The sequence below is a fragment of the Solea senegalensis genome, linkage group LG2, assembly GCF_019176455.1.
Source record: "Solea senegalensis isolate Sse05_10M linkage group LG2, IFAPA_SoseM_1, whole genome shotgun sequence".
Lineage (NCBI taxonomy): Eukaryota > Metazoa > Chordata > Actinopteri > Pleuronectiformes > Soleidae > Solea > Solea senegalensis.
This window is the reverse complement of record NC_058022.1, coordinates 15,317,596-15,435,081: the sequence shown is the minus strand read 5'-3', so window position 1 is coordinate 15,435,081 and position 117,486 is coordinate 15,317,596. Positions and strand designations below refer to the sequence as shown.

General features: G+C 40.7%; 6 protein-coding genes across 6 annotated transcripts; 4 read left to right on the top strand and 2 right to left on the bottom strand.

The window, feature by feature from the left end:
- Positions 1 to 8,789: 8,789 nt before the first annotated feature.
- Positions 8,790 to 12,896, top strand: LOC122765441 (endothelin receptor type B-like). The gene is made up of 8 exons (XM_044019691.1): positions 8,790 to 8,822; positions 9,005 to 9,445; positions 9,587 to 9,699; positions 9,872 to 10,076; positions 10,215 to 10,355; positions 10,457 to 10,590; positions 10,662 to 10,770; positions 11,586 to 12,896. Exons 2-8 carry the CDS (start codon positions 9,017 to 9,019, stop codon positions 11,799 to 11,801), a joined length of 1,347 nt encoding a protein of 448 aa, XP_043875626.1. The 5' UTR covers positions 8,790 to 8,822; positions 9,005 to 9,016; the 3' UTR covers positions 11,802 to 12,896.
- A 5,314-nt stretch (positions 12,897 to 18,210) lies between these two features.
- On the bottom strand, positions 18,211 to 22,694 carry cnmd (chondromodulin). The gene is made up of 6 exons (XM_044019693.1): positions 21,715 to 22,694; positions 21,099 to 21,239; positions 20,834 to 20,947; positions 20,531 to 20,684; positions 20,056 to 20,249; positions 18,211 to 19,491 (listed from the first exon to the last, which is right to left on the bottom strand). Exons 1-6 carry the CDS (start codon positions 21,895 to 21,897, stop codon positions 19,264 to 19,266), a joined length of 1,014 nt encoding a protein of 337 aa, XP_043875628.1. The 5' UTR covers positions 21,898 to 22,694; the 3' UTR covers positions 18,211 to 19,263.
- A 340-nt stretch (positions 22,695 to 23,034) lies between these two features.
- Positions 23,035 to 27,029, bottom strand: si:ch211-199f5.1 (protocadherin-8). The gene is made up of 3 exons (XM_044019690.1): positions 24,431 to 27,029; positions 24,127 to 24,325; positions 23,035 to 23,731 (listed from the first exon to the last, which is right to left on the bottom strand). The coding sequence occupies exons 1-3, from the start codon at positions 26,906 to 26,908 to the stop codon at positions 23,418 to 23,420; spliced, it is 2,991 nt and encodes a 996-aa protein (XP_043875625.1). The 5' UTR covers positions 26,909 to 27,029; the 3' UTR covers positions 23,035 to 23,417.
- Positions 27,030 to 49,351: 22,322 nt separating this feature from the next.
- pcdh8 (protocadherin 8) lies at positions 49,352 to 52,973 on the top strand. Its single transcript, XM_044051698.1, has 4 exons — positions 49,352 to 51,846; positions 51,984 to 52,054; positions 52,289 to 52,422; positions 52,582 to 52,973. The coding sequence occupies exons 1-4, from the start codon at positions 49,480 to 49,482 to the stop codon at positions 52,929 to 52,931; spliced, it is 2,922 nt and encodes a 973-aa protein (XP_043907633.1). The 5' UTR covers positions 49,352 to 49,479; the 3' UTR covers positions 52,932 to 52,973.
- Positions 52,974 to 71,312: 18,339 nt separating this feature from the next.
- Positions 71,313 to 84,371, top strand: LOC122765419 (protocadherin-17-like). The gene is made up of 4 exons (XM_044019668.1): positions 71,313 to 74,950; positions 76,379 to 76,437; positions 76,615 to 76,784; positions 83,656 to 84,371. Exons 1-4 carry the CDS (start codon positions 72,482 to 72,484, stop codon positions 84,231 to 84,233), a joined length of 3,276 nt encoding a protein of 1,091 aa, XP_043875603.1. The 5' UTR covers positions 71,313 to 72,481; the 3' UTR covers positions 84,234 to 84,371.
- A 21,709-nt stretch (positions 84,372 to 106,080) lies between these two features.
- slitrk5b (SLIT and NTRK-like family, member 5b) lies at positions 106,081 to 112,399 on the top strand. The gene is made up of 2 exons (XM_044049170.1): positions 106,081 to 106,340; positions 106,799 to 112,399. Exon 2 carries the CDS (start codon positions 106,856 to 106,858, stop codon positions 109,460 to 109,462), a length of 2,607 nt encoding a protein of 868 aa, XP_043905105.1. The 5' UTR covers positions 106,081 to 106,340; positions 106,799 to 106,855; the 3' UTR covers positions 109,463 to 112,399.
- The last annotated feature ends 5,087 nt before the right edge of the window (positions 112,400 to 117,486 follow it).

Below are 117,486 nucleotides of genomic sequence, written 5' to 3'. Positions count from 1 at the left end.
AGCATCTTTCCTCAGGTTACGTCCTCTTCTTTTCATAGTCTTCTGTCCTCTTCACGTAATCCCTGACTGAGATCAGAGCGCTGTGAAGGCCAGACCATCTGTTTAAGGACTTGTTGTTTTTCTTGCTGCTGAGGGTGGTTCTTTCTTAATGACTCTGGCTGCATGCTTGGGCTTGTTGTCGTGCTGCAGAATAGACTTGGGAACCATCGTGCACCTCCCTGATGGTATAGATTGTTAATGTTTGTGTTTGTGTACAATGTGTTCCATCATTTCTTGGGTTTTTCTTCAAAATGACAGAATTTGTGTACAGAAATGACAAAGCTTGTGGATTTGTCTTGCGATACTGCTCTTAATTAGGCTTTTGCCAGTACGGCATATACAGATTTAACTAGGAGAGAAAAGGAAGGGAAGTTAACAGGGTATTGGTATTCAGTATGTTTTCATCATCTATAAATGCTGTAATCTTATGTATAAGTGTAACTCAGTCATCCACCCACATTCAGTTGCCATGTGAACTTACTTATTTAGTGGTCTGGGAATAGCATTAATTAACCATCTTCCAGTGGGACATATATAGTTACCATATGATGAAAATAAAGCACAGTAGTCAAATGACTTTAAGATTGGGCTTTAAGATATAGGACATGATAATCTTGTTGCCATCACCTTGAGGTAAACTGAAAATGCACTGAAATGAAAACGATGGCTGACGTGTTTATACGTAAATGTTTTTCTTTCCTGTTGAATATGGTGAAATATGATGAAAATGAAATCAAAAAACATAATCAGCACATGTATGAATGGCAGGTTTGTCCAACCTTTTCCTTTCACTCCCTTTCCTGATTTATCACAAACATTCTTGTGAATAATTTTGATATAGTGTGCAGTGCACCACAAATACGTTTCAGCTCTTAAGCTTTTGTCATCCCGCTCTTATCCATTATAGTGTTTATTATAGATTAGATTAGATCGGAAATGTATTAATCCCTTTGGGGAGTTCCCTCCGGGAAAGTTAGGGTTCACTGGTGCAGCATTGTAAACACTGTACAACACACAATTGGAAAATCTGAAAAGTACAATAAGGTAAAACATTTGCTTCAGGAATAAAGAAGTATCTATCTATATCTATATATATAACACCCATATCCACATATCTATTAAATACTGAGGTCAAATTCACTGTCACTAATTGGTGTGCGTGTGTGCGCGTGTAGCCCACCCAAGCTTTGCTCTGGGTTACATTAATTAGAAATAAGGGTTTAAAGGTCCAGTGATAGAAATAATTATACTTAATAACTTAATTACTGTGAAATCACCTGATTGTATGAGTTGTTGTTTTTCATAACCCCAGAATGAACCGTCTATATTTATACTGCAATAGCCTACAGTACAGTGGACAAACTAAACATCAAACATGTTTTGATGTTAACTGACGTCTACACTGGTTCTCTAACGCAGCGGACCCCAAACCTTTATTATGCGCTACGGACCAGTTTCATGTAAAACATTATTTTCACGGACTGGTATAGAAACAACTAAAAACAAAGTGTGTAAAAATGCAACTCACCACCCCGCTAAATTAGCGGGAGCCCAGAGTTTGTTTCATGAGGCTAGTCTGTAGCGCCTGTATTTAACCTGTATTTTAAGTAGGAATCCTGATAGTGTCTATTAAATGCAGCTTTCTTTTTCTTGGAAGTCAAAAGCTCTTCTTCTTTATCTCCTCCTAGGGCCTTTTCCCTTTCCAAAGAAACTCTCCAAATATGTTTGTTTTTTAACTAATTTGCTAGCTTGTAAGCTCATTTTTTGACGTCCAATATCATGTGACCGAGATGAGCCCGGTACCAAATGGCCTATGGTCGGTCGCCCGGTGGTTGGTGACCTCTGCTTTAACACACTTGGAAGGGAAGAGTGAAGTAAGGGATATTCAGCTGCAATATTCAACTTCACCAAGAAATGGAGCAAATTTTACACACTGTACCTTTTAGTAAAACACCCCAAAACTGACTGGATCCCACACCAAGTGTTGTACTATTAGCAATATTAAGTGCAGTGAAAGGATTTGATGGCAGATGAGCGGTTATTATCAGAGACACGATGTTACTGCGAGACAAGAAGTGGGTTGAGATGGAGATGAAGGACGTGTATTTGCAGTTCAACATCTGCTTCTAGTTGCTGCTGACCTTTTTGTTTTCCTATATGGTATAAATTATGTATGTACACCAACTTGTGCTTTTTTCTGATTGAAAAGGCGAGAACATGAAACAAAACTCCTACTGGATTTCTCTGCATATTTGTTCATGGCAATGTATTTCAGCATTGAAGAGATTTTTTTAATGTTGACTGAAATGTCAGCATTAGCACAGCAATGAGTTCAAATCCTACACATTAATACTCTCATTCTGATAACAGCCAATGACTGTTAGCAGCGGACTTTCAAGAGATTTAAATACAATAACATAAGGCTAAAACAGAATTGTGAAATTCAGTCCACTAATTCATTGATTTCCTTTCCTTTGCTCAACTGTTATGTCTGGGAAATGAAGTGAAGGTGGTGTTTTGTGACTTAATCTTGTCACAGCAGAGGACATGTGGACCTGTGTACATCTGGCCAAGCAGTGAGTAAATCTCTGATCTCTTCATTTTGAAATATCTTTCCAGAATGCTGTGAGTGCCTTACCTTGTCATTGCTCTCTGGACAAATGAGCCGCAAGAAAGAGAAAAATAACATCTCCCTTTTATAAATCCATTCTCTTTGCTGTGCACATTTTCTGTGCAAAATTAATGACTGCTGTCATTTGCTGCATACAGTTTGACATAGATACTCTTATATGATGTGTATGGAAAGGACAAAGAGAAGCACATTAAATCAATGCATGCACTATTTCTACTACATCTATCAACACCAAGCACATGCTTTCACCCCAATGAAGCACACGGTGTTTACCCAGTGTCTTTTGTCCTCTACCAGTGTGCAGAGGTGACATATATATGCATGTAAATCCTTGTTACTGTATGCATCTAATGTGTCAAACTGGCGGCTCGTGGGCCACATGCGGCCCCGCAACCGATTACATGCGGCCCACCACTTAGTGTCACGTCATAATGAAAACGTGGCCCGCAAAAGAAAATAGATTTGCCAGCAATAAAAACAAGATATTTGCTTGTAGTTACATAAAAGATTGTTTGGTGTAGAAATGACTGTTGTCCACAGTAGTTTCTACTCCCCCTCTTGACCGGACGACACGCTCTACACTGGCCCCCAGTTCATTTGAGTTTGACACCTCTGCTCTAAAACAGAGCAGAGGAAGTCGTGAAGTAAACTTTGCCTCTTTGTGTAGAATAGCCTGATGCTGTGAGCACGTCTTCATCACACAGATTCTTGGATCTCCCCAAGACTCATCATTACCACCTGACATCAAACATCCTGTGAAAGAGAAGCTCACCGCTCCATTCATGGTATTATTAAGGTTAGTGTGATATGTGTTCAGCAACTTAATATGGCCCTCAAAGGTTGCTGTAGAAAGCCTAAATGGGGGGTAGCTCAGTGGAGCTGGTGCTGGATTTGTCCTTCGCTGTGTGTCTTACCCTCTTTCTCTCTATCCCCCGTTTCACACTTCACTGTCCTATCCATTAAAGGCAAGAAGCCTCCCCAAAAAGGTTATAGAAAGATCTTAGTTTAATATGTTACAATAACGGCTCACTGTGATGGTGGCATGTGGAATGGCCTTAGCTGTAAAAATTGCCTTGATGCTGTGTCCTTGGCCTTAAAGATGACATAAGTGAAGTCAGCAGAGGATAATATAATAGCTGCTCTACCATACGGACAACATTGCCTATTAAATATAATTAACACTCTGCAAACCTTTAATTAAAGTGAACAAATGTGTATACATGCAATCTCATTAGTAAATTGCTCCCGCCCTTGACTTTGAGTCCTGAACTCTGTGCGCTGCTTAAAAGGATGAAAAACATGACACATTCCATTTGGAGACAAGGTCAGAAACATGTCCCGCGTTTGTCCATGTCCTCAGTCACTTCCCGCTTGCCATTGCACAAAACAGATTGTTTATGACTGCAAAACACACTGATGATAAAAAAGACCCATTCTGCTTTAGCTGCAGCCAAAGAAAAAAAACATGATATTGGTATGAACGAACACATTCTTTAGGTTCTTCAGCTGCGGCCTCTTAAAGTGCAAACATGGCAGTGGTATTTTTTTTTGCTCTTCTTTGATGTTGGAGCCAGGGTGTAAATTTCATCTCAATGTGGCTTGAGCAGACAAAGGATAACTACTTATTGATATTGTGTCAATGATAACAATGACAGACAGCATACCTAGTGTCTTCATCATTTATACTAATTTGCCTAGGCAAGGGCCTGTGGGCTGCGTATTATGTAAGTCTTCATTAAAGTTGTCTTTGCTTGGTATTTTCCATCTAAGGCTGGACATAAATTCTAATGTATGATACGGGAGATTCAAATTCAGATGCCACTTCATATTTTCCTCTATAATAAACACAAAGAAAATGGCATGCAATGTGGTTCAGTCAATATAAATGCAATAGAGCAGAATATGTTCCATGTGCAGCAGGCTGTAAAGATGAAGCTTGCTCGTTACCTCTCCTTTGCTTGCTCTCCCTTCTCCTACGATGAGTGTCCATATTCATTTTTTTTCATAATGTTCAGACGGCTGTTCAAACTTGTTTCCTCCTCCGAGATGTTCTCGCTCTCTTTTTCTCCTCCTCACATGAAAGGAAATAAATGAATAATCAAAAATAAATGCAGCATTTCAATTAGATTTCTCTACTCACAGAAATCCTCTCCTATGACCCCCACCACTGTATCTGAACAATCATTTCTATCAATAAATGTATTTCCTTTTTTTCCCCCATGTTGGGGTTAACACGCTACACTCACCCTCTCAAAGGTAGTTTCATTTTTTTCAGTAGTTCATGGTGTATGAAGGACTGACGTATTATAGCTGCTGGCGATAGCTTTACTGAGCGAGATGCACATTCTGTTTAGATTCAACCTCTGGAACCTGCACTGCAGCTAAGAACTGATTCACAATCACCTCTCCACCTCTAATATTATAGCCTCCACACACTGCTATTATTGCGAGACAATGGAAAAAGCCATCATCATTTCCAGGGACGATGGGCAATAATATAGAGACACTGCACAAAGTCCATGGAACCTTTCTGATCACAACGAGTTTGTTTTGCCTCTGGTCTGTTACGATGAAGACCTACACAAGTTTGATCATAATCCTCAGGAATACAACAAACCATGACTTGTACACTATAGATTCAAGTATAAACAATGAAATTAATACTTAAAAAGGTTTTTTAACAACCCTACAGCACTGTTCCTTGCAGACAAATCTAGCAATTATACACTATGGAGTTATCAGCTCAGGTATGCCCTGAGTTGAAATGACTTTGCACAACAGACTCACCCATTTTATTTTATTTTTTTTTCTTTGCCATGAGCAGACTCTCGCTCACCTCTGTCTACAACAACTGGCGATCTTCAATTTACTTTTAAACTGCACATTGTCCATCCAGTGCACACACACCCATGAACTCTGGTGAGACTGCTCAGGACACAGAGACAGGAGAGAACAAATTACAGCTATTACAGTTTTACCAGAACAACTCTATTCACCTTCAAGCTGTATTGATTGTTTGGCCTTTTGCCAACAGAGGAACTTCTTAAAAGACTTAAATCTGACATATTTTGGCGAAGGAGACATTGACAGCAACACTGCACTGTCAACCCTCGACCATGAAGTTGCTGATCAATCTCCCGCTTGGTGCAGCGCATGTAAGTAGAACACTGTAAGACTTTTACTCCGCGAACTGCTGCTTGCTGAAAGCATAACCAACAAAATCAACTCTGTAAAACTGTCGTGCGTAACTTTTAAATCGAAATAAATGTCCGTTTGCTTCACACCAATGTCAAATGAGTTCACGCAAGTCCATGCGACTCTCAGCATCCACCTTATTCCTGGTGGTATAAATCTTTATGGACAGAACTTCTGCAGCAGAAGCAGCAGTACGGTGGCAGCTGTGTGGCTGCAGGATTGCATTGTTCCTGTAATGCATGAACATCCTGCAGTTTGTATTCCACCTGATGTTGAAAATAAAATCCAGACTCTTACTTGGCTCTATGCCTTTAAATAAATAAGACTGTGTCCAACAAAACCCTACTGACCTTATTGCTGTGAATATACTGATATGCCTGTGTGCATTTCAGATTGTTCATAGATTCACCGTCTGTGGTGAGGGAGTTAATAGAGTGGCTAAATGAGGCCACTTCTTCAGGTTGTCCTTCCATCCCACAATACACAAGAAAAACTAGAAATGTCGAGTTTCAATTGAAGGGTTGTGAGTTCAGTTTCCGACTCTGCTAGGCTATGTACTGATGTGTCCTTGGGCTGTGCTAACAGCGCATCAGTGGCTATGAATGATGTGTGACCTAGCTGTGCTGTATGAAAGTGTGAGTGAATGGGTGTGATTGTGTGAATGGCAAAACTAAGACTAGAAAGGTGCTATAAATACAGAGCATTTAAAATAACCATACAACAGTGGATTTATTTCTTTACATTATTGTTAGGAAAATACTAATGTGATAGAAGTAAAGCAACATTTTAATTCTTAGTGTTATGTTAATGTTAAAATAAGTTAAATTGAAAACAAATTACTGATTGTATCTTGTTAGTGGACACAAATGGACACTTTTAGTGTTTTAACTGTAACACTGCAAAATTGAGAAAAGAGATGACATAAAAAAACAACTGTTCATTAAAGTATTAAAATCATAACATACTATTCCATCATGATATCGCAATACAGTAAAGATATTCATATTGACATTTCAAAGAATTTCAAAGTAAAAGTGTTTGCTTTGCTTCACAATAATAAGATATTTATGATGTGAAATAAATCTGTTTATTACATGATGTTAAGTGGGGGGGGACACAAGTTTGACACCTCTGGTGTAGAAGAAGACAGCAGAATGATCACATCATCTCTTTTGAAGTTGAACAGTTTAATGTTCCCACTGTGATTAATGCGCAGTTACCATAGTGACAGGACACACCCGGAAGTTTCGCATATACCATAACGCAAGGTATCAAGGGGGATAGGAATAAGGTGGATTGCAGGGTTTAGATCTGGTGTTGCCTCACTGGCTGCACACAGGAAGTGCTTTAAATTTAACGTTACACAAGTGAGGTGGCTCCAAAAAGGTTGGAGTATGACCGGAAACACAAATAAGTGCCCATGAAAAGTTTCAGAAGTTAATTTTACTGTTCAAATCACACAGTCAGTCAGCAGTTTGATGGGATAAATGCCTCTTGTCCCCGCCCGCCCCTGCGCTGCTGGTGTATAAACACAAATGCCCCCTCAGGCAAGTCTGATAGTACTGGTTGGCAGAGCATGTTCTGCATACAAATAATGTTACATTGTTTCTGTTCATGAAGACCAAACCAAGGCAGAATAATAATAATATCAACAACATGTGTACCTTTAAGCCAAAAAGCTACACATGGTCATTTGTTGCAATATCAATATATGAAAATATGATTCAACCCCATTTTTGCCTTTTTTTTCTCATTGTCCTTGGATGTCATTACATGGCCAATGATGAAACATCTTTGGCGCATGGAACTAAAATATGGGCAAAATTCAAGTAACAATCACAAATAATAGAGCAGGAGATAAAACTGCGAAAATGTAGGTCAGTGAAGTGTTAATTTAAAAGTCTGTCAGTTCTTCACACTTTCCATTTCGATGATGTCCTTGAGCATCTTGCTTCTTCCAGTGACTCATATACGGAAAAGAAGAAAAGTTAATATTAATGTGGAATTTTTAGCCAACCTGTGAACAGCTGTCACAGGTTTTCATCTAATCCGTTGTTCTTGTAGAAACATGCTTGCACGCGGTATTCCAAGGTCATTGGTTGCTAGCAGAGGGTTCAAAAGAGAGCTGCAGCACTTGTCAGGTGTGATATTAACAACCGGAAATCTCTGGTCGTCACGTATCTTGGGTTCCTCTGGGCTCTTTTAGTCGTCACATGTTTCGAGTTACTCCAGGCTTTTCAAGTTGCCAAGTTTTTGAGGGTAGAAATCACCTTCTTTAGGACTCTGGGGAGATGTAGAGGCAGTATCTCTCTGGTAGGATGCAGACCGACTCATGTTTTTAAAAACGTGATATGACAACTAAAGCAAACTCTCTGGAGGACACTCACTGAATAATGCACGCTTCCATTTGTATCATTTTTGTTGTTGTTCCCCTGCAGTGGGAGTGCATCAGGCTCATGTGCATCCAAAATGTCACACAGTTTGTGAAGACAGTTTTTCAAATCCTGTTACATTCACTGATCATTATGTGATGAAAGTTGTCTGACTGTAAGCACAAAGCCCTTCCACTTCACTTTGCATTTTTACTACATTGAAGGTTTCTGCTGAACCTCTGTGCCCAACTTACCAAGTTTTTGTGGAAACAAAAGGAGTGAGCAACTGTAACGTAACCGCCCCTACTCCAGCTGATAAAATGATCTCACTTTGTGATAACAGACAATACCCTTCAACGCCATCCTTTCATTTGGGGTGATACATCAAGGGAAGTAATTACAGTCACGACTGACAAATCGATGATTAATGCTGACAGCAGGACCCTAGTCTATAAAACCCTGATTTCCATCTGCTGCGTTGTCACATTTATAGCAGGCACAACAAGAGTGGTCCTTTAACTTGCAATTTGTTTTGTGGATATTATAGAGATCCATTTCATGCAGAGTCGAGTGTGCATCACAAGGTAAGCTGGCATATTCACTGTGTATTAGTGCTGTTTATATATTTTATGTTGGCTTTTGATCAGTAAATTAGGGCAATCATTTACCTGACCTGAAGTGCTTTGTTGTAATGTGTTAGAGCTGAGGCGCTGCGCTAATTGTTTTCACTCTCATTTTCAATCTGGTGCTGGCAAAAACATTACAGGGCCCTTTGAGGATGTCATCAACAATGTGGACCGTGGCTCTCACTCTTTGTTTGGGAAATATTCTCATCAGAGCAGAGGCCAGTGATCAGCATTCAGAACCGTTCCCAGTAAATGAACTCGCTGAAACAGCCTCCCCCGGTATTTTAACGCGGGGAAACCAGAAATCCAACAGCTCAATCCATCCACCGCAATTAGCAGGACCAAAAGCATCGCACCCTCCTATGTGCTCGGAGTCGGCCGGAATCAGAGACACCTTCAAATATATCAACACCGTGGTCTCTCTGCTCGTGTTTATCGTCGGAACAGTGGGGAATGCAGCCTTGCTGAAAATCATATATGTCAACAAAAGCATGAGAAGTGGACCTAATATCCTCATTGCAAGTCTTGCTCTTGGCGACATAATCCACATTATCATAGACATTCCAATCAATGCTTATAGGGTGAGTAATTAAGAACGACCAAACAATATGTTCACCTTTCTTCGCACTGTGTATCTTCATTGAAGATTGATCGTGAGATAGTTGTTTTCTTTTGATTGTGACTTTCTGTCTCTCTGAACGTGTCCCTTGTTTTCGTTCCAGCTTATGGCAGAAGATTGGCCGTTTGGTTTAATGCTGTGCAAACTTGTGCCCTTCATACAGAAAACCTCTGTTGGAATAACTGTGTTGAGCCTGTGTGCTTTGAGTGTCGACAGGTAAGGAGATAAGCAGCGCTGTCCTGTGCCCTGCGAGAAAATGGGTTTTGCGGGCTCCTATCTGTGTTTTTCATCGTGGACACAGATTTGTTGAGCATTACCACTTGAAATGTGTCATTGTTACAGACATTACAAAAAAAAAAAAAAAAACATGTTCCCATTGATTGAACAGATACCGAGCTGTAGTTTCCTGGAATCGAATCAAAGTCATCGGGGTTTCAGGTTGGACAGCAGTGGAAATAACTTTGATATGGGTTGTGTCGATCCTGCTGGCCGTGCCTGAACTTGTCGGCTTTGACACGATAATGATGAACTATAAAGACAAGCAGCTGAGAATATGTCTGCTTCATCCAATGCAAACCTCACACTTCATGCAGGTATGTAATTGGTATCTCCAGTGTGTAACAGGATGAAACATGCTTGAGTTGATTGTAGTCTTATACAGTTGTATTTATATAACTGTGTCTCATATTTCTGATGCATATACGTCAACTCCTGTTGTTTTTAATACATAGACTTACAAGTCAGTGAAGGACTGGTGGCTCTTTGGATTTTACTTTTGCATGCCACTGTCTTGGACTGCCGTCTTCTACACACTCATGACCTGGAAAATGCTGAGAAACACTAAGAATATATTGAGTGACCACACCAAGCAGGTTGTGAACACTTCTCCACATTTAAATACATTTCACAATATTTCTAACTTAATTCTCTTTTTATGTTTAACTTACTTTTTTTTTTCTTTTCCTTTTTTTAGAGACTAGAAGTTGCGAAGACTGTTTTCTGCTTGGTGATTGTGTTTGCACTCTGTTGGTTGCCTTTATACCTCAGCAGAATCTTGAAATCAACCATATATGATGAAAAAGATCCAAATAGGTGTAAGCTATTGAGGTGAGTTGCTTTTTACAGCCCTCTGCTGACATTTTGCGCAAGTCAGATAACATTTACCCTGTTTCTTTTAGTGCCTTCCTCGTCCTGGACTACTTTGGCATTAATATGGCATCACTCAACTCGTGCATCAACCCTATTGCTTTGTACATAGTCAGCAAACGCTTCCAGAGATGTTTTAAGGTAAGCTTTCTGTGATTCTCGTCTTTTTCCTTCCCATGAATGGCTGTGTTCAATTTTCAACAAAGCAGATGGGGGTTAAAACAGTTTGATCCACACTGGATGAGCTATTGTTTGCGTCATCAGGGGCATATGGAGTCATGTCTGTAAATGGCCAGACTTGAGCAAGTAATGACCTGAGGGGGTAGGGAGCCGAAATGGTCTGGAAAAACATTGTTGGAACAAAATGGAAGAAGGAAAGAAAGAGAGAAAGAGGTAAAAAAAAAAAAAAAAAAAAAAAATCACCCGCCCATTTTGCGATGTACCAGACAGTCTGTCACTGAATCAGAGGGATGTGTTATGAGGAAGAAAACATAGGTTTGAGGTAATATTCAAGGTGAGACATTCAAAAGCCTTTATTGTGTTATTTGCTCAGAAGCAGATATCTAACACATACATTGATTTGTTTTTTTTTACCTAACATCAGGCTTTTGTGCAGAGCTCTTTTCCTTTTTCTGTAGGTCTGACTTCTGTAAAACATGTGGTTTTAAATTGAAAATATCTTTTCTATTTCAATGAAGGACTCGACACCATAGAAAGATGTGAACATGACTAAATAAAGAGGGACACTACTGTATAAACACATTTTTTCCAATTTTCTGAACTAATTCAAGCTTTCTATGTTGGATTACTGTTAATATATAACAAGCAAAACAGCCTTTCATTTCTATTATAGATTTTCTAAGAACTTGTTTTTTCTCCATCTGACCCTGATGGTAAGAGTTTTGTCCACTGACTGCTCGTCTCTCTCCTTTTCTGTGTTCTGTGATTTCCTTCAGGTCTGCCTGTGCAGACTGTGTTTACCTCCTCAAGATTTTACCCATGAAGACGTGCAATCTGTCTCCAAGTCCAGAATGCAGGATCAAGGCTCAGAGCAAAACGGCAACATCAAAGCTCACAAAGACACTTCCACGCCTCTCCCTGAGCAGGAAAACATCTTACTGTGCTCACAAAAGTCATGTGGAACTGTGAGTCCTGTGATCATTTTATTATGAACTGTACAGTGGATTGTGTTACCACACCAAAGCTGTTCTGTGGGTGGTTTTGCAACATTAATGTGCCCTCCTTATAATATATAAATACCTTGTGAATAATAATGTGTATGCATTGCTGTCTCTTGTACTGATGTCTTCAGCTGAACATCTGCTTTGGCATGAGCAACCTGAAGTCAGACTATTTTCCCGTGGGGCTTGAGTCACTCTCAACCATTACATCAGATTTTACCTCATACCTACACCTGTATCATGCATTACAGTTCTCAAACCGTTGTTTCGGGCACCGTGTTAACCTGGCACCCATCAACAGATATCTTGTCACAGCTGTCTGCATATTACTTCCAATTCCTGGATTCTGGAAAGACGCGGTACCACAGGAAATGAAACGAATGGGAATTCACAATTACCGTGTTGTTGTTTTTTATGGGATATAGGGTGTATTACTATTGTTTTCATGTCTTTTATGTTTCCCATGCGCTGCCGCTTGGGAGTTAATTGTATTTCTTTCATTCTTAAACCTTGAGGAACATGTCAAATTGGTATCACAAGTAGATTCTGTCACTGCCGCTGAATGACTGATTGATGGTGGCCTATTTTTAATGCATTGTTAAATGTGTAATGCATGGAGACACTTTATAAAAGACCTGAGAGAAGGGAAGAAGGAAAGCAAAGATGACAGAATGAGGTCATGAGGAGACGGGTGGGAGGAGGAGGAGGAGGAGGAGAAGAGAGATGAGCACCTGATAGGTCTTCTTGTCACAGGACAAGGCAAGCACAAATAGAGGGCTGTTCTTCCACCTAATGCTGCATCAGTTGACAAAACTGTCTTGATGTTGTGCGCTGGAATGCCTATTAAAAGTTTCTCTTGTCTAAGCAGGGAACACAACTCTCAACTGTTTGCACAGATTCAGTAATTAATTTGAATAGAAGCAGCTGAATACCTGAGGGGTTTATGACGCTCAGAAGTTTAATAGAGATATGACAGTGCTTTTGTTTGAAACTAATTAAAATATGCTCTTTTATTCCTCACATTAAACTTTCTTCTTTTGATTTTCTTTTCAGAATTAACCACGTAAACACAGTGACGTTGTCTATTTACACTCATTTCTTTTCTTTTTTTGACTTTTTTCAATGAATTGACATTAAAAATGCAGTCAAACCTTTTAATTTGAAAGAAACCCAAGTTTTTGTTTTATATTATGACTTCTTCATACAGCTGGCATTGTGTAATATGTGTATTGCTCTAATAGCTTTTGGCACATCAAATAGGGATAATACTGGTTCCACACCACATCACAGCTTATCAGAACAGCAGGCTGTCATCTTTTTTTTTAATTATTATTATTTTTTTTTATTCCTTACTCCTCAATATATGAACAAGAAATGAAATGACATGACTACAGTTGGGTTTTGGTTTGTTAGTATGACAGATTTAGGGGCATGAATCCGTATAATCACTTTGAAGCATGCATTTTACAAACATCATAATATCAGGATTGTTAAATGGTATTACAATTAAATGTTCTATACTGTAAAATGAGCCAGACTAAAAATGTGTTTATATGTGAATAGAAAATGCCGAAAATATATTTAAAAAAAGTAAAAAAGGCCCCTCCCAGCCTACACAGTCATACTGCATGCTGTGCTACATATTTGCACACCTCTCTGTTGTGACATGACAGAGACACTGTCTCTTATGACAGAGACACTGTCTCTTAGACACTACAGTGTTGGACAGCATACAGTAGGACACTGGGCTCATTATGCTGGAGCCAATCACATTTATGGCAATTAGGATGGCTTTCTGATCTGATTTGTATTTGTACACGTATCTGACTTAATAGAAATCTTAATTTTATCGTAGTTATAGCACTAACTCGTATCATGACACAGTGTCAAATACTAATTAGTGTCAAATGCAGTCAATTGCCCCAGTGTCCCTTTTTTTCATGTAAATGCCAGCAGCAGATAAACAACAAATGGTGTCACGCTGTCATGTCCTCAGCAGTAAAAGCTCACACCTGCCAGATGACATTGACACAATCAGGCTCTGGTAACTAGAAGGGTGACGTCAGTGTCGACATCAGTGAGAGCACGGGTGTGTGAGACCTTCTTTAATAATCTCTATACACACCAGGCTTAGATAGGGCTCCCCACAGTGCTGCCCAGACTCCCCAGACTGTGGATTTAATTAAACAGTGTGAAATTAATTAATCAGTCGAGTGGCAGGTAAAAGATCTTCTCTCTGGAACTGCTCACATAACCAAGACAAGCATTTCATGTGCGGTGACAGTTATTAATTTGCTGTGTGTTTTATTATAGTGCTTCTATATAGAGATGCCGAAAATCTGGGAGATTAAACAGCCTGGCATGCAAAAAAAAAGTCATGCAAATTATCAAAATAACAGCACCCGAAAATCAAAGTGTAAACCTGTGTTTGATCTGTTCTATCAATTAATTAAAAAAAAAAAATCCAGTTCTGTATAATAATGTGGTGCAAATTAGATGGAAATGAGATAAAATATTCATTTAGTTATCTGGGGAATCTGCCTGGAGGGCTTCTTAGTCTTCAGTCTGGCTCAAAATGCTGTCCATATGGCAATTATGTACAGTAGTGTTGCAGAAGGATTGGTCTGATGCCTACTGGCAGAGAGGAGCCTGCCTGTGACAAACTGCTGCTAGGATCTGATGTGAGTTGAGGGAGATAATGAGGCTGTTGTAAGCCTTAAGTATAGAGCCTGCCCCCGAGGTGGCATATCTAAGCACTCAGGCTCCTTCATTGTTGTATGTGCCGCTGAGGATTAAAAACACACTACTTTTTTCTTCATAAACTTTGTCGGTACTTCCTGCTATTCTTTGGACAACTTCTGCTTTCATTTGGCAAGTCGGGTTTTTTGCCTCATAGTTTGTAGATGTGAACTCTTGATTTGTTTCTGCTCTGAGCTATAGCTCATTTTAAACACAACAACGTCCTGGACTGACTGAAGTTTTCCCGAATGCCATTGGTGCGGCTTCGCGATTGAAATCCTCACTAACACAGCGTGCGTGAAATGATAGGAAGTGAGGTATGATGATTGTTGATGTTGTTGATTATGCGGTGTCCTTTCCTGTGCTTGCTGTGTTGTAAAGCTAACTGTTGACATCCACTGGAGGTTGGATGCCTCCACCTCTGTCACATATCCAGCATGTTTCAAGGAGAAGGATGACAAATATTCCAATTTAGACCTACACCACACTACAGGATTTCTATTATATCAGGGTAGTGTAACAAGAGCAACATGCAACCAAGTGCAATACACAGAAAAATAAATCCCTGCACTGTGTGCAGAATAATTGAGTTATCTCGGAGAATTGCCATGGTGTTTCATTACATAGAGAGCGCAGTTCATTGAATTCAGGTTGGACTATTGACTTATCAGTAGATTAATCAAATAAATAATCAAGGCAGAGGTCTTTATACAATACCAGCAGGCATTTAATTAATGGCCATTTGGAGTTGGCATACTAAATAGCAGGAAGAGAGAGAGAGAGAGAGAGAGAGAGTGAGAGGCAGAGAGAGAAGTGAACACTCAAGCCAATGGCAAAGGAACTTCAGACAGATCTGCAAATGGCAGGCAGAATCAGACTACTGGGCAGAGCTGCAAGTGGTCACTCAACCATGGGATTAAAAAGCATTTAAGCCTTGTACCGACCCTCCTCCCTCCCCCCACTTTCGTCCTGCCATGTTATTTCTGACCATTCACGAGGAAAGAAAAGACAAATATTCTTTGCCTGGGTTGTTACTGCTGGTGCAAAACTGCGGGTAACAGGTTTTTCACAACGCCAACATCTATAAATGTATTGCAGTGCTTTCTTGCAGAAAAACATAATGAGCTCGCCTAAAAGGGTTTCTGTGTTGTGGTTAGGGTGCAAAATGGACTGTCACTACTGTTTATTTCATTCATGTCTGGACGTAATGAAAAACATGCAATCAAATGTAGGACACGTTCACTAGAGTGGCTCACTTCACACTGCTGTTCACACTCGCCCGTGCACATACACATGCAACTACAGGCAAATTTATGACAGGCTGTTGACATATTTATTGGGAGCTGTAGTAGGTGCATGGGCTTGATTAGCGCAAATCCATGCCACGGAATAAATCAGAGATAACGGTATCCCAAATGTATTCTGCCAAGTGTTTGTGCCAAAGGGATGTTGGCAAAAAAAAGCTTTTGATTCAGTGGTCACCAGAGCACCCCGCCTGCCTTTGCTTGTTTTGATGGGCAATGATGAAAGCACAGGTGGATGTGAGAAAGCTCCCCCTGCTGTGTACTCCTCATCTGTGGTTTCCTATTAGCACAGGAGTGGAGGTTTGCTGTCTGGCTGCTGGGCACAGTGGGTCAGTGCTCACAAAGCTCTGTTTGTTCCCTGGCCTGCAGGGCTCCCAGGGTAAGCTTGGCTCCAGAGGGGAGACAAACAAAAAGGCACCACTGTCTCACACACTGAAGCTGCTCTCCAACACATTCGTCTTTTCTGCTCAATGGGGGGACATTTCATTTCTCTTCCTAGGAGTGGAATTGTAAAAGGAAGCATGTTAAAATACAGAAAAGAAAAAAGAAAGGAACAGGGCCTCGGGATAACAGAACTGCAGTTGTTTTGAGCTATGCATTTTCCCCCTCAGTTTAAATGCCACTTTCAGTTGCTGCTTGTGTTTTTTATTTTTATTTTTACTCTGTGCTTCTCATCCCCTTCCAGCACTTTGTCTTCTGCCGCCGTATCAACACACTCTGAGTGAATCCCAAAGACGGCAACAGGCACATGAAACAAATCACATTTAAATTCAGCCGCAGTTGCTTATTATAGACTCAGACCTGTTGAGCGGCAGCTGGTGCATCCAAGGTTCTAAGACGTCTCTCAATTAAGTGATAATGTCTCGCTGTCTCTCACACCCGGACAAACTATGTCTGCCTGTGAAGATAAAGTAATGTGTAGGCGACTCTTATGGGTGCTGTTAGGTCATTCACTGTTGTGCTGCAATCTGCAGTCCAAGTATAACTCCATTATTGAGGGGACTTTAAAATGGGAGCTGTGTGGCACGCAGCGGGATGATTTAGTTTAATGACCATGGCAGTGACAGCACTATGATGGAAATTGGACTCCCCCTGCAAATTTACATCACTTGAGGGTACTTGGAGCTCTTTTAGCGGCTGCACTCCAGAGCATGAGCCATCAGGAGGTCCTGGATATGTCATGCTTGTCACCTTCCTTTAAGTGCATCAGCAGATGTGGGAGAGGGATTAATATTATACAGCCTACGGAAGCACGGAGGCCGCCTTATCGGCACCGCAGATGTGATATTCACCTCTACCCCCGTGAAAACCAGGAAAGATCTCCAAGCAAAGAGACAAGCATCTCTTTGTGTTGTTTCCTCACACAGCTTGATAGTTTCAATGTGGTTTTAGTGGCAAATATGGTGCAATTTCACATCTGTTGTAATTTGATGTGCCTGGATCACCCTCTGTGAAATCGTCTTGATCGCAACATGGGTCCTTTCAATTATTTAGAAAGTTGGCATATGGCTTTGGAGACAGTAATCAGATTTCTTTTGATTTTGCGGCTTTCAGAGTGGCTACGCTACAAGTCACAGTAACAGCTGTGCAAAAAAAAAAGAAAAGAAAAAGCCTGCGTCTGTGATCATGTTATTTGGTTGCATCAACACTCCTCCTCTTTTCATGGACAACATATTTTTTTTTTATTTATTTAATGGAAATGTCACATTTGTGGGAATAGCTCCCATCACTGCTGTGACACTCATCTCACATTACATCACATCAATGCAGATGTCAGTGCACACAGATTGCAGTGCTCTTAAACTGATTCTGAGCTGTGAATGTAAGTTATGGCATCCATTGCTGTCACTTCAGGTTTATCAGAAAAAGCACCCTGTGCAACCATGGAAACACCATGTGACACAGAGAGACACAGAGAGAGACAGACAGACAGACAGACAGACAGACGTCTTCATAACTTCATGGGACACATTTCCTGAGCTACTGACGACTGAGCTATCCAGTTAACGTCTAACCTTCCTATCCTGACCACATAACATAAAAATGAAGTTCTGCCTCTTTAGGACCAGGTTTTTGTCCCCATGAGGACTACTGGTCCTGAAAAGGTCAGCGTTAATAGCAGAAGAGGTAACAAAAATATATACAGTATAGCCACTTGCCTAACCAGTAACCCAAAATCACTTTAACGTTTGTATCTTTTCTGTCCCCATAAAAAAAATAGTCCCTATAATGTGTCTCTTAAAAGATGTTGGTCCCCACAGCATGTGTGATACCTACGCCACACACACGCACAGACACACACAAAAACAGCCACATCAAAGCCAGCATATTGTGTAATTAGAATTTATTGAAGCCTATTCAGTCAGAAAAGGTACATGATCTGCTGAGCATTTGGATTCAGCCCCATACCCTCCATTAAACACAGTACAGTGCATTAAGCCTCGCTACTACAAGATGCAAAATGAATGTGCTCATTTGTGAGTCTGTTGAGCTGCAAATAGGAATATACCATTTATGTAGCCCCCGTTTTACTGAGGCAGTATAGTAATGAAGCAGTGTATGCCTACAACGAGAAAGCCCTGGCTGATAAACAGATCACGAAGATAGTAATAGCTTACATAATCATACATCATTATATCATGTTAACAGGTTTAACGCTGATAATTCAATTCAGGAATGAAATATCTGTGTCTGATTCTAAGATGATACTAGAGAGACTTTTTACATCGTGGGCAACACTTTCCTTTATAGTACAGTAACAATCGTGTCATACCAAAGTCATTTTGTAATAGGGAGGTAATATTTTGGTAATACATCTTAAATCTATATAAACACAAAGTGACAGCTTGGTAATAACAAATACAAACGAGTGCAGGACAATTAAATGGAACAATTATCAATATTGGCTAAACAGCATTTTCATGTGAATGCGTGACACTGGTGTTTGATGACGGTGAGACTAATTACCAAGCTGTCATTGCTGTTACAAAGCAGAAAATTGTATTCAAAGTGAGACGGTGTTCTAAGAGGTCAAACCTATGCTTTAAGCCGAGGTGTCTCACTTGAATTAATGAACTTGCGCACAGATAATTACCATGTCTGGTGAAGCAAATTCCCGACTCAAAGTTGAATTATATGAGCCCATTTATTTTTTATTCGCAAAGCCTCTTAGTGTCCATTAATGTGGCATCATTTCCATAACATCCACACCAAAAAACTCACTTCCTCCCTTTCAGGTGACCTGACTAGACCAGACAGATTCCTACTAATATACAAATGACTACTAATCACCTGTGGGACCAACGGCATGTAAACATACATGAATCATTTTTAAAAAGATTTTTTTTACTATTACCTTTTTGTTACTGTACTATATCTTTAAGTGTGACTCACAAATGTATAATGTGTGTTCACACAACACCCAAAATGCGTGCCACCCACCAGCGGCAAGGCATAATGACTCTGCAGGCCACCTGGCATCCTCTGTAGTTGTACGGCCAAGGCCAGTAGCCACGCAGAGGCTCGCATATTCTCTGACAGTGAGTGTAGCTGCGTTGGCAATTTGAGCAGCAGATCCCCTGGTGGTCTAACATGGTGTCAAAGGTCATGGCGCCCTCCTCCCCGGCCGCTCCGCTGCGCTGCAGTTTTGAAGCAATGTTAATTTTGAAGAGCAGGGTTTTTTTTTTGTGTGTGTGTGTGTGTGTGTGTTTTTCTTCCTTGACTTAAACTTTCACACATTTACAATTCAAATGTTTTCAAAAAAAAAACGTCTCATCCTCCTAACCACGTGACTCCGCTTCTCTCAGGCAACATGAATTTTTATAACCAGTGGGAATTTTCACTTTCATTCATTAGTTCATCAGCTTGGAAGGGCAGCTGTTACCCTTGTGGCCTGTAATTACAGCTATTAATATGACACCTTTCAAAAGCAGCAACAGTGTTAACAACGCGCAGCTGACGGAAAGACTAAAACCAGGTTGGCACATTTCATAAGAGTGTTTTTCCCTTTTTGGGAGAGAATACATTTTTTAACAACGCTGCCTTCTTCAGGACGTGTTACATATTCATGTATAAAACAGAGAAACTTCAATTTATAATGTTACTTTAAGGCTTAAGCCTCTAGATAGTTACTCAGCAGCCTAGTTTACCAGCAGCCTTGTTTGTCATAAACAATCATGTTGACGAACGAACTTGATACTCACATGATAAGGGTTTTCAGGATTGTATGCTGACCCTGCACTTGACTGCGCCCCCTCCTCCTCTTCCTCCGTGACTCTGGAGGTGTCATCCTGTGTGTGACTCACTGGGTCCTTTTCCTCCACAGCTGCCTCCAACTCCTCCGTGTCAAACGACTGTTTGGCTCGCCGTGCGTCTCTCTTTCTCCTTCCCCCATCTGCTGCAGCAGCCACAGGAGGCAAGAGTATTGGGTCAACATCCACAAGTCGGTATACATGTCCTCAGAGCTCAATCCTACATAGCCGGGTCTGTCTCCGATGTCTTGAATAATTCAATTTGCAGCAGTGATATCAGGCGGTCTTGCATATTTCAGGATCATTCTTTTTTAATTCAAGTATTTTATTTTTTTTTAAGTATGACTCCAAATGTAGTGCATGATCAAGAAATGTGCAGTGATTCATTTTGAATGAATAGTTATAAGAAGAAAAGAAAGATGGAAACCTTTATGATAGCTAGGTTGTAGCCAGTAAATGGGAAGTTCTCCACATAGACTCAGTATTTTATTGCTCAGGAAACTGGTGTCCTTTAGAGGCTGGTCTCCAGCGACCCATACCACAAAGCGCTCATCAAACCTCACTGGCATTAATTTGTCTGTCTGGACAGAAAAAAAAATAAAAAAATATCCTTAGATGGGGAAAATAAATGACATTGTTAACAACAGTCTCTATTTCTGCCTTCTTTTAAGACCCTTATTTTCCCCCCTCTCCAATTTGCAATGTTCTGTATCAAGCAGTCTGCATATACCAGGTCGAACAGTGGTGACTCTTTGTTGTGAGCTCCCATGTGTGGAAGGCTGGCTTTGATTTGGGATTTTATATAGCACTTGTCTCCTTCAAAGAAGCGGATTCCAGTTATTCCCTGCACCAAATCACAGACATGCCATGTTTACACTGACAGCTTTGGTTCTTTATTTTTTTTTTATTTTCTTTTTTTTTCTTTTTTTGCTAAACACACAAAAAGTCTTTCTGAAATACCTGAGGAAGAGAGAACAAGGACAAAACTCACTCACAATTTGAAAGTCATGAATCTCCTCGGCTTCCTCAGCTCGACTCCCGGTTTTAAATCTCTCCAGGTTGTTGTCAGAATCAATTTCCACAGAGCCCTCCCTCACCTCGCCATTGATCTTCATACTGTAACGCACATTGTAAACCTGGCAGCAATCACACTGGAATGTTAAAATGACTGATTATGTCGAGTTATGCAAATCATACGGGAGAAAACAAACAAACAGGAGAGATACAAAGAAAAAGAAGCTTTACTCTGTACTTTTACTGTTTCCATGGACAAGATTTCTGTTGTTTCTTTTTGTACAGAAATTCTGTGTGGACTTAGCATGCTGAGAAGTTGAGCAGTGCACCGCAGGAGATGCTATTGCAGACCTTGATGGGCTGTTTGCCCTACAGGTGAGCTCATTAGGACACAAATAAACATAGCACTTATTCTTGAAAGATAAATTAGACTTAGAGGGACAATTTAGAAACACCTTAATGTGAAACATGTCAGTTATTTACAGGGAATCTCAGTGATCCTATAATGTTATGACATAAATGTATAACAGTCTCAGGACATTTCAGACAATGAGGACTGTAGTCAGATTACAGAAACTTTACAGCATAAAGTCTTACATGTTGGTCATTGGCTTTCCACAGGTAGAGAGCAGCCATGGAAGCACACAGCATTAACACTGCACCGACAATGAGAGCCACAGCCCCAAATCTCAGGAGGCGACTGAGCACAGCAGACGTGGCTGTGCTGTGTCCCTGCGACCAAAGTAAGAAATGACACAAGAGTAACATTCCTGGAAACATTCGGCTTTTTTTATTTTAATAAATAGCACAAGTGTCATATTCATACTTCTCATCAAAACCCATTAATTGTCTTACCAGAAGAGAGCAGCGTTGAAAACAGCCATATCCATGAGCAATAGTTTGGACTTTTTCCATAGGCTCTCTCATGATGCTCCTCTTTAATCCCTTCTCTATACTGTTGCCTCTCCTTGTAGAATCCAGTGATCCAACAGCAGACTGTATGACACTTGAGTGTGAATGACGTGCAGTTGATATAAATTCTCGGAGCTAAATTCTTCATTTGAATGTTACCTGTAGGTCCAGGTTGCACAAGGCAAGGTGGCCATCCTGTGGCACCCAAACAAAACTAGAGTCATGAAGCAGTTCACACGGCTGTCATGGTGATGCAGTGATTCAAAGAGAGGTTGTTTGGGGGAGATCTGTACACCATACGTGTACCGATGCATGCACGTAAACAGTACATGAGCCAGCTAGACTTAAAAAAAACAAAAACAATTTTAAATGCTTTACATGTCCTGGCATATTTTGGTTACAGGTGTCAGCAGTGAACAGATTCCCCTGCTAGAAATCAGACTTGTGTTGCTCGTCATGTGCTACAAGATTGCACTGACTTCCATTATCACACTCAGTCACGCCACACACAGAGAATAATCTTAATTGTTAAATTTCCTGATTTACAAATGTGAGAAAGGTACAGTGTGGGCAAGGTTACTCAGTCCTCATTACAACATAAAAGGAAGAAATGCTGAAAGATGAGATATTCAAGCGTGCAGCGCTGCGGTTGCTTGGAAACAGATTGAACCACATTTTTTGGATAATTGGTAAGCTGGGAGGCAATCAGAAAAGGTGATGGGATTCTATGACCTTTGAAAATATGTAATTGTAAAAGCATTTGATCAAAAATGTGGTATTTGCATGCAAATGGCGGCTACACCGTTACTACATTGTCTACCATGAACAGAATAAGACGTGGACATATGCTAATTAACAATTTAGCAATAGAGGGTCATTTGGGTTATTGTGGTTGATAAGCCTTTAAGGCAAATTCCATTAATTCACCAGGCTTATTTTGTCTTTTATGAATATTTCCTTCATATTTGACTTCAACAAGCTTGAATAACTAAATGCTTTAAACAATTTCCATTAAGCCATTTATTTGTGCAACATTGTGACAAAAATCTACCACAAACATGGTCATCTTTCATATTGATTGTTTATCCACAGTAGAGAAGACCCCTCGCAGCCTAAATGTCCAGTGGTCATGCCCCTTAAATAATAATGCATGCTCTCGAAAATTCATAATAAAATTTTTCTTTACATTGAATCATTATGAAAAATATATTATTAATGTACAAAATTTTGCATATTACACATGAGGAAAAATGAACAGTCTTACATGAGCCAAAGGACACATGACATACTACAAAAACACTGCAACAGTCCAACACAGAGTCGATTAAGATAAAAGTACTGTACAGTATAAAGACAAAATCCATTTTGATGAGTCTCTCATCTGTCATTTAAGAGCTTGTGTACTCTGGAATTGATATCTCATCCGTTTCCTGTATTCTGGCCGGTGTCGGCGGACCAACGAGGATATAATCAAATTCCTGGTGTTGAACTTTTTCGTACACACTTTGCAGAGCGTTAGTTTTGGTCACGTGACCTGGGTAGTAGTTTTCCCGCCTGGTGTCACGCGGAAGTGAAGCTGTCTTGGGAAATGTTGACAGATGTGGTGCAGAGGCCAGACTCGTATTGGGCCTTGTAGCTGAGGGACTCCAGCATCGGTCAGAGTGTCCCAGCACTTTGCACTCGCTGGTACAGGCCCACAGACCTATGGGCAAGAACAGTGGTTTCAGAATGTGACATGAACAATCCAGTGAGTCACACTTAAATCAGATTATTATTGTAACGGAGTGTTATCTGCCGGGTGTGTGGCTTATATTTTATGCTGTATTCCAATATATAAGTGCACTCTAGAGAGCAGAAAGAAAACAACAACAGTTGTTGATGTCAGGATGTGACACCAACAACCCACTGAGTCCTTGTTAATACATGTTGTCACTAGATGGGTGTATGGCTTCGTATTTGCACTATGTTCAAATATAAATTACAATACAGATGTCAAGAAGAAACCAAAAATGACATTGAGTGTTTTTTTTTTTTTTTATTAGACTCCAGCTGAATTTCTAATGCAGCATTATTTTGAATGTGCTTCTTGATACTCACTGTTCATTGGCGGCGACTCTTTTTTGTGCACATCCCCATTCAAGTCAGAGTCACTGTCATTGAAGTCGCTGTCCCCTTTGCCACTGTCCTTGCCACTGATGTGTGGATCTCTTGCAGAGATTGTTGTGAACGAATTGCCCTTCCATATTGTTATGGGTCTCACGGTTTCTTTCCCATATCCTGGCAGTGTCGAATAACCCTGCAAAGACACACATGTTGCACACATTTCGAGTCAAAATGCTGCAGTCAACAACAGAGGCAATATGTGACAAACTTTAAATAGCTCTGTATAATGAGAACTTGCCTTTAATTTTCCCTCCACCACCCTGCTGTTTGACTCGAAGACGCCTGCTGTCTGCCTGCCATCTTCACACCCTATCTCTGTTGTGTTGCTGCTGGCCAGTGGAGGTTTCTCTGGAAATGGATGGGCATCAAACACTTTGCCTTTGTGGCTGGCAATCACTGAATCAATATGACCACTTTCCACTTTCTCCACATTTGGCATGTCTTCTTTTTCATCACACCCCCTCTCCCTCGTCTCTTTCTTCCTGCGGCTGCAAATGGTTGTAATGAGAATGATAGCCAGCAGGAGGAGAGAACAGCTCCCTGCCAGTACAATGATTATGGCTAGGGACATGTTCCATTCAAAGAGCTCCTCACTGTCATTAGGGGCAAAGGAAGGCAAGCTGGGTAAAGTTCCCTCTATAAAGCTTAAATGTATAATGGCTGTCGAGGAAAGTGCAGGGGATCCATTGTCGCTGACCGCCACTGTGACTTTGACATTGTCAGTGAGATCGTACGTCAGCTGTCTGCTCACGTGCACCTTCCCTGTTTCTTTGTTGATGGAGAAACCCAGGTGTCCCCCGTCTACGATTTTATAGGACAACTGTGCATTTATGCCCTCGTCAGCATCTGTGGCCTTTATCTGGGTTACCACATAACCTGCAGGTGCATCTTTGGGCAGGAAAACCTCGGCCGATCCTTTGTAAAGTGGTGGCTCTATAATGGAAGGCTGATTGTCATTTTGATCGACTATCTTTAGTCTAATCACAGCTGTGCTCTGCAGCTGTGGTGACCCTCCGTCACTGGCTTGGATGTGTATATCCAGGTGTTTCATCACCTCATGATTAAAACTCCTCAGAGCGTATATGGAGCCCGATATTGAGTTGAGGGAGACAAAAGTATTCACTGGGGAGCCCATGATCACACCGTCCACTAGTCTGTAAGTGATTTTGCCATTGATGCCCAGATCTGCGTCGCTGGCCTCTACTGTGGTGATGTAAGCGCCTGGAGCGTTGTTTTCCACCACTGAAACTTCATAGACGGCTTTTGCAAAGTGTGGGGCGTTGTCATTCTCGTCGCTGAGTCTGATGGTGTACTGAGTGATCTTCCTCAGAGGGGGGGAGCCAAAATCCTCAGCCATGACCGTCAGGTTATACTCACTGACCCTCTCCCTGTCTAGGACGGCTGCTGTCACTATCATGTAGCTGTCCTCGTAAGCCTGTCTGAGTTTGAAATGGTCGTGGCCGTACAGGGTGCAGTGGACTTGGCCGTTCACACCAGAGTCTCTGTCCAAGGTGCTGATCAGCGCCACCAGACTGTCCTTGTCTGCCGCCTCGCTGATGTAGGCAATGCCTGTGGTGATGGAGGTCATCGGGGTGATGCTGATTTCTGGGACATTGTCATTAACGTCTGTGACGTGAATTATGATTTTGCACACGGAGGGGGTCGGGTTGGCTCCCAGATCGGTCGCCTGCACGTCTAGCTCATAGGTTCTTTTGTCCTCATAATCCAGCGGGCTCCTGAGCGCCAGGCGACCCGATTTGTGATCCACTTGGAAAAGTTCTCGGATCTCGTGCGAGACCTGTTTCCCGAACCCGTAGACGACCTCACCGTTCGGACCCTCATCTGCATCCACTGCGTTAAGGCTCAGGATAACTGTGCCAAGCGGCGCGTCCTCTGGCAAACTGACGGAGAAACTATTCTGGTCAAAAACAGGGCTGTTGTCATTGAAGTCAGTCACTTTTATAGTTATCTTGGTTGACCCCGTTCTGTATGGGTGACCGCCGTCTGTGGCGACCAGCTCCACAGTGTATGAAGGCTGAGTCTCTCTGTCTAGCTCTTTCATTAGCACCAATTCCGCATATTTAACCCCATCCGCTCTCAGGAGCACATCAATGGTGAAATGACTGTTGACAGAAATCTGATAGCTTTGTATGTAGTTTGACCCAACGTCTGCGTCCGCTGCGGGGTCCAAGGGGACACGGGAGCCCAGAGCTGCATTCTCTGAGATCTCCACTATAGATTCCTTGTTTGGGAACTCCGGGGAGTTGTCATTGATGTCCTTCACTTCCACTTCAACGTGGATCAATTTGTAGCGATCTTTGGAGAAATTCACCACGTCAAAAGTAATGAGGCACTGTGGAGTGTGTCTGCACATTCTCTCCCTGTCTATCCGTTGCCCGACAGCGAGTTCTCCGTCGCTTTCTCTCACCCTGATGAACGAGTCGTTGAATTGTTTCATCATCCTAAAATTGGTCTTGGAGGAATGAGACAGGCTCAAGGACATGTCCTTGGCGAGGTTTCCGATGACTGTGCCTGGTGCGCCCTCTTCGTCGGTCTGGTATCTGATAGTATTCCCCTCGGACTGAGCCAGTGAGGCGAATAAAAAAGGATGGATTGAAAATATACAAATCCAACGGCACCAATAAGTTATACATTTTCCCCGCATCGTCATCTTCGTGGTAATCTTTCCCCTGGCAGGCAGCTGCAACAACCTCATTGTGTGCTGAACAGATGAGACTTGGAGAGTGAGCTCTCCATGCAGCTCCCGCGCCTTTATCAACTGAAATGAGCTCAAAGTGAAAGTTACTCGCTCCTTGCGCACAGCCAGTCAGACACGCTTGTTGCCTCCCCTTCAACACACAGCTCAAAAATCCTGCCTTGGCGGGGTTTATACTGCTCCTCATGCTAATGAGACGGAGTGTGACCAATCCCCCACTTTAGAATTAAAAATAAAAAACAAAAACAAAACAGCTATAAGCGCATATACAAATGGGCAGAAATATATGCCACTGCACTCTTTATCATCTTACCACAGTGATGGTTTTATTTACCGAGCCCATTTCTATTACAGTGGTGTGCACAACCATTTCAGGGGCAGGGGGGCTCAAACAGAAAACAAGGCACCTTATTAATCAAAAACTGATACCTGGACGCTAACATTTTCACCAGAGCTTCAGGGTGTGTTCACACCAGCCTTACTGAACCCTGAAGTCATTGTGCTGCGGTGCAGTTAGTTTGGGGTCAGTATGAATGCCGTCTGAACCCTTTGAGTCTCTGATCTGCTTGAAAGAGGTGGTCTCAGACTGCTTGCAGCTGAACTGTGGAGCAGTCCATCACTGGTGTGAACTCTGTCTGCACCTTTCACAGGCAGTGTCGCAGTTATGGCTACAGCCTCAGTGTTTCATTCACATCCCGAGGGTGTAAGGACAGAGGACTTTGGAACACAGGCACATTGTAAAACCCGATGAGGCAAACTGTGATTTGTGAATATAGACGATAAAAATAAAATGTATTTGGTTTCATTTGAACCTCCACTGAAGAGAAGAGAGAGGAGTCAGGAGGAGAGCAGCTGGTAGACGGAATGGAGAACAGTGTGTTCATCTGCCAAGGCGGGGAGGGGGGGTTAACTTTTCCTCCTCCACAGGTAAACTAGCACATTTAGCGTAGGTAGCGTTGGCCCTTTTTACACCTGGAATTAGAATGTATTCTCTGTGATCAGATAGCAATTGCCTAGTGCTTCACAACATGCATTTACAACGTGCATATCCGGTGTCCACATCACAATCACCCCTTACATCACCTCCCCTCTGTGCGCTGCCATATCAACGACAACAACTTTAGCCGCACATTTGCTTTATGCCGCTCTTTGCTTTCCACTGCAGAAGAAGAAGTCGTCTTGTGTTCAGAGCCACCAACGTATATCCGCTCACATAGTCAAATCAGATAACAATCCGTCCTCGGGTGTATTTACAAGTAGTTAAACGCTATCCTCTGCTTTGTGACCCAGGGGTTTAACCTTTACATGAATGTTGTGTTTAAGCAAGCTCTACAGTATGTGTTTGAAGTCAGTTTTACTCACCAAAGGGACAGATCTGGAAAAAAATCCATGTGAAATGATGCTTGCTGGGCTAAAGGTGCTATATTTCCTGCAGAGGAAGAAGAGATGGGACCTCCAAGAGCAGGAGGGTGGATGTCATTCACAGCATAAATCCTCCGACTTTGTTCTAAGGCAAATTAATATTTCCCCGTTGATGCTCCGTGATGTAGAAATTGCGAGGGATTTGTCTTTTCACTGGCCTACATTTGGGACCAATGACTGAACAGCATTTCAGTGCACATGACTTTTGTCTACAAGTTATAGCACTTTTGAAGTTTGCCCACATGGACATGATCCAAAACCAGCTTGAAATTGAAACAATGTATAAAAATAGCATCGGATGCACACCAACAATAATGCGCACTCACGTTTGATTGGTTTTAAAGTAGAGGATCAGAGTGTTAATTATTCCAAGTATTCTGTGCCAAAAACCTGAAAATGTTCTTTCCCAATTCAGTTTGGACTCAAGGAGCCAATTTTTGTTTTTGCCACATTTCAATAACCATGCACTCATGCAGATGTTTCATAGGCCTTCTCAACTCAACACATTTCTACAAAATGACTGTGAAATGCTCTACAGTCAATTTTGCACTGTTAAAAAGTCAATGTAACACTGATACCACACACACACAAGTGTTAAATGGAACTCTTTTAGTGCAACTTTAACACTGCACGAGTTCAATCCCAGTCAGCACTGCTAAACTGAGCATACATTTGTGCATTATTTACACGTTTAACTGAGTAATAGTGCTATGGGCATCAACACATTTAATATAAAATCAGGGAAAGAAATCAATTAAAAAACATGTCTCTCAAAAGGGGCCCTTACCTGGCCAGAGATCAAAGGAACACATACTGAGCATGTCTTAGAGAGAAGGGGTTTGTTGCTACTCATTTTGGGAACAGCTTAATTATCAGCCATGATCTCCGTGAAGGAGGGGATGATTCAGTCAATCTCTTGGTACAACAATAGCAGAATATTTTTCTTGTTAAATGTACAAAGCAGATGTCGCTGTTCAGCACCGCTACCATCAGACTGCAGCATAAATGGAGTTTATTTGAAGAGTTTAGAGTTAAATTATATCTCTTCTGATTTATGGGAAGCACATTTGTTGACTACTTGTTTATCTTATGAGTGTTGCCTAACTCCCGGCTGTAATGAATTTCAAATTCTGTTAAATTCTGCTTGCATTTATTCATATGGGATACTGGACGAATGAGTGAGTGAATTTATGGACAGGAGTGACCACATGCACTTTTTTTATGGAGTTTTTTGGGATATACATATATATATGTATATATAGTATATGTAGTATATGTATATATATATATACACACATATGTACACATATGGAAGAACTGGATTGGGCTCAGTTTCGTGGAATGTTGATTCATGAGACTAATCATGAATCCAACATCAGCGCCTGAACTCACAAACTCACTCTGAGCGATAACATCGCTGCATGTACAGTAGGATTCACAGTTGTTCATAAAAAACCTCCCCACAAGAGCTCAGGCTTTTTAACGGCAGAATTTTAATGTGGTTTGGAATATCGTCAGACGTATTACCCAATCTGTGAACTCTGTGTTTCTAAAAGTTCTACACATGGACACAGAACAACAACACCTCTGTGTCACTGTTTATACATCTGGAGAAAAACACAACATCAGTGTATTTGATTGATGTGACATGAATACTGAACTGGATGACACAAGCTCCTGTTTTGTTGTATTTGTTAGGTCTTGGTACAGTTTCAACCTGTGATAAGCTCATTTCCATAGTCTTTGTAAAATGTGGTTGCATGCTCACTCCGTCTGTTCTTTGAAACCGCTATCTGAGCTTATTAGATTTGACAGAGTAAACATTTATTCCACAGTGTAAGTGTGTGCCTTTTGCACCTTTGCACCTCTGTATGATTATTGAAAAATACTGTCTGAATTTCCCTCTCAGCCATGCATCACCGAGACAGGAGTCTGCTCAAAATATTTGTGTTAGTACAGTATCTCTAATTTCTCCATCGGAGTGGAGGAAAGATGAAATCTTGTTTGCCTCTTGCTCTTGAGAATTGAATGGTCTACAGCATGCTGTGGTTGAAGCACTTAAAAACAAGCTGCCGATGTTGATGATTTGTGAAAAGCTCACAGACACGGACAGGAATAGAAGACGCTGCAGTGATGTATACTACAGTCAATGTGGAAATGTTAATGACATAAGAATCTTCAGGGTGTTCAGCAGCAACTTTAGAATCATTTTTTTTCCCCAAGCCTGGTGATGTTGGGTAAAAAGTTTTCATAAATAAACATAAATAGACGAAGGTGAAAACAAACTTAATTATTCCTGTCACTGACGGAAAAATGTGGAAGCTGCATAAGTCAAAGTTTAATTTTAATTAAATGAATGCACCTGAAACACGGAATGTGTTGTTATCGCAGTAAAGTAGTTGCCGTAAATCTGTCCATTAGCTGTCAAAACAATGCTTTAAACCACACGTGTGAGCCTCCAGGTGGCACTAGAGGAAACGTCGGGATATCACCAAAGTCAGAAGGAAAAACTCTCTTGGCACCGTGAATGTCTGTACGCAAAATTAAGAAGATATTTTACAACGTGAAAACACATTCCTAATGGTGGGAGTGCTCAACGCAGGAGTGGCAAAAATAATATGACAATGTTCCCTTAATGCAGCAAAGGGAAGAAACCGTGGAGGATGGTTCATTAAACAGGGTGGTAAACAGATGTTTCCTCTTACAGCTGAATTTAGAGCCACATTACGTGGGCTGATTTTTACTCTAATGAGAACATAGGTGATCAGAGATTCAGTGTGGGCGATTCTCTTTGGGTTACATTAAACCAGGTCAAATGGCTGTGATGATAGATGGATTATTACACCTCAATATGGCATTAGTTTGAACCGCGGCGCAGAGGAGTTTATATGAGTTTATGATAAGTAAATGGTTGTTTATGGTGGAGAAAGGTTATTTAGCAGATGGTTGTTTTTCGTTCCGTTGTGAAAAATCCACAGCTTCATTTACATATTACATGTAATTGTGTTGCATGCTGGTCTAAAATGCAACACTGAATGTTTTTGCACAGATGGATTTTCTGCTCATTATGACCTGCCAGCAGTTCAAGCTTCTTTTTTTTCTCACCGAGATTCACATAACACTCTACGGTTAGAGATAATAACGGAGAGCAGAATAATAAAACAACTATATTCTAATACATGCGCTCAAGATCACTTCCTCAGGAAGAGTTTACTCTGCAACCCAGACTTTGAATTCAAATTACATTTTACATTAATATTTGATTGTATTGCATTTTAGTCACAGGAAAAGCAGCAAACAGTCAATATCATTAGTAAACGAAATGTCTTCACCGTGTTTATGGAAAGTCAAAGTGTATTTGTGATTAATGCAACATAATTGTGTAGAGTGCGTCTATTTCTGTGAAAGTTAAGGGTATATTATCCACAGCCTCAAACGCATTCTCCAAGCGAGAGAGAGGGAAGCAAGTGGCAAATGGAAAATGTATGAGAGAAGAAAAAAAAACTGTCACAGGGAAAGATATTTTGAATTTACTGTTGGCCCACAGACACAATTCCATTTTTAATGGGATTGTAAATGCATTCAGTTTCAAGGGATGCCTCTGCATTTTAAGTTCTCTAATCACTCTGGTCCATAATGGGCCTGAAGAAATGCCATGATAGTCTGCATTTGTGGAAGGCACTTAGCTTCGCGTTCTTTTACAAAGATAAGAAATCAGAGGCAAATTACAGTGTGGTGGAGCTTGGTTCTGCTGAATATTACTCTAGTGGGAGATCACTTGCCTTAGGAACTCAATATTCAGTGTCTTTTGAGAAGCCCAACTCTCCCCTCTCTCTCTCGCTCTCTCTCTCTGTGTGTCTGTCTCTCTCTGTCTCCATCTCTTTGTGTTTCCCGTCAGTTATTCTGCTCAACTAGACATTAAATCTTCATCTTGACATTAAATGTGACAGTTGACTTGCATTTTAGCGAGTGGGGCCTCATGACAAGCAGAAGTAAAAGCTATTAGCACGTGCTCAATACAGAGCGCTCCCTGGAAGAAGTGGAGTGGATATTTTAGGGAAATACACCCACCTCACTCTCGTGCCAAGAGACTGAGCAGAAGACACCAGTTTGTTTCTGTGAGTAAATACGATCTACTGCCCACAGACGGTTGGATCAGCTTATCACAAGAAGCCTAGAAACAGAGGGAAGCATAGTCAGACTAGTTGGTTTCTCACTTTCTCAAATTGGTATTTAGAGCCAGTGCTGAGAGGATTTCTTTCTCATCTGAGATAGATAACATGGTAATGGGGTCAGGGCCTCTTCCTTTTTAGCTGTGTCCTTTGTCCTCCACTATCTACATATGTTGACCTGGTCTGCATAATTGCCCCAATTGTGTTGTCAGAAGTGACACACTTCACAGCGGTTTAACCTTCACATGAATGTTGTGTTTCAACAAGCCTCTGTGTGCTGCTATTTTCAACGAGTCTTTGAAGTCAATTTTACCCACCAAAGGGATGGATCCGGACATCAAAAAAAAGCCATGGTTTATAAGGAGGGGGGAAGATCGGCAGTGTTTTATAGACCAGCTATGAGAAGCACTTTGGATCGTCCTAACTTATTATAGGCCGTTGAAATACGTTCTTCAAAACACGCTTTTAAATACAGGCTGTGAAATCTCAGCTGACCGCAGATCCCACAGGCAGCATCAGATCTTTTTGTTCTGAAGATGCTCTCCGCTGATTAATTCAAACATCAAAATAAAACTCTGGTGTTTTCATATGCGAGCGTAAAGCCTCAGACGTCACATGGGGGTTCTGAAACCTCAGCGGAAGCCTTAAACTCAGAGAGAAGCCAATGTTATGTTTTATTGATTCTGCTCCTGGAGTTTGGAGACAATAAGTGAATATTTCATTTCTCTCTTTATGTTTGGGCCAAGAGCTGTATCCCAGTGTTCATTGTGTCTCACCAGACATGTCCCACAGTAGACATAAACAAAGTTATTAGATGAGCAAGACGAGATTCGAAGGGAAATTCAATGCTGCGAGCTGTGGAAGAACCCTCTGACTGTACATTCCCGTAATTCACGTTGTCATGCGTCATTGTTCTATTGCGACGATAGGCGGTGTTTGTCTTAGAATGTTGCCACAGAGAATATGTATTCATAAGTGGTGGGGTTTTTGTAATATTATGCATTTAAATGAGAATTTATGGTTTCGTATGAGGTGATACATTGTAGGTTTTGCATACTAAATGTGGATCAACTTAAATATGTACAGTAAGTGCTAAGTATTGTAGAAATTTAGGTCATCTTTCCCAGGCGGTGAGATTTTCTCTCTTTGTGTGTATGTTTTAAGAGCAGGCAGTGTTATGTTGTGTGTGTGTGTGTGTGTGTGTGTGTGTCATATGAGGGGGTTGGGGGTATCTGTCATGCAGTGAGACCTTCATGTCTCATACAATGTGGATGGAAGAAGCCTCTCCAACATTTAGCACTTTCTTGCCGCGAGCATTAATATGGCTGTTTCTCCTCATGCTGTTTTGCTGCGAGCAACATGATGTTTGAGGCGTGCAGTTCACGAGCCTGGATGAGGAATAATTATGTAAATTGCATTCAAAGGAATCAGCGATAGCTCATGTGGAATGGATGTGTCAACAAGGTGTCCACATTCACTGTGAGAATTTGCTAATTAAACATGACACCGTTTTTTCTCTCTCAACACATGGGCTCAGTGAGACACTATGTGATTTACACAAAAAAGATGTTCTGGTGTATAATGTATTTCTGGCTGAAAAAAAAAAATCTTTTTTTTGTTGGGGGGGTGATGGTGATGCTTTCGTTTGACTGCTGGAAGTGTAAAAAAAAAAAGAGTTTTCTACAGGACCATTAAACTTTGTACAGGTTGTTGACACACGTGTAATGGAAGTGCCTTAACTTCAAACAGCCTGTCCACACGGGAGCCGCTCTCATGCACCGCTACACAAAAAAAATGGATGATTTATTACGCTGGCTATTTGTCTGGCTGGCTAAATGCTGAAATTCTATTTGACAGCAAGCATTGATAAACTTCTTTGCTCAGATAAGCACTGTACCTGAAAAGCAAAAGTTTAATACATTCCAACAACGTTTCCGCCGTGATATCTTTGCCCGACGAACCTTTTTGTGCAGATTGTTCCTCGTCTGTGAACTCCTATATGAACATGGAGACAATGGAGTGGTGTGGTGTGGTGTACAATGCCTCCAGCTGGAGTTGTAGTCGTGATATGGCGTTAGTTGACCACAATTAATAAAGGAGAGGCAAACGGGGTGCCTCGAAAAACTCGTGAATGACACTTGAGGAGAAAAATGACTTTTGAAGTTCTCCCTTTACTGCCCTCCTCCTCGTGCGTTTGCCCAAGATGAATTGGCTTTTCAGATTTAAGAAAGTACATGGTTGAAATACAAAGAGAGGCTCATCTATCAGACGCTGAATAGTGAGAGAAAATCCTATGGTTGTGTGGAGGGAGGGAGGGGCGGCAGCCATGGAGGGGTTTGTGTGTTGTTGGTCTCTGATTAGACCCTCGGCCAGTTCTACTCAGGAGCTTGCAGCACAAACATCAATCCTCTCTTCTTCCACTTCAAATCTCAAGAACCACTTGAGACAATTTCACCACTGTAATGTGTCCTTTGAAAAATGTGCTGTATGTGCCGGCGTTCGTGTCAATGAGCACTTGCTGCAACTTGATTGTTTTTGTTATGTAAAATTCTTACTTGACAAAAGGGAACTGTTGGCGTCAGTAATGGGAGTTTAAAACCAACAGGAAGGCTGCACTTTCATCATCCAGATGCAAACTGTCTGCGGTTCAGTGAGTGAGTGAGTGAGTGGAGCTGCAGATGAGGCTGAAGGAAGAAAAACGGGGGCATTAGAAATGACTCTGTGCTGTGTGACGGTGTGTCACTCACGGAATAGAGAAAATACTGATAAATCTTAAAAGCCCGTGCCATCTCCTCCAAACGCACACTCGCACACACAAAGAGCTTCACCAATTACACACAGAGCGGCATTATAGAAAGCTTTTATAATCTTTCTAGGGCGTCAAGATCTTAATTTTTGATGCGGTGTTATGTGCATCCAGAGTATAAATTGGCTTCTCCAGTTTTCTGAAGTGATAAGAGGTAAACACCAAAAACCAATAACTGTCAGGCCAACATTAAATCAAACTGACAAGTCTCTTAAAAGGTACAACCATGAAAAATTAACTGGGGTATTTTTGAGGAGACTTACAATGTGGAGCAAACCCCCCTCTCCCTCCCTCCCCCCACACACATCTCTCAGATGGTTTGATGTTTTTCACACTGTTTCTGACGTTAATCTTCAACTTGGCTGAGAACGCTTCATCCGCCGTAACAGCAATGAAGTGAGTTTAAGAAGCCAGATGCAAGATTTTTTTTTAAACACCTACTGTTATTTGCAGTGTTGCACTTGAGTGTTACCTCGTTCTCAAACAAACAAAGGTCGGTAGGGGATAAGTTGACGTGGATACACTTGCAGACGAAGGTCAAAAATGGTCACCGCGTCATACAACCCTCTGAACTCTGAACGCTCTCAACATTCTGTCTCTGCTTGGCTGATTCTGTGACTCCTGAGAGGAGACTTTAAAGATTTCATGGGCTCAGTCAGTCTCAGCTGTGTCCTGGTTCAGGATAACCATGAAAGGATCAGCTCAAACACCAACAGAGTGCAAGTGACATTAAATCCTTAATAGTTATTGGTAAGATATTAAGGGATTACAGTGCCATTTGAGACCAAATGGAAAACTATCCGTCACATATCCTCTCTCAGATTACCACATTACATGCTGATGTGTCGAACATCCTTTCTGTGTACACTATAAACCTCATAAAAATGAGGTTTAATTCTGGGGGAAAAAAACAGACTTCGATTAAAGAAGAGGCGAGAAGTTATTGCCCTGACACATGTAGGTCCTGCATTCGCTTGGCTTTGCGTGGTTTCCACGGTGCAATCATGAAAGCTCGAGCAAAGGTACGGCAAACTTAAACATGTCAGCCAATTTCAGATGTGTAAAGCAACAGAGTGCTTCAGCAGTGCTAGCGGCTCATGGCCTTGGGCTTTGGGGCTGTCTGAATCTGAAATTCACAGTTCAGAGCACACCCGGCGATGGAGCGGGAGAATCTTTGATGCCCTGCACAATGAGGCCATTTCATAGTAGATCACGGTAGTCTCTTGCTGGTGTTGAAGGAAGACGAAAGGCGCTTTGACAGGCCTATGAAGAATTTATTTGAAATGTCTTTCGGTGTTGAGAAGATTTGCGTGCTCTTCAAAAAAAAAAGCTACGAGGGAAAACATCGGAGGGCAAGCAGACATTGAGTTTTTTGCAGCTGTTGCTCCAGTCTGGTTTGACTACTCTATCAACATTTGCACCGACTATGTGTTGCATGCGATCGATTTTGTATGTCTGAGTGTGTCCGCATAGCCTCGGCAAACCACACAGATTGCACACAAAGTCTAGCTGTGCGCAGCAGTTTGTATGGAAACACGAAGCCAAGACCAAGGCTCTGAACATGAGGGAGCATCAGAGGAAGTGATTTAGGCTGACAAGAGAGTTCTCTGCTTGATTTGTCAGGCTGTGACACTTATCTGAGTGTATACAGGTAGGAAAAACAAGTATTTCAACAAAATGGCATTTCACAAAGCCAAACAGGAGTGACTGCACGGTGCCTATGAGAGGTCTATCTCTCCATTCATGAAACCTGCTCATAGCACTAATACTTTCATTTCAAGTCAATCATCAGCACATGTATAGTTACGTTTTCATTTAAGACAAGGCCATTTTTTTTTAAAAACATCAAACTGGAATTTAATGTTTAATGTTCATCTGCAGTGCATTTTTAAGCATTTGTGGCACAAGGTACCTCACCGACCTAAATGACAGTGTCTATGTTCAGTCCGGGGATTAAAAATCCGCGATAAACAAACTTCCCTTTCAACTTCTAGTGTTTTCAGCATTGTGCAGACACATTTGGCTTCATTTGCCAGCAGTTTTGAAGTAAAGGTGAACGACGCTCACTGTGTGAGAGTAAATACTGCGGGATGTTACATGAATCTGAAAATCAAAGCTTTGTGTTTTCTTTCTGAAGGAAGTCAGTTTTCCACAAATCACCCAGTATACGTACATGGCAACAGCTTAAGCACTTGTTTACTGTGGCACCTTGTCAAAGATTATTTACGATTATTTAACATGAATATTTCTTTTGTTAAGAGGAACCTAACACTTTAAAGACGAGCAGATGAAGAGCTCAGCCGCGGATTATATTCGATGTGTTGTGTTTTTAGTTGGCTATTTGCTTTGGTTTCTGTGTAATTCATTGAGACTGGATCCTGCGCCCTAAGGACGTGCAGACCTGTGAAACAGTCAGTATATACAAGCCAGAGGGCATGCGAAATAATTTACTTTCATGCTGTACTCCTATCTAACTGTCAGTGTCTTGTTTTTCCCAGCCAAGCACAAATTATTATCTATGAGATCTTTTCTTTTTAAGCGTTTTAATCATTTATTTATTTATTTGTTTGTTTTGTTCGCACTGGGTCTGAAATACTTTAAGGGTAGCTCTTCTGTTGGGGTTTGCTGGTGGGAGAGTGTGGGTACACTGAGGACAGTTTGCATTTAGGTGTGGCACTCGACAGTTCAGCAGGCGGAAAGGACGTGTGGTGATAAATTTGGGTCACACTTTTGACTCGAAAAAGCCTCCTCTCGCTGTCTTTGTCTCCTTTTTCTTTTCCACCCTCTTTTCTTGAAGATGGCGTCTTTTCACCCGATCAAAAAAAAAAACTGCTGCTCAGTCGGCCATTTGAGTGTTTGTGTGTTCATTTACAAATAAATGTATAGGTTTTGGGGATATTAAGTGCAGGCTGCACAATGGTTGCTGTGCACAACCTAATAATGTTTAAATCTGTGCTCCTCGTCGAGTTGATTTCAACTCAAAGTCACTCTCATGGGGTTAAGTGTTTCCATTAGCAGCAGCCTTGTTCTCTGTCCCTGGTTTGAGCCGGAGCTTTCTCTTCGCTCCAACACGTGCAGACGCAGACACACAAAGGTTAATTAGGCACAGGTGTGCTCTGCTGACCCGGTGCATGTGTGCCCTGCTGGCCATTCAGCTTAAACCAGAGACACCAGCTCGCAGCAAGGACCGAGGCAGCCAATGAAATCACTTTTTGAAATGATCTGATTTTTTTTTCTGGAAATAGCAACCAAACCACATGCTGCAGCACCAGAGCTTAGTGTTTTAAAAAATACTGGGTGTAGTTTGCTTTTCACTCTTTCTTATATGCTGCTGTGTTGGCAAATCTATTTCTGAGATAAAACATAATAATCTACACATGTATTCAGTTTGTATATCCATCCATCCATTTTCTACTGCTTTATCCTCCACAATGGGGCGCTGTGCCAATCTCAGCTGACATAGGGCAAAAGGTGGGGTCACACCCTGGACATTTCACCACCTATGGTCAATTCAGAGTGTCCAATTTACCTAATCCCCATATTGCATGATTTTGTTGTGGGAGGAAGCCGGAGAACCCGGAGAAAACACACACGCACACACACACAGAGGGAGAACATGCAAACTCCATGCAGAAAGACCCATGTTCCAACCGGGGCTCAGTTTGTGTATCACAAAAATGAATTTGGCTTACGTATGAAAGTTGCTAATCTTCCTCATCAGCGCTTACACGACTGCGCAATAAATGTCTGCAATTGATTCACGGCTCTCCAACCTATGAGCACAATCGCTCGGTTAATATGAGTGATTACAGGCGGAATCAACAAGTCCCGCTGTTGTGTACTGAGAGCTTTTACAGTGTAGAAAGATGGTTTGAATATTAAACTGGAAATCTGCCATGTGCTCAAAGCATAAAACAGATCTCCTTCTGTTACCTGCCTTTGAGTGTGGTTGAATATATTCATATAGACTGGCGTCTGGCTGTTGGTGCTAATAGCAGGAGCATAAAAAATTAAGTTTATGAAAGATAGATTGAAAAGTAGGGAAACTGTTTAGATTTTCCTTTTATACGGTGAACAAATTTGGCTGTTGTGCATATCTTTATACTCTCCCTTGAACTAATATCCTCAGGGCTTGGGTTATAGTCAAGGACAAAACATCCCGCGATAGTCTAATCTTTGGCTGAAATTAAATGTTTATTCCATTTTGTGAGAAGGGTCATTTCATTTTGCTGCTGTGGTCTCTTTTACTCCTTCTATTGTGTAACTTACAATGGAAAAAAGAAACTAACAATAGTTAATTTCCTGCTCCTTCAGCAGCAAAATGTTCTGCTGTCACCTGGGATTCAACGTGATAGTTGATCTAATTCTTACAGACTGACTTACCACTGATGCTCATTCTACATATTAACTTCACACAATTGCAAGTTCTATAACTCGTAACCCAAGTACACAGGAGCCTTGCATTACATTATTCAGCTTCGCTACAGCAGGAAAATAAATCATGCAGACGAGAAGAAAAAAAAAAAAACTTACACAAATGCAGATCACATTTCTGTTGCTCCTGTGCAGCAGTGGTTTGAATTTCAAACGTAAACATGTCCAACATTTAAATGGATTCGGGGAAAACAGAAAAATCTGAGCGTACCTACATTTCCTGATTTGGCTCACAATTCAACATGCTAATTAGCCCCTAGGAGATCCATCTAACAGTTTGTGATTTTTTTTTTTTCTCCCCCTGATTTTTAATCAGTTTAATTTCTCTCCGCTGCACACACACACATTCAGTAGCATACACACAAAGCCTCTGTTTGCATAATGTGCTCACTGTCTGCTCCTCTGAGACTAAGCACTGTTTGTGCATCCCTGTATCTGTGTGTGTCTACTGCGTGCGTTTGTGTGTGTGTGTGTGTAAGCACAATATTGTTGAAGTTCATCTCCACATATTTTAGGAGAGAGTGCACAGCCCTGCTCACACAACCCCATCACCACCACCATCCCCCCTTCCTGCCCTTGCTGTGGCTCAACTGTGATTGCTCTGACAATTCACACAGACGCACACACACAATAACTTCAGACAGACTGTTTTCCCAGTTATGGAAATTAGATTTTCCATCTCACTTCATCTTCAGTACCTTTTTTTTTCCCGGAGAATAGGACAGTCTAGGCCGTTAACACCTTTCCCCCAGATAAGTGCTCTGTTGTTCTGCAAAGCTACATCGAATTTTAGCCTCTGAGACTCCACAAAGAAATCTGATTCTGTACAAATTGCCTGAAATGTGAACTGTCCTATTAGGTGTACTTTTATTACTCTGTAAATCACAGTTAGCGCTATGGTCTTGGTGGCAAACTGTGGTTTGTCTAACTCCCAAAGCTGGGTCTCATATTGTCCTCCTCGGTGACTTTTCTACTCAGACGCACTACATTACGAGTACGATTATTATACGATTCATGGCGAATATTTTTCAATCCCCCTCCCAAATGAAAAAAAAAGCTTAATTCCAACGCCACCCGAAGTCGTTGACTCATTGGTACTGTATCAATTCCTCAATCGCCGAGGCAAGGAAGAGACATGTAAATGGTTTGCACATTTATTTCCACTTGCCGTACCCTCAGGTTACATCTCCAACACATAGAACTATTTCCTTGATATTCCAACTTGAGAACGACGATTTATAGATTTAACAGTAACACCATGGTCCAAAAACTTAACATCAAAGGTCCACAAAGCCACCCTTTCCATAAGTGTATTTACGCCAAAGGCTTAAGGCCAACGGTTAACTACTTTAACTGTAACCTGTAATCCTGCATTAATCGTTTAAACTAACTCTAAACTAAATTAACTCAATACTGGCTCCTACAACACTCCTTTATTTATAGGGTACCTTTCAAATTGTATTTTAAGAGCGTCAGAAAAACAAGAGTGAATATGACAAAAACACATTTGTTAAACTTTTCAAAGCAGTATTATATATATATGTATATATATATATATATATATATATATATATATATATATATATATATATATATATATATATATATATATATATATACATATATGTTGTCATTGTTCATTATGATCATGTGTGTTTTAAACCATGAAATATAAAGCATGTAGGGCATTGGGTAAATCAACATAAATCTGCAGAACCATCAGACAAGCAGCACCATTCAACAAACTCCTAATCTGGGAGATTTATGGCCGCAAGTGTGAGAAGAGGCATGTCTGTGTTGTTATCAAGTCGGTGCCACCTTCTACTCAACCATGTCTAATGACCCTCCACAAACCTCCACTGGTCATGTGTGTGTGTGTGTGAAGGGTTAACATGAATCCCTGTTAGGCTTCAACTGCCATCCTAAGTTATCAACTGCTACAAGATGTAAAAGAAGAAGAAGCATTCGATAACTCATAAATGAATTAAAGTCCTTGGCTTAAACAAAAGACTGGCTAAATAGAATGTTTAGTAACTTAAATGAGGGGAGGCTGATAAAATACTAATCACTTTGTCCAAGCGCATGTCATTGACTCACAATATGAAATTAATTTATGACTTAGAAAAATCAATTAAGCTAATCTGCCCTTTAAAGCAAACAAAGCAGACATGGGGAACATCGCTGCAGAGCTGGAATGAGAGTTTCTTAATCTCTGATAATTAATAACTAGGCTCCCATAAAACACTAATTTGGTTTTTCTCTGGAGGATGTGAACCTCTTCAAATATACACCAACACTATTCTTTATCAGGCCTTGTTCAGTAAAAGCACAGAGCCCAGATTCAGTTTTTTTTTTTTATGAGAGCTTACAGTATTCTATTCATAGAGCCCTTTAGAAAAAGCAAGCATTCATAATGGAGCTAGGATCTGATTAACCTCCTTGCTTGCCAGCACAATGGCAGACTACCCTGAGACTCAGCCCAGTAATGGAGTCCGCTATCACCAAGCACACTCCTAGCATTCTTTGCACTGCAGGACTTGACGACCAGATTGGAATCCCTTAACTCCCCTCTGCACTCGGCACACAGTGGGGAAACAAAACATCCTCTAAGCTGATGCCCCTCAACATAAATCTATCTCTCTGTTCCTTCCGTGCACATGTTGCGTACACACGCGCACACACAATACACAAACTGCACACATCCTCTTAAGAGCCTTTGTTGCAATTTTGCATTCTTATTTGCAAATTCTTTCCAAGTAAAGGTGGAAAATAAACTGTTTTCTCGCAACTGAATCTTTGAACCTTTAATACACAGTGTACAGTGTATTTGCTGCTTGTGTTCACCCACTGTCAAACATAATGCAGTTAAATGATATACCCAGCTGCTTAATGGCTATATTTCTGAAGCTTATGTAGGCCGTGTTTACTTATTGCTGTAATATTTCCACTGTACAGTCTGGCTTCTTGTCATATTTTATATTGTACCTCCTTTTGCTCTCCCTGAGAACCGTTTAATACAAAACAACAGAGAGCCATTAAATTGAAATACTCTGCCACTGTGTTAGATTGCAGTGTTTTTAAAAGAAATTGTCATGGCTCTTAAATCTTTATTTACTTTCCTCTGCCTCTTATATCATACAAACAATTATAGTGCTGAAGTGTTTCAAATTCCATTCTCCCATCTCAATGTTGCCATCTCCTGGCGTAACAGGATTAAGCAAGTCATTTACACAGGCCTTTCTGTTGTCGAGCAAATGGGTAGCTTGTGCCAAATATGTCAGAGGGAGTGATTACACCCCTCAGTGGCCAGTTGGACCAACAGTCCGCCCCCAGTGGCCAGCCCTGTGGGGGCTGTCAGGACTAGGCAGACTGGAGCTTGGTAAGGAGCCAGTCCTACGTTTAACAGCCAGATCCTGCCCAGCCCAAGTGTCATCTGCACCTGCCAATGGGAAACAGTTCTTACCCATCAGATAATGGCTGAGAGGAAATTGCTTCAAGGAGGCGACATTCTAGGATGGCAATATGGAGATGTGAAATATATTCAAGGAGGAGGAGGAGGAGGAGGAGAGGGACCTGGTCCTTGAAAAGGCACGCATTAGCACTGACACACACACACACACGTACACACACGTACACACACAAGCAAAAAGGCTATACTTAATCTTCCCTGCTTTGAGTACCATAACCAACCTGGAGAGGATCAAATTTATTCACAGCCTGGACTAACAGGCAAATTTGTATTTATCTCACCTGATATAGTAGCAGCCAACAGGCCACGGGAATACGGGGAGCAAGAGTGTCCGTCCTCACTGCACATGCACTAAAACAAGGATATTTTCAGAGGTGCTGTATCTACTGTGACCAGCTCAGCGGTGACGTGGAGAATGGAAATCAAAGTGAAAGTTGGATAGGGATATGTCAAGTCAAATATGTGCCTGCAATCATCACAGACAGAATATCGCTCGGAGGTTAATGCGCAGGCCTGCTGATCTTTTGTGGCCCTCATCCATGTCGCTTAAGGCGACAAAATTCAATATGAAGCATGAAATTTGGAGTCGTCATCATAATTGGATTGAAACCTATAGTGGTTCCTTCACCATCAGAAACACTAAAGCACTCACCAAGTCCACACTGTGTGCGTGTGTGCAGGGAGGAGAGCAGATTTCAAATAGAAACCACTTCTTTGGTTTTATTTGAGATTTATGCTCTGCTCTAAATAGCCTATTAAACCATTTTTTCCCCCCCTGCAGTTTGTGAAATGATATTATTTTTGTGAGAGCTGAGGATCTGTGTTGTATGGAGAGAAAATTGTGTTCACCATGTTACCATGACAAAGCTTCAGCCTGCAGATGGCACTCTCATCCCTGTTTTCCATCAGAACCTGTAGGGTGGACTCCCCATTTTGAAATGACTGGACTCTTTCCTGAAACCTGTTTTGCTTTGTTTGGTTTTATGATTCTGTGGCAGGCATTTTTTTTATTTTTGCTAATGGCAGTGAGATAAGATCTTGAAGATTTTGAACTCAGTTAGATTAGAATGAGAAATATTTGATGCAACATTGATATACCTGTTTGCACATATGGTCAAAGCTTATTCAGAGATGTGTATGCATGATGAGGTGCAGTTAGCAACTGTTGTTCCAATCGTTCTCAGGCAGCGAGTATTAGTTACACAGTGGGGAATGGTAGGAGTTGAGTGGGGGTAGAGGAATCTCAGCCAAACATGATTTGTCTCTGAATACTAATGCCTCTTTTGATCTGCCTCGGCTTTTAAGAGATTTAAACAACAAAATCTGTCTTCCCAAATTTCTTAATAGACTCAGCCTTTTGTTGCCAACATGACGAAACCCTGGAATGTGTTAACATGGCATTCATATTAATGTTCTGGATTTGTTTAAAATGTGAAGTCCACTGAGATCTAATTACAGGGAGATCCTGTATTATTCATGCTTTACACTAATGAATCTATCATAAAATAGTTAGATGTTATATGACGTTCTCATGTTACAGATTTGTTTCCATAATTGATTTTTTTAAGTTGCCCCTCACATGCCCCTATATATTCAGCATCTTTGCGATGAACAAAAAGGGGATTTAATCCTTCCTTAAATGATCTGACTGCATTACTTACAGAACTGAGGCATAGAAGAAGCAACAGGAAGAAAAGACGAGACCTAATAACATCAAGGCAACAAGTGTCGGTGTGATTTATATGGCCCTAAAATCTGTTCAGGGGCATTTCGTGACAAAATGTTAAGTGTGATTAGGGACAATATGTTAAACATTTGGCCAATTGTAATCATTTGGACAGCAATGACAATGAGCTGTGGTTGGGGTGGGGGTGGGGGGTGGGGAATGTTATCTATGTCTGTGATGCTGCAGGAGGTGCCAAAAGCAACAGAGACCAATGGCCACTCTGACTGGCACCTCCACAGCTGCTGCTCACATGCTTCCAACCTTTCGTCTCAGCGAGGGTTAGTACCAAGCACAGGATAATCTTGTTTTATCTGCCTTTCAGACAGCCTAAATGGCTGAAGATTAAACCCTCCACATGACCCTCACGGCCAGAGCACTGACATGTATACCGCCAGTTTATTAGAGCACCTAAGGTTAAAGTGAGATGAGGAAACTGATAAGGGGTTGGCCTGAAAATGCCTGCCTCAGTTCACAGTCTTAAGCAAAAGGTCTGTGCCTATATATAAAAGTAATACATTCCCATTTTGTGTCATAAATACAAGTCTATCTCCCTTTACGGTTGAATAGAACCAGCTCTGGTGTTTGGCAACAGGATAAATATTGGAATGTTTGGGCGTGACAATATTCACAGGTGGTTAAAGACACAACAGCGAAATGCTACTTGGTGTAACAGCTACAACATTTTACAAATACGAATTAATGACATTATGTGTCATGTCTCCGTTGTCCATTTTGTACATTATCAATATAAATAACTGTATTTTTTTTTTCATGGTTCCCCTTGGCGTCTATGTTTTTGTTCATGTTATTTGCATGTGGTGTTAATATTTTATGACCAGTCAAAATCACAACTCATAATTAAAACCCCACTGTTCTCACTCCACCTGTTAATTGTTGCTGTATATTTTGAAAATGCTAAAAAGGAATAACAGAGAAACGGTCCAACTTCAGTCAGCATGACTGTAAAACAATGAGCATTATGACAATAGAACTAACGAAACAAGGTTGTCTGGAAACTATGAAAAATAAAGAAAGATAATAAATACATAAACCACAATGCAGTTTTCTAGTGGTGGGTGGCATGGTGGCTGTTATCCAAAAGGTGGGCCTCTGAGACATTTGTTCCCAGTCACATATGCCAGGATTACTGCTCCCACTGTCACCAAATGCTTTTTCCTGCCTTCTTACCTGGTGACGTGTGAAGTGGAGGAAACAATCTTCAAATGGCCTTCAGACGATGTCAGACAATGTCAGACACTGGCCGACGTCCGACTGATTCCTGACCATCATTGTGATTACTGTGCTGTTGACTGCCAAGACATTCTTCACAATATTCTTACCATTAATTAAAAATCATCTCAGTGCGAGAAAACAGATGGCCAAACCCATTAATCGTCTGTAATGCTCTTACTGTCACCACACACGTCTTAATCAAGCTGTGAGCTGCATTAATCACCTCACTTAAGTGACAAACAAGTATCACTCTCGTGTGAGCTGGGGTTTGTTCATGTTCAGACCTCTGGTGACCTTGTAGTGATGCGCTGATTGCAAAATTCTCAGGAGATGATTGGGTGATGTTTTTTGTTGTTTTATTTTTATTGAGGCACTATGTACACCCCATACATATCACAGTAAACAAATAATTTTGTTACTCCCTGTACAGCGGCAGCTTTAACAATGCTGTCGGTGCTTTCATTTTAGAGTGAAATGTTTCTATCTGCACTTGTTGTTCCACGGAAACCATTGCAGCACAAAGCGGTAAGTGCGTGAGACATTTGATAAGATTAAGGCATAATCCTCTTAGTGGCAAACAACTAATTTGGCTAATAATTCTGCATTACCTCCTGACTCCTCACACGATAAAATCCTGGATTTCAACACCCTGCCAGCATGGGATTGTTATGCTGCAGGCGTTGTGTGTCTGGTTGTGGCAGAAAAGTATTGTGTTTGATCCGTGTCTGGCTCAGTGTTCATGTGTTCAGCATGACCTTGTTTTTCACAAAAGGGTTCAAATAAAGACTGAATTTTTCCTCACTCACTGCTTTAGCCTTTAACACACTTAAACATTCTATATTACAGGCTTCATCATAGGAAAACCACTTGTTGACTTTGCAGTTTTAAGAACAAACTAATCTAAATAATGCAAGAGCAAGAGTATAGTGTGTGTAAGTACTGCAGCTTCTGTTTGTTAACACTGCCTTGTGTTTAGACAGAAAAAAAAAACAAAAAAAAAAACAGCGGGCACCATTATTTGACAGAGGAAATCAATTTTCATATTTGGCATATAAGCAAAATCGAGCTTGTATAAACACTGCATGCCAGAAAAGAGCCTCCTATAACCTCTCACTGCACAGAATCACACCCTGATGTGCCTCTTTATTGTGTGATTTTTAACACCTTCCTGTATGCGCCCTTTGGGGGTCTGAGACAAATTTAAGCCAAACTGTCGTGAGGTGTCAGGAGCCCTTTGAAGGGCTGCAGACACCTTTTAATCAGCAGAAGATAATCATCCATATGGTTGACAAAGGTCTGGTTGAGTCATGTTCTTTTGTTGTCGCTATGGGAGCATTGACTATGTGTGTGTAATTGCATTTGCTGAGTATTATGCTCTTTTCTGGCATAAGCACTGATTTTGTCACAGACAGTTTCTAATGAGCCAGAACCTCATTTCTGGGGAACCGGTCAAATTTAGGGCTAAGATTTGAATTGTGGATTTGTTAAGGTTAGGATTAGTCATTAAATGGGTATGTTAAAGATTAAGGATTATGCTTGTTAAGGCTGCCCAAATGAATGGCGGTCAGTGCCATGTCCAAAGAACAATAGCAGCACAAAATTGTTGTCGTCTTCCACTCGAGAACAGAATTGTATTTATATATATAAACAACCGTTGAGTGTGTCCGACACAACACTTTTCCAATATTACCTCTTATCTTACATAGAAATGTAATGTGACACGAGACTTCCACTGACTGGTCAACAGAATGAAAGGCTTCTGCTTTTCCTTGTGGAGATAATGAATGAATATGACCATAGCAAAATGCATTATTGAAATACTCTACACATTATTTGTCCATATTTTGCATTCTACTGTAAAAGCCTAAATGTTTTTATTGTATTTCCTATTCCCCTTACTCCTGCCTTTCATGCACTGGTGTTAATACTGACATAAGCATTAAAGTACCACATTTGTTTCTTGTATGTATATATTTGCATTTTCTAAAACACTAGAGATAATGTTTTGTGTGGTGAATAAAACGCTTCCTATTTGCATGCAGACATTCTTTATACTAAGCGAACGGAATTATAATTTACGAGGATCATTTATGTTTGAAATGATTAAAGAGAGAACAAATATTAAATAAAGATGTTTGTCAGTTTTGGAGGTAAAGTTATGGAATGAACTCAATGATGAATAAATATTGTAGTATTTTTCTACATCTCTGATTTTCTTGGTTTTTCCTTGTATTGTGCAGGATAGGCAAACATAAGCTACATCCTTCAGCCTATTCTTTTTTCAGTTGTTGGCATAAATGATCTCCCTTTACGATATTCATTCATTTTATTTAATATTATACCATTACTCCACACCGCACTGGATATCATGTGTCATATCTTTTCTTTGCAGAATATTGAACATGGAAAACACATGACAATCTTACAAAATATGATGCCTTGCTAAATGATCAAGTCTCTTGTTTCTTAAGCCGTTATCTCTGCCTCTGTTCTTTTACTTGCTTAAAAAGGTTTGGTGCAGAATCTCGGCACCTCAGCGATGATTACTTCTGCTCTTTGAATGGAAAAGTAAAACTACATCAGGTCAGTTATTCGAGGACCCATCAGTTGTTGTTTTTTTATAAATACATTTTATTTCAGATTTACTCTCATATCTTAGACATGGTAGATTTTCCTACTCAAAATAATGAAAGAAAGTGTAACAGAAATGGTAGTAAAGTAGTTAAGTTGGTCCGAGACATCATACTATGCACATGTCATTTTAATGAAGTGTGTACAAGTTTGAGAAAAACTGCATTGGCACCAATTGTCTTTAATGGTTTCTGACACGTGGGCCTTTGTTGTGTTTTGCTGTAATTACAACTTTGACGTGGTCATATGCATTTGTTTTGCAAGTACAGCTCCTTTTACTAGGTGACTAAACTCAGTTGCTCCCTCAAGTTTTCTCCAGACAGACTTTGACTCGTGGATAATACAGTGCTCTCACTGTTGTTAATTAATTGCCATGTGCAGATTGATTCAAGCAACAATGTTATAAGCCTGATTAAAGCTTCACAATCAGTGTATCTACTCAACCATTTGCATTTTTTAAAAAAAACAAATAAAAACAGTTCGCAGTTTGCTGCGGGAGACAGACGTTTTCCATTTGGTGTCCTATACTCAAAGGGCATTGGTCGTTGTGGCTGCTCATTTGCATATACTGGGCCTTATAGTCCACGGCAAAGAGAGAGCTTGACACACACATTTGTTTCACTCGCTCCACAAGTGTTTGGACCATTTATGATTCTCTTAACTTTTTAGTCCCTCAAGATGGGATTCCTGAAGTTTGCAGCAGCTGGAGTGTGCGTCGTGCTTTCTTTATTTCTACACACAGTCCGGTGTACAACTACGAAATATTTCACCTATGAAGAAGACGCACCTGGAACGGAGATTGGCAACTTGTCCCGGGATTTGAAGATCGATCCAGCTGATGACCCACACACGTCGTTCCGCTTCATGCAGGAAAACAACGCCTCTGTGATTCAAATGAGGGAGCTTGACGGACTTCTGAGTGTTGCAGAAACGATTGATCGAGAGCAGCTCTGCGGCAGCTCTCCGCGGTGTCACGTCGCCTTCGACATTGTGGCCTTCTCCCGAGAAAAGTTCCAACTCATCCACGTGGAGATCGAGGTGAGAGACATCAACGATCACTCTCCGCATTTCCCACGCAATGAGACACATCTGGAGATAGTAGAAAATGTTCCAGTGGACTCGAGATTTCCACTCCAGCTCGCCCTCGACCAGGACGTGGGTGAACACTACATTCAGAGCTACAACATTTCCCCCTCCAGTCATTTTGCCATTGAAGTGCGCGACAGAGATGATGGAGTGAAGTTTGCGGAACTGGTTCTGGTGAGAGAACTCGACAGGGAGGTGGAGGACTCCTACACCATCCAAGTCACTGCATCTGATGGAGGAGTGCCTGCAAAGTCCGGGTCTATGACTGTGCACATCAAAGTGCTCGACTTCAATGACAATAGCCCGACATTTGAGCACAGTTCCCTGAAAGTTGAGTTGAATGAAGACTCTCCGGTTGGTCACCGGGTTCTCAAAGTGCACGCCTTTGACCCTGACGACGGCATCAACGGCGAGGTGATGTATGCGTTTGCAGACCGTTTGTCACCGGAAGCGGCGCGTCTTTTCCACGTTGACCCATATACCGGCGACGTCACCTTGAAGACACAGGTTGATTTTGAGGAGAGGAAGTCATACGAACTGAGCATCAAAGCCTCTGACTTAGGCGCCAACTCTGTGCCGTCCATCTGCAAAGTTGTCATAGACGTCGTGGACGTGAACGACAACGCACCGGAAATCAGCATCAAACCGATGACCTCCGGCAGTGACGGAGTCGCCTACATCACTGAAGCTGCAGCTGCGGAGAGTTTCGTGGCTCTGATCAGCACCTCGGACAGCGACTCTGGCTCCAACGGGTACGTGCGCCCCAGCCTGCTCGGGCACGAGCATTTCACTCTGCAGCAGGCGTATGGCGATACTTTCATGATTATCACCACCACGACTTTAGACAGAGAGAAGATCCCAGAGTACAACCTGACTGTGGTTGCAGAAGACCTTGGAAGTCCACCTTTTAAAACTGTTCGACACTACACCATCCGTGTAATCGATGAGAACGACAACCCCCCACACTTCAGTAAGTCAATCTATGAAGTTTCCGTGCTCGAAAACAATATCCCAGGTTCATATGTAACCACTGTTGTTGCCCGTGATGCTGACCAGGGGAAAAATGCCAAAGTCTCCTACAAACTCATTGACTCAGAGGTGGAGGGAGGATCCCTAGTGTCCACTTATGTTTCTATAGATTCACTTTCGGGATCATTGTTTACTTTAAGGTCTTTTGATTATGAAACCCTTGAGCAGATTGAGCTTGTAATCCAAGCAGAAGACAATGGCTCCCCCTCTCTTTCAAGCACATCAACAATCAGGATTAGAGTTGTGGATCAGAATGACAACTATCCATATTTCACCTTCCCCATCCTCCTGAATGACTCTGCTGATATTCCTCTGCCTTTCAATGCTCCTGCTGGCTTCCTCGCCCTCCGTGTGTCAGCTGAAGATGGCGATGAGGGAGTAAATGGTGACCTCTCCTACCAAATTGTACAAGGTGACCCAAAGCTTTTTACAATGAACAAAGACACTGGGGAAATTGCTTTAAAACAATGGCTGATGTCTGAAATTGGAGATGTGCTGGAAATTAAAATCAGTGTGAGTGACAATGGCAGGTCCCCACTTTCTACCAGCGCCACTCTCCGATTCATTGTCTCAGACACAGAACCCACTGAAGACCAGGTCGTTATTGTGTTGCGGTCAAGTGATGAAGAAGGCTCCATCCTTGATGCCTCACTAATTACCATTATCATGCTCAGTGGGGGTTGTGCACTGTTGCTGATTGCAATAGTGGTTGTTATTGTCACATGCAAACTGAGCCGAAGGGGAAGAAGCCGCAGCACCAAGGGAGAAGTGTGTCACAGCGTGTTTGACAGCAGGCCCATGCCGATGCTCGGCTCCACAGAACCAAACATATACACAGGTCAAAGAGGCTTCTTCCACGAGAGGGCCTCCTCATCTCTGGATGATGACTCCTGCCTGTATGAGGAGAAGAGTGGGGACTCAGAGACAAAGGTGAGTGAACTGCTGCAGTATTCTTTCATCTTTTTATTTTCATATGCATATGATGTTCTCATTCCCAAGTGCCACCTTGATCTTTGTGCCAGAAATGGAAACTAAGCTCTCTGCTGTCATTCTGTTTGTTCTCTTAGATGTTCCTGCCCTCCAAGCATTTCCAACCAACGTCTGTGTGGCAAGGTGACAAATACTACTTGCAAATGAGGTAAGACAACCAGATATCTTTCCTCAGATAGGATAATAGTTCACAGTTAAATCTCATTTACCGGAGCGAGTGCTTAACATGCGCACATGCAATTTGCTGCTCGTGTCAGTTTTGTGGAGCCAAGTTAGACATGACAAAGACACGCCTTGTGCTGTATGCACATAAGTGAAATCAATAATCAAGCTAATGTGTTACAGTGGTGGCATGTTCTGTAACTTTCGATTGTATTTGCAGTGGCATCGGCAACAATGACCAGCTGAGCGTGAAGGACAGTGGCAAAGGGGACAGTGACTTCAATGACAGTGACTCTGATATCAGTGGTGATGGACGACAGAAGAATTTCAGTACATTCCAACCGGGGCTGAAAAGTGAGATTTCCTTTGTTTAAGTTTTGATATACACTAACACGCAGCTGAAATGAAACATTTAATATCCACCAGAATGACATAAATGATAAATGGCGGAAATGCAATACCTGCATCAACAATTTCTCATCCTTATTTTAATCTATTTCACTCTTATATCAGGTTCATCCAGCGCCGCTAACAGCTTATCTGGGGATTGCCAAGGCACGTACTGTGCAATACCATCACAGTGCTTCAGAACCCCCAGAAACAACGCATACACAATTGGCTTCTCTGCGGTGCCGGTGTTCAACAATCATCATGGATATGCACACTCTTGGAAGGACTCTGGTTATGGCACAAATGTGCCAAAGTCTAGGAGCAGCATGCACACCTTCTCCAGGACCGGGACGCTGCCTTCCTACTTTCCTCAGCAACAGCCTGACACTGTTACCGGAGGAGACGTACAACACAAGCACAGTCCAAAGTTTGTCACCGTGGCTACTGCAACAGAGGTTGCAACGATCTTTTAAAAAAAAAAAAAACTGTAAAATGGTTAAGATGTTCCTTGAAAATGTAAATATTTGTAAAAAAAAAGGTAAAAACTAGTTATACATACAGTGTATATTTATGTATATTTATACAATATAGAATTTCAGCGTAAATGTGTCTTGATATGATTTCCTTTTTTAATAAAATGGTGATTGAAATAATGAAAATGGTAATTTATCCAACAGTTTGCTCATGTGACTACGGTACGAACGGAGAAACACAGCATTTTGAAGATGAAATATTATTCCCCTGCCATGAGAAATCCCAACACTGAATTTGTAAACATGCAGAACTCTTCACTCAATTTGAGTCTACATGATCAAACCTCGCGTCGCTGATGATGAGATGTAAAATCTCAAGCTGCTCCATTACCTGGAGACTGACTTTGAACACTCCTAGGTTGCTCCGTTGAGTTCCTTGCATGCAAATGAGAAAGAGCAGAGCTGATACTCAAGTGGAAAATGGTGTGTAAACTATTAAAATTTAGTATAAATCTTTATTTCTCACAAAACCATGCTGGGTGTTTGCACCTGCTTCGGGTTTTATGCATAATTTAAATCACTTTACACAACACAATATAACACATATTACATTGCCTGACTAATTCTGGCTTTAATCTGTTGCCATTAGAGCTGAATATTCAGCTTCTGTATGTAAATCCATTTATCTTATTTAATGGGACAAACTAAACAGAAGGTAAATATAGTAATGCAATGTTCCATCGGAATACTCTTGACAAAATGAACTTGCTTGCACTGCTGTCATATTCATACTGGTCAGCATTATTAAGTTTAATTCAAACATGAATATGTAGGTTAAGTGCAAACTGTCTTTGGTCCGAAATGATTTATTGATGAGACGATGAGTGTTGAAACCATAACTGGAGCAGACAAACCATCATCCTTAATACTGGCTATCAGTTCAACACATTTCATATGTTGCCGTGGCACAGACACTACTACAACATCTGCAATGCCCCAAAATAGATCAGCAACAGGATCATATACTGTAATAGTAAATCCAGGACACGGATCTGCAACAAAACAGTAAGTCTGTTAATAAATAATGCAAAAATAAAATCAATCAAATACATTTCTCATTCAAGGGACAGTGTCCATGGGGATGTGCAGCGGTTTTCATCAACAACTTCAAATGCAGAGGCCTGATTTATTGCCGTGTTTCATCAACATTTCATAATTTCATTCTAGTAACTGAAAGGCAGACAGAAACTATAAATGTTTAACAATATTAGAACCCTGCTTATTTTTTATGCGCTCTTGTTCAAGTTTGTCTCAGTGCTCTGTCCTCATTATTTTTAAGGTCACTTTAAATGATCCTGTGATGTGTGAAAGTAAATGAGACAAGATTAAAGGGCTGTTACACATTACATAATAGTCATCTAGGGGCCAGTCCTGAAGAGAAAATGAATACTTTTCAAATCTGCTGCCAAGGAAAAGCTATCTGTGGAAGCTGGTGGCAGCATGAGCCATTGTTGTTTTGCTTTTTTTGTCTGTTTTCTGTTCATCTGCAAAGAAAGAGGACTATGAGCTGTTCTGATTTGCATAAGCATAAATACCTGCCTTTGTGTTTTTGATAGCTGTCATAAAAGAGGGAATAGAGTGGATGTGATTCCCTTTTCATATCTATGAAGCACTAAATAGAGTTCTCACACGTTATCACAACACTCTAAAAAAACTAATTCCATATTTGCGCTGACCCGACCACACCACCGGTTTGACTTTATACATTTATTCTCCAAAGTCACTACTGTTAGACAAAGTTATTGACTTTAATTTAGGCATAGATTCCTCGGCGGACTCAATGCTGTGTAGTATAAAAGACGAGCAATAAAAAAGAAGGTCATATGTGTGCCCCCAGTGATGTGCACTGGTCTGACAGATAGCCGATTGTACACAGAAGCAAAATGCATTTATCTGTCAATACAATATCATTCCCTTTATCATTGCTTTATATGCTTCTTGTAGGTCAAATAGTTGTGCAATGACCTGGCAATTTGCGCCACAAGGTACATTCGCTTGCACAGTTTAGTGTGTCTGTTAGAAAAGCCACTGCTGGCAGACACTGTGTTTATTCATATCCAAATGGACTTCACACATTAATGTCCTGCAGAAGCTCTCACAGCACATTTGAAATCTCCCAAGGTAATAGAGAACGAACGTTTTTAGAGCAGGTTTCTCAGCTCATCAGTAGTCCGCTGACAAATGAGTCACAACTGCACATGGCATTTTCAGCCTCTGCACCTGCCGGTGTTAGGGTTATTTATGAAAAATGGCTGTATGACTGCATTGCTGTGATTATGCTTTATGGCATCACGGAATCTGAACTCTGGGGCAGGATTGTCCATCATATCCAACTGCATATAAAGATGGAACATCTTTGAATCGATATCATTCGGTGCCCCGGGCTCATCCCACAAATGCAATGTTTTTTGCAACTTGTGTCTAATCTTCATTTTGTTTCAACAGCCATAAGAATATGTCAACATTTGGACAAGTTGAATTGTGGGGGGAACTCTGCAGGCCACCAAAATCATAAATGATATGTTTATCTCATAATCAGGCAGAAAACAACATTTGAACTTGGGTCTTGAGTTGGGATTTGTATGTCTGTATTAAAAATGTAGTGAGCTAATTTTACTTTGAACGATTTAGGTAACTAGTTACCTTGAAAAGTGTAGGTTAGTATAACTTTACTCCTGTAATTATTTTTCAATTATCTATATAAATTCTACAGAAAAATACAAATGTGGTGCTTTTACTTTAAAATAGTAGTGCATTACTTGGTGATTCTTTGTAAATATGGGTCCTCAGTTTTGTATGTAAATTGAATCCTTCCATCCAAGTCATTTTCACTAAACCAGTTCATTGGCTTAATTAGTTGATATTTCCAAGTAAAATGTAATTGAGTGACATCAGTGAATCTGGCAACCTTCTCTGCATACGGAGCATGACGTCAAAGCCCCGCCCCGCATTTCAGCGGTCATGGACGTGTAGACACAACTCCACGTCCACGGTCCACATCTCAACTAGGTTGGCGGAGTTTGACTGAGGCAGAACGTGAATATGGAACCATGAAGGTACATTTTAAGCGAAACAACCTTTTTACGTTCCTGTTGGCTTACCTAGTTAAATCTCCGCACTGAAAGCAGTGGCGGCTGCGGCGCTAGCAAATAATGTATTGTCGTGGGAGCTAGCTAACTAGCTAACAAACTTTGCTGGCACGAGGTATGTCCTTTTCGCTCCCATTACATGAGGTCGTGGTTTTAAAGCTGGATGTTGTAAATATGCTGCTGGCTGGAACGAGTGAATGTCATTGTTATATGATACGCGTTTTACAGAAATAAGGAAAAGGTGTGCTGCCAGCTCTGTTGAGCCCCCTCCCACCGCCCCACCATTCGACCGTTACAAGTCACTGAAGTCACTGTCAGTTGTTGATACTGCTACAATAGACTTGAGTTAATCTATGATTGTATATGTGTATTTGTGAACTCATTAAAACAACCATGATCTAGTTTAAAATAATTGCTGTCATAATAGTTTTCGCACCGCTGCCGGGAGGTGTAATTTGAAAACAAACCAACAATGAAGTGCGTACTCAATGCGGATCACCGCGCGGTCTCCGTGTGCACGCATTCAGTTTCACTCAGGTATTCACATCGACTTGTATTAAATGCGACACCGATACGCTGGACCATGAAACCTCGAACGTTCGCGGACAGTGCGCGCGGGTCAGTGTCGCCCGACTCTGTGGGAGCCATAATTGTGGTGGAGAAATGCGTTTGTCTGTGTGTAGCCGGCTCTGAGTCAGATGTTCAGGGACCATCTGCAAATTGCAACAATAAAGCATCTAACTAATCAATCTAATTTATTCAAACGTTACATTTTATGCATAGTAGTCAGAAACATAATGTTGCATATCTATTGATTTCTGCTGTCTATACTATCAATTTGACAGCCTGTGGCCAAGTGGAAAGGGAGCTTGACTTGTATCCGGAGGGTCGCCGGTTCAAATCCCGACCTGGCCTAAAAAGTGTGTGTGGCAGAATCCTAATTCTAGGATGGGTCAAATGCAGAGGAATACTTTCCCTAGGGGGATTAATACAAAAAATAATAATTTGGAGAACTGTTTTAGCGTATTCTTTAATTCATTTAACTACTTTCAATGATTTTTCCTTTGTAAACTGTATTATAACAAGAATGTCACATCACATACACCAGCAGTTACTCAGCAGGAAGTCACAACAGTCTTTAAGAGCATGAGGAGCATCATCCTTTGTATGCACAATAGCAACTACTTAGGACTACAAAAGCAAGACACCTGGCCATACAGGTAATATTACAAAATAATGTACATATAATTTGTAATATCCATCTTCTACTGCTTTATCCTCTGAGGGTTGCAGGGAGTGCTGTGCCAATCTCAGCTAACATAGGGCGATGGGCAGGGTACACCCTGGGCAGTTCACCAGTCTACACAGGGCCATGTGATATGTAAATTAAAAAAAAATAATATCAATGCATCCTTGAGTTAGTAGAAATTAGGTGAAAAGCATATAGATAACCTTTTTTTTTTTAATCTGAACATAGGACCTTTGGACTCCACGGCTGACACACCCTGAGAATGTCAGCAAATGTCCAGTCTCTCCACAAGAAAATGAAAGCACCAGTGTTTGAGTATTTTGAGTCAGTTTTCTGACAGTGATTTCAAGTGTTGCTCCTGAAGTCCTGAACAAACTGAGAATGTCCAAGGTAGTGATTGCAACTGTTAATAGACATAGTTGATGTATTTATTCTTTAGTGTTCTGAAAGTTTATTAGAAGAAAGTGGACAGTGCATGCTGAAAACATGCTTTTTGAAAAGCATGTTTTTTTTCCCTGCTAAGGCCAGCTATCTGATTGGTTGACACTTTGAGGATTTTTTTCCTCCTCAATGAACTTCTGCCTATAAAATACATGAGGATGTGAAAGAATCAATCTTTTTAAGTTTGTAATAGAGCCCAATTGATGGAATTACAGAATTAGAAGGGAGAAGTCAACCGTAACACTGTATTTAGTTTCCTTACTTTTGAGCTTGATAATGGTTTCTGAACTCCCTTGATGCATGTACTCCATAGAGTGTGTATGTTTATATATTGTGTGTATGTATGTATATATATATATATATATATATATGCACTGTTTTTGTGCTAGCAAGAAGTTCTATGGCCATGTGTTTGTGGTTATGTTATGTAGATATTTTAAATGTCTATGCCATTTCAAATGTGAAATAAAAGTGTCTTTTAAACATCCCTTAAGCTGCAAATATTTGTTTTTGGAAAATATTGAATTACTTAATAGAATAGTTAAAATATTTACTTAATTCAATTAATATTAACTAAAACATTCATAATAAATATTACTTAATTATGTTGAATATAACAGCAAAGATGAATGAGAAACACATAGAAACATCAGCAACATTTTCTGGGTTGTGTAATTAGATGCATTGCTAATCTGAGTGAAAGTTACAAGCTATAGGTGAGTATTGCCAGTGCAATTTACTTGTCTACTTTTCATAAAAAATAAGTGGTTCTAGTAAGTAAATATTACTTAGAAGTAGCCTGAGTAAAGATTACAAGCACTTTCTGTGTGGAAAAAGCTTTTTTTAAGTAAATGTCACTCCCAAATTTCTTTCGGTGTACAACTTGTATAACTAGGGTTACTCAAATGTCTCACGTTGTTGCAGCTTTAGCATGTTTAATTAACTTAGATCTCAAATATTTTATGGTTATTGGAAGCTTCATTTCAAAACTTAAATTTAAAATTAAAACAGTTTCTATTTATTTTTATTTGCAGTATCTTTATAGCCCAACTGGTGGTCGCAGAGCATACCTTGGGAATCATACTGTATAAAAGTAAGTTCATTTACATATTAATGCCTTGATACATTAAGAAAGTTAAAACAAGACAAGTGTGAAGAAAAAGCAACTATTTCTTTAAAATGTACAACATTTGTCCTGGATTTGTCTTGTGTCTTTGGTTACCTGAAGACAGTAACTTTTCTTTCAGTGTCACACTTATATGTATATGAATATATGTATATACATGTATATGTGTGTTATATATACATATATGTACACATAATAGTAAAATGTCTGGACAACATTTTAACATGAGTGAGCGCACATTAGAACAAAGCTACACTTCATGAAACTGTTTATGTTTAATGTTTTCATTAATTCAAGCAAAACCAACTTGGATGCGAATACAATGGCCAGATAATTTACTTATTATGTCTAAACTTAATTTCTTAAGTTGTTATGTTTTTTTAAGGGAACTGAGAGAGAGGTGTCACTGAAAACAAGGAATGTAAAAAAAACAACTACACTATAATGTGTTAATATCACACTGTATTGTGTTAATACCCCAAGTGATAATTATGGTTGGAGAAGAAAAGAAAAATCCAAATAATGTTCACTATTCCACAGCAGAGCATGTTGTGGTTATGTCTGTATGTTAAATGATAAATGTGGAAGTGATTTTAGCGAAAACAATGAAAGAAAAATTTCATATAGTAATCCATGTAGCACACAAATATATGCAGGTTTTTGATAATTATATAAATGAGGTTTTAGATTTTATTTGTATCGGGATTAACACGTTTGACATAATTTGAAGGTTTCCTCTGAATAATATAGGTTTTTGTGTCTCATCTGATTATACTTATTATTATTTGTTATTATTTGGTGTGAGTTCTGTTCAAGAGTCCTGCTTGGACAAGGAGTAATTTAAGTTTGTTTTTACAAAGAATGTTCTGCAATCTGTCAAGTAGCTGAAGTCGACCTTCAAAGACTCTGAAGATATTGTCCTGATTAAAGAGTAGATACTGCACTGCATGTAGCCTGTAAGGCATCACTATCACCAATGTTCTATTTTGGATCTTGTACCACTAGGGGGAAACATCATGCTATGCAAGTAACCCCTGAAAATTACAATCTACCCAACCATCATTTACACATATGGGCCTCAGTTATTTATAAGATGTGATCGGAACAATGCGATTCAACAAATTAAACAGCCTATTCAATTTGTTGCTGCTGGGATTAGTTCAGTAGAACTACAACATCTTTCTCGGGTAAAGCGGACAGGTGTGTTTCATGAGCTCTTGCTACGTATTACAAATCATCCGCTTTAATAGAGTTCTGCTCAGTGTCAAGGAAAAGGTTGTGCTCAACAATAACATCAAGCAATGTGGGAGTAAGTGTCCATATTTTTTTTACATCCCTGCTATTATTTCAGTTGTATACCCTCTTTGTATGGCTGTAATGCGTTCCCTGACAGGTCCATGACAGTACTATTATCCCATTTATATAATTTCATGATAAGCTACAGGATATTTAAATATCTTGTTAAGCATGGCATGCATTCAGATGTAATGAACAGAAAGACTTTGACAATCGGGTCGTTGAGTTCTCCTTGTCAGCTGACGCACATACGAGTTATTCTGTGACTCAAATCCCATTCTCCTCTCCTTTCTTGCATTCAACCAAAAGCCCAACCCACAAAATGTTCACAGAGAGATTTAATTGATATTCTACATTTCTTCTTTTACTGCACAACTATAAAAACACTCATGATCACTGATTTATACTTCTATTGAGCACATTTACAATGTTGTACAACAAATGCTCAAATCACAATTGGGCTTGAGCAGGATGAGCTCTTATGCATCAATATAAGAACAAACGTCACTGGACGCATGAGTGAGCGGAGTACAGTGACAGAAAAGGCAAAAACAAAAGTATGAGTGAACTTCCTCTAAGTGCCGTAATAATATGGCATCCATTTAGATCCCGCTGAAAAACACAATGCTCTGTCTCGTTAGTTTATCACTGAGTAAATGTGCACACGGAGTCTCTCCGCCCTACTTTTTCCCCACCTCTGTAACAGAGTGGTCAATCCTCTGACTTGAGCAGTAATGGCAGTAGTGACTGCAGTTCTCTATCTGCAGAGTGTGTCAGCTCACACACAGGGCTTTGGTCCTGAGCTGATGATGATAAATCTGTGCCAGTTGTTCACCAGTTGATTGTGGTTTACTGCTGAGCAGGGAGAGTGTCTCATTGTGTCAGTGTGGTCTGTCGTGGAGACATGCTGCCAAAGGAAACAGAGCCTTTTTGCTGCTCTCTAGTATAATGAATATAAAATTCAGCATAGACAGAGTGGGGAGAAGGGGAGAGGGAGCACAGAAAAGCATGTTGCCTCAATCCGTCTAAATAACTTATGTAATTAGCTGAAACAGTTAACCTTGAAGTAATTGGAAAGGTTTGGTCGATATTTCCTGTCTGTGTGAGACTCACAGACTCCCTCCTCTTCCATGTTGCTACAGTATTTATGAATTACATTCCTGTCACTTTGCAATACAGCCTAATACTAATTGGGTATGAGATATATGGGTTATTCGCATCCCACTAGGTGGCATGCTGTTTTCCTTCCTTCCTTCCCAACATTAACATGACTGAGAATTGTCGAAACTAATAACACAGTGTTACCAGGGTAATACTGCAGCTCAAATTACACCTTCCTTGAAAATGGTATAATTTCTAACATAAATTGAAACTCTCGAGCTGTGTCGCCACTACCTCTCCATGTATTCCCTGACATTTTAATTTGAGCCTTCATCTGCAATTAGACATGGCTACTGGCTTATTTTTATTTAGCGAGAATCAAACATTCTCTTTGGACTTCCCTGAATTTAAGAAGAAAGACTGAGCCGCGCATGGTGCAGAGGTTTTACCCTCACTTTATATTAACTATTAATAAGTTGGACAGTGTTTCTCTTAAAATAAATTTAGCCGTCATGGTTGTAACAACAGGACACAATTATCACCGCTGCACTGCTGGTGTGGTTGTCAGTAGAAAGGCTGAATGAATTGTCAGTGGAGAAACTGATGAGTTCTGTACGTGAGAAACAATCTGCTCCACGTGGTCTGAATGTGGGATAAGAAAAACGTCCAAAGACAAAGGGAAGATGTTGGGGAATGTCTCAGAATGTTTGCGTGGCAGGTGTTTTTGCTCCGCTTTGCTCAATTTCAATTTCACGTCGGTAAAAAAATAAATAAATCACGTCTTTTGTAATTCTCTGATTGCCCTGTTCCTCTGTCGGCCATTTTGCCGGATGCATATCTGTACGAAAAGTTAATTTAAATTACGTTTTGAAGACAATGATAGATCCGTTGCATACCAAATAACTTTTTTTTCCTCCCCCCCCAGCCTGAGATAAAGTGCCACTGCAGAAAGCACAAGGACATTTCATGAGCTGTTCCACATGCCGTGCTGTTGTCATTGTCTCCATCTGAACATGTCCATGCAGTGGCTTCACCTTGTGGATTTAACACAAGACAGACATTTTGTCGCCATTAATGTCAAATATATACGTAAATAACTAATATATATGTAAAACTATTTTAGTCAATTTCATTAATGTCCTTAAATTATTACAGCTTGTGTCAAATATTTAAAATACACACACACACACACACACACATATATGAAGAAAAAAAGGGTCATTGTTTTCTTTGAGGTTGTCAAGAATCAGACGTTGTGGCAGGTTTTCCTTTTTTTTTTTACCCTGCAAGATCACAGCCTGGGTCATGTTAGATGTGTTTACTTCTCTTGTCAAAGGATAAGTTGTAACTTTTAGCTCCCAGGAAATGAAAGAAGTAGTGGCATGTTGAGCACATACACCAAAGTAATGTCACATTGAGTGAGCATTTCCTCCCTCCCCCCCAGTCTTGAGTGGCAGCAGATATTAGAGGATAAACTCCATTTTGATCTCACGTTCACTCATCACAACAAAAACGCAAGAGAAAAACAGCGCAAAAACAAACACGTCACGTTTCAAATATGGCCTCAGTCAGCTGATATCAAACGGCATTCGAGAGACAACCACACTTGAATCCATTTAGTAATGGATGGCTGGGTTTCATAGTAACACGGTTATTAAAATATACATAAAAAGAACATGCAAAAAAATGCAAAACCAGAAACAAATGACCTCATTAACATTCTGTACCATGGAGGTGTGATTGATTCCATCATCAACCAAGTTATTTTCGTGGCCACCACAGGAACATCAAGCGCCATGACCTCCATTATTTCCCTTTTGAAATTGCATTCACTTTATTCGCCTCTGCAGTTCTCCAATACCCCGAATCATTTCTCTTGGGAGGTGGTTTTTTTCTAACCTGCTGCTTCTCTGCCGGTCCTAAGAGCGGTATAACCAGCAATTCTCTCACACTGTATGTGGGACACTTGAGGTAAGAGCACGGCGATGCATCTGGCTCAACCTTTGTGAGGGTGCACTAGATTTAACGGAATTTAGAGGGAGGCCCCCAAAAATAAAACACCGCACATGTTAAATTTGTCTGGATAATGTTTGTCTCTTATGTGAAACAGATCACACTCATTCTTAAATACAGAGCACAGGGTATAAAACAGGGTGCCAGATTTGATAATGTGAAGATTCCCAGATTTTTTTTTTTTGTTTTATTTTATTACAGTAAAAATTACTTACAAATGCACTGTTTTATGATAATTTTATTGTCCTAGTCACAATTTTTAAATTGTTATTAAATGGCAATGTAACCATATATCTAAGCTACACATGAGTGAACAAATGGTTGCAAACCCGGTATACTCCTCTTGTGCAAAGAGATTTTGATTGTATTTACGCAGTGTATTCACTCACTAATATTTATAAACAGCAACAGGAACATGTATTTACCTTGGAACACTCTATATTTTAGTAGAAAATGAAACATTTTCTTGTAATAAGCTTTTTTCATCAACAACATCAGTCATTTCTTGTGTAAATACAATCAAAACCGCTTTACACAAGAGGGGTATATTCTGGCCAAGAGGGATATAGTCTTGGCTAATTTATACTCTGGGGTTAAAGCGGCATAGGCTATAATATATCCGGGGTATAATCTAGCATAGGCCACTTTAAGACATGGTTTATTCTGGACTGGGGGTAAAACACAACTCCTGACCAGCTGAGCTAATGGGGATGACACATGACTGGTATGTCCATAAATAATATATTAGGAAACCTAAGCTGCGGCCCGTACAAAATCTTACTGTAGGCCCCGATTGGCTCACGGGCCGGACTTTGGACATGTCTGCTATAAAAGATAACAAATTAAATGTCGTATACAAGGACCGATCACCAGTCTATCACAGGGCCAACATACAGAAACAAGGCAATCAGAGATGGCAGACTTCCCCCCCCATGCATGCAACAAGCCTCTGGCCCCCCTCTGTTGGTCATAGTGGCAAGTGCATCAAGTGCAGAAGAACACACACACACACACACAGAGCCATCATGAACTATACTTCACTTCCACTCCGTGGAGTGGAGTAACAATCAGTCTATGATCATGATCAGTGTATCACACTCATATTCACACCTATAGTCAGTTTAGAGCAGTGGTCACCAACGTGGTGGCCACAAGGGCTCACTTCACCTCACTTGCATGTATCCATATGATCACTCAGTAAAATATCATTTATGTAGTTTATAAAAAACTGTGATAATCGTTAGGAGTAAGCACTGGAATTAATGTGTATGCAATTGAATGCATAATTATTTAAATGGTAAATTGCTTAAAATGTGAATATGGTAGCCCTCCATATTATTCTCAACCCTTAAGGTAGCTCTCTATCTCGAAAAGGTTGGCGACCCCTGGTTTAGAGTCTCCTATTAACCTATACCCTCAATCTGGGTTTGAGATTTTTTTATGGACTGTGAGTGAAAACTGAGGAGATAAACCAAAGTGAGATTCAAACTGAAACCTCCTCACTGTGAGGCGCCACTGCTAACCACCTATACCCCCCACAGCATTATGCATAATGGATTTGAGTTTAATGGGAAATACTCTAATGCTTGGATTTTATTACTGCTCGTTGAAAAGTTAGCAATGATACCACTTATGCTTGTGCTTCAAGTGCGGAGCCGTTAGATTTTAATTATTTCAAAACGTACACATGCCAACAAATCTAAAGCTCTCAATGTACGCAGACATACATGTAAAGCAAAATGGTAATTTTGTGAACTCAGTGCCATTTGCATGTTTTTTTTTTTTGCCTACCTTGACATGGCAATGAGGTTGCCAGGCAACCAGTACAGGTGATACACAGAAATACTGGGCAAATGGATGAAAAAAACAAAAAAAAAACCTTGCACAATGTTTTCAAGTCCATCTTAAATTACATTTGTTTGTAATTTCCACATCACAGTTTGTTTTGAGAATAAACAAATGAGATACACTGTTTTTACTCGGGGAGCTTTAAAGGTTCTTTGCACTTAGCTTATCACCTCATCCTCCGTGCATTGACTTGACAGGGTACTACCAGTCTTTTTCTTCTGCCTCCACTACAGAAAGCAAATAAATGTCATCTATTCCATTAAATCTTAGACAATGAAAGAGCACGGTGACTCATAAAATGGCTGTGTGAGGTTTTTAAATTGTTGCTTTCCCCCAAATAATACAATTGAGCATATTTATCAGTAGCACTGTTGCTGAGCATCTTTTTGGAGCGCTCTCAAATCCGGTGTCATCACATGATGTTAGTATAAAATTATCATCAGTCCTGTCTCTGTCTCTGTGGGGTTTTCTTGTGCAGTGATTCAGTGGCTTCTGTGATTTTTTTCCATGGCCTCCTTGTTATTGTCCTTTGACCTATTTGCTGTCTGTGCTGCTGTCTTTGATTCTGGTCTGGTGTACACTGTTGTCTATTTTCAGATTTCATTCAGTCCTCAGCTAGGTGTACTTCCTATTTCATCAATGTAATGGTCCCCGAAGTTGTCACATGTAATGTCATACCCCATTCCAGTTTTTCACTCTAGGGTGGTTGCTATTTTTAGGGTGAACCAGCACAGATGTTAAGGTGTTGAATGATTTGTGGTCAGTGGCTGCATATTCGCATGCTTCACTTGGCTTCTGAGACAGAAATGAACGCCTTCAGCTGAAAGGTTGAAACTCTGATAGATAAAAGAAAAGAAAAAATCACATTTAAACATTTTCTATGATCTTATTATCGCTAAAGACTCTCAGTATTGTGAACCGGCTTGCTCTTTAATGTGAGCTGTAATTGTTTCTCGGATCTCTGAAGCTACATCGCACTGAAGTCTAACAGCTTGGGACAAAAGGGTCATTACGGAGATGAATAATCAATAGAATTCCAGGAACAGTGTGATTCTTCCTTACGGCTGCAATACTAAAAGTTTTTGCAGCTCAAGCTTTTCACATTTACATGACTAATTTGTAATTCATATTGCAGATTCCTCAGTAGTTAAGCGTCAAATAAATGTTTGTTATGCGTTTGTGTTTTGTCACAATCACAATAATGTCCTTTCTCTCATTTACAACTCATCAAGACGCAGACACTAATACCTGACTGCAATTGATTTCATTTTAATATCTTGCTAATCAGTCTGACATGGAGATCTACTTGTGCTGTCAACAAAGAATAACCACGACCTGACGTTTTATCCTAACAATAATGTCTGACGTCGCAGCTCATGTAGAAACAGTTAATAACGTGTCAGAAATTCATAAATTGAATGACCCCTGATCCCCACTGTTTATTCAGACACTGCGCCTTTCACTTATTGTCTTTGCAGAAAGTGCACTGCAGGGTATGTGGTTTGTTGCCGTGTTTTTTTCGTAATTATATTCATGATGGCGGTCTCGAACATTTGGATGTGAACTGAATGTGAAATCCACTCCAGCAATTGCGTGTCCGCTTTACACGCCCAGTGTGTTTTGTGTTTGGATCGGAGCAGTGGATCACACATTTGCTTTCCAGACTGATTGATGAGCAGGTAATTTGTGGGGGTTTTTTAGGTGCATATTTGCATAAAACCCTTAAAAAGGCACATTCTCAACACACAGCCTTACTCGTAGCTCCTTTGCCGCAAATGAAAATTAAATCCAGAATTTATTAAAGCCATCTTACTGACCACCAACTGAAACTCGGTCGAATCTTATAAAGAATCCCAAATTGCTTTCATATTATGTTAGGCTTGACTCTTTTTAAAATTTGGCAGAAAGTTACTTTAGCTCCACGGGGAATGAGAATGTTGCTCAGAAAAAATTAAACTGCAAAAACAGCAACTGTTTCACCCACACACTCAGGAGGATCAGGGGCTGACTCCTTAGTTCAGATTCACAATTCAAATGTTTGGTAACTGACACATAGTGAATTTATATTAACATGCAAATCTACAGCTGTTCTGCAACAAAGCTAGTTTACTCAACATGTTACACGATGACAAGGCTTGAGGGATGTCTGAGGCTTCTTTTGTTGGTGACTGTCAACCAACACAAATGGAAGTGAGTCGTGAGTGCACCAGTAGTAAAAGGCCATTGTCTGGTGAGTGGTCAAAGGGTTCTTGACAATCTTGACAAGTTTGCGTATATTCAAGAGACAGAATTAGATATCAGCTAAATGTCTGCACAAAACTGCAAAGCAAGAAAAATAATATGACACAAAACCAAGATTGGCAATTTTTTGTGACAAAAAACCTGAACACCAAGCCTAACACTTTCTTCAAACCACTTAATTAGGTGGACAAATGCTTTTTTAATGTAAATATCCAATCAGCCAATCACATGTCAGCAACACAATGCATTTCGTCATGTTCAGTAGACACGAACCTCTAACTGAGGTTCAAAATGGGGAAGAAATGTGATACAAGTGACTTTGAGCGTAGCATGGTTGTTGATGCCAGATGGGCTGATCTGAGTATTTAAGAAACTGCTGATGTACTGGAATTTCCATGCCCAACCATCTCTAGGGTTTACACAGAAGGAAAAAAATATCTCCAGTGACTGTTAGTTCTCTGGGTAAAAATGCCTTTATTGATGCCAGAGGTCAGGAGAATGCCTGGCTGGGTTACAATGATTGAAAGGCCACAGCGACTTGCAGTAATAACACAAAAACCACTTGTTACAAACCCACAAAATGTTAAACCTTGAAGCAGCTGGGGTTCAGCAGCAGAGGACCACAGCTGGTGCCACTCCTGCCACTTTATTAGGTGCCCTGCATACCTGATCAAGTGGTGAGTGTACATGTCACACACACACACACACACACACACACACACACACACACACACACACACACACGCACAAAAACATCATTCACAAAGTGCTCTAAGAACACACAGCTCCACCGACACTGAAAATGCCCAGTGTTCAAAAATGTGAAAATAAATGAATAAATAAATTCATTCTCTGTGTCCACCCCGTTTATTGGATCTGCTCCAAACTTCAATGGGTTCTTCCTGGGGTCGTGTCCCATTCCTGGAAATCAGTCCAGTAGTTTTTGAGTAATCCTGCAAACATAGAGCCAGACACGAGGAAACATGACTGCTTTGGTGGTGGAAAAAGCTAAATAATTCTCTCTAACCAGCCGGGTGCTGTAATTTACTTCTTGAAAATGTTACTGAAACGATGCATTTGTTGGTGACTATTTTTAGCTGTGGATAAGTGCAGTATTTAGTGCATTATATATTGGCTGCATGGCGACTGTGTGACGATGACTGACAAAAAAAAAAAATGCATTTGTCCTGGACCTTAGCCAAAGTACTTTTGCTGTTTAAATATAATGCCAACTACCTGACTGCAGTTCTTAAATGCAGAACTTCACTCACTTTGAAAGGGCAGTGATTATACCTGTCACTGTGGGAAATTTAGAAGTATATAAATTTCACTTCAAGACAGTATGGCTTATGGAACACTTATTAGACGTTGTCAACAAGTGTTTTGCCTCAGAGGAATAAAATATATCTTGTGTTGAAGAGGCGATAAATACATGTTCATTAAAGTAATTCAGTGTTTTGGGGAAATACTGTATGCGAAATGTCAACACAAGTATCCTTTTATTTACAACATTGGCTTAAATAAAATATTACCAGTCACTTGCGTATGTTGCATCATGTAGATAGTGTCAGTATTATCAGATACATTTCCGAGATGCCCCATGTTGCCACCACCCAGACAGATTGGATGTAATCTTTTTTGTAGGTGGTCATAGGATTGGAAAAAAATCATCCCCCAACTGCATTGTTGTTTTTAGAAACTGTGTTCCAGTCGCTGTGAATAATTCACAGACCTCTGCGTCCATTTTTCATTTGAGCTACTTTTAACTGAGAAAATGTTCCCCTGTGTGGACAATGGGTTCTCTGGATTGTGGGGGGGGGAAAAAAAGGTTTCACACTAACAAGGAAATTATTTCCGATGAGTAGTTCAGCTGGATTTTATTCAATTATCTGGGCAGAAAAAAATGAAATTCAGTTTTCTGCCATTGTGGTGCTGAAGTTTCGGCAGTAAATCTCAACCTTGGCACATAAAAGTAGGATAGGTCTTCTCTCTTGTCGGCTTTAATGGGGCTTCTTTGTATGTGTGAACTGAATGAATTAACCTGTTGGCTACTCTGCTCCGGGGTCACGAAACATGGATTATGCGGAAACGTGGATCATTATTGCGATTAAAGACACATAATAGTAAGCTTCACTGTGTACAAATGCTGGTTTATAATAGTGGTGTATTAATGGGATTCAGTAAATCTATATATTTAGAATTTGACCGTTTGGCTATTGTTATGTTTACAATTTTTTTACTATTAAGGATAATGCTCATAAACCCCTGTCCATGTACTTTTGTATATGAAGCCTCATGTCTGCACCATGCCCTCTGCTGAACTTTATCCCAAACTGACAGTTTCCTTTCATGCATTTGCTCTGCGGTAAAACTCTGGTGCTTGTGTGACGATCATCATTCTCGCTCAACAGCATCAGTATTCCGGTGTGCAGCTTGAGGTGTGGTGCAACCAGCAACAGGCTCAAATACAGAATGATAAACAACTTAATCTCGCTTCTAATCATGCTTGTGCAGAGTGGTAAGTGAATCTCTTGAAAGAGATGCCAAGATATTGTGGGCATGCTTAAATGAGCATAGCTACTGTTTGTCATTTCAACATCTGTGGAATTACAACAGGTATGATTTCACACCAAGTGAATAATGTGACTTCAGGTTAAAGGAAAATCAATCCATCACAAAACAACTGAAACATCCGTGTGTTTGTATTGCCAATAACGCAGCAGAGACTGTGGCTCTTTCTGGGGCAGGTGGAGTGGTCTCATTACTGGAAGTTATCAAGTCAACAAAGTCGTTAGTTCACACTAAAACAAGGTGGTGAAAGCCTCACATTCAGATGCAGCCTATGTATAATGGATATCTCATTCAGAGTTCAAATATTAAATGGTAAGACTGTGACAATGCGGGCTCAATTGTCAATAGCAGTCCTTTCCTGAGGTTTTAACATAGACTGAATGATAATTAGTTTCCCTTTGTTGTCCTTATCTCTTACCTGCAGAAATAGGCAATTTATGCAGGCTGTACCCTGGCCAGGCAAAGTTGATGCTCCCCAGAGGAGGAAAGCAGCCATGTTTCAGACAATAGGAATGAACTCAGGGACAACTCAAGGTTGATTTAGATCCTGAGCAACATTGAATTAAATGAGGTACTAGGCAACACTGATCTCACCCGCAATGTTGACACAGCTTCCTCTCAGCTTTGCTCCAATGGGGTGTCTGCACCACCAAGGAGGCCGGTGTGTCACTGAGATGCGGTCAAGTGGGAATAAAAATGCAAATGCCAAAAAAATATTGTTCAAATAGTGAGCGAACTAAATGTTAGTCCATGTCTCTTCAATATGATATATGAGATGGATGTGAATGGGGATATTGAAGGCTATAGTGTGATAGCTACAGAAGACAGGTTACACCTACAGCTGTGATATTTGAGCTGTGAAATGTGATTTTTTTTTTTCTTTAAAGAATAAGCATTTATCATATGTTCTGTACAGAGATTATCCTGATAATATACCCACCGTCTGTTAAAACAGGTGGCAACAAGATCCAATACTACAGAGGACAGGCACGGGTCTCATTGATAAGAACATTTTATCCCATTTTTTTTGGCTAAATATCCAAAGTGGACCATTGACAGTAGGAACATGGCATTCTGAGGGGAGAAATACCCAGTTCCTTTCACACTTTATCAGCTTTAATGTTCCATTCCTCATACCAAGTGGCTCGTGTGCTCTACATCTCCCCCAGAATGACCACTTGTCAGGTCCTTACAGCTTTTACTACATCCCAGCCAAACACGTTGCATCGATCTATTCACAATCCCTGGTTCACATCCACATGTATTAGGAGCAACATCCTCCAGCACGTTTCCTCCGTGCTGCTGCTGCTGCTGCTGCTCAGTGCGCGCACATCAGTAAGTGAATCACGTAGCACTAGAACAGCCCTTCTTCATGCGATCTTGCCAGACCCATTGGAGAAACCCCCCCTAAGGCAAGATCTGTCACCGTTCACTCATTTGCTGGAGGAGGATCAGAAACTGTATTAAATGCGGCCAAGGAATACACTGGAGTCTGTTATAAAGGCGTCGAGAGGTTTCCGGTGCGATCTCACAGTGGAGGGAGCAGGTTTCAACAGTTGACGCGGAGAGAACTGAGCGCAGGAGAAGCGATTAATTTTGATTATCTGAGATCCTCCAGCATCCTTTTCGCGTTTTTCTCTTTCCTTTTTCTCCCCCTCTCTCTTCCTCTCTCTCCTACGGCAAGGATCACAGCAGCAGTGCCAGTGCAGACGATCATTGTCCGAATGAAGGATGCGAGAGCACCGCTTCCAATTGGACTGGATTATGGGATTATTGGACTGATTATAGGACAATCGTCGGGCAAAAAGTCGCAGCCGTGCCATAGATGCTCTTGAATGACGGGAACACAAAAGGTTGGAGAGGAGTATTAGCGCCGTATCCTGCTTTTATTTTACTTTGTGGCATGGGCAGGCTGCATATGCTGCGCGAGCAGAACCCATATGCAACAGTGTGCCGCACAGGAGAAGAAAAAAAGTAAATGCATTGTGACTGGTTACACTGGCCAATGCTGCATTTTCAACGGGTATGTCAGTATTTTGCTGTAGCCTAGGTGTAGATGTCGCATGAGGGCAATGCGCTTTTGTGAGCCACGGTCTAACCTTCACCACAGAGATTCAAACGCTTTAACCTTGGAAGCAGTGAGGGAATATTAATACTTTATAGTCATCGATTATTCATTATGTCCCACCCGTGAGGAAAAACAAAGCATTCCTCGCGCACTATGTTGAATGTGATGTTTAATTCATGCATGATGTGTCGTCGGGCGGTCATCTTTGTTTACAGAAAGAGTTCATCATAGAGGGAACGGCATGTGAAAGAGGTTTATACGCCGATTGAAAGGAGATAAGGATTCCGAAATCGATTTCATATCCAATTAGTGTGAGATCGGCGTCAAACACATGTCTGGTTTGGGCTTGATCCTCCAGGTTGTGCCGTAATCAACAGGTTGAAAGTCAACGAGGATTCTTTTATTTTTTTTTTTCTGTCTGCCTCTACCGCATATCGAGTTGAAGGGATGCGTCTCTCTGTACCCATCTTCTTTTTACTGTGGGTTAAAGCCCTGACATTGAAAAATCTGAATTATTCTGTCCCAGAGGAGCAAGGACCTGGTACAGTTATAGGTAATATAGCAAAAGATGCCGGATATGGGACTATGGAGAGAGGGAAAAAATCAAACTTCAGAGTGCTGGAAAATTCTGCACCACATCTGGTGGATGTTGACCCGGAGAGTGGACTTATATTCACCAAACAAAGGATTGACAGGGAAACATTGTGCAGGCGCAACCCCAAGTGCCAGCTCTCCATGGAGGTGTTTGCCAATGACAAGGAAATATGCATGATCAAAATTGATATACAGGACATAAATGACAACTCGCCCAGTTTTCCTTCAGATCACGTTAACATTGATATTTCAGAGAACGCAGCTGCTGGCACGCGCTTCCCTCTGACAATTGCACATGACTCAGATTCAGGGGAAAATGGGATAAAGACCTATCAAGTCACAAGAGACGATTACAACACCTTTTCTTTGGATTTAAAAGTGAGGGGCGATGGGACTATATATCCAGAGCTGGTGGTTCAGAGACCCCTGGATAGAGAGGATCAGAGTCATCACACCCTTCTCCTCACTGCAATTGATGGTGGGGAGTATCCAAGATCAGGCTCCATGCAGATTAACGTCAGAGTGACTGACTCCAATGACAATAGCCCCATTTTTGAGAAATCCTCCTATGTGATAGAGATCCCGGAAAATTCACCGCCAGGAAAAGTACTCATAGATTTGAATGCCACTGACCAAGACGAGGGAAGCAACGGGCAGGTGGTTTATTCCTTTACTGGATATGCATCTGAGAGAATGCAAGATTTGTTCTCCATTGACCCCAATACAGGCATCATCAAGGTCCAGGGAGAAATTGACTATGAGGAAAATCCAATCATAGAGTTTGACGTGCAGGCTAAGGACTTGGGGCCCAACCCGATACCCGGCCACTGTAAAATTACGGTTAAAGTGCAGGACAAAAATGACAACTCGCCCATTATAAGTTTTGTTTCTGTCCGTCAAGGAGCCATCAGCGAGGCAGCACCTCCGGAATCTGTCATAGCGTTGGTCAGAGTGACAGATAAAGATTCCGGCAGAAACGGTCAACTTCAGTGCCGGGTGCTGGGAAACGTACCCTTCAGACTGCAGGAAAACAATGATAATTTTTACACGCTGCTCACAGACAGACCTTTGGACAGGGAGATGAAAGATGAATACAATGTAACAATAGTGGCGCGAGATAATGGGATCCCATCTTTGAACTACACCAAGTCATTCACTGTGAAAATCCTGGACGAGAATGACAACGCGCCGCGCTTTACAAAGACTATTTATGTGCTACAGGTGCCTGAAAACAACATCCCAGGGGAGTATTTGGGCTCGGTTCTGGCCCACGACCCAGATGTAGGTCGAAATGGAACAGTGTCATACTCCATTCTGCCGTCACTCATCGGAGACGTTTCCGTGTACACCTATGTGTCTGTTAATCCCACAAACGGAGCCATATATGCCTCACGCTCTTTCAATTATGAACAAACAAAATCCTTCGAGTTCAAAGTTCAGGCTAAAGATGGAGGATCCCCTCACATGGAGAGCACTTCTATAGTCAGGGTCAATGTACTCGACGTCAATGATAATCTTCCAGTTATTATTTTGCCCCTCCTGCAGAATGATACGGCTGAAATCCCAGTGCCTAGGAATGTTGGCATTGGATACATCGTGACCACAGTGAAGGCGGTGGACCACGATCACGGAGAAAGTGGTCATCTAACCTATGAGATCACAGAGGGAAATGACGACCACCTGTTTGAAATGGATCCGTTGGGAGGAGAGGTCAGAACTGCCCAAGCTCTTTGGGAAGAGGTTGCCCCAGTGGTCGAGCTGGTGGTGAAGGTAACGGACCATGGCAAGCCCCCCTTATCTGCTGTGGCTAAGTTGATCATCAGGGCGAACACAGAAGCGGCACCAGGAGGGGGTTCCAGCACGAGCGGGGAACAGCAGCACTGGGACGTTTCCCTGCCCCTCATAGTTACCCTCTGCATTATCTCTGTCATGCTTTTAGCAGTCATGACTGCCATCGCTGTCAAGTCCAAGCATCAAGATAAGGAGACTGGGAATTATAACTGCCGCATGGCTGAGTACTCCAATCCTCCAGTGGGGAAGGGCAAAAAGAAAAGGATCAACAAGAGTGACATCATGCTGGTGCAGAGTGAGATGGAGGAGAGAGATTCTGCGAGCAGGATGAATGTGGTGAGCAGCCCCTCACTCATCACTTCTCCAATATGTTTTGACTACCAGAGCCCTCTGCCACTCACACTGCCCAGGTCAGAGGTCATGTACCTGAAAACAACCCCAAACAGCCTGACAGTCCCGAGAGCAGGTTGCCACTCCAGCTTTGCCGGGCTAAGCACAGACACTCCAGCAAGTAGAATGTCAGTGATACAGGTAAGGAGGATGCTGCGCTGTGTTCTTTATCTGCCCTTTATTCTCGCTTATCTGCAACTGCTGCTTTACCACACAAATCTGACAAAAGAAAAGTAATTGACTGAAATAGAAACTCTCCCTGAGCAGATATCATAATTATTATCAGTTTTCTGTCCCTGTGCTGACATTATGAAGTATTCTCTCTGTATAAATCATACAGAAACAATGTCAGAATGCGCAGTAGTAGTATTTCTCACTAAAAACACTCTATTTTTTTCAATGCATCAGAATCGTTTTAGAGGCCGTTCTGAAAGTCCTCCCTGCAAAGTGGTACAGGTGGTCTGCATAATCAGAAAGTCCTCTCAGTTAGACATGCAAACAGTGTGAGTCTTGAACAAGGCTGCTGTGACCCTGCCAAATCCACTGCTATAGAGTGAAAACAAAACCCTGCCTGAAATGTGGGATTGGACAGGTGTTTGAGCAGCTTGTCCGATCACATTACTGAACCAGTGTGCGCCAGGCAGTGAGATGCACACAGCATAACCTCACAATTGCATTTTTTTGCTCCACACAAATATGGGCCAGAGCTACCCACCCGCATCCACGGTTGGCACAATAAGGCCATTAATAGGGCCCAGTCTTGCCTTGTAGAGATGGCAGCATTGAATGCACAAGCCAGCTAACATGCTAATTTGACAGCATGGGCTTGTAGCGCTGTTTAACACACCCGAGTTATCTGTTGTAAACGATGAAAATATCTAGGGCGCTCTCACAGACAGTCTCATTTGGAGATGATAACACAGATGACAAGGCCTGGCACTGTCACCAGCCACTAGTGTATGTGGGTGTGATAAACACAAACACATTATTCTCAAGATGGGGGGGAGGGAAAGGATGCTGATGACACTGGCTAATGCTTTATTCTATTGCCCAGCCAAAGAGACACACATGGTCATGATGGAGATGCGTCCTGTTTCCTCTTTCATCATTGGCGGGTGTGCTTGGTAGTGCACCTGATGAGCGGCGTTTATTGACACCTAACGTGTCAACGTGTGTGTGTGCGTGCAGGTGTATGTGTATGAGGGCTGAATATATAATTCAAAATTCAGACAGATATAGCGATTGCAATTTGATATGTAATACATATAAATAAATATAATATATATGTATATTTATTTCTTTTAAGTAAAGCTAACGTCTCATAGTTGATGTGTTTTGTGTTATTGTGTTAGATTTAAAACAAGATGAAGCGTCGCCACATGAGATAGAGTACTAATAACTACTACGCACTACTGCTGCAAGGAGGAGAGCTCAAAGATATGAATTGCGTCTTACATTTATGTGTGCCATTGAAATCTGAAAAAGATATTGATTGATGAAATGAACAGCATCAAATCCTTTACTCAGTCACTCACAGCGTTGTCTTTTTTTTTTTTTCTTCATTTCTAGACGGAAAATTTCCCCTCAGAGTCCAACTATGCTGGCAGCAGGCAACCATTTGTCCAAAGGTAAGAGGTCTATGTGATTTCTTCCTGCCTGTGTTTTTAGCTTCTTCATCTTTGTATCTTGTCAGCTGACTATGGCTATCAAATAGGAGCACTCATGTAGAGGTGAGTGGGTAAGTTATGTTCTCTCTCTCGCTCCCTCCCTCTCTCTCTCTCTTTCCCTCTTCCATTCTGCTGCAGCTCAACATTTAAGGATGCAGAACGAGCAAGCCTCCGAGACAGTGGCCATGGTGATAGTGACCAGGCTGATAGTGACCAGGATACTAATAAAGGCTCACACTGCGACACGTCTGCCAGAGAGGCCCTCAAGATGAAAGCAACAGCAGTTAATGGCCAGCCTTTTGAGCAGGGTGAGCCGACACACTCTCTTCCTGACATCTTGAAGATGCCTAACTGAATCTTGTACTTTATGTGCTGAAAACATGCATGCAGCTCGCTGGTGTTCGAGGAGAGGCCCACCGGCCTCAGCTAGTGCAGCGAAACGCTGAACATGGGAGAGATGAATTCAGGCTGTTCTTAGTTGCAGGTACTTTTTTATTGCTTTTACATCGCAGACAGCCTGAGCTGAGTTGCAAAGATGAGAAGAAGGGACCAGAGTGGAAGGTAGATGGTAGTTTAAAGGGATAAACGAGTCCATTGGCTGAAGGTAGAGCGTTCAAACGCCTGCTGTTTGATTTAGCCATCAAACAAACTTATATGCATCGCAAAGTGAACCTCCGCCTGTATCTTTTTGATCATGGCATTATTTGAACACCGCTTTGCCACATGTCTTGAAAAGCATGACGGAGACAAGAAAGCACGATAGACACTTGCGGCAGGAAATGACAGGTATTTCTGGTGCAACATGACAGCGTGTTTCCACCTTTTGCTTGCAAGGATTTTCTCAGTTATTATCAGTTCTGCCATGGTTACATTGCTTTGAAAGGAGCTTTGCTTTACAACTGAAAATAGAAATGGTGAATTTTATTTCTCAAACTCGAAACAATCCACACTGCCAGGAGTGTAATCATAGATGATTGTCAATCTGCTGCAACCTGGTTGACCTGATAGGGACTGATATATTTAGTGGGTGTGGATATAGACTGAAAATATGAGAGCAACTCTCACTGGTAAGATAAAAGATGATGGGGGAATAAAGTGGTGAGATTTGTCGTTTCCTTGTGTGAGACTTGGAAAGGAATGGCTCTGGTCATCAAGTCCCTGTGCAGTGCTTTCCACACCATTTACATTGCCATGAACTGTTTGTTTGTAGCTCGTTCAGGAGGGCAAAGATGGACGCACCCTCGTGCATTGCCAGAAAACAAAACGTGTGAATTGCAATCTCTCTCTCTCTCTCTCCATCGATCTCACTTTTGTGTTTATGTCTTTGTGCTGATGTGTGTGTGTGTGTGTGTGAGTGTGTGTATGAGGAATTATGGCAGACCAAACTTGACTCTGTGGGAGGTGTAAATTCAATCACATTTCGTCTTGTAGCACATTTCAGAATCAGATTCAGCCCAAGTTCTAAGGCTAATCACATGCAAAGATATTGGAATAGATGTTTTGTACATGCGAGACTGACAAAAAATTCCGTGTGCAGCGCTGACACCTGTCGAACAGGAATGTCAGTCAATTTATAGACAATTTATAGATATAAGATAAAGAAAAATGCGAGGTGTTGCTTTAATATTAATAGCTTTTGCGAAACGCCTCTCCTCTATGTGAAACATTTATTTAGAAACGCAAAAGTAATGATTAGATGAAATGGTGTTCTCTCTTGTGGGGTAACTTAGTTAAACATTAAATGGTGTCAGTGTCTGCTGACTATAAGATGGAAGAGCTGCATAATGCATTATGCCTTAGACCTGATCACACAGAGACATCACCCTCCAACCCACACACTCCTGCTGTCTCTTGCTAACACATGCATGCACACTTGCATGCTCGCACACACACAGGTACATTTGTTGAACAACAAAGCCTCTGTTTTGCAGATTTTAAAAAGATAGAGCCATTATCTAAAATGGAGACACCACAGATTTTGGTTCCAAATGCACCAACACAAAAGCTTGTGGGTTAAGTAGTATTGCTTTTATGTCTTTACCTTTACCATCCCTCTAGTCTCCCGGCTGCTTTGATACAGGTAATGTATGCACCTGTGCAGCTTCCCCTATCATGCACTCTGAATATTTATTCACTCTCACAGACACCAGATGCACTCTGGGTATGTTGCTAGGTTTTCTCTGATTCTATTTATAATGGGCAGGCAGTTTCTTTGTTTTGGAGCATGTTATTGTTCCTTTCACACTAGCCCATAAGATCATGGCTTCTTTGTCACTCGTCATGATTCAGTTATGTGCCTCTGCAAATGCAGTGGACTAAACAAAGCCATGATGTAAATCAACCCTTTTAGAGCTAATAATTATCCATTTGTATTCAGTGGTGAAACTGAAACTGAATGCCAATCCCAGACACAATACGATGGAAGCATCCCCACCTCCTCGCCCTCTTTTTTTTTTCTTTTTAAATAGACGATATAATTTAGATCATACGTCTACTAACTGGTTACTATTCCGGTTAGTGGATTGAAGCGTAATAAGGTGTGATTAGAACATAAAACATCATCCCTTGTCAACATTAATGGTACCACTTAACTCGAAGTCCCCCTTACTTTATTCATAAGCAGTATATAAAGTATATAATAACATTCAACGTGCTATAATGTAAGCAGATATACAGTTTGATTCATTCATTTGTTAATTTGTTAACAGCCATAACTCCTCTTGAGGTAATCAAAAAGTGGGGGCTGTTAAATAAAAAAAGATATTAATTAACAACATAGTAAAAATGTGTAATAAAATAAAAAGTATTATAATTAAAAATGATAGTTACAATTAATGACAAATGCAAAATAATGATTCATAATTGGCGTTTACAGACTATCTGCTTACACACATTGTAGTGTGTGACAAACCAAATCAATATACGCATTTAAAAGTTTCACCTATTTACATTTAAAATACTTAACTCTGCTTTTTCTGCACCGTCTAAAATGCACATATGTTGCTTAGTGTTGAAAGTGGTGAAAGTGGCCAATGTAATGAAGGCAGCATCTCCCTGCTTTTCCATTGCTTATGCATATCGTCCTGGCCCCCATGTAGGCAATTTGTGCCTTTTTTCCCATGCACCTGGAATAAAGATGGCGTAAAACAAATGCATGGGCACAGGCTGTGATGTGATGCAATGTAAGGCAGCGTAGATACTTCAAAGTGTAGCACTTATATGCAGAACCTATGTTACGATTTTTCCCAAATCAAAGCCATTATCCCTTTTGATGTGGAATGCATTTTGAACTCAGCATACTTTCTCTTGATCTTGGTCCTGACAAAGATAGCATTAGAATGGTTTATGCAAAAGGGAAAAATGTAACCGGGAATGTAACCTGAAATCTAAGAGGAAAAATGTGGCAATTGTAGTTACAGTTTGATGAACAACTGTGCACACAGCCAATCAAATATTAAAGAAGGCTTCACTTCTGCTACTTTATTACAGGCTTTAAGACAGAATTTTATGATAATTTTTTTTGCTGTCACTTCTTTTAAACCATTTAACTACCATTTAATGAATTGTGTGTGAGTGATTCAGATTATTAATTTAATTTAAGTTGCTTTTATTCACCAAAAGACGTCTCATGTATATTAAAATTTCTTTTTCAAGAGAGACTGACCAAAAGAGGGCTTTAAAAACATTGTTACAACAATACAACATTTCAAATACATGAACAAATGACTCTAGTGCTGTACAGCAGACAACATTTAGCTGCATAAATACATAATTTCCAATTTATTATTGTAAACTCATCAATTAGGCATATTGTTTTTGAGATCCCATACCATTTAATGTTGTTAAAAATGCCTATTTTAGCTCAATAAATTAAAGATCATTCATATATTATTAAACATTCAATAGGATTGTATTATTTCATTTTTACACAGAATCAGCATTGATCGTGTCAGATTTCATGAGAGAGACTGAGATCATTTGTTTTGGTTGGAACAATATTTATGTAAAGCATCTTAAGGTGCAGGGTGTGTGTGCACATCCAGCTGGGTACAGCTGCAGAGAACAACAAAACAGCACACAAAGGAAAGCAAAAAGGTTTCCCACATGATGAAATTTGCACGCTCCCAAAATATTACACTGATACATAACCCTGTCAGGCAAACATCTTTGTGAACAATAAAAAAGCTGCATACAAAACAAAAATGTGGCAGCTAGGATACAAACCAACACTCATTATTACAGAATATGACCATGCACACATGAGATACATATCACAGCACAGGAAATATAGAATGTCATAATTGTTTGGACTGTTTTGCAGTAAATGTAAAAAAAAAAAGGCATTTTCCATTAACATTTTTAATGTACACTCGCTTTGGTAATTCTCTCAAACCGCTCCTGTGTTAAAGTTACAGCCCAATTCAATTAGCTGAATCTCCGTCGCGTATTTATTTTCTGTTATACTGTGTCCTATATGTTTGTAAGTGTATATGTGGGCGTGTTTGTGCAGATGTTTATGCGCTCAATCAGATCTATGTGATAGCGGCGGCACGTGGTTTGCAAATGAGCATGTACAGTATGTGTGGCGTGGCCCGTGGTGCTGGTTTCCACGTCTCATGGGTACGACGGCACAGCACTGGTTTATTTTTCTTGTCCTTGGGTTTGTGTGTCCTCCAGCAAACTGTCCAAGGCTGGTTTAAAACACTGTTGTCTTTGAACTAGAGCACCCCCCCGTCCTCCCCCTCCTCATCATCATATGCAGCTTCCAGGCTGATATTCTCACCCTCATCAGAGCCCGTGTTCACAAGTGTTTTCATTCAGTCACTCGTTCAAGGTTTTTGATAGAGAATAGAATGGTGTGTGAACAAGATAGCCTTATTTATAGACCAATGAATGGAATGAAGTAATGTTTTCATCAGATGAAATATTGTCTGCGTTATGTAGAGATGAGTGTGTGTGTTGTTTTTCTGTGTCAGTTTATATTTTTTATGTTAGGCTCGTCCAATCCATGTCTTACATTAATAATAGGAAACTCGATTTTCATCATTTTAATGTATATTATACTTAAATGAGCAGCGTTAAGCCGTGTTTATACTCATGTGAGGCACCACGGTGCGGACTTCTGTGGGTAGTGCGCCCACCAGAAGCAGCCGCAGAGGCACTTATGGTCTGCATGCTAAGCACATTAATATGATCCAAACCGCAAGGTGGTGTAGACAAAACTAGTCTGGATGAACAAAAAGTCAGTGCGCTAATGGCTATTGAATGCCGCTGATGTATATAGTGGTTCCATTGAAATAAATGCAGTGAAACTCTTTTGTTTCAAATGCTGTATCCTTCTCTTATTTACACATTTGTGTTCACACCTTCCAACAAGCCACATTAAGGCAGTGGAAGAGATGTGTGATAGATGTGTAAAGTTCCTCAGTGTCTCACACAGTGTTTAATACAATTTACATGTGACTTCCCCTCCCTGTGCTGCTTTGTTAATCACTCCATACAAACTCATCTCCAACACGTCAGAAGCATCTGATCGTCTCTCTGGTCTATACAAATGCTTATAAAGACAAATCTGCCCGGCCACTTTTCCCTCGGATGCATCTATTATGGCGTACGCACAAATATCCAAAGGTGTGCGACGATTTTTCAGCACTTAACAAAGACACGTTTGACAGCTTTCGTGCCCATGAATATAAAATACCTCTGTGTGTCTTTATCAAAAAACACATTTTCTTAGCATTAAGTATTGGCAACAGGAAACAAAGTGACACCTTCTGCGTCACAGTATCATGAAAACTGGCTCATTCCACATGTCACACTCCCGGGTGCTCATTTTATGTCTGCCAGGATTTGGTGTGGTGTGAAATGTAAAAGAGCCTCATATTGTTACAACTTTTAACTCAAAATTCACAGTCGCACGTACACGTTGTACAATCCCGTGGGGTTCGGCCCGGTAAGCTTCTGCTGCTGCTTCACTCATTAGATGATCAGCATGACCCACCTTAATCACTAATATCATGTCGAAAAAGGCTGCATGTGTTTATTCCATTATGTGAGACAAATGATGACCTAGCAGTTTGTCAAATGCTACTGCTAGTACTGTCACACTAGTGTCCTGCTGTGGGGCTATTAAGATGATTCTCATTTGAATTTCCACACAACCCACACTGGTTATATTTTTGCAGCAGGGGCAAACTGTTGATCACTGAGGTGATCACTTGTGGCAAGGACAGGTCACCATGTGCGTCCACTAACAGGGAGTTCAACGAAAAATGGGCAGAAAATGCAAATGAGCTGTTAATTGGGCAACAGATTCTCTCCCAGTTGTTAGAAACGTTAATACAGGTCAGGCTAATGGATGTTTGTAATACTAATGGTGTTTCCAAAATTCACTTTCCCTTTTATGTTTTATTCCACATTCGACTAATATATATATTTTTTGGGAAATATCCAAAATGAACACATAAATTGTACAAACATGAAAGAAAAGAAAAAGTAACACCCTCCCAACAGTATTTCTGAACACATCCATAAACCAGTAAAGGTTAATACCACGGCTCCTGCACATTTCACAGCTGTTGTTTTTTTCCTGTTAATTCCACACAAACTGCCGTTGCTGCCGAAAATGTAAATGTATCTGAAAAATGCATCACTTCCTCTGCACCAGATCATATTTTCGAGGAAAACACCTACACAAGTCATTGAGAATAGTGAAGGGATGGCAGTTCATGTATAGACTTAATCAGATGCTGCATTGAAATTGCAAGAGGAAAACAAGCAAAATGAACTTTTTTGTGTGTCTTACTGAATCGATGTCCGTCACTTCCGGGTTGTTTGTCATATTATTATGTCCTTGTGTGTGATTTCTAGAATGGAGAGTGTTGGTGTCTTAAGTAAATCAAAACAACATTACACAATAATAGCTGTTACTGCAGGCTTCTTGTTCTGATTTTATTCTAAGAAATCCTGGTGATACACTACACTAGTGCACACTACATAACTTAGATGAAGACCGATGCTATTGTTAGTAGTGTGGGATTTCAAGAAAAGTACAGGAATTTGTGTTTGTTGGTTTGTTGTTTTTTATTGTTGTTGCTCATTCTTTTCACACATTTTCTTGCTGGTTGTTTATTCTTACCCCAGAAGGGTCCAATAACAAATGTTTAACTGTTTTTGCAGAGCAAGACAAATCAGTCCACTGCACCGATGAATGTCGTGCACTGGGACATTCTGACAGATGCTGGATGCCAAAGTTACGGGTAGGAAGCCAAGCAGACAGCGCCGATAATCGCACCAACCTTTTCATCCCTGTGGGAATGGATGCCATGGTAGAGACAGAGATTTATGGCACCATCAGCCGCGGCAGCAGAAAAACCCTCAGCACGTTTGGAAAGGAACAGCGAGACAGTACAATCCTTGTGGCCAATGTCAAACCTTACTTGAAATCACAGCGTGCACTGAGCCCACCACTACAGGAGAGTCCATCTGCATCCAGTAGTCCAACCAAGAGTAGTTTGCCCCTGGACTTGGCCAACCAAGGGTCCAAAGAAGATAGGGAGGGGGGTTCAGACAGCAGTGCCTATGGCCCTCCAGATGGCCAGTGCTCCCCACTGCACACTGAATTGGAGGAGCCGTCCTACCTGACCTGCGAGCTCAAGCCTAAGTCCCTGTCAAGCAGTCTCATTCACAGCTCTGTCATCAGCCAGGAGTGTGGGGGGTCAGATTATCCGCTCGACCCACGGGACTCTGGTAACTGACGGGTCAGCTCATCTTGCTTACTCACACCTGCCAGGGGTGAGCTGATTAAATCACAGATGAAATCACAGATGAATGACCAAGAGGTGATTTTCTTGTTTTCCTTCTTCTTCTTTTTTTTGACCCACAGAGGTGTCCAGACACACACATTGTATAACCAAAAACCATCTGCTGTGTATGTTTTTTGAGTTTGTGACTTGTTGTGTTTCGGTGAAAAATATGTGTCCTTGACTGCTGTGGAGGTTTGGGGAGAAAATCAGTGCTTACCTGACTTCAAGTGTTTTCATGGTGTTCTGTATCTGTCAGTTTGGATGTCTGTATTTTACACATTTCAAGCTCAAATTTCGTGAGGCTATTGAACAAATTGCTACTGTTAAGGTATTGAGTCCTGTCTGCTTTTGTACAGTGAAGCTTTCTGTCTCCGTTTAGTGTTTAAGGAACATCTCTTTGAATATCACAGACAACTGAAACACATATCAGTGATGTTACATACAAAAAGTGAAGTGTCTTATGAACTGTTAATGGTGGTGCAACAGGGAATGTCCCTTTTCATAAAACCATTTAAGGTTCCTGTAAAAAAACAATTTTTTAAGAATGTATTTGTAATTTTATTGTTGTCCTCTCCACAATTTCTGTGAAAATAAGCTGAGCTTACATGTGAATGTGGGCTCCTTGTACTTGTTGTGTATTTTATTAAATTTCTATACACTGTGCGCGTGGATGGCAATTATTTCTGACTGACAACAAATGCTTAAGTTGTTGTTTATGTGAGTCAGGTGAATGATGTCTGCAAGGTGTTTGAATGTGTTCATAACGAAAACTAAATACAGAGGAACTCTGTAGCTAAATACTGTATACGAGCCAAGTTACCACGTTCTTAATAAGATCCCAGTATGATTAACTTCAAAGGGAAATAACACTTTAAACAGCCATTCATTTCTTAAGAAACTGTATTAGTTCTCTCACCAGGAGATGAGTTGACTGCCTCTGCTTGATGCTCATATTGTCTGATAATCATCCATCATGCGCTGGCGATGGAAATCCTGCTCTTGCCTTTTCTCCCTCACTCTGAAATTCAAAGTCATCAGAGCTGCTGTCAGTTAGACGTCTACTTGTGATTATAGCTTTATTTAAATATGAATGTGTGTGACAAATTACAAGACGCGAATCTGAAACGCAGAAATGAAAAAAAAAAAAACACACACAACATTCAGCTGCAAATGGCAGTTACGAGCAGAGCTGTTTTGCCATGGATACTTTTCTTTTTTCTCTCTTTGACTTCATACAATTTAATTTTAATGATCCCTGTGGGAGGAAGTGGGTCATTGAAATAGCAGAGGTTGAACAAATAGTACACTGAAGGTTATCACAAGTAAATAACAACAAAACTGAAAGAATTATCCATTCATTAGTTAGCAATTAGTCACCAAATAAAACAACATTACCACTCCAGCAAAGGATGTCAAGGTTATTGGGCGTCAGCGCTTAATATCTAACACTGTGAGCCCCTGACAGTCCATTATTTGCTCTTGACTATAGAATTATACAAACACATTTTTCATTTTTCACTTTGTATATGCCTCCATTTTCCACTATTAAATGTTGAATCAAATAAATATAGTGAGGAAAGCATTTTTTTATGCTTTTTTCATTCATATCAGTAGAGGAGGGAGAGAGGCCATGAATTCTGCTGTGACCAAAGATCCATAGCATTCACTGCATGGGCTTGAGATATCAGGAAATATAGAGTAAACAGTGATGCAGGAATGTAGGAATGTAGGAATCTGAAAAGTGTTTTGTGTTTTTCATCTGTAAGACAATCACGCAAAAGACTTCGGTTTCATTTTACCTGCTCCATCTGGAGATAGTGACTTTTGTGCCCGGGCTCAGTGAGCAGTTTGAGAAGGCCTTGTTTTTCATGAGCTGTGGATAACAAAATCCTGTCATCCACTGAGAGCTGACTATAAGTATGACTCCGTTTCTCCTCGGGGAAAACACATTAATTTGGATTTTGATTTGCATTTGTTTTGGTGCTGGTATTGACACAATTCCAGACCTAGATGTCTCATCTCAGCAGGCAGCTCTGATGAGCTCATCTGCATAAGTTGAAATACTCTTTGAGAGGAAGATTGCGTGGGTCACAGCAACTCATCCCATTGAAATACAGACAGAAATATCACATCATTTTATCTGTATCATTCTCGGGGGTTTTGGAACATGGGGGGGATGAAGACAGGTGAGCAGAATGTCAAGTACAAAGGGGCCGAACCATTTGCCGCAACACTCGCTCCTCCAATTTTTCACACTGTGTCGCTATAGTGATGCAAAGCAGGTTCAACTTCCTCTTCTGTCATAATTGTACACAATTTGCTTGGGAACAATCCCTTCCTTAATTAACACTAAGCTACAGAGCTGGTGCTTGACAAAAAAGTGCAATGTTGGTGAGGGGAGGTGAATATAGATTAAGGACTAGCATGCAGTGTTGTGTGAATGTAACACTGCATATGACTTGTCTCTCAGAATGATTGCCGTCACATTGAAAGGGAATTACAGACAATGAAAGTGATCTGTGTAATACTTCCTTTCTTTGGCATTTTACATACACAAATGGTCTATTCAGATGAAAATGGAACGAGCAGTGTACCATTCAGTTGTGAAAAACTGACATGCTCACCCTGAGTACTTAAGCTTTTAATTCAATAATTCAATAACACAGCCGATTAAGAGCTTGTCTTCCACCTCCACCAAATGCTATGGGATGCGGTTCCACTTGGCTGAGACCTGTTGGTGGGGAAACAACAGTCAACACCACACATAAACAATAGTGAGATTGTATTTTTCTGTTTTAACCATGAGACGTCATTGAAGGAAAAAGCACAAATGCCTTTGGGGCAAAAGTGTTTGCTGCATGCTTTTGCATGTTTGTTTTACACGAAGGAGACAAACTTGCTCATCAAAAACACCGTGCCCAGTAAAGTCGTTAAAATGTGATGCCTCTGAATTTACCATAAAGGGAGCTGTAATTTGCGAATTACTTTAATAATACACGGTATGAATTATCTTAATTATTCTAAAAAAAAAAGAGAGTATTATAGTTAAACACTTTCCCTCTCACATGTTTATTTAACAAATTGCAATAATCAAAGGTGTGAAAGGTAGTTTCACAAATTCATATTTTCAAACCAAATAAAATAAAAATAAAAGAAACACCGTTTATTACACATTCGATGACAACAGATGAGAGGATTTTTGCTTCACTATCTCAGCAGTACAACACAAGATAAAGTCGCGCCGTATCAGTTTGCATACAAGCAGGGACGAGGAACAGGAGATGCAGTTATTATTACCAAACGATATTTCTGGACCGCTCATCAGCACTTAACACAATACAAGCTGACATTCTGGTGACAAAAATGATTCAAAGGGGACTAAATCCCTTTCTGATTCACCGGGACGCCTAACGCAGGGTCCAGTTAGTTAAAGTCGACAGCACTCTGTCTTCTGCTGTCACGACCAAAAGTTGGGGCCCCCCCAGGAATGTGTGAGCTCAGCTGTTCTGCTTCACGCCGTCGACTGCCGTGCGAATACACCAGATCAATATATTTTAAAGTACTCTGATGATGCACTTTTCCTCACCTTGTTTAATGACTCAGACAGACCTGTGCTGCACCAACATGGAAGCGAGTGGAGTGAGAATAATGCCGTCAAAATAAACACTGCTAAAGCTGAAGAGATAGTGTTCGGATCGTCATCGGACCGCCATAAAGTTCCCGTTACCGTCCGTCATGAAGAAATCACACAGGTTCTATGTTATAAATACTTGGGTGTCATGATGGGCCAGCGCTTGTCATGACAAGACCATATTGAACTTGTCTGCAAAAAGACGAAACAAAGGATCTATTTCCTCCGACGCCTTAGGTGGTGTTGTTGTTTCATACCTGTTTTCTGTGGTGTGGATCGTTCTGCAGTACTGTAATACCACATGGCACACACGTCTGCCCACTGCTGTGAAATCCAAACTACATCATGAAAGGAAGATTGTAGGTCAACCAATTGAAACACATTATGAATCATCCTACTCCAACAACATGTTGAGACTGCCTAAGAACATTGCCTCTGACCCTAACCATGACCTGAACCATGGATACAAACTAGTATCATCTGGCCCGGAGGTTCAGGGTTCCTCAAATCAATAAGGTTATATTGGAAAAAAGCCTTTGTACACCAGTGAATGGAGAAACTAAATATGGAACTTTGAGGCGTCTTGAACGTGTGTGGGCATTTGTAGTTTGTCAAATAACGGTGACAGTGGTTATCTCTTTCTCTGCACTCTTGTCTTGTCATGAATGCATTCACCAACAGATTATAGACAGTAAATTAACAGAATATAATATATATATATATATACAATATTCACAGCATCTAACCTATAGTCTGGTTTCAAAGACAATGATGAGAATTGCTGAGCACCGTGTAACTTGGTAAGGATGGAATATAACATCCTCACTGTTGTTGTGTTGCAGCACGGTGGCTGGTTTCTCGCAAAATTGAATACAAACGGAATAATGTGTTGTTAAGTTTCTATGAAGCACGGTGAAGTGGAGATAAATGCAAATGCAAATTGTCCCTATTCAGTCTGATTTCCTTCATTTGGATTCAGACTGGCATTGTAATATTATGCCTGTGTTAATGCAAGTCATCTCTCACAATTGATTCTCCCTTTGTGAGTGTAGACAGACTTGACAGGGCAGCCTCTGAAGCCGTTACAAGACACTGCCCTTCATCTATTGTTTTGTCCCCATTTTTAAATGGCACATTTGGCTGCATTTGGTTTTCATTCATACCCACAGGAATCAACACTTTTTACTGACCCCATCAAACAAAAAATCTTGACTACAAAGCGATTTTTCTTTTGCATTTTTCATTTTGAGGGCTCATTTAAAAGGTGTTACGGATGGCTTTCTCTTCTGGGAGGAGTTCAAATGCATGCCAATCTGTCAATCATTATTAATGTTTAATGCCAAGAAAGGATATAGCATGAGGGAACGATCCGGCAGGACTTCACACAGGTTTTGCTTTGTGTTACTGGGTCATGACACACTTTCCTTACTTTGAATTGGGCAAAAATAGTCCTCCATATGCCTTTTTAGTGACAAAGTGGGCCAGTATCTGCATAAAGTGGAAAAGCTAAATGCACTCTGTCATATCCGCCAAAGTTCTGAGTCTAAATCCTTCACCCTTTAAGTGCTTTGTCTGCCGTCACAAATTAGATAGAGAATGTGAAGGTGAGAAAGAAGAAGAAGGAGGGGGACTCTAAACAGAGTTACACGTTGCACGGCTCGCCTTTTAAAATCAATACAAAGTTTCAATGCAGTTTCCTGTGGTGCAAACCTGTCTTCTCTGATTTAAGTGGCAGACATTGAACAGGATGGGCCGATTAAGTGTCATGCAGGCATGACTACTTATCAGCGAGGCCTCTTCGTTGTTCAGCCGTTAAACACAGTGAAGGTAACAGTAAAAGTATGACACAACGCCTCTAAGTACAGCACATATACAGTGGCCTTTGTAACTCTTCAGGTGGCGACCTCTCATTAGTCTAATATAGAGTTTTCTCTGCAGACAATAAAGTAGCTTGGAGGTGGATTCAGTGTCAGTGTTTTTTTTTTTGCATGGTTTAATTACATTCTTTTGTTTGTTTAACTCCACAAGAAGCTAATGATTTCAATCCATTTCAATGTGCTGTTGTTGGTATTTTTTTTATACATCAACACACAGGGAAAATGTTGAGCTTACATTTGTTTTGTGTTTGTTATTCATCACCGTGTTGTTGCACTTGTCAAAGTACAAAACCTATCCTTTGTGCACTCCAAAGCTCTCCTCAACTTGAAAGTCAGCTCTCTCCAAAAAAAAAAAAATAAAAAAAAAAAAATTGCACAGAATGGTGGAAAATCACACTCAGGACACAACAGCAAACATGGAGGTTTTTGAGAAATGATAATGTTATTTGTTTATTTGTTCATTTATTCATGCACAAATGTGGATGTTTTGCAGAACAGCAACTGACACTAAAGCCTTTATTCACTGGTGATCCACCCACACAGGTGTTTCCATGTATTTTGACTGATTAAAATTCGACTGAGGACTGTGTGGGTGTGTACAGTGTGTTCAAGTGACAACCATCTCACTGCCCCATTACTAAGCCTGTTAGGGTGAGTCAATTTATACTTTTATGATTATAGTTTCTCATTTGAAAACACTGTTTACCCAATGTCAGAACATGCCGATATGCACACATGTCCATAATATGCACTAATATATCAGCTCAGGAGGAAACACTTGTGCATATTATTAAGGGTGGTTTATCCACCGATCAAAAGACCAGTCCTTGGGCAAGACTTTGAAACCAAAATAACCCTGACATTGGTACCAGCAGTGTATGAATGATAGAAAATGCATATGGAGATTCTCCGTATGAATTTATGAGTGTGGATGGGTGTGAAAGGGTGAATGGCAAAACTGTAAAGCATTTTTAGTGGCCATCAACTATAAAAACGTGATATAAATACAGACCATGTTGCATGGGTTAGCTGTCTCAGGTGTGTGTCATCTGATGTCTCTACTGTAACCTATGGCAAAATGGAAGAAAAGGGTAACTCAGTGATATACTGTACATACTGTATGTGATGAAGTTTACTTTCAACCCCCTGAGTTTGCACTGAAACTTAAATTATCCCTGACTTGCCTTTTCTTCCACTTTCTTTCACCTCTCCCTGAAAACTCATCTGCTATTGTGCACCGTTTTGGTTTTTTTGGGGGGTAATTGGCAGTTTGATTTACTGTTAATCTATTTAAACATGCTAAATCTGGATTTTTACAGTTGGTGCACAATAATGCTCAAAAGACAATGTTTATACAGTATCAATTGCCGGGGAAGATTAAGTGGCAGCCCTAGTGCGTTACGCAACTCAATCAATAAGACCTTTAACATGTCACAATTTGACTATAGACTGATGTTTTCATGTCATTGTGTGGTAAAGTATTACCTCACACACAGATAATCTGGCCTTTGACCTTATTCTGGTTACATGCATAGGTTACGCTATTTTCATGTAACTTTGAGACCCTTCTTAAATAGGAGGCACTGTCATCATGAATAAAGCATTGAAGAGAATATCCATAACCATCTCCACCCCCACACACACTTTTGAATGAGCAAAAGTAGGTTAACCATAACACACCAGTGTAAGAGTTGGATAAATATCACAGCGATCCAAGCTTCTTAACCTCATAATGACAGCATTTGTCCATATAAACTATTCTAGGCAGGTTATAGTAGCTCCATGTATTGACCCAAAATTCACGGCACTTGCATAACTCGGGCTATGAATGAAATTCTCCTTGCAAAATATGCACAGCCACCGACACACCTCATACATCAGTTCACCGACACAGATACGCATCCATTCTAATACATTATTGTGCTGCTCGTGATTATGTGTAACATATTTAGTCGCGACACACGCCACATACTTGAATTTATGTACAAGTATTGATGAGTGTTGCCCGTCCTTTCAGTTTTACCCGCAGCTGCTTGATGAAGGGGTCTTGGGAAAACACATTCATCAGTTACAATTGAATCGTGAGACCCAGAGACTTGACACATATGGTGCTGTTGTTACACACACACACACACGGAACATTTAGTTCATAATGTTTTAGAGAGCACTGCTAAAAGTAATTATTCTGGCTCAAACAGAAATGCATGTAAACAGCGTGACCTTACGTCAGGATAAAAATATGATTTGTTTAAAGACACGCATGACAAGGTGCCGTGGCACTTTAGTGGATTAGTACAACCCTCTGGGAAATCATCCATTTTCAGCTCTTGCTTGGGTTTGGATCTAATTGCATGTGACACTATTATATCGCTTTTCTCAGTCCATCTTTATCTACTCTCTTTATATCCTGGCTATAACTTCTGAAAACAAGACCAAAGATTTTAAGGCTTGTGAAAGTCTGCTTACTCCTGAAAGTGTTCGTTCATATACAACGGATTCCCGCATGTCATTGAGCATCTGCTTACCTGTCCAAAATTTTTAATTCACACCATACTGAAATGTTTTGCGATGGGCTCCAGCTCTTCTTGGTTCTTCTTCTTTCTCGACATCAAGTGCATTAGTTAGAGCTGAGCATTCACTGTAAAGGTCAGGTTCGCAAGGATTCAATGACCTCTGTGTTGTCATGAAATTATAATAATATTCCATAATTAAAGTCAGGAAACTGCATCATGCTACCGCTATGCTGATTAGAGGTTAGAAAGGTCTCAACATTGGCCTGAATCTTAATCCGTATTAGTAGCGAGGAGCACTGTAAGCAAAAAAAAAAAAACATTTCTGACGCTAAATCATCCATCAGTGAGAGCATATTTCAACCACACTCTGCCAGATAAAGGCCTTCTTTGTCCTTTTAGGAACTAACTGGGAGTACATTTGAATAAGTAAATGTTTGGATCGGTGGGAGCACTCGGATCAAAATTGTTTGTGTTGGAGCAGAAACTGTTTACAATATTGACCCCAGAGCCGTGACTACAGTGAGCTCCAGCTTTGACAGTTGTGCTTCTTGCCAATCTGGCCACTCCACTCCCTGAATTTGTCACAGTGAGGCAGTAAGTTCATCAATTACGTTTCACAAATTGTCCTTTTGCAAAGTAATTAACTTGTCAAACATCCAAAGTCAGATGATTCAAGGTCTGTTTACTGTTTACTATAGCCTGGACAAAGCCAAAAACATAGGCAGCTCAACTCAAATGAGCCGCATGCCCATTTCAAACCGGCAACGGACTCTGATGCAATGCCTCCCTTCCAATCCACTCTCATTTCAATTTACAATGTCACCTCTCTGCAACAAGGATGCTGCATCTAACCCTATTATAAATATATAAATAAGCTTGGTAATCAGGTTATTACCTGTCCAACCTTGCTCATTTTACTGCTGACAAAAAAAAAAACACGCTTTTGTGGCATCTACCAAAAGCCTCACTGACAAAAATGTCCTCAAGCCCTGATCCATTATCATCAAACCATGGGCAGGATTTCATGCACTCTGAGACGCCAAATGCTTTGCTCTTCCCTTGAAAACTCCATATGTGGAGAACGGCAGTCAAAGTGAAGTTTCGCTCAGCTCAGATGAGATGAGGTGGAATTCACATTCCCTTGATCCCACTGTTTTTTTCCCCCCTCCCTTTAATACAGAATATGAAAGTTAACCGTTCAGTTCAACAGCTCCATGAATATCCTTGCTCATCTAAAAAATTCAAAAAGAAAAACAAATTACATGACTGATTAATCCCAAATTAACTGAAATTAGAATTCAATTAATTTAATGTATAATCTACTTCGACTGAATTAAAATGGATGGCCTGTCAGTGTGGTGGAAATGATTGCAGCAATGGCAGAGGCAGCAAACCGGTTTCCTGCTTATTTGATTGGTCGTCATGCTACCACAGCGCTTCAGTGGATCTGCACCAAAGGTACAATAAATGAGAAACCAAAAACATTTTGAAGCAGCCTTGAACAAATTGAATGTTTATGAGTTTCCTTTGGGGATTTGGTTCTTGCACCAGAGGGTGGATTGATTGCGTGGGCTCTCGTCATCTTTTCTCCCAATCCATTATAAAGACTCTTCTGTCATACGAGATCCTTTTCCGCCGTCATCTTGAGAAGGGAGATTAGAGCTGGATTTGAACCCTGCTGTATTTTTTTCTTTACATAAGCAGTCGTCTTTGACCTCGGAGGAAACACATCATGGGGTCAAGAGAGTGTGTGGCAAGGAAAAGTTGCAGTTGGTGGGGGGACTCGGGCTGGAGCGCTGGAGCGCTGTACTAATCCAGCTGAAAGAAAACTTGGCATATGCTGTAATGAAGTGACAGAGGTTTGATCTGACACCTGGATTAAGAGTCATGTTTAAAGTTGCTGGAGAGAGGACATGTGAGGACAGCAACAGCTCCCTCTTTTCAGGGCAGCGTTGTTTTTCTTGGGGCTGAGGGAAATGAAAGTGGGAACTGGAGGACTTCATACACAAGTCTTACTTCTGACTTCAGAGCAGCATCTGACAGCCACTTTAAGAACTTTATCTTAAGGCAGTTTTGAATTGTACAGAAGTCTCAGCCCCTTTTCTAAGCTAGTCTTTAATCGACTGGCCTCAGCTCCATGATACATTTTCTCACACAGAGCTGCTTTTATAGACTTTTTGCCGAGATGTTGTTGGGTAACTTTTGTTTCCTCTGTTTTTATTTCAGGTTTTGTAATCGTTAGCCTTGTAGTTGCCACACATAGCTGGATCTCCTTGTATTTTTGCACCAAATTATACAACAGGGTTTTTTTTTTTGTCATCATTTTGGCAACTACTGCTCTCAAGAGGATGTGATGGTATACTGATCCTGGAACATCTGGCTGTACTCCCTCTACACAAGCCAAGAACTAACAGCAAGTGGCACCACAGTGCAGAGAGTAATTGGTCAATTCAGGGGAAGAAAACCTGTATATTAATGCATCGCAACGACATCAATAGTTAGATTCCAGTGTTTGTACAATTCCAACAACTTGACGTGCAAAATAAAAGGCAGGTTGACATTCTCATCCACCCACACCACCTCGTTCATCATGCAGCCTCCGAGAATTGTAAAGAATGTTAACTCTTGTCTGTAAACATACAAGCCACATGATTTATATACCATAAGCCTAATTTCTATCAGATATTCCCGCTGGATCGTGATGAATGAACCCGCGCGAGACAATGGAGAATAAATTATCTGTTGCTTCAGACAACTTCTGACTGAATTTCCGCCTAATTTATCTGTCGTGGTTGTTCATGGGAATGTTCACAGATCCTCTAGTCAATTCAAAGGAGGACAGCATCCAGAGGAAAACATTTCGCTTGACTGAAACACATTTACATGCAGAGCAACTTATCATTTGGAAGATGTTATGACACAAAAAGTCTTGGAAATAAATAGGGAAATAGATTTGTGTTATTCCCTCTGTGTTGTGTATTATGTTTAGAAGGAGTGTTTGAGTGCCGCTCTTATGTGTTATTCCGTTTGACGGTGACTAATGGGCTGGCAGTCAAAGTTATTTATGCGCAGTTCAAATTATTTAAGGTCCATGTGTGAGCAACTGTTGTTTTCCACAACATGTGCCACAGCATTTTTACTCTGGTGACATCAAGGCCACATCTTTATTGTGCGCCCTTGGTCTGTCAGAATGATCTTTGCAGACAAACCTGATATGACATTTTGAGTGTCTTGGGTTATTCTTTGAATGAGAGTTCAATCATCACATCATTAATGGGTTTGGAGTGAGGCCAGTCATTCATGACACCATGCTTTATAGCTTTGCCAGAAATCTCTGTGCTGTCATGAGGAGATTGTAGATATTTTCTGTGAAACTATTGGGTGACTTTGATTAATGACTTTCCACTAAAAAGCCATTCTGATAATTCAGAGGAATAATCTCCTGGTGTCATTGAAACCCTGAGACGAGCGGGACGAGCAGGACAGAACGACCCCTCCCGATCAATTACCGGGCTAATTAGTATTTATGGTTTTTGAAGACAAGATGCTGTAAGTCAATCTTTTTGTTGTTTTTTTTACCCCTCATCTGTGTTTGTATACTTGTACACAATTTCTTTTATTGGTTGCTCTGTTGTCCATTTCTCCCTTTGCAGTAACAGGCAACATGCGAATAGGTTTTATATAACCAATGGATTTAGGAAGGTTATTTTGCATGATTATATTTATTCAGTTCTGGTGGCGCCTTATCCAACAAAAGCAATTTACAGCGATATTGATCATAGGCTCTGTTTTATTAGACAACAAAATCAGTTTTTATCTGTAAAGGATTTCTTTTGCTCAGGAGAGCCGTAGTGCTCACTGATTCTGATCTGTGTGTACTCAAGTTATTGTTTTCCGTTTCTATTACTTTTAAATTGCGTGCCTCCCATCACTTTGCAGGCTGTTGCGAGGCCTTATAAAAATACTCCCCAAAATCCATCTCAATAAGTAAATATAACCGCTTCCCTTCAAAGACCGTTGAGTGCTTCACTTGACTCGCATTGACTGGCCACTGCCTTAGAGACTCAGACTGCTCGCCACACTACAAGTGTTACTTACGCCAATTAAACCCCTGGCACCACCCTGTCATTCCCCACATTCTGTGACATATGAGTGATAACACAGACCCTTACCTTCAGCTCTCATCTGATGCACATTAACTGACACTACACCCCAGCCTTTCCTGACATTTTGTTGAAATCGATTGCAATTTAATCAGTGTGAGCATGCTGCTATCAGCCATGTTTGCACCAGCTGTTTTTCTCTGTTACCTAGGCTGGAGGAAAAAAAAATATATATATAGATATATATATATATATATATATATATATATATATATATATATATATATATGTATATATATGTATCCAGCAATCTTAAACTCTAACAGTATGAAACAACAGACAAAAAGAAAACATCAAAGTTAATAATAATCACAGATTTGTTTTCTGTGGAAGCACATTACCATTCAATTTGCACACTATTAGATTTATTGTCTATTTTGAACACACATTAGTCACTCTCTCCCTCTTAGCACCTCTCGCTTTGTCTGTCTGTCTTGGTGTGTCTGCCTCTCTCTCCCTCTGGGGGTAAAAGCAGTAATTATCCCATTATACTTTGAAGTCCTCATAAAATCTAAGGCCTCAAAACAATCCACAAAATATGTAATAATAACGCATGGTCCTTTTAGGAATTTGGAGTCCTATGAGGTATAGCCCACAGCTGGAATATTCTCTCAAAAATGTAGGACGTAAACTTTCAAAAAATGCATTTGCTATGAACTACGAATGTGTATCTAGCTGAATCCTTGTAACACATCTGACGGATGGGGGTTTCAGGAGACGGCACAAACACACACTGGTGCCTCCGGGTAACTATAAAGTGTATAGAGCGCTGTACTGGGAGCTCACTACCAATTTTCAAATGACTTAATAGGGTGATAATGTGTTAAAATGAAAATTTGAGTCTATTTTTGGAAGACCTTGGGTTGTATTGCCGGCTGCATATCCTCACTTTTTCACACGTGCAAGCACACACAAGTTATTATCCCCTCATCCATTGAATTTACCATTAAGTATCCAGCACAGGCTGCTATCTTATACTGAGAAAATCAGGCTAAATGAGGATGCTTGCATATGTTCCTATTTCTATGCATATCCAGATGAAATATTGATTATGAATGGCAGCTAGAGGGTCGGTCTATTACGAGAAATAACATTTCACAAAATGGAGTAGAGACATTAATTCGTCAGTGATGTACAACTATCTGAGTCCTGCCTGCCACCAGGTATCACTCTGGGTTACTGCCTAAGGCTGTACAAATATGAGCTGAAAATGAAAGCAACTCCATAACTGTTTGGATGGTGGATGGTTTGATAAACGTGATAGAAATACTCATGCTGTTTATGGCATCTCTGTCTCTGCTGCTTCCCAGCTTTTTTTTTTTATAAAAATCCACACAGGGAGAGGTGACGGTCAGCAGGATCGTCATCATTGGTGCAAAAAGAAGAAAGAGCGTGTTGATCCACGTATGCAGATGTGCCAAAAAAAGAATCTTTCAGACAACGTGACACAATATGCATGTAAAACGTACACACTGGGAGCTCATTAGCATGTGTAAACAACTGAATGACACAATATGTTTCCCATTATAAAATGCATATTGAATGAGTAAAAACACGTGCAGCCCTGCTGTAAGTTATTTACCACGGAAAATCAGTGCAGTGTAAATTGGATACTGTCATGACTGCAAATGATCACCAACAAGATGTGAGCAGAGCCTGTCATTAAAGGCACAATGTGGGTTACCGTGGCAACATCATAGAGGACTCCATTTTTTTTAATGCTCTGGTTGTGAACAATCAACATTGCACCCAATCCCCCTGTGAGTTAAAGGCACACAGCTAAATAAAGCAAGTGCTTGTTTGCTATATGCTTTTTTCCAATTCACTTTTTTTTGTTTTCTGGTTGTTGTTGCTTTTTTTTCTTCACTCTGTGGGGAATTCAGTAACAACCTGTTTCTGTGGGGAAGAGAAGGAAAAGCATCATCACTCGACAGTGAAAGCGTAACTCAGTGTTACCCAGAAATTAATTCCAAAACAATTACTTCAACAACAAAACTTGACAATGCTGTCACGCTGATTTTCACATATGAAAGTGGCTCTAATTCTACTCTATTAATTCTAATAATTCCTGGCTGATCTGACACAATCACATCTCTCTTCTCTTGCCATTTCACTCACTTCCCTTGCTTGTGCTTGGTTAAATGTAAGTCATCTCAGTTGCTCGCACTGTTACTTTTCCATTATGTTCCACATTGACCTATGTGACCAAGGTAATTACCTTAACCCTTGAGCCATCGCTGTCAAAGATAAAGCCAGCAGAGCTCTCTCTACATCAGATTATCCTCTGAGAGCCATGGCACAGGTGTTCATTCCACACCAGCGTGATGATTGCTGCTTGTTTGTTTATTCATTAGCATTTGATCTGTCAGCCAAAGAAAAGATGTCTCTAGTTTGCCGGAGAGGCTTGTCAGCATGAGGAACTGAGATAAGGTGAATGTAGTATTTAATTAGGCGGGTAAGAAGCCCTCCTGATGTCTAGCTGTATACAGATACCACACAGCAATTGACCTTAGTGAACATGTCAAGACTTTATCTTGTTCCCATCGCCCCTAAGCAGGAGTTGTGAAGACTGTAAATAGCTCACTCACACAGTCTTCAGATTTCCACAAACAAACAAAACGATTGTCAAGTGGTGGATTACAACATCATTTCCTTGCATCTAAAATACTTCAATATCCAATTAATGCATGCTGTGATTTTTTTTTTTCTGCACAACCAAGTGATATTAAAAGCACACAATTCATAATCAAATGAATATCATTAGAGGTCGCGCTTGCACAGTTCACCACAGATGTAAAGGGAGGCCGTGTTCGAAAGAGGTGATACGATGCAACACTTGAATGAATCCAAATTCATCAGATTCCAACCAAAGGTGTCACCCTCCGCTGTAGACGATGGCGTCGAGATCTGCATTGAGCATTTGACAGTTGGAGCAGGTCCATCCATATTTTATTTACGTGACAAAATCAGTATAATATTTTAAAGCTGTAGATGTCAACATGTCCTTGTTATGGCCGGGAACAACAAAGGAATATTGAGGGGGGAAATTAAACAAGTTCTTTTCCTAAGTCAGCAGTGACATCTTGAGGTTTGAGGTAAAATTACATTATTTTGGTCATTGCTGAGAGAAAGACAGAATAATCACGTTATTGCAGCAAGTTTTCTTCTTTCATATATTTTTAAAATAAGAAAAAATAATCAATTAAGCGAAATCAAGCTGATGCAAGAAAATCCCACATATGGGATTATATTTCTCTTTTCATTTCATTTGTTCATAGAGCTTTTCATATCCATGTCATGAATATGGGTAACAAAAAGCTAATTCATTCATAAATCAAAATGTTGTATTGTTTTTTTTTAAGTTCACATTATTGCAATTGAAAATGTCTTGTGTCTATATAAAATATTTTCACCATTTTGATAATCCTTCAAGTTGTATTCTGCTCATAGGAACGGTTGTAACGTCATTAACTAACCACTAGTTATATTCTCCTGTCCTTTCTGTGACTACTGTATTTCTTAAAAGGTACCAACAGGTGGCGCCACATGAGCTGGAAAGGACTGACTCAGTTTGTTGGCATTAAGATAAGGAATCTAAACTTAGGGTTGTTTGGGCCAAGACAAAATGTGTGCGTCTGTCATATGCTACTGTAAATATGTAAACATGATAACATTGGGGCAAGTTTATTTATATTTGCACTGATATAACCTTTACCACTATGTTGATATCCCTACAGACTGTGTGGGTCTGCAGTTGCAAAAGTTCCACCCAAAGAACCACAAAAAGAACTGATGCCACAAGAACATTGGATCGAAGACAACTTCCTTCCTCAGGTGCTTCGAGAAGATGTGGTTGCAGTTATTAAAAAAGCAATGGGGGGGTCTGCTTAAGGTTACATGGAAAAAAGCCAGAGTCCAAAGTGCTTGGCTGCTGATGTTAGGAGATATGTCACATGTCAGGGTAGATGAGGTTAGAGTGTTGGACTTGGAGAGAGCAGCTTGCAGGATACATAGAGTATGGGCTGATTGACGTGTGTGTAATGACAAGTCTCATACACACTGTAACACATACAGTGTGTAGAATAAAAAAGATGAAGATGAATGTGGCTGATGAAAGAGGTTCATATGACTGATTTTATTCAATAACATTTTATGAATAGACCTTGAACAGCAGCATATGTTTGAGCAGATGTGCAAGGGAATTTATTACAGAGGAAATGTACTCAGAGTTCAAAAATATGATATTATGTCGAACTGCATGGTATTATTTGGGGAGTGATTTGGTTACCGGTCACTGCTGCTGCTTTGACTTTGTGGCAGCAAAGATGACGACAATATAAAACGGTGTGCCATTATTTAGTTGCACAATAGAAGCTGCCCTGGGCACTTTTGGATCCATGGCGAGCATGGTATGTGTCGTCCATGTTGGCTGAGGATGTGACCATCATCTGTTTCACCCCCACTTTCTCCAGGGAGGTCAGAAGTGCCCTAGGAGGCATGTTCTCATATAGCATGCTGTTAGATTTCTTGTATACAAAGATGTTTTTCATGCCAGTTACAAACTCACTCACATTCCTCTGTCACATTCTGTCCTGAATCTTCCTCCTCTAACGTTTCTTTTTTTTATTACCCTCCTGTTCTTTTGTGCCTTCTCTGCCCACCACAGTGCCTCTTTGTCCCTGTCACAAAAGGCACTGTATTTTTAAGGATTTTGCAATGATTAGTCAGACTGCCTGCAAATATCCTGTCCTTGCAGCCCACAGTTACTTGTCATTTGCTTTGATATAACCTTCTGATACAGGGAGCTCACAATAGGCTTCTATACAAGGCTCCTGCCTCCTGTTTTATAGTCATGACGCAAAAGACAAACACAGCAAATGCTGATTAAGCGAGTGTATGATTTAATTATAGGACCATCTATGCAAATGTTGGTACGACATCCAGTGACTTACAGTGTCGTTTGCTGCATATATTAGGTTACTAATGAAGACGTTCCACACTATTCAAAATATTGAGTTACCTCAAACTTCTATTGTTGCGTCTGGAGCCAATGTAGCCCAATACCCCGATGCACTCATTGGCCTTTCTAAAACACAAAGTTGTCATGATCTCTCTCTCAGTCATCTCATTTCACCCCTGCTCACAAGCCCCTCCTTCTCATCACCTTCCAGCCACTCCCTCCTCATCAGCCACTCCCTCCTCATCAGCTCAACTCCACTCACCTGTTCACAGCAGCTGCACCTGATCACTAATCAGCCCACTATATATACTCCTCTCCACCATGCACTCACTGCCAGATTGTTCTATGTCGCCAGTACTAGTCTCTCCCGTGTTTTTCGGATTGAGTCCCCGGTACCGACCCCGCCTGCTCTGTCTCCACCCCGGTAATCTACTCTGCCTTCCGCCCTCGACAACGGATTCTGCCTGCTCCCTGCCTGACTTCTGCCTGCTTGTTCCTGTGGCAGGAACAACTCTGCTCCGGACCTGTCATCTCCCTTGTGAAAGACTATCGCTGAACATTGGGTCAAATAAACGTCATTACCAACTGTCTGCCTTCCTCCGTGTACTGCTATTGGGTCGTCCCCTGACTCGTAACAAAAGTGAGTACTTCTGATAAAATGGCAGGAGTGACATCTGCTGCTGTAGCTCATTTACTTCAACATTTGACATGTGTATTCAGAAATATACACTGGTATAGTGTCAGTCAGTGTTGCCTTAAGAACAAATATGGCCATCCTCCTGTGACATCCGGCATCAAGCATTTCCATCCAATGAGTTGCCACTCACTGGATATCTTCTCTGCTTTAGCCCATTCTTTATAAACCCGAATAACGGATGTTTCTGAGACATTCAGCCCAGCTGTCTATAGCACCATCGACCGTGCCATGTTCATAGTCACTTGAAAAGTAATTATTTCCCATTCTGATGTTTGGTTCAAACTTCAGCAGGTTGTCTTGACCATGTCTACATGTTGGGTCAGGTGATCGGCTGAGTGGATATCAAGCAGGTGAACCGGTGTGCCTAATAAAATGGTCAGTGACTGTAATGGACTCATTTTACATTTCATAATTCTGAAAATGTTGCTAAAAATGAAAGGGTTTTGAAGAGCTCTGTGTTGACACCATTTGTATCCCTTAGCCACAGTTGACCACTACGTCTTTGCTATTTACATAAATAACATTACAAAGATGACCTATAGTTGCTCCTGTGTACCTGCACTTACTTACCAATAGGAAGTGTTTAGTAAAGGATTATGAAATAACATCTCAGACTATAAACAGTGTTTGGGCCAGAACCTAAAGATTGTCACTTTAAACAGAAATAATGCAACTACAGGGGGAAAAAAAACAAAACAAACATTGCCCTGCATAATGTGTTGGTGTAGTTAGTTGCTAACATGCACTTCCTGGTACTTGATAGAGCCTTGAAAATACAACATTTCTGCCAGAGAAACAACAAACTTCACAGGGATGCCTAATACTAAGCGGAAGCTCAGAGGGGATCGTGCCTTCGCTGTCGCAGCTCCAGAACTTTGGAATGATCTGCCTCTGCGCATAAGACAGGCCTCGTCCTTGTCTGTTTTTAAATCCCTTCTTAAAACCCAACTTTTCTCTTTGGCCTTTGACACTTCATCAGACGTCTGTTTTTTTTTTTTACATAGTTTGATTTGAATAGAATTTATTGTATGGCTGCTAATTCTTACTGTGTTTTATGATTCTAATTTATTTTAAGCTGTTTTATCTCATTTTGAACCTTTTATTTATTCTGTACAGCAATTTGGTCCATTGTGGTTTGTTTAAAGTGCTTAACAAATAAAGGTGGATTGTATTAGATGCCAACTGTTACATGTTCCAGCTGGAAAAGGCAAAGTATGTGTACCATCTGTAAGGAACATATATCAGAAATACCCATAATCCTCAGTGGCATGCCCCCAACTCACATTTGTGTATTTCTGACCTTAGAGCACATAATTGTTAGTCATCATTTTCTTCCAGCCATTCCTTTGTGTGTGTGTGGGCACGTGTTTGTGCGCAGAGAGCGTCGTCCCAGTGGGTGAAGATTATGTTCAGTGTCATGGAAGACTTGGAAATACACTCAACGAGGCTCATATCATGCGTCGCCTGTGTGCCTCACGTTCCCTGACCGAGGGTAAACGTGAATGTCGTAGAGCAGAGAGATGCAAACCTTTTGAGTGACTTAAACACACTGCAAATCATCATGATTCGTGATGAACAATCATTCTGAGTCACTATCTAAACCAATCTCTTGTTTGCAATGACTCTTACAGCCTGCTCCCTTAAATGTTAATGTATGCAAAAACAGTGGTGCAATGATGGGGAATGTTAAAAGGGGGAAGCACAATATGCAAGACAAATCTCTGAAATCCGAAGCGTAAATGAATGGCATGAAGCCTTAATTCCCTTTAGTCTGAGCTGTAGGCAGTCTCCCTGTTGTGCCACGCTCTCCTCCCATGTGAGCAAGAGCCATAAATGAAGAGGATCTTGTATATGTAGCTCAACGAAGACACTATACAATGTTACTTCTGCATGAATGTCACCATGCAAAGCAAGTTGAGAAGGTCAATAACAAGACCTTTGTCCCTTTTTATAACCTTTTTTCTATGGTTCCTATTTTGTTTAGTGTACGACAAGTTCGCGTGCTTCATCTGATAGATTAAAATAATAGGAAGTGATTTTTTTTTCTCTAATTATGTGATTTCCAGTAGGATGTGAAAATGCACCCAGAAAGAGCAGCAAGGGATTCAACCAAGAGGCAAAGATTGCCCATTTTTACCAGCATTACTTCTCATTTCAGACTCTCTGGCACACTGAGATGGATCAATTCACATCCCACCAAGTCACAGCAGGTTCATGTGTGCAGCATTATAAAATGGATGACATGATTATTAATGCTGTTCTGCACGGGCTGGTGCTTTAGCTGAGCTGAAATGGGATCACGGTGACAGTTCATTTAAGGGGGTTCCCTGTTACCTTGATTTTAACAAAGTACTGCAGCCACACTGAATTCATATAACACGGCGACCTATGACCTGAAGCTCTGGCAAAAGAGTGACATTAAAATGTCACACATGCCATTATACATCAATAAAAAATATGGTTGTGCATACAGTATACACTAAATCACATATAGTGAGCCGATTAAAAATGCAATGATAGCAGGGACGCACACACATTAAACACCATCAGAGTTGTGCTCCAAATCCAGAGTCCAGGGTTAGGTATTTTCAAGGCTCTATCAAGTATCAGGAAGTCCATGTTGGCAGCAACCAACTACATGAGCACATTATGCAGGGCAGTATGTTTTTTTTTTTCCTGTAGTAGCATTATTTCTGCTTTAACTGACGACAATCTTTAGGTTCTGGCCCAAACACTGTTTACAGTCTGAGATAATACATTCTGAGATGTTACTGCAAAATTGTATTGCCTGTATTGTATTGGAGATTTTTTGATAATCAGGTTAGACAACCTACGATGGAACCTCTGGAGTCAGTGATGAGTTAAGTTGAAAGGTTTTATTGAAGCATCATCGCAGATTCTGGCAAGCAGTGTGCCAGGTCTGATATATATACTGTAGTTATAAGACTTGAGATAGAGCATCAGGTCCCGATGCTTGGTGCCTGGCGCCTTTAGTTTATTGTACACCAGGTCTGGTTATAAGAAGTTGAGTAATTAAATTTAAAGTTGGTTGAATTTTATTTCACCAATAATTACTGGTGTTATATTATATACCTGTACATATGACTTTTTGTTACTATGTGATTTGACTTCAGATGTGAAAGAAAGGCAGAATTATTTTAGAATTGTGTTTTCTTCATTCGTTCACTCCTGTGTGGCTTAGAATTGGTTACAATGCCATTGTGATAATGAAAATAAAACAGTTATAAAACAGTGCATTTGTATCTAACGTTTACTGTTCAAAAACATCTGAATGCCCCCCTGGAATCTTCACATTCTCAAATCTGGCCCTCGCGTTTACTTGATCAGAATATAAAGCAGAGAGAAAACCAGGATATCAGTCCATCAGGCAAACAAATACAAAAGAAGAATCCAGGGTCAGATCAGATATACCCAGAAGTAATATCGCTGGAAAAAGCTTAGCCTTGGCTTTATCACACAGAGCTGAGGTGCATGTGAACAGGTAATCTGTATTATTTACTGAGGAAGTAAGCAGGTGAGGAGCAGCTATAGGGCAGAAGGACAACACACCAGGTGAGGAGAATAATGAGTTGACTGTGTAGAGGTGTAATGACATGGAAACAAAACAAACTGAGATTTGGTGTGAACTGCTGGATGAAAAGAAAGAGAATGGTTTTAGGCTTATACCTGGATACTGTTAGAGGGTTATTATCGCGGTTTGCAGAGTCAATAATATAATAAGCGTTCTAAAAAAAAAAAAAAAACAATGGTTCACGTGCAGGTGAATTATTGATCTTTGTTGGGACATCTTTGTGTAGGTAGGTCAACAGTTTTTGGGGAGGGAAATGTGGTGGTACCACCACGGCATGGTGATGCTCCAGTGAGCTGATTCTTTGTGCATGAAATGACTTCCTCTCGACCACAGAGAGAGAGAGAGCGTGAGGGAGAGGGAGGGAGAGAGAGAGCGAGAGAGAATAAGCAACTTTATTTCCAGGCATAGCGGTGTCTCCTCCGGCACAGTGTGGTAAGAGAAAAAAAGCGTTAATGGTCGCGATCAGCGCGTCTTTCATCCTCTCAAGTGCATTAGAGGCACGCACGACGAACGAACACTGGCGATGAGAGTGGATCATGTTCCATGTTTCGTTTTGACGGATTTTAAATAGAGATGAGGCGTTGAAATTCCCGACGAGCCTGTACATCTTCATCAATGTGCCCGAGGTATGTATTATAACAAGGAATTTCACTGTTATCATCATTATTATTAGGGTTATTGCGTGTCTCATTTCTGCGCTGTAGTGATGCGGGATTTCAGTAAACCTGTAGTGTATAAATAGATTCCCAGTCAAAGTAGTGTTTAATTGCGGACGTGGCTTCCCCTCACAGCTGTTTCAGACCATTGTGTTGTGCTTATGTCTTGCTTTGACCTTGCTTGTTTCCCCCCCACATAGCTTAAAGGAGTTGCTTTGTCTCTTGCTTTGTTTGAGCCATTTCAGATCAGCATCCAGTCCACACAGCCTGAAGTTACCTTTGGTTAATGACAAATGAAGATTTGACTCATGCAGGCTGCAGCTTGCTTGTGTGCAAGTGTAGTTTTCACTGTGGTCTCTGCCTGGTTTCACATCACTGTGTGTGTGTGTGTGTGTGTGTGTGTGTGTGTGTGTCTTCTGTTTCTATAGATGACATTGAGGATACCATAGCAGGACTGTCAGCTCGGGCCGTCAATTTGCAGGAAAATGCATCTTTGGATTCCATGTGTTTTTTTACTAAGTGCAGCCTCCGTGTGCACCGCTGAGATGTTTGGCAGTTATGGAGAAATATGTCAGAAACAATGTGCCTGTGAGGAGAGAGAGGGGATACTTACAGTCAGCTGTGAAAACAGAGGAATTGTAAGCCTCTCAAACATTAAGCCAGTGAACTTCCCCCAGTATCATCTGCTGCTTACAGGGAATCTTTTGGAAAAGCTGTCTGCCAATGACTTTGTTGATTATAAAGGACTTACAATACTACACCTGGGAAATAATGACTTATTGGAGGTTGAAGCAGGAGCTTTCAATGGACTGCAGGGATTGAAACGTTTACATCTCAATAACAACAAACTTGATGCCTTGAAGGAAGAGCTTTTCTTTGGTCTTGAAAGTCTGGAGTATTTGCAAATTGATAGTAACTTTATCACACATGTGGCGCCAAATGCCTTCAGCAGGCTTCTAGATCTGGAAGTCCTGATTCTAAATGACAACTTAATATCAACTCTGCCTGTGAATATTTTCCAGCATGTTCCATTGACTCATTTGGACCTGAGGGGGAATCAGCTCAAAGTACTGCCCTACTCGGGTCTGCTGGAGCACATGAACAGTGTAGTGGAGTTACAGCTGGAGGAGAATCCGTGGAATTGCTCCTGTGAGCTGATTGCGCTCAAAACCTGGCTCGAGAGCATATCGTACACAGCTTTAGTCGGCGATGTGGTGTGTGAGTTCCCTTTTCGGCTCCACGGGAGAGATCTTGATGAGGTCTCAAAACAGGAGTTGTGCCCGAGGAGGGCCATTGCTGAATATGAGATGCCACTGCTGCCACATCTGAGCAGTGATGCATACTACAGAACCACGTCCGCTCTACTTACAACCTCCATGACTTCATCTGGGATTGCACGCTCCTCATCAAGACCCACCAAGGCACCTCGACATTCAGGCAAATTAAAATCAAGACCCACAGCGCGCGTCCCGTCTAATAAGCCACAAAATTATGGCCAAATTATTTCCTATCAGACAAAATCCCCTGTGCCTTTAGATTGCCCGACTGCCTGCACTTGCAATCTCCAAATTTCTGACCTGGGCCTGAATGTGAATTGCCAGGAGCGAAAGATTGAGCATATATCAGATTTGAATCCCAAACCTTACAATCCCAAAAAGATGTATCTCACAGGGAATTACATCCCTGCTGTGCGTCGATCAGATTTTACGGAGGCAACTGGATTAGACTTGCTTCATCTTGGTAACAATCGAATAGTTCGCATACATGACAGAGCCTTTGGGGATTTAACACACCTGAGACGACTTTACCTGAATGGGAATTTAATAGACCGTCTTACGACTGATATGTTTTATGGTCTGCAAAGCCTGCAGTTCTTATATTTAGAATACAACGTCATTAAAGAGGTTGCGTCTGACACCTTTCAGCATGTACCCAAACTTCAGCTTCTTTTTCTGAACAATAACCTTTTGAAAACTCTACCCGTGGGAACATTTAGTGGCCTGACATTAGCCAGACTCAATCTCCGCAACAACCACCTGCGATACCTGCCAGTCAGTGGCGTACTAGATCAGCTTACAGCACTGGTGCAAGTCGACCTGTTCGAGAATCCGTGGGATTGTTCGTGCAGCATACTGGAGTTAAAGATGTGGCTGGAGCAGCTGAGCACTGGCACAGTTGTAAACAATGTCATCTGTGGTTCGCCTAAGAGGCTCGCCGGGGAGGATATGAGATACATTAGGGCGGCTAATTTCTGCCCTAATAACTCTGATATACTTGCCTCCATGATCCCACCCTCGGAAGAATCTTTCCCCGGCAGCACTATCACCATAGAAACATCCTTGGACTCGGACAGACAATACAGTGCCATTCCTTTATCTGTAATGATTCTTGCCCTTCTCCTCATGTTCATCGTGTCTGTGTTCGTGGCTGCAGGATTGTTCGTGACAATGAAAAAGAGACACCAAAAGAGTCAAAATGAGCAGAATAACTCCATGAACGCTTGCATTAGCTCTCTCAACATGGAATATGGCCTTTACAAAAAGGGATCCATTCCCAAAGTGCGGACTTCTGGTGGACATGTATATGAGTACATCCCACCTCCCACAGAATCCACAGGCAGAGGTGCTGTTCACACAGCGACAGACAGCAAATCAGTGGACGGATTTCGAGACTTCGATGAGTTGAGTGGTGTTTTTCTGGGTAACTCAGATGAAGAGGTGGTCAGTAATATAATAGGCTCAGAATACAGTGCCACCACTCCCGAGCCTCTTAATAAGCCCTCCAGCCCTCACAGTGATGATCAATGTTACTACAGAGATGTGCTTGAGCCGGACAAGCATGTGCGCTACAGCAATACACTACCATGCAGGCACACGGTGCACTCATCCAGTCCGTATACCTCAGACTTCGATGCAAAGCATCAGTATGTGCAGCCGGAGAGAATGCAACAGACGATACTTTATTGTGCAGCACCGAGTGCTGTTTATGTGGAGCCCAACAGAAGCGAGTACTGGGAACTTAAAGCAAAGCTTCATATTGATCCTGATTACCTTGAGGTTCTAGAAAAACGAACCACGTTTACACAGTTCTAAGAGACTCGGCATGTACAGGACAGGCATGGTGGAAGCATCGCTGCGTTCGCTTTAATCAGGAATCAGCCCTCGTGAAAATCATTTTTCTCACCTTTTATTAATACAGTGTGATGTGCATTGTGATAAACAATATGCATTTGTGAGAATTGTGCTTCACAGAAGTGAATATTAAAAGGGGAACACTACTCATTTTCATTATCATACCTTACACCTGAGGTGTAAACAGTTTGGTGAAGATTCATAAACAAAGAACTGTGTATTCAACCCTTTTATGACTCATAAAAACAGATATGTTTGTTTCCTAAAGCACACCCGGGGTTTTTTTTTATAGACGTATGACTCCCAGTTGTGTCTCTTCAAATTTATGCAAGATAAAGCTAATGCACAGCACTGAATCAAATTTATTCTGCAAATAAAATGATCAGTGACCTGAGTATCTGTTAAGATATATTGTGCTCTGGGGAAATATGGAGTCATTTATACATTTATTAACACAGGGTGCACAGCTTCAGGATGATAATATTCTAAAACCGTTAGAACATACATGAAATATTATCCTGGAATATCTCAAAACGCAGTGTGTGAGGCCACAGTCCAGAGCACACTGCATATACAAACAGGGTTTGTGAAAGTCTGTGGTGTTCCTCAAAAGTCTCACCATCTGCAGACCAACTGCACTTTTGGATTCTGGTCACATGTTGCACTTATGTAGAGTTGGATATCAGTATTGTGACGATACAAAGAAATGTTGTCACTGAAAGATTAGAACTGCATTGTAACATGAAAGACTATCAGCTTTATATGTCAAATGTGTACTAAATGCATTGTCGGGGATTTTTAGGGGAACATTTGGCTTAAAACACACTTGATGTTGACGTTCATCATGGATGAACAACGACGAGTGTCTCCATCTGTACCACTACCAAAGCACTTCAGACACAGGCTTATAATATATGCAAATTCTGATGCCCAGAAGGTACATGAAAACCCAATCCTGTGTTATATTGCACCCTTACAGCTTCTTCTTTTTTATGATGTCTGAAAATGTCCCAAATGTTTTCCAGTTGCATTATGTCTGAGTGGATTGACAATACAATAACAGTCAAATAGCCATTTTCCTATACGTTTGAATTTCAGCTTAATATGTTAAAAATTGAATACGGGCATCAGGGCCATAAACTCGCAGTATTTTAAATGACTACATATTTTTATACAGACAGATTCAGACTTTTTTTGGGGGGAGCTTTTGTCATTTTTCTTTTCGAAAGAAAATGCACTATCGACTTATACAGGTCAATGATGATGTCACTTAAATGCACTGTATGGTAACACGTGCATATAGCCATAGGAGTATAGGCTTGATAACTGCATACATCCAAGTAACACATGTTTGAAATCATTTCTTGAGATTTAGTTTCAAAGATATCAAATTTCAAAGGAAAACATGTTACCATGCATAGATTATTTATACTTAGACAATCTGTACAAAATGCCCCCAAAAAAACATCATTTTTGTACAACCTTACATGATTTTAATGACATGTGTTGTGTACATCTGTACGTTCAGCACGACAATGGGAAACGCTGCAACATTGAGCGGCATTGTTTGGGGTTTTTTTGTGTGTAGGCTCAAAGGAAACCTGACAATTTTTCTTTTAAGTCTCCTTTCGCTCCTTTCAGGGAGGGATTGGTGGGCACTTAAAAACATGTGTGAACGGGAGCAAGAGCTTTAGCTGTTCGATTGAAATGCACTGCAAATGAAAGCGGGAGCTGAATGATAGTCATCTTTATGCATGAAAATGCTTTATGCTCCGAAAGAAAGTGAGCACATCATTCAGTCAGAATGCGGTGTTACCATTTTCTGGGTCGAGTATTGTAAGCCAAGAAATGTGACTTACAAAATCAAATCGTGAGTTTAATACACAGAATAAATTCACATTATTCGCAGTAGTTTGCACCAAACCTGTCATCTTAACTCAGCTAATTAGAGAACATGGTGTATCTGGATCCTGTCAGCATGTCTCATCATATTACTCTGCCGCATTAGTCATGGTGTTTATCGAGGATATGGTCTTGGTTTCTTTCGCCTTTTACGTTTTAGCGTCATTTTGTGATTATTTTGTCACTTCTCTGTCTGCTCTTTGAACAAAAGGAATGAAATCTACACAGTGATGCATGATGTAAACCTGCACATGTTTGTACACTAAAACGTGTTAAGTGTAGGACTGTTTTGTATCAGTATGTTGCTGTGACGTGTGTGGTGAAAGCACTGTAAACCTGCAAACACACACAGACAGATACTCAATGTTTTTTTACCATACAGAGTCAATTTAGCGGTTTTAGCTCCAAAACTTGTTTTTTTATATACTATCTGGTACACAAATTAACACAGGGTTTGCCATTCTATTCAGTGTCCAACTCAGATTCAATTTTAACATTTTCTTTGTAAGATTCTTTTAAATGTTACTGTGCAATGGAACAAGTATTTACTGTGTACAGAAGCAATTTATGATAATATCCTTTCTCTTTCCTCTTTTTATTATTGATCACCAAAATATTGTTTTCTTGTGTGTATACAGTATGTGTGTGAATACTGATAATCCAAAAACAATCGAAATGTGATTGCCCTTGGGCATATGTATTGTACATGAGCAAATATTTTATTTGCAAAGACGATGATGTCTTTCGATGTTATTCTCCTACTCCAAGTATTATGTTTGCTTTTGTCACTTGATTTTCATATGAAGCAGTGGTTTTCTATGTCGGTCTCTAATTTGTAAAAAGAACACTACATCAGCATTTTCATGCAAAGCTACGTTAGCTCTAAAAATGCAAAAAAAAAAACTTGCCTATATCGCAAAAACACAGTCCAACAACGGTGTGCTGTTTATTTAGTTGTCAGCTGATGATTAAAAGATATGCATTCATTTGATTATACCTTTGCTTCTGTGCTCTCTTCACCCTCGTGGTAGCACACAGTACATGCCAGGGTGCACATGGAGGGCAGCTATTAAAATGCCACCCAAAACCTCAATGTTATTGAAATGACAATATCCAAATGAATACGTTAAAATAATTAAAATAATAAATTACAAGAGGGGCTACATTGTATAACAAATAGGTGTAGGTTAGTACACCCAGATAACTCAGTTTTACTTATTATAACCCTAAAAAAATGTCAAACAAGTTGAGTTATCAGTTCTAAAAACAAAAATAATCTACAAAGCATTGAAATGGCTACACAGATAGTGGCAGAACACGCTGACATGTGCACATACCAAATTTAAGTCTCTTGTGCAAGATTAAATCCATAATATTTGATCTTAAATTTCCTCAAAGCAACAGAGGGATAGATTCCTTAGTATGTGTGAGGCTGGAAGAAAACTGTTTGAAATTGCCTTGTGCGTATATATGAACACATCTGCATGCAGACACAGAGAAAACATACGTTTCAGGAGACCCGGTATCCATGGAAACATCCAATTACCTGACACAGAAAAACAATAGTAGAGCAAGAGGCACACAGAGTAATCCAATCTATAACTCTTTTTTTTAATCCGACGTTTTGACATACTGTACAAGATTACAAGACGTGCTGCTTTCTAAATTGTACACTTTGCATATAAAACGCCTACATCGATGAATTTGGTGGATTGCATTATGGTGAACATCGGATCCATTCAACATCAAAGTGTCAATTTTCATCAGATATCTAAGCCAAGCGGATGACGTCTGACTCTGATTGACAGTTTTATGTAGCTTCTTGGAAACTCCGGCTTTTCTGGGGAGAGGCTAAATTAGGGCAGATCTGCATTATGTAAGCTTGAAGAGATGTGTCAGGCAGCGTGGAGAGAGCATGTGACAGTAAGCAGTCACTCAAAAGAAAAACAAACCTATGCTACCGGCTGACGTTAGGAAATACAACACTACAGAAACACAACAGAAATACCCCTGAGTCAGACCTCGAAGAAGAGCCTCCATTTCCATTTCCTTCGCAGTGGAGAACAAAATAGAATCTAACATCTGGCGACATATGTATTTTCCAGTTTCCAGTTGTTAGTCTCAGACCATGTTCCTGTCCCTGAAGCTGTTTCACTCCTCTGTTTCACATTGCATCAATTCTCTCTCTCTCTCTATCTTTCCTTCCTCTCCATCCCCTGTGTCTGAATGTGTCTGTGTGCATAAATAATTGACTCACAGTATATTCATTCTTGCCTCAAGGACTTCACTCAACCAACGTGGCAATAACTTTGCATTCATTTCATCTTTAAACATTTTTTTATGTGTGTGTCACACAAAAAAAAAACCTCCGCAAAGCTCACGACTTTGAACAGAAACTGCCGTTCAACTTATGTCTGGTGTGGTCATGAATAATGTATGTCACACATTTGACCGGGTTGAACAGAAATTACACACTGCTGCGATGGAGTGTTGTTTACAGTGATGGAGAGGATTATTTGGACTTGGGTTGTGCTTTGCTTTGCCAGGACATTTGTAACAACTGGAAACAGTGAGTGTGAGACACACTTATATTTATGAGGGCTTATCCAGGCTTATGACTGCGAGAAGTGACAAAATCCTTCTTCATCCTTCCGTTTATAGTGCTCCACGCCATACGAGCAAAGATAAAAGCTTTGGTAAAAATAAATACAATGTGAATAGAGGTTGTTGCTCTGTTCAATATTGGTTATTCTTTGTGATTTCCTGACATAGTAGGCTATCGAGATAAGTTACTAATACTATGTTTTCCCTCCTGAAGTCAGTAACATACTGAGCAGCTCAAGCTGCCCTGCAGAGATGCTCATCTCGCATTAACCTCTGCCCAAGCCCAAATACCCATACTCTTTTTTTATCAGCCCCTTTTTCCTCATGGTTTTCAGCACATCAAGGGCATACCCTTCTCTGCTGGCCCGGAGTGTCACTTTAGCTTCTCCATCACATGTTGCCATGCCTGCCTGCAATTATAAATAAACATTTGAGAATATGCTTTCAAATATGTCTGTATGTTAAAGAGAAAATCAGATAAATATGTTTTCCAAATGAAAACTGGCACGGTGTTTTCTCATTCAGTTGAGAGACGCAAATCTCATGATGGAAAAAGCAGCTCTGTCTAGAACATAACTCAAGATCAGAGACTGTTGTAAAGGGCAGGTTTATTTTTTTTTATTTATTTTTTTTTCAGAAGCAAAGCAAACAGTCCATTAAAAAAAAAAAAAAAACTGCAAGCACAATTGCAAACCATCACCCACGACATTAAAACCTCTCGGCTGATCAATGTCAAGTCTATTTTCCATCGTAGAGACGGCTTGTTCGGCAGTCAAAAACATGTACTTTGTATTCCTCCCTTCATTTCGTCCATAGATGTGTCGTAACACTACTCTCTAAGAGAAATGTATCAGGTGCTATAATGTGTGAGTGGATTATTGCAGGCTGCCCATGTTCTGTAGCAGGCGGAATTTAAATCCAGCTTCTGCTGCACTGTTGCACATTTCCTTCTCATAAAACCAAACTGACAGCTGGAGGAAGGCAGCTAACCACTCGCCAGCAAATACTTAAATGTATCGGGGGGGTTTTCTGACATAGCAGTTAATCTGATCATACTTCTAAAGAAAGGGATAAACAAATTATATAATTATTCCCTTAATACATTTCCCATCAGGAATTTAGTCAAGGGCCATACTTACATTCAAAGGAGGCTTTACAAATGACTCATTTATGTTCATGTAACATGTCCCAAGTCCTGTATTCTTACTGCTAACAACATTAAATCCCAGATTGAATGGTATTGTGGTTTAGTTTACAGTATAGGAGCTTATGCATTAGATTATTAGTTAGTGGAACTGATAACAGTTAGGCATTAAAAATGAGTAGAACGAGTCAACAAAGTAGGGATAAATCCGTTTCATTAGAGCTGAGCTGGGCTAAGCTCACTATTCTCAAGATTATCATTAGATGTCCGAATCAGCTTTTACTTCGTATTGTCATTATGCTGAAAAGCTTGTGAGACTTCGACTGCAGTGCAGTGCATTTGAAATACGATCTGAAAACCTCAATCATAGCCCTCTAAAAGGAGTCTAAAAGAGGCACACTGCAGCAAATGCCAGCTGGTGCCAAGGCCTCTTATCTAACTGTTACGGTCAGAAGTACAGCACACGTCGCTGTGCAAGTGTGTTCAGACGATAAATAAATGGATTGTTAGTGTGGTGCTCTATTGCTGCATCACTCTGCTGTCTTCATTTAATAAAGGCTGTGTGTTTGTGGATGGCGAATGTGTCATTTGCTCTTTTCCTAATGGAATTTGTCATGTTTGAACACAGCTAAGATTGTACCCATTATGAATGAAACCCGTAAGCATGTTAAACCCCATGTTCTTCCTTTTGCTTTTACTTACTTTCTTCTTTTGAAAATGGAATATATTTACCCTGGCACAATGTCAGATAAATTATGCATCTCCCACTGATTGGATGAGGATTTGATGTCTTGCTTAAGGATGCTGCAGGAGAATAAACATGCAGGGTGACAGGAGAACCTGTGTGACCTTCATCACCACACACAGTTGGCATCTTGTTCAGCAACATAACAGCAGGACAAGGTTTTGAAAAAAAATGCAGACAAAGGCTATTGTCTACTTCAATCAAATCAGATCATTTTCAAAATGATGATTTAAAATTCTCATCACAGAGCAAATACCTGCAAATATTTTATTTTTATTTTTTTTAAATATTATTGTGCTGGGGGCTGGGTTTCTGACAGAAATGTAAGCAGTTTTATTAACATATTGGTAAAGTTTTGATAAAGGAGCGGGCTCATTGTAGTTGTAATGAGTATAGCTGCATACTTTGAAACTTATACATGGTCATTGTTTTAATAACTGTAATAATGGCACCACCTTATTTTGACTTTAGTGCAGGCTTTTCCATCAGGAATTGATGAAAGCAGCTTTGATTTACTCAAAGATCACAGGAGCTGTTGGTCTACGCCTGTTCAATTGTGTTTGTAAGTTTGCTGTTTGAAATCCATCCATCCATTTTCCACCTCTTGATTCTCCACATATCCCAGCTGACATAGGGCGGCAAAATGAAGTGTATACCCTGGAAAGGTTGCCAGTCCATCCCAGGGCCAACATACAGAGACAAACAACCATTGACTCTCACAATCACATCTGCAGGCAATTTGTGTCCAATTGACCTCTGCATGTTTTTGGACTGCGGCCGGAGAACCCAGAGAGAACCCAGAGAGAACCCACACATACTCGGGGAGAACAGAAAGGCTCTCAGTTGAACCTGGATGTGTTGGAAATCTCAAAGTTACAGATGAGGACAGCAGCAGACCATCAGCTCTGATGTTCTGAGAATGGGCTCAATGGGCTCTGGAGCACACATTGTCACATATCTTTAAGACAATACTTGTGTTTAACTACTTTTTACAATGAATCATAAACTATCACATTCAAGTTAACATGAAGCAGAACTGCAACTTCTGATGTTTTATTGTACGACCACATGTTGTTAATGAGAACGAGACGCTGCGCTGTCCACACACAGCTAAAAGAAAAACTCTCTGCTTGATGGCTCAGACTCGCGTTTGAATCTGAAGAGAACTTTTTTTGAGAAGTTCGAAGTTCAAGCAAGATTCTCCTGTCATCAACTCTCATGACTGGCTCAGGGTGCCCTGTAAAAGCACTTTCCTGGGTTTCTGTCTCTCTTCACTTTGTGTGTGCTCCTGGGATTTACAATGAGCTACAATGGATTGAGACAGATGGCAAGGTGGGGGTGTTGGGAAGCCATCTTCTGAACCTCAGGGAGCACTGTCATACACAAGCTGTCAAACAAATGTCTTCACGCTGAGTTGTATTTGTTACTGTATAATGAGAGTGTGACTTTTTCCACAATTGCTCAGACATCCAAAAGGACTGCAAATCCAGCATTAATGCTAAATCCTTGGTTTGTGTGCAGTTTATTCATATACTCCCCCTGTTGTTGCTATTGTTTTTGTGCTAACTTCTTCTTGTTATTCCCTTGAAT

Excerpts from the sequence above, each read along its gene's own strand:
- LOC122765419 (XM_044019668.1), top strand. The coding sequence starts at position 72,482 with ATGCGTCTCTCTGTACCCATCTTCTTTTTACTGTGGGTTAAAGCCCTG. Across the intron at positions 74,951-76,378 it reads GTAGAATGTCAGTGATACAG|ACGGAAAATTTCCCCTCAGA; the intron begins GTAAGGAGGATG and ends CTTCATTTCTAG. Across the intron at positions 76,785-83,655 it reads TGGCCAGCCTTTTGAGCAGG|AGCAAGACAAATCAGTCCAC; the intron begins GTGAGCCGACAC and ends CTGTTTTTGCAG.
- LOC122765441 (XM_044019691.1), top strand. The coding sequence starts at position 9,017 with ATGTCATCAACAATGTGGACCGTGGCTCTCACTCTTTGTTTGGGAAAT. Across the intron at positions 9,700-9,871 it reads TGTGCTTTGAGTGTCGACAG|ATACCGAGCTGTAGTTTCCT; the intron begins GTAAGGAGATAA and ends TTGATTGAACAG. Across the intron at positions 10,591-10,661 it reads AATAGGTGTAAGCTATTGAG|TGCCTTCCTCGTCCTGGACT; the intron begins GTGAGTTGCTTT and ends TGTTTCTTTTAG.
- slitrk5b (XM_044049170.1), top strand. The coding sequence starts at position 106,856 with ATGCATCTTTGGATTCCATGTGTTTTTTTACTAAGTGCAGCCTCCGTG.
- si:ch211-199f5.1 (XM_044019690.1), bottom strand. The coding sequence starts at position 26,908 with ATGAGGTTGTTGCAGCTGCCTGCCAGGGGAAAGATTACCACGAAGATG. Across the intron at positions 24,326-24,430 it reads TGGTGGAGGGAAAATTAAAG|GGTTATTCGACACTGCCAGG; the intron begins GCAAGTTCTCAT and ends GTGTCTTTGCAG. Across the intron at positions 23,732-24,126 it reads AGAGTCGCCGCCAATGAACA|GTCTGTGGGCCTGTACCAGC; the intron begins GTGAGTATCAAG and ends TCTTGCCCATAG.
- cnmd (XM_044019693.1), bottom strand. The coding sequence starts at position 21,897 with ATGTTTCCAGGAATGTTACTCTTGTGTCATTTCTTACTTTGGTCGCAG. Across the intron at positions 20,948-21,098 it reads AGATTCATGACTTTCAAATT|GGAATAACTGGAATCCGCTT; the intron begins GTGAGTGAGTTT and ends GATTTGGTGCAG. Across the intron at positions 20,250-20,530 it reads ACAACCTAGCTATCATAAAG|CAGATGGGGGAAGGAGAAAG; the intron begins GTTTCCATCTTT and ends TGGCTGCTGCAG.
- pcdh8 (XM_044051698.1), top strand. The coding sequence starts at position 49,480 with ATGGGATTCCTGAAGTTTGCAGCAGCTGGAGTGTGCGTCGTGCTTTCT. Across the intron at positions 52,055-52,288 it reads AAATACTACTTGCAAATGAG|TGGCATCGGCAACAATGACC; the intron begins GTAAGACAACCA and ends TTGTATTTGCAG. Across the intron at positions 52,423-52,581 it reads ATTCCAACCGGGGCTGAAAA|GTTCATCCAGCGCCGCTAAC; the intron begins GTGAGATTTCCT and ends CTCTTATATCAG.